The sequence below is a fragment of the Lampris incognitus genome, chromosome 6, assembly GCF_029633865.1.
Source record: "Lampris incognitus isolate fLamInc1 chromosome 6, fLamInc1.hap2, whole genome shotgun sequence".
Lineage (NCBI taxonomy): Eukaryota > Metazoa > Chordata > Actinopteri > Lampriformes > Lampridae > Lampris > Lampris incognitus.
Genome location: NC_079216.1, coordinates 16,883,312 through 16,993,383, shown reverse-complemented (window position 1 = coordinate 16,993,383; position 110,072 = coordinate 16,883,312). Strand labels below are relative to the sequence as shown.

Here is a 110,072-nt window from a genome sequence, read left to right as displayed (position 1 = left end):
AGGTACACACTCAGCAGATGGTGCTTGGATGTTGGATATGTTGCTAAGACTGTAATGCCACATGGTGAGTGCATCAACTGTATGATAACAATGGACCATTACAATTAGAGGAGGTTGGAACTTAGTGGATAGTTGACACCAGTGAGGCAAATAGATGCATTACAGTTATTGTTAGCAGTTTAGAAATAAAGGAACTTTATTTTCTTAAGACATTTGTAGTCATGGAAAGCCGCACACAAATCTTTGTAAATAGATGATGCTAGAGATTAGAACGCACTGTGGTTTAGCGCAATAAAACATGAAACCAAGTTTTGTCCTTTGGGGAGAACGGGGTGAGTTGAGCCAGTTTTTGCTTGAGGTGTCTTTAAAGTGAGGCCATGACAGTAGTGTCTCCAACTAAAATATATACATATATCTCAGGATGTGGTGCATCTCTGGGAATAATCACTTTTGATCTAAAATAAACAGTTTTCAAAACATGACTTTCCAAAGAAAAGTGGTCCCTTTGCTCAACTTGCCCTCGGTGAGGGGTAAGTTGAGCCAAGGGGGAAGATAAGTTGAGCCACATGGGGGTAAATTGTGCCATTGATTGTGTTGAAGTAAAAGTGAACATTTTCACCTCATATGATGCTATATCAAAACAAGACAAATTCAACTTCTTGAAGGTTTTATTTAAAGATAAAGTTCACAACTTCAAAGGCCAATTTTCTTAAAAAAGGTCTATTTAAAATTTTCAGAACAAAATCAAGGTCAAAATGAAGAACAAAATCGACTGCAATTCTCCTCACAGAACCGGGCTACTACTCAACATCCCACTTGTCAATGCTGCAGGGGAATATGAATTTCTGCCCCCCCCCCCCCCCCCTGTGGCTGTTCCACCGAGATTTTGTAGTTTGGGTAGTTTCTTGAGCACATCACCTCTAGGGGTGAGTCCTTCATCATTCTCTTTGAATGTGAAGTCGGGCTTTCCATCCACAGAACTCCCACGACTTTGCCTCAGAAATTTTGCACTGATGTCAGCGCCATCAACCTTCTCCACCAATCCAATATTATTATAGCATTTGTTTTTACCTGCAAAGTTCACAATGACAAAGTCACCAGCAGACAGATTCTTGTCACCATCATAATCACTCAGGTCATCTTCTGAACTATCATAGTCAGTGGTGCCGTCAAGCAAAATGTTGATGTCACTTTCTTCTGAGCTACTGTAGACAACAGTTTTCTTCTTGGTTTTGATTTGTTTTGATCCTTTCAGAGCCCTTGTCTTCTCTTTTTCAGTCTTTTTTTCCTCTTTTTTAGTCATTGTATTTTCTCTGTCATTGTGTGCCTTCTCCAGCTCCAGCTTTTCGGGTGTGTCGGTCAAGATTTTTATTTTTACTTTCTTCCTTTTCATTCTAGATTTAGTTGCTGTGGCTTTAGGGCAGGGAAGTATGTCTTCTGGGGACACATACCCCAAATGCAGCATCACTTACAGGCGAGTGTTCAAGACTCATGTTTCTGTTTAATAGTTCAGGCAGAGTAGCAGGTGGCTCCTCTGGGTCTGGAACTGCTGATGACTCATGGCAGGACTCATGGCATGAGTTGATGGGACAGGCAGGTCAGCACTGTTGGATGGCTCCTCTGGGTTTGGCCTTTCTGTGACCATGGATGGGGCATAATCTTCATCTGGAAAAATATCCCTGTTGAACGGGAATATGCGTGTCACTTTGAATCCTGAGATGATGTTCCTTGATGTCATTGCTGACATGAATGCTTCCTTCACAAGTCCTGGAATATCATCTATTGTTGCAGTTTTACCAGAGCTTGTACGCATCCAACCATCCATGGCTCTACCATAGTAGGTCTTCAGTGGTCCATAGACTGTTTTATCTTAGGGTTGTAAGCGATGGGGGGTGTGAGGTGGCAGAGTGAGCATGATAACACCATTTTCCTTTGCAGTTTTCACAGCCTTCAGTGAAATGTGAGATTCATGATTATCAAGAATCAGCAGAACGGGATGATCAACGGAGCAGTTTGTGTGACATATGAAGTGCCCCTGGAACATGACAAAGGCTTCTTCATCCATCCATCCAGATTTTGTTGCATGACCTATGGATCGTGCTGGTGATCCCCTGATGAAGTGGTCTTTGAAACGGGCAGAGGAAAGATGACATGGGTGTGGCTGCATTTCCTGTAGCATTTACTGCACAGGTCACAGTGACAAGCTCCCCTCTTTCAGCAGATGTTACCGAACCCACTTGCTTCTTCTCCATCTCTGTTACAATCTACTTGGGTGTCTGGACCGTTGTAACACCAGTTTCATCCATGTTATAGATCATGTGTGGAGGGAAGTTATACCTGAAATGAGATTCAAAATGAGTGCTGTTAATCAGAGACGCTTAAAGCAGTTTGAGGTTGCCGATTTAGTCAATTAATGTGATAGGCCTAGTCTATCAGTCATAATGTTACCTGTCCATCACTGAAGTGAGGTTATCAAAGAACTCCCCCACATTGTGCCTATTAAAGGCAGTGGCTCTTCCGAGAGAGGTTGCTTCAGGAGTGCAGCATGACAGATGGTGGCACACCTTAAAACTCATGAACCAATCACGTCCTAGAAAAGGTTAAAAGTTTATCCTTTATTCAACCATTGCAGTTAACATTGAGATTTACATAACAAGTTAAAGCTATAATCTCTAAATAAATGTCAAATTTGGGACTTTTTTCTTTTTACTGGCAGTTATTTTTAATGATAGTCATTAAACATAGTCATTTTGTGAGTGCTTCTCTACAGCTACATGCTAGCTGCAAAGTAATGGTGGGCATTTCCTGGGAAAAAAATTATTAATATTCCCCCATTTCTATAAATGCACACTCAGATTAACCTGCTTTTTCCTCTCTGATCCAGCTCGCAGGGACATCAATGTCATTTCATCATGCCAACTCAAATGCAAGTTCATGACATTTCATGGCACTTAGACCATGAAATATTGCAGCAAGCTCTGTTTCAATTTCTTCATTGAAGACTTGATTGGCATGTCCTGTTCTCTCATACTCTGTTCTTTTTACTTCTACTGGTTGTTTCAAGTCTATGTATTGCTTTAAAGTTATCTTGTCAATGTCCCTTGCCACCTGACGTATGGACTTCCCATTCTGTACCTCTCCCACTGCTCTCTCCAAATCCACAACAGGAATTGAAGCCCTGTCTGTCTTCCGTTTATAGAAGCACGGCATAATGGTTTTTGGTCTAAAATTCAAAATGTCACACCATTTCGGTGATAAAATGTAAGAATGCAATGAAGAAATACAGTAAAATAAAACTTTCATAATAATAATACTTTGCTAAACTAATCATCAATTGATTATATAGCGAATACAGGGGACAACGCAACCACAGGAACTACCGCGGCCGGGAAGCGAACCCGTATCGCCCGCACAGCAGGAGACATCGCTAACCACTCGACTAAAGGGTCAGACCCGCCAGTCAGCGGCCGACGTGTCTACTTATCCATGCACGTTACAATATAGAATTCTTTAGGTTTATTACTATTGTGATCATGGAAACCAAACGGTACATTTTCCCAATAAAGAGAAAAGTCAGAGTCAATGTGATCAACAATATACCATGATACGTCTTTCCAGAATTTGATACTATAGGGACATTGCCAGAACAGGTTTGTTTCTGTGTACATTTCACACAATGAACAGCAACACAAATGTCTTTCTTAAACTTAAGAAGATAATGACTTGCAGGATAATACCTATGTATGATTTTGAAAGAAACTTCCCTTACTTTATCGATAAGAAGATATTTGTATGGAAGACTCCAGACTACTTTTCCAATTTAAGTTATCAACAAATCTAGACCAATAGGGTACAACAGAAGGGGCACTCGTATTTTTTTAAATTTTTTTAAATAGTGACTATGTTACAATTATTTCTTAAAGTAGCAGTCAGGCACACACTACGCACTGAAGTTACATTACGGTCAAGTGTCAGTAAGCAAACTGGTCTTTCTGCCCCTTTTATGAGAATTAGAATTCCAGAAGGAATAGCACCCATGACTTTGGCAAACTTCTTTGGGGTAACAGGAATGCCAAAGGCATTAAGGAATTCAGAGTAGTTCTACAGCAGTCCATTAACACTAATTAATTGAGTTACTAGAATTATATTATTTTCAAACCAGTTTTGATAGAATATGGATCTATTTTTGAACATAATATGCCGATTATTCCAAACGAAACAATTATGGAGGGAGGAATTTGTCTGTGGAATTTAGATAATTTTAAGCGAAGTTTCTCCATCTTATAATCACACAATAATCACACAATACCTTATAATCACACAATATTTGCTTCTCCGAGCAAATATTGATATATGTGATCGTTTGCGATTAAATCAGCGTATATATTTCTGCCACACCTCAAAATCTCCACGCTACCCTCTTGCCACCCCATGAATATTTCTCTAGATCCGCCCCTAAGTGGTCGTGCATGTTCTCCACGACCGGATTGCGATATTATGAACCCTACATAGGCCTCGCCAAAATCCCGTTTCTGGCTTTGTCACGTGTGCGCCACCGTAGCAACGCGAAAATATGTTGTTATGGGGTTAGCGCTCATCAAGGAAACGCTGTACACCCACAATTTAACCTGTCTAAGTTATCCACAATCAACATTAACGTTTTTAACTCAATCTTTGCTTGCTCGTACACCCACAATTTAACCTGTCTAAGTTATCCACAATCAACATTAACGTTTTTAACTCAATCTTTGCTTGCTCCACGTTTGAGCATAGGATACTTCACCCCTTATCATGACTACAAACAAAACGAGCTCCTATATTGTAGTAATATGACTTTTACAAGTCTTACACATTAGCGCCACCTTCAGCTCTTGCACATTAGCGCCACCCTCAGGAAGATGACATATTTGACTCTGTCGTGATGTAATACTCAATGTAAGCTTTCTTAAATGTGAGAAAGTCTATTTATTAGATATATGTTCATTTTCAGACAACTAACGTTACTTACCTCCGTTCTGTTGTTGACAGCCAGCAGTCCAAAATTACAAAAGCAGCCAGCTGTCCAAAATTGCGAAAAATACAAAATTACAAATTGAAGGTAGCTAACGTTAGCTTTGCTTCGCACCGAGTTGATAGTTGATTGTTTCCTTAGCAACGCAGCGGAAATCCGGCGTCCGTTCGCGAGATTTGGGACAGGGTACGGGATTTTGGCGAGGGCTATGTAGGGTTCATAATATCGCGACCGGATTCCCCAGCGCTGACTCCATGCTGTGTTTTTGTATGTTTGTAAGCCTGTTTTATCGGAAAAGTATATTGCGACGTGCATGGATAAGTAGACACGTCAGATCGGACCCTTTAGTCTACTGGTTAACGTTGTCGCCCGCGGTGCAGAACATACGGGTTCGCGTCCCGGCTGTTGCGGTTCCTGGGCCGCTCTCCTCAATCCGCTGCCTTAAAAAGGGTCCGACCCGAACGTGTCTACTTACTCGTGTACGTTACACTATAAACCGAAATATATCAACAATGTGAGTTCACTAACACATCAATACAAAACACCGCTCTAAAACGTGTTGTGAAACATAAGGCGTAAGAGCTATGTTTCACTTACTTTGTAGAGTTTAAGGCGAACTGCTCCCGAAGACATGCGCACTCACGTCGCCATCTTGGCTCCGATCTCCGCGCCATTAGGAGGCAAGGTTGTTACGAAGCAGGTGCGCAGGCCATTACAGTAACTTCCGGCGAGCGATTTATCAACGTTGCCGCGTGAGAAGCGGTTTCCATTCCGGTGTGAGCGGACAACGTCTTACCGGACGATCTCCTGCGGCACAAACGTAGTAACGAGGAAGGACGGTGAGCCTAAAGGTTAAAGGGCACTAACTAAGCGTGTCGTTTCACTGACCACACCCTGACGTGGAAACTCAATTCTTGCCGGTATCAGGTACGCTAAGTTGGAGTTTGTCGTTGGAAAAGTGCTACGCTTGCAGAACAACTTAAAAATTAAATGATCGTTGAAAGATGCCGTCGCCCCGCTAGTTAACACGCGTTCTTTACTGTTTGGAAAACGAGCGGTGAAACCAAGATGCCGGGCGCTTAAACTGGATGCTCTCAAGCTGTAGTCAATTGTGTGAAATTGCACCAAAATGTTAATTTCGTGTTTTTTCCCCCTCTCTCCTCAGGCTGTAATCTACTTCAGCGTAACCCTAGCTGAATCCAGACGCAATGCTCAAAATATCAATACTGAAGGTATTGTTTTATTTACTCCACTAGCATGGCTGTTGCAGTGTAAGAAAGCTGAACTCCAGTTCTTAGGCCCAGTGTTGGTCTATAGCCACCCTCTGGTGGCTAGCAGCCTTATCAATGCCAAGGAAGGTGTTGTGATTGTTCAGTTTTAAATCTTGAGTGATTTAACGTTAACTGGGTCTTGTGATATCTAAATGCCTCTTTAGGTTGAGAATCCCTCCTGCATCTGGGGTTGGACTTCTGGGGGTCCTGGGGCAGATGACGCCAAAGAGTGCAAGGATTTACAAATGAGGTTAAATCTTTTCAACAGCAATGTCAGCTTGGATGTCACGAAGATGAAGCCCTCTTCCGTAGAGGAAGGACAGGTAGCGTAATATTTGCATCCAGCACTGTAAGAAAAAATCCGTAGAATAAAGCATTAGGTTCTGGCAGAAAATTACCAGTACCTTGTCCGTTACCTTCACCCCTATAACAGACAATTCCATAGAGTCACAGTATATCCTCGGTACCATTCATGGATACTTCTGTCAATCCTAAAATGGATAATTCAGTAGATTTACAGTACATCCTCTTTACCATTCATGGACACTTCCGTCAATCCTGAAGCATACATTTATGTAAAATTACAGTTCATCCGCAGTAGCATTTGCTGAAAATTTCTTCGTCACTGAAGTGGTGAGGTGTGCGGTTGGAATGACAGATGGGTTCAAGGTGGAGGTGGGATTACATCAAGGATCGGCTCTGAGCCCTTTCTTGTTTGCAATGGTGATGGACAGGTTGACGGACAAGATCAGGCAGGAGTCTCCATGGACGATGATGTTTGCAGATGACATTGTGATCTGTAGCAAGAGTAGGGTGCAGGTTGAGGAGAGCCTGGAGAGGTGGAGGTATGCACTGGAGAGAAGAGGAATGAAAGTCAGTAGGAACAAGACAGAATACCTATGCGTGAATGAGAGTGAGGACAGTGGAATGGTCAGGATGCAAGGAGTGGAGGTGACGAAGGCATATGAGTTTAAATACTTGGGGTCAACTGTCCAAACTAATGGGGAGTGGAGTAGAGAGGTGAAGAAGAGAGTGCAGGCAGGGTGGAGTGGGTGGAGAAGAGTGTCAGGAGTGATTTGCGACCAAAGAGTACCAGCAAGAGTTAAAGGGAAAGTTTACAAGATGGTTGTGAGACCAGCTATGTTATATGGTTTGGAGACAGTGGCACTGACGAAAAGACAGGACAGAGTTGAAGATGCTAAGATTTTCACTGGGACTGACGAAGAAGGACAGGATTAGGAATGGTTATATTAGAGGGACTGCTCAAGTTGGATTGTTTGGAGACAAAGCAAGAGAGGCAAGATTGAGATGGCTTGGACATATGTGGAGGAGAGATGCTGGGTATATTGAGAGAAGGATGCTGAATATGGAGCTACCAGGAAAGAGGAAAAGTAGAAGGCCAAAGAGGAGGTTTATGGATATGGTGAGGGAGGACATGCAGGTGGCTGGTGTGACAGAGGAAGACGCAGAAGACAGGAAGAAATGGAAACGGATGATCCGCTGCGGCAACCCCTAATGGGAGCAGCCGAAAGTAGTAGTAGTAGTAGTAGTTCTTCATCACTGAAAATTCTAATACTGAAACCTGTATTATTTCTATGGACAGTTTATTCAAAGCTGAAATTAAATTTCTCTATAGCCTACTGTACATTTTCTGGTAAATGTACATGTATTTTCTTCTACTTTAAAACTAGGTCACAGAAAGGCCTCTACAATAATGACTGGTATCCATCACCAGACCAAAGTAATGTAATGTGATAAAATAACCTTTTAAACAGCTAATACAGCAACATGATCAAATAAATCTACCACAATATATAAAAATTGAACATGTTTATTTTTTTCTTCAAGCCAAATTTTTCCTCTTGTAAACATGTATTCATTGACTTTTTCATCGTGTAAACGTATTGATAAATCAAGTGCATTCAAGGGCTTTTGTTTGCTTTAAACAGGTTAACAGACTAAAACATTGGAATGACAATTCATTTAACAATGTGTAAATCACCATTAAAGTGCTTGTTTTGTAGAAGACTTTTTTGTTGCTTTTAACGGCAACAAACGGAATAAGAAAGAAAAAAAAAAGAACATTAACATGAAGATAAATTCAATAATAAGCAATGTACCTGTACAATAATGGTATACTAAACAATAAAGTTTTAAACTTCGAAACGAGTGAAATTTTCAAGATTCAAAACCATTTTCAAATACATGACAAAAAATAAAATTACAAGCACCAACCCAAATCTGGGATACAAAGATGGGGCTGCAGCTTTTATCATCAATAACAATTGCTATGCTACGCCACAAGACTATTGTCACCACTGAAAGATTTCATTGTTGGGCCATTTTTCTTTAACAGAATATTAAATATTTTTTAAGTTGGTTTATTGTCCTGTTATTCATTCAAGTGCTAAATTATTGTAGTATTACAAATTTTAATTAGGATGGTTCTGCAACAATGCTTTCTTGTATCTATATTTCCTAATACTGCACATGCATTCATGCCTGACTCAAAGAAGGTTTAATCAGTTCATCTAGAAACGTTTGTTGACAGATATATTTCATCACTCATCTAAGGGCCCAGACACATCAAACTGACTAGTGGCGATGAAGGCCGACTGCTGCGTCACCTCACGTCGCCTCACTACATCAACAAATGCTCTTATTCTCTCTCCCCCCATTCGCTACCTGTCGAATCTATCCCTGCTCTCCTGGCTAAAGCTCTGGAGCTGCACTGTATGGAACTAGCCCTCTGCAGAGTCCTGAAGAAAGCCTTCAAGGTTCTCTCCAGCTGCTGAGTGTATAGTATGCTTGTGGGTGTGATTAGATTAGTGCAGTCTCAAAAGGCCTGTAAGGCCTTGCGAGTGTAACGTTGTCCTCCTAAAGCTTCAGATTTAGACGGCAAAGAATAACTATGTCACTAATATGTCTTGATGCATGCTTATCTGTGATTGCGTCCGGCTAGTGTAGCAGTCTATTCTGCTGCGTACCAACACAGGGATCTCCAGTTTAAATCCCCGTGTTACCTCCGGCTTCGTCAGGCGTCCCTACAGGCACAATTGACCGTGTCTGTGGGTGGGAAGCCGGCTGTGGGTATGTGTCCTGGTCACTGCACTAGCGCCTCCTCTCATCAGTCGGGGTGCATGTTCAAGGGGGAGGGGGAACTGGGGGGGAATAGTGTGATCCTCCCATGTGCTACGTCTCCCTGGCAAAACTCCTCATCGTCAGGTGAAAAGCAGTGGCTGGCGACTCCACATGTATCGGAGGAGACATGTGGTCATCTGAAGCCCTCCCCGGATCAGCAGAGGGAGTGGAGCAGAGACCGGGACGGCTCGGAAGAGTGGGGGAAGTGGATGGGTACAATTGGGGAAAATTCAATAAGAAAAAAAAATCTGTGATCGCAACATGCTCTGATCCTCTGAATAGTACACATGGCCATTGAAACTTTAGTTAATGGTCACACCCATATTTGCATATGAAATTGGTTGTTGGTTTCGGTCGTTATCTAACTGTATTGTTTATAAGGGGTGGGGATACCTACAGTCAGTTTAGACTGATGTTACTTAAGCCCCTTTTCCGCTACATGGTACCGGCTCACTTGACTCGACTTTTTCGTTTTCCATTACTGTAAAATAACGGCATTTTGGTAACTGTTCCCACTTTTCTGGTACGACCCTTGTCGAGTTTCCAAAAAAACTGGAGCGGGTACCAAAATCAATGCAGACCAGCTACACTGAGGGGGTACTCTTACGGTAATGGAAAACAACACTCCATGAGTGGAGATGAGCCGATAGTGGAAAAGGAGCATTAGTTGAGTGATGAAGCATATTTGTCAATAAACGTATCCAGATGAACTGATTCAACCCTCTTTGATATGCCACTGTGTTTATAAGGGATGGAGATACCTGCAGTCAGTCGAGACTGAAGAGGTCATTTAGATGAGTGATGAAACATTTCTGTCAATAAATGTTGTATCCAGAGGAACTAATTCAACCTTTGAATGTCACCAATACTAACACTACACTGTACTAATCACTCAAAACATTACAGAGGAAAAATAAACCTGAGCAGCGCAAAACTTTTAGGATAGCCTGTACCAGGACCATAAACAGGAGGTGGCTGTAGTTCTTCAAGATCTGGACACACTGCTTGGCTCTCCCTATCATGTCTGCACTGATAGATCTGGAAAAAGCACACACACACATCACAGTTATTCAATAATGAGAATACAACTCGGTAATCCAGCCATCCATTATCCAAACCGCTTACCCTAGTGTCAGGGTCGCGGGGCTGCTGGAGCCTATCCCAGAAGTCATTGGGCAGCAGGCAGGGAGACGCCCTAGGCAGGCTGCCAGGCTAGGGATACAACCCATTCATGAAAATGCAAATTGAAAAATAGGTGACTCTTTGCCACAACAGTGACTTGCCTGGTTTCAGTGGTGGTCTCCATATGTGCCAACACCACAGCATAGTCCTTCATGAGGGTCTGAAGAACTCTCCATATGTGGGAGCCACCTTGTTCCCCCCAGATTGGTCGGCTACCAGATCTTATGCTGGAGGACCCCACTTAGTGCTTTGAGCTCTCTCCAGGCTTTGAACAAATAGTGGTAGTGTTTGTAGAGACCTTTGAGGAGCTCAGTCACCTGTATTAAGAGAAGGATAAAATAGAATAGGCAATAAAACATTGGGTTAAACATACAGTCCCTCCGGAAAGTATTCACACCCCTTCACTTCCCCACATTTTGTTATGTTACAGCCTTATTCCAAAATGTATTAAATTCCTTTTTTTCTCATCAATCTACACACAATACCCCATAATGACAAAGTGAAAAAGGTTTTGTAGACATTTTTTGAAAATTTATTAAAAATAAAAAACTGAAATATTGCATGTACATAAGTATTCACACCCTTTGCTATGACACTCAAAATTTAGCTCAGGTTCATCCTGTTTCCACTGATCATTCTTGAGATGTTTCTACATCTTGATTGGAGTCCACCTGTAGTAAATTCAATTGATTGGACATGATTTGGAAAGGCACACACCTGGCTATATAAGGTCCCACTGTTGACCGTGCATTTCAGAGCAGAAACCAAGCCATGAAGTCAAAGGAATTGTCTGTGGACCTCCGGGACAGGATTGTATCAAGGCACAGATCTGGGGAAGGGTACAAAAAAATTTCTACAGCTTTGAAGGTCCCGAAGAGCACAGTGGTCTCCATCATTCGTAAATGGAAGAAGTTTGAATCCACCAGGACTCTTCCTAGAGCTGGCTGCCCAGCCAAACTGAGCAATCAGGGGAGAAAGGCCTTGGTCAGGGAGGTGACCAAGAACCCGATGGTCACTCTGACAGAGCTCCAGCATTCCTCTGTGGAGATGAGAGAACCTTCCAGAAGGACAACCATCTCTGCAGCATTCCACCAATCAGGCCTTTATGGTAGAGTGGCCAGACGGAAGCCTCTGCTCAGTAAAGGGCACATGACAGCCCGCTTGGAGTTTGCCAGAAACCACCTAAAGGACTCTCAGACCATGAGAAACAAGATGCTCTGGTCTGATGAAATCAAGATCGAACTCTATGGCCTGAATTCCAAACGTCATGTCTGGAGGAAACCAGGCACCTCTTGTCAGCTTGTTAATACCATCCCTACAGTGATGCATGGTGGTGGCAGCATCATGCTGTGGGGATGTTTTTCAGCGGCAGGAACTGGGAGACTAGTCAGGATCGAGGGAAAGATGAATGGAGCTAAGTACAGAGAGATCCTTGATGAAAACCTGCTCCACAGCGCTCAGGACCTCAGACTGGGGCGAAGGTTTACCTTTCAACACGACAACGACCCTAAGCACATAGCCAAGACAACGAAGGAGTGGCTTCGGGACAAGTCTGTGAATGTCCTTGATTGGCCCAGCCGGAGCCCAGACTTGAACCCCATTGAACATCTCTGGAAAGACCTGAAAATAGCTGTGCAGCGACGCTCCCCATCTAACCTTACAGAGCTTGAGAGGATCTGCAGAGAAGAATGGGAGAAATACCCCAAATATACACTCACTGGCCACTTTATTAGGTACACCTTACTAGTACCGGGTTGGACCCCCTTTTGCCTTCAGAACTGCCTTAATCCTTCGTGGCATAGATTCAACAAGGTACTGGAAACATTCCTCAGAGAGTTTGGTCCATACTGACATGATAGCATCACGCAGTTGCTGCAGATTTGTCGGCTGCACATCTATGATGCGAATCTCCTGGTCCACCACATCCCAAAGGTGCTCTATTGGATTGAGATCTGGTGACTGTGGAGGCCATTTGAGTACAGTGAACTCATTGTCATGTTCAAGAAACCAGTCTGAGATGATTCGAGCTTTATGACATGGCGCGTTATCCTGCTGGAAGTAGCCATCAGAAGATGGGAACACTGCGGTCATAAAGGGATGGACATGGTCAGCAACAATACTCAGGTAAGCTGTGGCGTTGACATGATGCTCAGTTGGTACTAGGGGCCCAAAGTGTGCCAAGTAAATATCCCCCACACCATTACACCACCACCACCAGCCTGAACCGTTGATACAAGGCAGGATGGATCCATGCTTTCATGTTGTTGACGCCAAATTCTGACCCTACCATCCGAATGTCGCAGCAGAAATCGAGACTCATCAGACTAGGCAACGTTTTTCCAATCTTCTATTGTCCAATTTTGGTGAGCCTGTGCGAATTGTAGCCTCAGTTTCCTGTTCTTAGCTGACAGGAGTGGCACCCGGTGTGGTCTTCTGCTGCTGTAGCCCATCTGCCTCAAGGTTCGACGTGTTGTGCGTTCAGAGATGCTCTTCTGCATACCTCGGTTGTAATGAGTGGTTATTTGAGTTACTGTTGCCTTTCTATCAGCTCGAACCAGTCTGGCCATTCTCCTCTGACCTCTGGCATCAACAAGGCATTTTCGCCCACAGAACTGCCGCTCACTGGATATTTTCTCTTTTTCGGACCATTCTCTGTAAACCCTAGAGATGGTTGTGCGTGAAAATCCCAGTAGATCAGCAGTTTCTGAAATACTCAGACCAGCCCGTCTGGCACCAACAACCATGCCACGTTCAAAGTCACTTAAATCACCTTTCTTCCCCATTCTGATGCTCAGTTTGAACTGCAGCAGATCGTCTTGACCATGTCTACATGCCTAAATGCATTGAGTTGCTGCCATGTGATTGGCTGATTAGAAATTTGCGTTAACGAGCAGTTGGACAGGTGTGCCTAATAAAGTGGCCGGTGAGTGTAGGTGTGCCAAGCTTGTAGCTTCATACCCAAAAAGACTTGAGGCTGTAATCGCTGCCAAGGGTGCCTCAACCAAGTACTGAGTAAAGGGTGTGAATGCTTATGTACGTGCAATATTTCAGTTTTTTATTTTTAATAAATTTGCAAAAATGTATACAAAACCTTTTTCGCGTCGTCATTATGGGGTATTGTATGTAGATTGATGAGAAAAAAAAGAAATTTAATCCATTTTGGAATAAGGCTGTAACATAACCTTCGCAAATCTTGAAACTAGCCTCTCTAATATCAAAACCTGGATGTCCAAAAATGTTCTCAAATTTAATAAGTCTGAGGTCATTCTGTTCAGTCCCGCAAATTCTGTCAGCCCTTTTGTTACTAATCTTGGTGGTCTATCAGGTAGCCGTAAGCAGGCTGCTAGGAATCTTGGGGTAATAATTGATGCTAACATCAGTTTGGAGCAAATCAAACAGCTCAAGCTAATCCCCAAAACGAGGTTATATTTAGTTGATATGTAAAAAGTTGTACATGCTTTTATCTATTTTTGGCTTGGCTGTTGTAATGCACTTTATTCTGGTATCAGCAGGGGCTCCTTCCACCGTCTGCAGTTGGTACAAAATGTCGCTGCTCGGCTCATTACTGGGTCAAAGAGGCATGACCATATTGCTTTGCTTGCTGGCTGTCCATCGTGTCCGATGATGACCATCTTCTCCTATTTGTGAGTCCTTGGGTGGCTGAATAGTCCAATCCTGGATGCACAGTTGCGGTTGCAGACCGGGCATGTAAAAGTGGTGCTGGAAGGGGCAGGGGCAGCTTTGCGAACATGCCTCTTCGCACGCTTTGCTACACGGTGTTGTGTGCGCTGGTTTTCCATATAGTTCACTCCCTCTGAGACGTGAGAGCGCCAGGTTGTGCGGCAAGAAGCAAGTTCCTCCAAAGAAGAGGGGTTGATCTGGCATCTTTTCAGCGTGGTCTTCATTTGGTCTTTGAACTGCTTCTTCTGCCCACCAGCAGTGCGTTGACCAAGGCGTAGTTGGTCGTAGAGGACTTAACATGGGAGTTGTTCGCTGGGCATGCAAATAACATGCCCAAACCACCTGAGTTGATAGTGGTTTAGGGTAGACTCCACGCTGCAGTTGCCTGCCCACTCCAACACCTCTGTGTGTGGCACTCTGTCCTCCCAAGTAATGCTGAGGATCCTCTGGAGACATTTCACATGGAAGGCCCCCAGGCTTCTGAGATGGTGGCTGTAGATGGTCCATGCCTCACATCCATAGAGTAGTGTGGAGATGCACACTGCTCTGTAAACAAGCACTTTGGTGTGGAGATTGAGGTTGCTGTTCTGGAAAACCTTTCTCCTTAGATGACCAAAAGATGTTGAGGCTTGTTTTATTACTCACTTTAAAGGCTTTAAATGGTCTTGCTCCCACATATATTTGTGATTTATTGACCTGGTCATATAGCCCCTCGACCATTAAGATCTGCAGATGGAGCCCTGCTGGTCCCAGGTCTCGGTTTGTTACAAAGGGTGATTGGGCTTAGAGCCCCCACACTATGGAACTCTCTTCCTGTTGAACTAAGACAAGCCAAGTTTCTAGCTTCTTTTAACACTACTAGAATGACCAAGGCCGTCATTTGGATGGTTTTGGATTTTCAAAGTTTAATAACTTTGTGGGAAAAAAAATAGACCTGCCACTCCCCAAATGCTCCTAAAATTGCATACATTTGCATTAAAATGAGTTTTAGATCAATTAAAACTTTTCTTTTTATGAAAGCTTTTACAAATGTATGATATTTGTTTTTATTTATTTATACTGTTTTTAATTTTACTCTTATTTATTTGGTCTTACTCTAATTTTTGCCTTGTGTGGTTTTATTCTTTGTAAAGCACTTTGTAACATTATTTGTATAGCACTTTTCTAAAACAAATTGTTTATTATTATTATTGCTGTGTATACTAACAAATTAAATCCTACATTTCTAAACTTCAACCCCTCTCCTAACCCGAACATGAAAATAAAGAGTTAAACATGTAATGAATCATGATTCCTAGGACATCACTCTAATGATCTGTGTAAAGAAATTACATTGAGATTATGTTGCAGAAGAGCTGGATCCCTGTTTAAATGTATTGTGGTTCCTGCTGTCCCTCAGGTGTATGTGGTGTACTGGTCCTCCCAGAAGTGCTGGTGCAGGGCAAAGGTGGAGGCTGTGTTCCCGGGCACAGTGGGAAGCGAGGTCAGATGTCTGCTGGTCGACTATGGGGAACATCTCATCGTCAGCTCCAATGAGTAGGACTCAATCATTCTTGATCACAGCTGATATCTTTATGTTGGGCTTCCTTTTACAGCACTTTGGTGACAATCATTAAAACAACCTGCCTATAGCTTGTTCTTTGTGTTATCTGTCTCTCTACTTACTGGTGTCTAATATTTGTAAGCACAGTAAATGTTTCTGCACAGTAAAGTAAGTGCACGAAGCTTTGATCGATGCCGTTGGATCGGTATCCTTGGTACATTCATCAGTTATTGAGTATTTTGCAAGCGTTGTCGTAACTTATGCATGAATTTGCTGTAGTGTGGGTAATAAGTTGCTGTTTAGAGCTCTTGGTACATATCATTTCTTTTCAGCATGTGAAAAAGCCAGGTTGCTGTACATAACCAAACCCTCTGCTTTCTATTTAACTCCAGCTGCTAAACAGACAGTGATAATAATAATAAATGTAATGGTGATGATAATGATAAGCTCAGTTTAAAAAGCACCTTTCAAAACACAGAAAGTGCTTTACAAATAAATAGCTCTACATCTCCATGTCTTGAAAGTATGTCTGTTTAGTTGATTAGCATTTGAGAACATACCCCACTTACGTATGCTAACTCTGTAGGACTCAAGTCTGTTCTCCTGTTCTAGTTTCCGCACCGCTCAACAGGAGTTCCTCAAGTTTCCTTTTTGGGCCAAGAGATTCCATCTGGCAGGAGTTAAACCGACAACCATGCATGTGTCCATCTGTGAGGCGAAAGCAGGGCTTGTGTGAGGCTGGTTTACATTTAAGTCAATTACATTTAAGTCAATTTTTGTCATATACTATCACGTTGTTTCCTTATTTTTACAGTTGAACCAGACAACAATAGCTGAAACTGTGACATCACAGTTAGAAAACAGATAGAAAGCATACAAAAATGTGACAGATTAGAGTGGTTATGACAGAATTATCTGAATAGAAAGATAAGATAATGGACTACGTCATTCTCTCCACCATGTGTTCTCTGCAGCCCATCTAACAAGTGGGACATCGCAGCAATACGCTACTTTCACAACCTGCTGCAAGGTGACCTCCCCCGTATATATGCACATAAACCATTGCAATGTGACTAAAATTATGGTGGCCAGTTTCTCTTAACTTTGCCTTAAAGGTTGTTAGGTCAGTGGTCCCTCAATTATGTGCCATGGAGAGCCATGTGTATGCAGGTCTTCTCTCCAGCCCAACACTCCACCAACTGTTTCCACTGGTTAACGTACCTTAGCCAGACATGGGAGGACTAATCAGTGAAATCATCTGATGAAGTATTGGATTTAAATAAAAACCTGTGTACACGTGGCTTGCCATGGAACATCGTTGATACTACCTTAAGTTAAAAGTTTCGTTACTTATCTCTAATCTTGAATGTACCCTGGCCACAGTGACTGCTAAACCCCAAAAAATTCTAGTCACTTTCAGTCTTTTAGATTGTAAAAATACAATTTAACACCCAAGTGATGGTTGATTTCCTGGCAGGATTAACTTTCATTTCTTTGCAAAAGTGACAGTTTGGTGATGACGGCCAGTATCGTCAATGAAAATTCTGTGTTATTTTCCTGAAGCTTCCACGCAGGCAGAGGCACTGATGTGTGAGACCCAGGCCGATTCCATCGCCATCGAGCTCTATTTGTCCATCAAGAACGTAAAGGTGAGGATAAACTCCACCCAAGGTGAATGCCGTACGTCACTGCTGTTGATTCCACGCTCGCGAAGCAGATTTGCCACAAAGTTTGCTTGACCAATCAAAAAATGATGTGAACACGGATGGAAAAAGTTTAGTTCTGAAAGGATGTCAATTAATAGGATTAGTTGTACAGGTTGACTTGATTGTAATTTTTGGAATTGATTAGTTGTTTTAGCTATGTGAAAATTAGTGTTGTCAAAATTAACTCATTAATTTTTGCGATTTTAAGTATTTAATGCCTTTAAAAAAATAACACAGCTATGTTTTGTTTACTTTCTGTGGCAGCTGTGCAAGGCTGTTTCACCAGCGTATCGCCAGTAAGTGCCCATTTGGTCACCGTGACATCCTTGTGATGTGGCAGCAACCTTTCTAAGCGAAGGTTGCAATTTCGTCCCATGGATGATGTTATCACGACGATTTGCCCAAGTTGGTTGCAGATGTTATCTTTGGTCTCGTGGATAACGTTGTCATGACGATTTGCCTAGGTCAGTTGCAGACGTTATTTTTGGTCCTGTGGATAACGTTGTCATGACAATTTGCTTAGTTTGGTTGTACATGTTATTTTTTGTACCGTGAATAACGTTGCCATCGTGCGTTCTCCCTCTTGCTTATCGGCGCATGGAGAGTTGTCTTTTTCCGTTACTGTGTTCCTCGCTGGACTTTTACGTTACATAATCTTTGCCACCGCTTTCTCACAGCAGTTGGCTTTATTTGTTCCCAGCCCTCATCCCCTTGTGGAGAATATGAGATGTTCTACTATGGTGTGCCACTGGGGCATGTATGGGGTTCTGTGATGAACACGTAATGAATGTCCATCATACAATAAAGCAAAGAACCTGTGATATTCTAAAATGGCCTGGACACATTTGTTTGGTACCTTTTAGAAAAATAATTGGATTATAGTGGTATTTCAAACTAATTACATTCTTTAATTAGTATCATACCTCTCCAACCTTGTAATCAGTCATTCAGCCTATTTAAATGCAGAAAAGTAGTCGCTGTGCTGTATGTCTTTATGCATGCTCAATAATCCAGGTAAGAAAATCACTCTGCTCTTTGGTGTCAATATGTGCACCACACCAAACATGGATGAGAGAAAGCAAAGGAGAGAGTTGTCTGAGGAGATCAGAAAGAAAATAATAGACAAGCATCAAAGAAGACTGAATCAGTTCATCTGGATATGTTTCTCGACAGATACGTTTCATCATTCAAATAAGTTACTACTACTACTACTACTACTACCACCACTACTACTACTACCACTACTACTACATTCGGCTGCTCCCGTTAGGGATCACCACAGCGGATCATCCGTTTCCATTCCTTCCTGTCTTCTGCATCTTCCTCTGACATACCAGCCACCTGCATGTCTTCCCTCACCACATCCATAAACCTCCTCTTTGGCCTTCCTCTTTTCCTCTTCCCTGGCAACTCCATATTCAGCATCCTTCTCTCAATATACCCAGCATCTCTCCTCCACACATGTCCAAGCCATCTCAATCTTGCCTCTCTTGCTTTGTCTCCAAACCGTCCAACTTGAGCAGTCCCTCTAATATAATTGTACCTAATCTTGTCCTTCTCCGTCACTCCTAATGAAAATCTTAGCATCTTCAACTCTGTCCCCTCCAGCTCCGCCCCTGTCTTTTCATCAGTGCCACTGTCTCCAAACCATATAACATAGCTGGTCTCACAACCATCTTGTAAACCTTCCCTTTAACTCTTGCTGGTACCCTTCTGTCGCAAATCACTCCTGACATTCTTCTCCACCCACTCCACCCTGCCTGCACTCTCTTCTTCACCTCTCTTCTGCGCTCCTCGTTACTTTGGACAGTTGACCCCAAGTATTTAAACTCATACGCCTTCGTCACCTCTACTCGTTGCATCCTGACCATTCCACTGTCCTCCCTCTGATTCACGCATAGGTATTCCGTCTTTCTCCTACTGACTTTCATTCCTCTTCTCTCCAGTGCATACCTCCACCTCTCCAGGCTCTCCTCCACCTGCACCCTACTCTCGCTCCAGATCACAATTCATCCGCAAACATCATAGTCCACGGAGATTCCTGCCTGATCTCGTCCGTCAACCTGTCCATCACCATTGCAAACATGAAAGGGCCCAGAGCCGATCCTTGATGTAACCCCACCTCCATCTTGAACCCATCTGTCATTCCAAACACACACCTCACCATTGTCACGCTTCCCTCATACATATCCTGCACCACTCCTATATACTTCTCTGTAACTCCCGACTTCCTCATATAATACCACACCTCCTCTCTTGGCACCCTGTTGTATGCTTTCTCTAAATCTACAAAGACACAATGTAATTCCTCATTGTCTTCTATATACTTCTCAATCAGCATTCTCAGCGCAACATTCTCAACACATCAAGCTGCTTGTAGATGGTCTTGTAGCCTCTGCTTTTAACATGCTTGTCTATTGTCTTGATGCATGCTCAGTAATCCAGGTAAGAAAATTAAAGAAGATTGAATCAGAGGGGTTTTCTGTCTGCTGGAGGGACTAAGCAAACAGTTTTTAGCCATCACTTTGGTTCCTAGGAACTTGTGATGGGCATGTGTAGTTAATTTTGACATTTTATAGACCAAATGATTAAACAGTTGAAAAAATTGATAAATTATTTCATAATGGCAGTCATTAGTTTCAGACCTAAAAATGTAAAAGGTTAATGAAATTTGAGTATTTGTGGGAAAAGTTCACTTTGCTTGATAATTCTGGTTGTTTTTTTCGAGACAGACCTTAATGGTTTTTTGACCAGTCTTCTCATCCATTTTCAGATCTGTGTGAACGACGATCTGGTTGTGAAGAGGTTTGCATATTACGTCGAGGAGGTGGCCTACTCAGATTCCCAGAAGCACCGTCTAAAGTGGACCCCCGTCATGTTTGCCTTTGATGTCTTTTCCGACACGCATTCGTTCCTGGCCTCCAATGCCTGTGCTGGACGTGCCCTCCCACCCATCCCACATGGTAAACAAATGCAACTGTCCGGAGTTAGGGTTCACTGAGAAAACAGAAATACTAGTACTCTGACTACTAACAGCTGCTGACAAGTTACATTTTGCAGCAAGTATTAAATTGATATCCTGAAACCTTCGCCTATTTTTCTATAGTCCCATCAAAGATGAAGTAACGTTTTCCTTCTCAATAGAACCACAGCTGGGGATATCTAAATTCATTTACATGTCGGTCATTTAGGTCTTAATCTGACCCAGAGATTTTTGATAATCTGATGCAGCAAGTTTGAAAAGAGGAAAGTGGTTAAATATTGAACAATGAATCACGCATTTGGTTTTAATTGGTTCTAGCCAACTAAATCTCTCTGTGCTCAGGACCGGGTCATCCAAAACGATCGAGAAAAATTCTTAAGTAAAAATTCTCTTTCCATTGTTCCCTATTGCATAATGTTAATTCGTTTGGCCTAATGGAAAAAAAACATGCATAGTGTTTTGATTGGTGCTGACTAAATCCTGTCGAACGTAATCTGCCTTTTTCTCTCTGAGCTTATTGTGTTGCAGATTTCAACATCATCTAGAAACTTTTCAGCATGGGTATTAACAAAAAAATTAATCACTCTCTTCAAGCCATGTTTGACTCGTTATATCTGAAATATCAAAGATTTGTAAATTTATATTAAAGAGTAACTAAATCCTTGACCATTTTAGTGAGTTTGCTGACCTCTACAGGTTAAAAACCATGTAAAGTTTTTTTTTTTAAACATAGCAGGATGGTCTTGGTACTCTGTGGTGTTAGCATAGCAGGATAAACAAAGTCGCAGCTAATAATTATAACGGGTCCTTTTGATTTGGGTTTGCCAAAGAACCAACATTGACAGTATTATTGATATCTGTTAGTGCTGATAGATGTGCTGGCACATCTATCAGTTTTTCTACCTTCCTTCTCGCCATCATATCAGCCAGCACTCTTTACTAGTCATAGTGCCAATGTTCAAAGTTCCGACTCTGAACTCCACATTCCTACCCTTCTTCCTCTCCTGCTGCCTTGGGACATGCCTTCCCCTTCTCCTTCTCCCTTGCCCAACATTAGCATAGTTTCCACCAGCACTCTGCTGGCCAAGAATAACAGTAGTGGTTGTTGGTAACCTGGGCCTCAACCGATCTTGTATGGAAATCTGATTTGTGATCCACATGTTTGATTTGGTAAAGGTTTTACACTGGAGGCCCTCCCTGACGCAACCCTCCCCATTTATCCGGGCTTCGGACCGGCACTAAGAATGCACCAGCCTTTCCATCCCCAGTGGCTGGGTTGTGGAATTGTGGAAATATGGGTGTGGGAAAAGTAAGATTTTTAGAGTAGTACGTTCACTTTTCTTGCCACCCAGAATAGCAATTGCTTTTTCAGAAAAGAAAACTCTTGTCTGTTTCTCTCATTATCTGGTTGGTAATGCGTTCAGCCAGACCCTGTTCCTTGAAATAGGCCCTAGTTAACAAGACTAAATCTTGATTAATCAGGAATCAGGAACAGTCGAGCAATTTATTTGTCATTTCATCTTATGTACTACATACACAGAAGAAGCAAAATTCCGTTTCCCACAGCAGTGCAACACAAGACAAAAACACATATCCAAAAACAACACCACCAAAAACATACAAAAACAAAGAGAACAAGCACCAAAAAAAAAGAGAAGAAGAAGCACAAACAGCCAGCAACAAATCAAGTGAATTTTATTTGTATAGCCCAATATCACAAATTACACAGTCCAAAAACTCCACTGTCCAGAGAACAAATGCCAGCCAGGATGACTGTCAGAACTGCCGGTCTGCATGGGATAGCAGTTAGCTTAGCCTGCCCCGCTTCCGCATCTTGTAAGACCACCCTGGTGTTTCCTCTTCAAGTGTAGCTCCAGGCAGGGCCGTGGTCCTTGGGCCCACGGAATGCAGCAGACCAGGCTCCCTCGACCGATCCAATGCTAGCTCCCCAGCCAGACACCTTTGACTCACTTCCCCCCGCACTCCACATGACGACACAAACGCATACGCAGACAAAAACACTGCACAGTTGATGCTAGGGGAGGCCCCCGCTAGACCATCTCGGTGTTTACTCTCAGGCAGGGCTGTGGGCTAGCAGTTAGCTTAGCTTGCCCCGCTTCCACATCCTGTCAGACCGCCCTTGGTGCCTCCTCCTTGGGCCCACAGGATGCAGCAGACCAAGGTCTCTCAGCCGATCCACCACCAGCTCTCCCAGCCAAGCGTAATTGATGATCAAAATAAAAACTTGACACAATGACACAAACTTGGCTGTAGATGTGGACAAAGACACTGCATAATCGATACTGGGTGAGGCCACTGCAAACGCGAGTCCATGCCATCTGTCCACATGTCATAACATGTCATCTTAAAACTTAAATCAACACGTCAAGTGAAAATCTTTTCTTGTATGATGTTTACATTCAACCTCTTATTTTTGCAACTTTAAACTAGAACGACCAAGAGGGTCGTTATTACTGTTTTGGATTTTCAAAGTTTAGTAACTTAGTTTAAAAAAAAGATACAGACCTGCCGCTCCCTGAAATCTCCTAAAATTGCATATATTCGCATTTAAAATGAGTTTTAGATCAGTTGCACAAAAAAGAAAAAAGTTATAAGATCTATCTAAAACTACCATGACCGGTCAAAATGGCCGCTCGTAACGTGTGCATGATCGTGCGTGTCATGTCACTATTTATGACGTGTGTTGGTTGCATCATTTCCTTGGCGAAGTTCATTGCTCTGTCCTAGAAAAACACTAGCGTTCTCCAGTGCAGCGAAATAGTCTAAATTTGATTTATGATTATTGCCAACATGTCTGGTTACAGACGCCGTTTCAGACACACCATGGCTATAACCGAGGCGTTGCAGTATTTACAGGCGTTGGACAGCGGCCATTTTCAATTGTTTGAAAAATAGTATTAAAAGTTGTTAAAATCTTAATTTTTGGTGTGAGTTAGTTTCTTAACAGACATACTAACATATGTAATGTGTTACTATTTCAATTGGGTATTTATCTTGACAGAATATAGAGTTTAAAAACTGCCACGGTTTTAAGTTCTGGTCGTTGTTTGGGACTGTTTCAATATCTGTTTTAAGTTCTTTTTTTACATTTCACGTTTTATAGGCCTTGTTACGTTTGTTAGATTCGCAATATGTGTTTTCTGTTTTGTTGTTCAGGTAATATTTTCACTTTTTCTATTTTGCTATTCAAGTTCGACCATGTCTCTCTGAAGTTTAAAATGTTTAAAAATAATATTGTAGTTGTTAAAATGTTAATTTAGGTGTCAGTCGTTTCCTAACAGACATAATAACACATGCAGTGCATTAATATCTCAATTGGGTATTTGTCTTGACAGAATGTAGAGTTTAAAAACCGCAGGTCATTTTGACCGCCCATGGTTGTTTTAGGTAGGAGTAAAATCCTGGTTGTTCTAGTGTTAGATTCATAAAAATTTGCTTGATTGAATTATAGCTCCCTTTTTTTTAAACCCCCCCCCCCTTTTTTTCTTTCTTCTCCCAAACTGTATCCGGCCAATTACCCCACTCTTCTGAGCCATCCCGGTTGCTGCTCCACCCCCTCTGCCAATCCAGGGAGGGCTGCAGACTACCACATGTCTACTCTGATACATGTGGAGTCACCAGCCTCTTCTTTTCACCTGACAGTGAGGAGTTTCACCAGGGGGACGTACGTAGTACGTGGGAGGATCACACTATTCCCCCCAGTTCCCCCTCCCCCCCGAACAGGCGCTCCAACCGACCAGAGGAGGCGCTAGCACAGCAACCAGGACACGCAACCACATCCGGCTTACCACCTGCAGACACAGCCAGTTGTGTCTATAGGGACGTCTGAACAAGCCGAAGTTAGCACGGGAACTCGAACTACCGATCCCCATGTTGGTAGGCAATGGAATAGACTGCCACACCACCCAAACGCCCATGAAATATAGCTCTTTAATAGAAATGTTCGTTCAGTCAGCATATTGCTTATTTAGAGTGGACATTTTGATATTCTGTTCTGAGAAAGTTGGCAGAATTTTGCACAAGGCCCTTTTTCTTTTTTTGATTTTTAATGACTGAAGCCCATTGTGAAGTTTTGTTTTCAAAACAGTGCTGTTGTAAACAGCTATTATTTCACATTTATTAATACAAACCCCAATTCCAATGAAGTTGGGACGTTGTGTAAAACGTAAATAAAAACAGAATACAGTGATTTGCAAATCCTTTTCGACCTATATTCAATACACTACAAAGACGAGATATTTAATGTTCAAACTGATAAACTTTGTTTTTTTGGAAATATTCAGTCATTTTGAATTTGATGCCTGCAACACATTCCAAAAAAGCTGGGTCAGGGGCATGTTCACACCACTGTGGTACATCACCTTTCCTTTTAACGACACTCAATAAGCATTTGGGAACTGAAGAAACTTAATTGTTGAAGCTTTGTAGGTGAAATTCTTTCCCATTCTTGCTTGATATACGACTTCAGTTGCTCAACAGTCTGGGGTCTCCGTTGTCGTATTTTGCACTTCATAATGCGCCACACATTTTCAATGGGAGACGGGTCTGGACTGCAGGCAGGCCAGTCTAGTACCTGCACTCTTTTACTATGAAGCCACGCTGTTGTAACACGTGCAGAATGTGGCTTGGCATTGTCTTGCTGAAATAAGCAGGGACGTCCCTGAAAAAGACGTCGCTTGGATGGCAGCATATGTTGCTCCAAAACCTGTATGTACCTTTCAGCATTAATGGTGCTTTCACAGATGTGCAAGTTACCCATGCCATGGGCACTAACACCGCCCCCCATACCATCACAGACGCTGGCTTTTGAATTTTGCACTGATAACAATCTGGATGGTCCTTTTCCTCTTTAGCCTGGAGGACACGACGTCCATGATTTCCAAAAACAATTTGAAATGTGGACTCGTCAGACCACAGCACAGTTTTCCACTTTGCGTCAGTCCATCTGAGATGAGCTTGGACCCAGAGAAGCCGGCGGCGTTTCTGGGTGTTGTTGATATATGGCTTTCGCTTTGCATGGTAGAGTTTTAACTTGCACTTGTAGATGTAGCGATGAACTGTGTTAACTGACAATGGTTTTCCGAAGTGTTCCTGAGCCCACGTGGTAATATCCTTTACAGAATGATGTCGGTTTTTAATACAGTGCCGCCTGAGGGATCGAAGGTCACGGTCATTCAATGTTGGTTTTTGGCCTTGCCGCTTACGTGCAGAGATTTCTCTGAATCTTTTGATGATATTATGGACTGTAGATGATGAAATCCCTAAATTCCTTGCAATTGTTGAGAAACGTTGTTCTTAAACTGTTGGACTATTTGCTCACGCAGTTGTTCACGAAATGGTGAACCTCGCCCCATCCTTGCTTGTGAATGACTGAGCCTTTCGGGGATGCTCCTTTTATACCCAATCATGACACTCACCTGTTTCCAATTAACCTGTTCACCTGTGGAATGTTCCAAACAGGTGTTTTTTGAGCATTTCTCAACTTACCCAGTCTTTTGTTGCCGCTGTCCCAGCTTCTTTGGAATGTGTTACAGGCATCAAATTCAAAATGAGTGAATATTTGCAAAAATCAATAAAGTTTTATCAGTTTGAATATTAACTAGCTTGTCTTTGTAGTGTATTCAATTGAATATAGGTTGAAAAGGATTTGCAAATCATTGTATTCTGTTTTTATTCCCGTTTTACACAATGTCCCAACTTCATTGGAATTGGGGTTTGTATTTAATTCACAGGGACTGAGAAGAGGAGACTATTTGAAGCAGGAAAGGAAGATATGCCGATCTTCCTGTCGGGTCCACAGGTAAGCAATACTAATGATTATATAAGTGACTGATAGATTGATTGGAATGATTCTGGTGCCATTTCCCACCTCTGACTATGCCTCAGATCAACCCAGAGAATGCCCAGGGGTCATCTGACAGAGTCAGGTCAGATGTCGAGGATAAACTGAAGCCTCTAGGCAACAAAATGGCAACTGATTCTGCAGACACCAAAAGGTGAGGATATTTATATTATCTACATTTTCCCCCTACCTGATTTCCTCTATTTTTGCATATTTATCACACTGAATGGTTTCGGCTCTTCATACAAAAGACAAAAGAACCCAAGTAAAACAGCAAAATAGGATTTATATAGAACCTTACCATAATTCTGAAGTAGGGTACAAGGTCTCAACAAACAGCGTACTATGGCGCGATCAAGAGAAATTCCGAAAGAGATTAAAAAAAAAACGGTTTTCGAGATATATCAGTCTGGAAATGGTTACAAAGCCATTTCTAAGGCTCTTGGACTCCAGTGAACCAGAGTGAGAGCCATTTTGTCCAAATGGAGAAAAGTTGGAAAAGGGTGAATCTTCCCAGGAGTTGGCTGGCCTACCAAGATTCCTGCATGAACGCAGCAAAGACTCATCCAGGAAATCACAAAAAACCCAGAACAACATCTAGAGAACGGCAGACCTCTCTAGCGTTAGCTAAGGTCATCATCGTTCATGATTCAACTGTTAGAAAAAGACTGGGTAAAAATGGAATTCATAGGAGCGTTACAAGGCACAAACCATGGCCGACTAAGACAAATATTTTGCAAAAAAGCACATTGATGACAGCCAAGTCTTTTGGTATAATGTTCTGTTTACAGATGAGTCCAAAGTGGAACTTTTTGGAGGACATATCAAACACACGATTTTCACAAGAACATCATACCAACAGTCAAGCATGGTGGTGGTAGTGTGATGGTGTGAGGATGCTTTGCTGCCTCACAGCATGGAAGACTTGCCATCATTGAAGGAACCATGAATTCTGTTCGCTACCAGAAAATTCTGAAGGAGAATGTCCGGTCATCAGTCTGATCTGAAGCTGAAGTGTAATTAGATTATGCAAAGCGAGTAAATCCATCTCAGAATGGTTCAAAAGAAACAAAATTGAGGTTTTAGAGTGGCCTACACAAAGTCCTGACTTGAAACCCATCAAGATGCTGTACAAGTCAAGTCAATTTTATTTGTATAGCCGAATGGACCTTAAACGAGCAGTTCATGTTCAAAAACCTTCCAAAGACACTGAGTTACAGCAATTCTGCAAAGAGTGGCCCAAATACTTTTCCACATGGGTGATATTGGTGTTGGATAACTTTTTTCCTTCTATAAAGGAAATTATCATTTAAGAACTATTGTGTTTACTTGGGGTACTCCTTGTCTCATATTACATTTTGTATGAAGATCTGAAACCATTCAGTGTGACAAATTTGCAAAAATAGAGGAAATCAGGAAAGGACAAACGCTTTTTCAGGGCACTGTATATAAATACACTGATGTGCCAAAACATTATGACCACCTTCCCAACATGTGGTTGGTCTTCCATGTGCCGTCAAAACAGCGCTGACCCTGGGTGTCTGGGTAGCGTAGCGATTTATTCCGTTGCCTACCAACACGGGGATCGCCAGTTCGATCCTTGTGTTACCTCCGGCTTGGTTGGGCGTTCCTACAGACACAATTGGCTGTATCTGTGGGTGGGAAGCCGGACGTGGGTATGTGTCCTGGTTGCTGCACTAGCACCTCCTCTGGTTGGTTGGGGCGCCTGTTCAGGGGGGAGGGGGAACTGGGGAGAATAGCGTGATCTTCCCACGTGCTACGTCCCCCTGGCAAAACTCCTCACTGTCAGGTGAAAAAAGCGACTCCATCTGTATCAAAGGAGACATGTGGCCTGTGGATCAGCAGAGGGGGTGGAGCAGTGACTGGGACAGCTTGGAAGAGAGGGAAATTAGCCGGATACAATTAGGGAGAAAACGGGGGGGGGGGGACAGTGCTGACCCACCGAGCCATGAACTCTACAACACCCCTTAAGGTGTCCTGTGGTATCTGGCACCAAAACATAAGCGGCATGTTCTTAAAATTCCTGTAAGTTGCAAGGTGGAGCTGCTGTGGATCGGACTTTTCAGTGCAGCACATCCCACAGGAGCTCAATTGGATTGAGATCTGGAGAATTTGGAGGCCAGGGCAACAAATTGAACAATTCATCGTGTTACTCAACCATTCCTGAGCAATGTGTGCAGTGTGACATGGTACATTATCCTGCTGAAATAGGCCACTGCGATCAGGGAATACCTTTACCATGAAGTCAAGTCAGTTTTATTCTTATAGCCCATTATCACAAATTACAAACTTGCCTCAGTGGGCTTTACAGCAATACAACGTCCTGTCCTTAGACCCTGGCATTGGTTAAGGAACAACTCCCTAAAAAAGCTGTTAACGGAGAAAAAATGGGAAGAAACCTCAGGGAGAGCAACAGAGGAGGGCTCTGTCTCCTAAGATGGACAGATGTGCAATGGATGTTTTGTGTGTATACAATTGACAGAATACAACATTGAAAGATTGAAAGAGGATAACAGAATTATGATGGAATTCTAAGATATATGAAGAATATGATGAGGAGGATGCCAAGTACTGTCCAGATGCCACCAGAACAGCTTAGGACCTGAGCCACACAACCACCATCACCATGTAGACCTGACAGGAGGACAGATGACAATGCACACAGGAGAGACTCGCATTACACCATTCACATATGCAGGAGGAGAGACAAGAAAAAACACATCAGAGTGAGTGAAGAATATAACATTGAAACAGGATATGGATTTATAAGATATTTAAAAAAATGTGATGTGGAGGATGCCAAAGTGTGTCCCGGCGGCAACCACCATCACCATGGAGACCTGGGAGGAGGACAGTCTACACGTAGACACAGGAGACTCACATCACACCATTCACATACACAGGAGAAGAGAAAGAAGAAGACATCATTCAGAAAGAGAAGAGAACAGATTGCAATAGTCAATAATCTATACTCTGTAATCTCGGCACAACAGTGCTTGGTAAATTCACTGAGACAGAAACCAAACCGCCATGCAGGACAGGGCGGGAAATACTTCATTTAAAGGCAACTAATTGTAGGTTCAGGCAAAAAGAAGAGTTTTAAGTTTGGATTTATAGGACTCAGCAGACTTTGATTGTCTGACGGCAGCAGAGGAGGCGCTAGTGCAGCGACCAGGACACATACCCACATCCGGCTTCCCACCCACAGACACGGCCAGTTGTATCTGTAGGGACGCCTGATCAAGCCGGAGGTAACACGGGAATTCGAACCACCAATCCCCATGTTGTTAGGCAACTGAATAGACCACCACACCACCCGGGCACCCTAGAAGTCTTTAATTTTTGCTGGTAAAGGGTCAAGTATGCAAATAGTTGGTTTGGAATACAATTTTGCCAAGCCATTCTTCTGAAAGAACTGTGTTAATTCATTAAAGATGAGTTCCCCCATTGTGCACCCAGGCAGAGGAAGCAAACAAAGTAGCTCTTCCCATCAAAAAATCTTGTGAACACAGATTGATATTCCCATGTAGGTTCGGTCACAAGACGAGTCTATGGCTAGTGATAATGCTTGTATTCTTCAAATCGGTAAGTAGATTGGAAAAACACTGCTAAAAGTTCTACTCTTCTTGTTGCTATGTTAGCCGACAGTGGCACCTGCTTTAATAGCTCCACAACTGTTTTCTTGTTTTTCTCATCATGACTTCGCCAACCATATCAGTTGCATACATTTTAATCAACTCAGCATCAGCGAATGGCTTCTTAGCTTTAGCAAGGTTCCTTGAAACATGCAATGATGCAGCTGTTGCACTCTTGTGCAGATATTGATTTACAGATAGTAGAAACAGAGTGCTTGTATTATGTTATCATATTTGCTATTTTTTGTTTGCAGTGATTTGATTTTGTTGGGTAGTTGGCATTAAAACTGGCAGCATGCATAGTGTTGAAGTGCTCCTTGAGATTATCTGCTTTGCAGAGAGCTACTGTCTGCAGCCATATCAAGCATATCGGTTTGGCATTGGCATGGTCCAGTAAAATAAAAAAACTGAACAGTCCAGTTAGATTTGAACTGACGGTTTTCTTGGTTGATTTTCTGCTTTTTCGCGCAGGCCATGTTCTTGATTTAGGACAGTTATTGATTATCTGTGACTTTGCTGGTGAGTGGCTCTCAAGTCAAGGACCGTATAGAGCACGGAGTATGTCTTAAATCTAGTACGTGCGCTCTACGGTATAGGTCAAGTGTATGGTGTTGAGTGAGGTCAAAATTGAGTAGAGCAGCACGCACTTTATTTCATGTTATGATAGGTGCGTTAGTGCCAATAGGTCGGCGTGGGCCAGACATTTGGCTTTCGTGGACTGGACCTGGCCCGCGGGCCGCTCATTGGGGTTCAGGGACTTAGAGGATCAGCAGCCTTATTCAGATGAATATTAAAATCACCAAGAATTAGAATCATCAGAATGACTAACAAGACTTGAGATAAGTTCTCCAAATTCTTCAAGAAATGTGAGTAAAGGCCAGGAGGTCAATAGAGTATCATAATCTGGACTGAGCAGTCTGTTCTTGGCTGAGGGAGGTGGACATAGAATAAGAGCCTCAAAAGACTGGAATTTAGATTCAAGTTTAGAAGTTACATTGAAAATAGACTTAGATATACTTGTTTATTTGCCCGAGCTACATGGGCATAAGTACAGTCAGGTTGGGAAGCTTCATTTAAGGGAAGGAAACATTTCGTTTCAGCCATGTTTCACATAACCCAAACATATCAAAACTATGTTCAAGAATCTGATCATGAAGGGATGTACCTGGTCTGCAGTGATGTTTAGGTAGGTGGCACATATCAAATTGACTTTCTCATAAATTACCAGACCCAGGGTTACCCAGCAGAACATTGCCCAGAGCGCCACTCTCCCTCCGCTGGCATGTTGTCTTTCCACAGTGTATTCTGGTGCCATTATTTCCTCAAGTAAACAGCCCCCACACACATGGCCATCCACATGATCTAAAAGAAAATGGGACTCGTCAGACCAGGCGACATTTTTCCACTGCTCCAAGATCCAGTTCCAATGCTCGCGTGCCCATTGTAGGTGCTTTCGACGGTGGACAGGGATCATCATGGAGACACTAACTGGTTTGCAGCTACGCAGGCCCATATACAGTGCATCCGGAAAGTATTCACACCCCTTCACTTTCCCCACATTTTGTTATGTTACAGCCTTATTCCAAAATGGATTAAATTCCTTTTTTTCTCATCAATCTACATACAATACCCCATAATGACGAAGCGAAAAAGGTTTTGTATAAATTTTTGCAAATTTATTAAAAATAAAAAACTGAAATATTGCATGTACATAAGTATTCACACCCTTTACTCCAGTGGTTCTCAATCTATTTGGGGTCCTGGACCCCCTGCGTATTTTTGATCTACCCTGAGGACCCCTCCATCTGATCTTGGGGGAGGGGGGTTGCAATTTGATAGAAACAGTAGAAACCGCATTTTAAATTGCATTATAGCATTTATTCACTCTTTGGGGCAAAAATAAGAGCTTTCAGTTGTAACTTAGATATAGTTAACAAAACAGAATTCTTATGCAGTAACTTTCAGATATATGTAACAAAACAGAATATGTATTCAGTAACTTTCAGATGTATGTAACAACAGAATTTTTATGCAGTAACTTTTAACAATGCAAACGGGAGCGATATCTCTTATTAAAATACAATAAATTACACTTGTGAAACAGATGTAATTAGAGAAAAAAGTCCTGTTACCCTTTATAGTTTAGGTAGATAAAGGTCTCAGTCACATCTGAGTAAAATAATCCTATTTCTATAAATGTCATAGGATCTTTTTTTTAAAGATATTTTATTTTCACGGACCCCTTGCAATTACACCACGGACCACTAGGGGTCCGTGGACCCCCGGTTGAGAAACTGCTTTACTCGGTACTTGGTTGAGGCACCCTTGGCAGCAATTACAGCCTCAAGTCTTCTTGGGTATGAAGCTACAAGCTTGGCACACCTATATTTGGGGTATTTCTCCCATTCTTCTCTGCAGATCCTCTCGAGCTCTGTAAGGTTAGACGGGGAGCGTCGCTGCACAGCTATTTTCAGGTCTTTCCAGAGATGTTCAATGGGGTTCAAGTCTGGGCTCTGGCTGGGCCACTCAAGGACATTCACAGACTTGTCCTGAAGCCACTCCTTCGTTGTCTTGGCTGTGTGCTTAGGGTCGTTGTCGTGTTGAAAGGTAAACCTTCGCCCCAGTCTGAGGTCCTGAGCGCTGTGGAGCAGGTTTACATCAAGGATCTCTCTGTACTTTGCTCCATTCATCTTTCCCTCGATCCTGACTAGTCTCCCAGTTCCTGCCGCTGAAAAACATCCCCACAGCATGATGCTGCCACCACCATGCTTCACTGTAGGGATGGTATTAACAAGGTGATGAGAGGTGCCTGGTTTCCTCCAGACATGACGTTTAGCATTCAGGCCAAAGAGTTCAATCTTGGTTTCATCAGACCAGAGAATCTTGTTTATCATGGTCTGAGAGTCCTTTAGGTGGTTTCTGGCAAACTCCAAGCGGGCTGTCATGTGCCTTTTACTGAGCAGAGGCTTCTGTCTGGCCACTCTACTATAAAGGCCTGATTGGTGGAGTGCTGCAGAGATGGTTGTCCTTCTGAAAGGTTCTCCCATCTTCACAGAGGAACGCTGGAGCTCTGTCAGAGTGACCATCGGGTTCTTGGTCACCTCCCTGACCAAGGCCCTTCTCCCCTGATTGCTCAGTTTGGCTAGGCGGCCAGCTCTAGGAAGAGTCCTGATGGATCCAAACTTCTTCCATTTATGAATGATGGAGACCACTGTGCTCTTCGGGACCTTCAAAGCTGTAGAAATTTTTTTGTACCCTTCCCCAGATCTGTGCCTCGATACAATCCTGTTTCGGAGGTTCACAGACAATTACTTTGACTTTATGGCTTGGTTTCTGCTCTGACATGCACTGTCAACAGTGGGACCTTATATAGACAGGTGTGTGCCTTTCCAAATCATGTCCAATCAATTGAATTTACTACAGGTGGACTCCAATCAAGATGTAGAAACATCTCAAGGATGATCAGTGGAAACAGGATGAACCTGAGCTCAATTTTGAGTGTCATAGCAAAGGGTGTGAATACTTATGTACATGCAATATTTCAGTTTTTTATTTTTAATAAATTTTCAAAAATGTCTACAAAACCTTTTTCACTTTGTCATTATGGGGTATTGTGGGTATATTGATGAGAAAAAAAAGGAATTTAATCCATTTTGGAATAAGGCTGTAACATAAAATTTGGGGAAGTGAAGGGGTGTGAATACTTTCCGGATGCACTTGTATGTCAGGTTGTGATGCACTGTTTGTTCTGGCACATTTCTCCTGTAACCACCATTAAAATTTTCCTTGACTTGTGCTTCAGTAGACTTCTATCAGTTTGGGCCAGATGAGCTAGCCTTCATTGCCCTTGTGCATGGATGAGCCTTGAGCGCCCAACACCCTGTTGCCGGTTTGTGGTTTTCCCTCTTCGGACCACTGTCAGCAGGGACTCACCACTGCTGACCGGGAACCCCCCACAAGCCTTGCCGTTTCAGAGATTCTTTGACCAAGTCGTCTGGTCATACAAATTTAGCCATCGTCAAAGTCGCTGAAATCTTTACTCTTGCCCATATTTCCTGCATCCAACATGTTGACTATGAGCACTGATGGTTCGCTGACAATATAACCTACCCAGACCTTGACATGTGCCCTTGTTTGGGGATGACCATTATTAGGTTCACCTGTGAGTGGTCATAATGTTTTTGTCCCCCCCCCCCCCCCTTTCCTGTTAGAGAGGTGACATGTCACCTCTCAAGTCATCCGGCGTCCCACCCGCAGACAAAGCCAATTGTGTCTGTAGGGACGCCCGGCCAAGCCGGAGGTAACACGGGGATTTGAACCGAGTCATAATGTTTTTGCTCATCAGTGTCCATTGCGCCCCCAAGGGGTGGCCACGGCCACCCTGATACTATCCCTGCCCCCCCCCCGCTGGCCCCCCCAGCCACGAGTCGCATATGCAGAATATGCTTCTGATTATGCATGATATGCTTCTATCTGATATTTTACATTAGGTGCTGTTCATTTAAATCAATAATGTATATTTTTCTTAACTCTGATATTGACAGTTTTCAACTAGCCTATACAGTATACTACAACAGCATCATAGAATTCCCGAAATTCAGTCATGGCTTTTGGTTTTGGTGTGCCACCCCAAGATTTTCAGTGGCCCCATTTGGCCACCCCTATGAAAAATTTCTGGGGGCCCCACTGATCAGTGTTTGTCGACATTTTCCCTTATGGCCCAAGAATTCAAATCAATTAGCCTCTGGTCCCAGAACAGCCTCTTCAGAACTGTAGTATGGTAACCAAAATGTCTAAACCAACTCACTTTTGTTTTTTCTCCGATTCCATGGTCAGTCAGGTCGTTCCAAAAACCTCAGCTTGTTCAGGTGAGATCTGACCGTGGTTATGCCCTCATCATCTGACTGGCTAAAACTGGCAGCTCATTTCCTCTCTTCTGCAGGTTGAAAGTCATGAATCCAGAGCTTATCTCGCAGGAGGAAGACCACTGTGTAAGTTTGTCCGGAATTGTTGGAGGACCAATCTCTCTTCCATAATTGTTACAAAAAATGTGGTAAGAAATTTTAAAGGGAACATGACATAGTTAATTTGGTAGAGAAAATCAGTGATGTATTACATCAGAAGAAAATGCACATTGCAATCAACCCCTTCCTATTTGCTTATGTAATGTGGGGCTGTCAAAGATGCCAAGACCCATGTGACGTGGTGTTCACACTTGGGATCCTTTGCGTTAGACCAGAAAAATACGAGGCGAGTAGAAAAGCGTCACACCGGTGTTAGCCAACTAAACTCTCTAGGTAGACTAATGAGAAGCTGGGCTTGGTGTTCTACTACAACACTGCCACCTTCAGCCCTCACACATCATCTTTCTGTCATTGCCACCCTCGTTGGCTTGTGAGGGGGTAAAGACGGACTAAAACTTGAGTGCTTAATGTTTAGTTTTCTCAGACAATCAACCATAAGAACTGTTTATCGAAGATTTGAAGCTACAGTAATGTCCTTTAGCATAAAATATGGATATGTTAAAAATGTATTTATGAGGATAAACCCCTTGAGATATACAATCTTGTTTTTGAGGGGGTCCCAACATATATCACAATCACTACATAACAGCAGATTGACAACAGAAATAAAGTTATCAATACAGTACCATACATACAGACAATAGACTAAAAAATAAAACAAATGAGGACAAACCAAATACATTAATAAAAGAAAATATTGAAAACATACAACCACAATTTGGCAAAAGTGGCCAATAATAGAAAAACAATAGAATGGATCACCGAATGCAGTCAGATCTAAACATCGGATCTAAACATCAGGAACAAACAGGGACAGCATCATTGATAACGAGCAGTCCATCGCCACGTAAGAAGACGGCATGCTTAAACATACAAAATGATGAAATGGATCTAATATCAACAGGTAAATGATTCCAATCTGCCAGAGCTTTAAACATAAAAACTTTTTTGCCAATTGTTGTCTTAGCACGAGGGACAGAGGAATGGAGTTGAGCAGAGTGCCTAACTTGATAATTTGAAGTAAAAGTTACAAGTTACTGTTGTAACCAAGGAGGATATTTGAAATGAATACATTAAAATATAAGCTTGAAGCCAGTAAATATCCATCCATTATCTAAATTTAGAGATGGCCATTTAAGTGCATCATCCATTTTACAATGATGAGTGAGTAAAGGAAATGCAAGGATAAAGCTGCAGAGTCTATTAAAAGCTGAAAAATATGAGGTGAGTAGAAAAGTGAAACTACGTTGTTAGTCAGCTAAACTCTCTGGGTAGTCATGAGAAGCTGGGGCTGGGTGTTTTGCTACAACACTACCACCTTCAGGCCTCACACATCAGTTTCCTCTCACTTGCCACCCTTTTTCCCCCCACCTTTCTCAAAATGTGAGTTGGATAATACAGGGTAAAACTGAGTGCTTACTTAATCTTTAGTTTTCTCAAGAACTGTTGATCAAAGGTTTGACACTACAGTAATGCCCTTTAGCATAAAATACGGCTTGATCTAATGCTTAATCTAATACAGGGTCCTGGGGGACTGGAACCTGTTTCACCAGACACTGGGCATGAGGCAGGAGGATGTTCTGGACAATCCACCAGTCCATTGCAGACAGACCAAACAAATGTAACCAAACTTTGATTTGACTGACAATATATTTAAAAGGGGTATTGTCATCTCATTCCAATGCTGGATCTGTAGGTGTGCCAGCACATCCATCAGCATTGACAGACAGACAAAGCCAATACTAGCAGTTGTCAGTAGTACTATCTACTGGCTGGTTCTTTGACACGCCTACATCCAACAGACCCATTATTATTACCTGCAGCTGTGTTTATCCTGCTATGCCAACACCCAAGTAGGAAGACCAGCCTGCCATGTTTAACCTTTATATGGTTTTTAACCTGTAGATATCCCGTAGATTTCAGCATTCACTAAAATGGTCTAGAATTGGTTAGTATTTAATAGTCAGTTATAACACTAGATGACACCAGGACTTTTACCTTGAAACCTACAAATTCCCTTTCTGTACTGTAATAGCACTGTTTACTTTTTATATATCTGAGGAAATGACAGAGGTGCTCTATAAGTTACTATAACCTTTTCTATATGTACTGTAATCCATCCATCCATTATCCAAACCGCTTATCCTGCTCAGGGTCGTGGGGATGCTGAAGCCTATCCCAGCAGTCATTGGGCGGCAGGCGGGGAGACACCCTGGCCAGGCCGCCAGGCCATCAAAGGGGTATAAGCTCTACTATAATAGGAATGTTAACATCTCTGTCTCTCTGCACTTGTTAATCTAAACTGATGTTAGATATAGCTCTTCTTAGGATATTTGGTTTCACGACTTTTGCAGTTTTCTCTGAGAACCGTCTTCCAGACAGGGGTGAATGGAGAGCAAAGTGACATAGCTGAGCAGGGCAGTGGGACAGACGGACATACAGACGTTGCTGCTCAACATACTCCTGGAGCCATGGATATATGGAGCCAACGCCACATGTAGGCCTTCATCCAATTCTCAAAGTGGGGCTTTATGTTCAGCTTCGCACCTACAAAATGAAGCGGGAGCAAATATCTAGGAATGTTGCTTTCAGAGGGTTTGACAAGTTTTATTAGTGGAGTACAAATGTTATATCTGAAGACATTTATCAAAAACATTTTAATTATTCTACATTAATTTTCTCAGATTCTTAACTTCATTTGATGACAGCTAGATTTGTCGGGGCTCATTGTTGATTCGTTTGTTCTGCTCATTTTGTTTTATGCAGCATAATGACTTGGAAATGGATGAAAAATGTTGTCATCATTTCTGTTATAACAGAAGCTAGAGGATTACATTAACTCACATTGTCTCAGCTCAGAATGGAAAAGAGGACCTAGGTTGAGGACTGATAACGCTGAACTGTGATTTTTAGCACATGTTAAACTCTGCGATGTGTTTTGTTCTTTGTTATAGTCTGTTTTAGTTTACCTTTTGAAACACACATGGTCACATTTTTGTATATGTAAATGTGATTTTAATGAATTTTACAAGATGCATTTCTATTTTCTGACCTGCCTTTTCAGTGAAGGAGATGGTGAAGTGAATGAAGAGCCTCTGCTAAGTGAGCAGTTTAAGCTTCAGTTAGTTGGATCGGATGCTGCTACAGCATGGTAAAGTGGAGATATATATATATATATATATATATATATATATATATATATATATATATGTGTGTGTGTGTGTGTGTGTGTGTTTGTATATGTATGTGTGTGTGTATGTATGTATGTATATGTATATATATGTGTGTGTGTGTATAATATATGCGTGTTTTTTTTATCCTTCCACTGTACTGTTAACCAGAAGGTGTTGGTTAACATTTTTTTCTTCTTTTGATTGTGTATTCACAAATACATTGACAATTTTTGACAATTTTGAAAAAGACATTGCCTAGTACTAATTATGCTCTTTGGTTGTTCATCAAAATTGGGGTGCATTCGTTTGTTTTAATGAGTATCATCTCCCAACACTATCAGCTTAGTTTTGCCCCTTCCTCATCTTTGAATAATGCAATCAATGCAATCAAACTGGTCAGTGGGGGCAGTAACATTCATAATACGTTTTCTTGTTTGATATATTTGTTGACAAAAACTGTCGGAACATGAAAACATTTTGGGCTGCCAACCTGTGGTTGAATTTAGTGAGCAATAGAGCAGTTTTGGCGCTTTTACTACAGAATATGTGGATGTTCTCATATTTGCTCATAAATTTTGAGATTTCACCCAGGACTAATGTCTTTACATGAAACAACTCTAAATATAGTTCGGTTTTTCCACTCAGACTGTATAAGTGTACCACAGAAAGTTGAAGCAGTTCATCTGGACACGACATTTATTGAGAGAAATGTTTCATCACTCATCTAAGTGACCTCTTCAGTCTCAACTGACTGCAGGTATCCCCCCCCTTATAAACAATACAGTGATATAACATAACATACAACATAACAAACAAATCAGTTTCATATGCAAATTACCCTGACCATTAATTACAGTTACAATGGCCATGTGTACTATTCACAGAGGATTGGGGAATAGTTGCAATCACATCATTGTAAGATGGTGGCAGATGTACTCTAAGCCCCTCCTCCTCTCGGTTCAGGATTGGTTGTTCCCTCTTCACATAGATGGCCTCTTTGACTCCCTGTTCAAAATAGTGTTCCTCCCTATCAAGGATGTGCACATCCTTGTCTTTGAAAGAGTGGCCACTGGCCTGTAGATGGGTGTAGACTGTGGAGTCCTGGCCTGACACGTTAGCTCTCCTGTGTTGTGCCATCCTCTTGGCCAGCATCTGTTTGGTTTCCCTAATGTACAAGTCACGGCAGTTGTCCTGGCACTTAACAGCGTACACTATATTGCTCTGTTTGTGCCGGGGGGCCTCATCCTTGGGGTGGACCAATTTCTGGCACAACATGTTTTGGGGTTTGAAAGCAACTGAGGCATGGTGTTTGGAAAATGCGTGTCTCAGCTGTTCCGACACTCCCGCCACATGGAATCACCACTGGTTTACACTTAGGCAGCTGTTGTCCTTCTCCTCTCTTCGATCGGCTGTTGCACTGTTTGGGCGTCTTCCTGGCTTTAACAAATGCCCAGTTAGAATAACCACACTTAATCAGGGCCTGTGTGGGATTTCTCCTTTTCCTCGGCCTCTGTCTTGGTGGGGACGTTGTCAGCTTGGTGGTACCTTGTCCTGATGACTCTTAATTTGTGTTCCAGTGGATGATGAGAGTCAGACCTTAAGTATTGATCAGTATGTGTTGGTTTACGTAAACATCAATAATCAAATGTCCCCCATCACCAATTGCAATTTCACAGTCTAAGAAAGCTAACCTGTCATTTTTCACATCCTCCCTGGTGAACTTGATGTGGTTGTCCACAGACTTAATGTGGTTGGTGAATTGTAGTACATCCTGAGATTTAATTTTAACCCAGGTGTCGTCCACAAATCTGAACCATAGATATAAGTGGTGTCCCTGGATAGGACATCAGAGCCCTCTTTTCCACTTCTTCTATAAGTTGGCCACTACAGATGAGACTGGGGAACCCATAGCACACCCATGCTTCTGTACTTCCCCCTGTATGTGAAGTATGTGGACGGAAGACTCAGCTTCAGGAGCAGACACACTTGGTCAGTGTTAAGGGTGGTCCTATTGCTAAGGGTGGGGTCGTTTTTTAATTTTTTTTGGGGGGGGGGCTAAGAATACATCTGTCGCCATCTTACAGTGCTGTGATTGCAACTATCCCCCTATCCTCTGTACACATTGCCATTTTAACTCTAGTTAATGGTCACGGCGATTTGCATGTGAAACTGATCGTTGTTTCCAGTTGTTATGTCACTGTATTGTTTATAAGGGTGGGGGTACCTGCAGTCAGTTGAGACTGAAGAGGTCATTTAGATGAGTGATGAAACCTTTCTCTCAGTAAACGTTGTGTCCAGATGAACTGATTCAACTTTCTGTGATTTCCTTACCTGGATTATTGAGGATGCACAAAGACGCTTAAGTGTACGGTTATTTCATAGGTACTGGCTTTATCTTCATTTTCTCCAGACATTAACACTTATCTTCATCTTTGTTGGTTTTCATCCTCTCCTTGTGTGTTTATACCCCAGTTCTCCCATTGCTCCCAGAGAGCCAGTAGGACAATCCAAAGAAATGGAGACACACACCGAGCAAGGCATTACGGAGTTGCAGGCCTGTACACGGTGATTTTCCTCAATTCATCAGCTTCCCAAGATAGAAGTATGCTGATTTTGATTAAAACTCGATTTTTAGGCCACTGACTATTGATTCTGATGCAGGCTGCTGGCGTGGTTGAATCCGGAGTCCCCAAACCCTGACTCAGATGCAACAGATGACGACGTGGTAGGTATTCTGGTTCCAGCACATAAACATCATGCACAAACTTATGAGCTTGAAACATGTCAAATTTACTGAGATATTTTAATAAACAGCTTTAAGAAAGTTACAGAAGGGGCACCCCGGTAGCTCACCTGGTAGAGCGCGTACCACATATCAAGGCTGAGTCCTTACCACAGTGGCCTGGGTTCAAATCCGGCCCAGGCCCTTTGCTGCATGTCATCCCCCTCTCCCCCCTGCTTTTCCTCTCTCTCTCTACTGTCACTGTCAAATAAAGCAGAATGCCAAAAAAAATTATCTAAAAAAAAAAAAAAAGTTACGGACTTCCGGTGATGCACAAACATGGAGTAGACGCATCTGTTCCATGCATCTGTTCCCCGCAACGAACTCTTAATAAGTAATATTTTTTGCCCAATATTTTGCTTACTTTTTGTCTTCTAACGAACAGCACACTTTTAATCCTGTATCTTACAAAACCATGGCCTCGAGATCCAGCAAACAACCAAAAAAAGACAATAACGTCACCAAAAAGGCAGACTTGCTAGCTAGTGGCACCGACATGTCCACTCTGACTGCTTTGCTTGAAAACCTCATAGTGACCATATCAGCCGAATTTAAGTCAGCGTTTTCAACCTTCGAAGCAAAGCTGGAGACAATTCAGACCACCGTCTTGGACCACGAGCAGCGAATCGGCTCTCTCGAGCTAAACGCAGAAATGATTAGCCAGAGCACTCAAGCCTTAGAGACGAGGTGTGCAGACCTAGCTAGCAACAACGTTAAATTGAAAGCCAAAGTTATGGATTTGGAGGGACGGAGCCGCGGAAACAACATCCGCATCATTGGACTGCCAGAGTCAATCAAGCAGCTGCATCATGGCACTGCCCAGAGTCAACCGAGGGGCCCCAGCCAAGAGTTTTCTTTTCTGAACTTCTGGTCAAGTTACTTGGCGACAAAGTTCTGGACCCATTACCTTCAGTAAAAATTCAGTAGTTACACAGTCAGTAAAAATCTGGGCCCAGTTCAGAAAACATTTTGGTTTGCATAGGCCCTCTACTCATGCTCCAGTTTTTAATAATTGTACATTTGGTCCTTCATTGACACTTTTCATTCCATATTTGGTTTAACAGTGGCGTTAAGCCCATTGATGATTTTTACAGTAACGGTATATTCATGTCTTTTGCTGAACTCTCCACTCAGTTTGGCCTACCCAATTCCTACATGTTTCTTTTTTTTTTTTTTTTTAAATCAGGCATTTTGTACAAAGACAGTTCCCTCACGTCCCCAATACCTTTTTAACTCTGGATCCACAGCAGAAACACCTCATCTCTACTATTTACAGCCTAATTGACTCACTAAACTCAGGCCTTTTTGCCCAAACAAAAAACTCTTGGGAGATAGACCTAGGTATTGAGCTACCAGAAGATAGGTGGAATCACATTCTTAAGCTCTTCCACTCATCCTCAATTTGGGCCAGGTGTGGCCTGCTACAACTTAAGATTCTGCATAGAATCCACTATACCAATGCTAGGTTAGCAAAGATGTACCCCAACGTCAGTGACGCTTGTAATAGGTGTAAATACTAACCCGCTAACCTTATACATATGTTTTGGTCCTGTCCCAGGCTACTAGACTACTAGACAAAAATATTTGAAATGCTGGGGGATGCTTATAACATGATCATTGATCCTAACCCACTTACAACAATATTTAGCATTCCACCCGAAGTAAAATTTCCCTTACCATTGCAAAAGGTCCTGGTTTTCACAACTTTATTGGCCCGTCGTCTCATTCTTTTAAAGTGGGAACATATTTCACCTCCCACTCATGATCGATGGATTAAAGAGGATCTACAATGTATCAAACTTGAAAAAATCAGATTCTGCCTTAAAGGCTCCCCGATCCTTTAATAAAACATGGAGACCCTTCTTGGACAATATAAATATGACAGTTCTGCCTGACCCTGAGGACAGCTGAGCTCCCTCCCTGTTTTCCTCTCCCCCTCCCCATCCTCTTCTTTCTTAATTTTCTTTTAATTCTATTTTCGATTTCATTTATTTATTTTACATGTATGTATATTTGTATATATGTATATGTATTGATATGTATATGTATACATACACTACCGTTCAAAAGTTTGGGATCACCCAAACAATTTTGTGTTTTCCATGAAAAGTCACACTTATTCACCACCATATGTTGTGAAATGAATAGAAAATAGAGTCAAGACATTGACAAGGTTAGAAATAATGATTTGTATTTGAAATAAGATTTTTTTTACATCAAACTTTGCTTTCGTCAAAGAATCCTCCATTTGCAGCAATTACAGCATTGCAGACCTTTGGCATTCTAGCTGTTAATTTGTTGCGGTAATCTGGAGAAATTGCACCCCACGCTTCCAGAAGCAGCTCCCACAAGTTGGATTGGTTGGATGGGCACTTCTTTGAGCAGATTGAGTTTCTGGAGCATCACATTTGTGGGGTCAATTAAACGCTCAAAATGGCCAGAAAAAGAGAACTTTCATCTGAAACTCGACAGTCTATTCTTGTTCTTAGAAATGAAGGCTATTCCATGCGAGAAATTGCTAAGAAATTGAAGATTTCCTACACCGGTGTGTACTACTCCCTTCAGAGGACAGCACAAACAGGCTCTAACCAGAGTAGAAAAAGAAGTGGGAGGCCGCGTTGCACAACTGAGCAAGAGGATAAGTACATTAGAGTCTCTAGTTTGAGAAACAGACGCCTCACAGGTCCCCAACTGGCATCTTCATTAAATAGTACCTGTTAGAGCCTGTTTGTGCTGTCCTCTGAAGGGAGTAGTACACACCGGTGTAGGAAATCTTCAATTTCTTAGCAATTTCTCGCATGGAATAGCCTTCATTTCTAAGAACAAGAATAGACTGTCGAGTTTCAGATGAAAGTTCTCTTTTTCTGGCCATTTTGAGCGTTTAATTGACCCCACAAATGTGATGCTCCAGAAACTCAATCTGCTCAAAGAAGTGCCCATCCAACCAATCCAATTTGTGGGAGCTGCTTCTGGAAGCGTGGGGTGCAATTTCTCCAGATTACCTCAACAAATTAACAGCTAGAATGCCAAAGGTCTGCAATGCTGTAATTGCTGCAAATGGAGGATTCTTTGACGAAAGCAAAGTTTGATGTAAAAAAAATCTTATTTCAAATACAAATCATTATTTCTAACCTTGTCAATGTCTTGACTCTATTTTCTATTCATTTCACAACATATGGTGGTGAATAAGTGTGACTTTTCATGGAAAACAAGAAATTGTTTGGGTGATCCCAAACTTTTGAACGGTAGTGTATATAACAATTATCTTTTGTGTGTGTATACATGTATATGCGTATATATATATATATATATATATATATATATATATATATACAGTGTTTTTCCGTCTGCTTCTTTTGCTTTTCCAATGGAGGGTGCAGTTGGGTGGGTTGAGGGTGGGTGGTTGGTGGGTTTGGTTTTCATAGGGTAAAACTCATAGGCATGTTTACTTTTTTTCTTTGTCTTATAAACCTGTGCAAAAATGCAATAAAAAGATAATTTAAAAAAAGTTACAGAAAACCAAATGACACCATGCAGATGATTTTATGACTGTTTACATCTCACAAATATTGAGGGGCAGGGCCTGTGTGTGTGCATGTACGGGAGGCTTTAAATCAGCACCATCAGTGTACACGTACTACTTCTCAGCTATCTGAAATGTCTGACATCTCCTGCTTCCTTGTCTCATTTCAGGACAGACATATTGAACCCAGCAAGGTCAGGATACTGGTGCATTCTGCCCTTCCCTTGGAGCCCTGCTCCAACTTGTGCGATGCCCCGATCACTAAGCCACTCCGAAAGGTAAAGAACCAAGTTCTCTTGAAAGAAAACTAATCTATTTATTCTGTCTTTCTTTCTCTCTTTGTTGTTCTCTCTTTTAGTTTATTCATCTGTGTAATTCAGGGACAATGCCCATAGATAAAGTTAAAAAATTTAAATATGATTGACTATTGCTTGACTCACTAATAAGAGGCAGTGGAAACTTGTCTGTGGTTATTTTTACTGTTAACAGGGTTCCCAAGGTCATGGACCGATACAGTGCATCCGGAAAGTATTCACACCCCTTCACTTTCCCCACATTTTGTTATGTTACAGCCTTTTCCCAGAATGGATTAAATTCCTTTTTTTTTCTCATCAATCTACCCACAATACCCCATAATGACAAAGTGGAAAAGGTTTTGTAGACATTTTTGAAAATTTATTAAAAATAAAAAACTGAAATATTGCATGTACATAATAAGTATTCACACCCTTTGCTATGACACTCAAAATTGAGCTCAGGTTCATCCTGTTTACACTGATCATCCTTGAGATGTTTCTACATCTTGATTGGAGTCCACCTGTAGTAAATTCAATTGATTGGACATGATTTGGAAAGGCACACACCTGTCTATATAAGGTCCCACTGTTGACAGTGCATGTCAGAGCAGAAACCAAGCCATGAAGTCAAAGGAATTGTCTGTGAACCTCCGAGACAGGATTGTATCGAGGCACAGATCTGGGGAAGGGTATTAAAAAATTTCTACAGCTTTGAAGGTCCCGAAGAGCACAGTGGTCTCCATCATTCGTAAATGGAAGAAGTTTGGATCCACCAGGACTCTTCCTAGAGCTGGCCGCCTAGCCAAACTGAGCAATCGGGGGAGAAGGGCCTTGGTCAGGGAGGTGACCAAGAACCCGATGGTCACTCTGACAGAGCTCCAGCGTTCCTCTGTGGAGATGGGAGAACCTTCCAGACGGACAACCATCTCTGCAGCACTCCACCAATAGGGCCTTTATGATAGAGTGGCCAGACGGAAGCCCTGCTCAGTAAAAGGCACATGACAGCCCACTTGGAGTTTGCCAGAAAACACCTAAAAGACTCTCAGACCATGAAAAACAAGATTCTCTGGTCTGATGAAACCAAGATTGAACTCTTTGGCCTGAATGCCAAACGTCACGTCTGGAGGAAAACAGGCACCTCCTGTCACCTTGCTCATACCATCCCTACAGTGAAGCGTGGTGGCAGCATCATGCTGTGGGGATGTTTTTCAGCAGCAGGAACTGGGAGACTAGTCAGGATCGAGGGGAGATGAATGGAGCAAAGTACAGAGAGATCCTTGATGAAAACCTGCTCCAGAGCGCTCAGGACCTCAGACTGGGGCGAAGGTTTACCTTTCAACACGACAACGACCCTAAGCACATAGCCAAGACAACGAAGGAGTGGCTTCGGAACAAGTCTGTGAATGTCCTTGAGTGGCCCAGCCAGAGCCCAGACTTGAACCCCATTGAACATCTCTGGAAAGACCTGAAAATAGCTGTGCAGTGACACTCCCCATCTAACCTTAGAGAGCTCGAGAGGATCTGCAGAGAAGAGTGGGAGAAATACCCTAAATATAGGTGTGCCAAGCTTGTAGCTTCATATCCAAGAAGACTTGAGGCTGTAATTGCTGCCAAGGGTGCCTCAACCAAGTACTGAGTAAAGGGTGTGAATACTTATGTACATGCAATATTTAAGTTTTTTATTTTTAATAAATTTGCAAAAGTTAATACAAAACCTTTTTTGCTTTGTCATTATGGGGTATTGTATGTAGATTGATGAGAAAAAAAAAGGAATTTAATCCATTTTGGAATAAGGCTGTAACATTAATAAAATGTGAGGAAAGTGAAGGGGGTGTGAATACTTTCCAGATGCACTGTATGCAGTTTGATACTAGTCTTTTCAAGACCTGTAAAGTTCTTGCAAAATGTTTACATATCCCTGGAGACTTGGGAAAATTTTGCAAAGTATTTTGTTCCCATACCTGAAAAGGTGCTTTCATAAATCCATTTTTATCTTTGAAACGATATGTTTTTTCTATAGGCGGCACGGTGGCGCAGTGGTTAGCGCTGTCGCCTCACAGCAAGAAGGTCCTAGGTTCGAACTCTGGGGTTGTCCAGCCTTGGGGGGGTCATCCCACGTCCTTTCTGTGTGGAGTTTGCATGTTCTCCCCGTGTCTGCAGTGGGTTTCCTCCGGGTGCTCCGGTTTCCCCCACCATCAAAAAGACATGCATGTTAGGGTTAATACTCCTGTCTGTGCCCCCTGACCGAGGTATGGCAAGAAGAACTGGAGTTGGTCCCCGGGCGCTGCACGGCGGCTGCCCACTGCTCCTAGCTACACAGCTAGGATGGGTTAAATGCAGAGGAAGAATTTCCCCATGGGGATCAATAAAGTAATAAAATAAATGTAAAAAAAATTGCTTGTGCGCGCGTGCGTGTGTGCATGTGCGCATGCACGTGTATTTGTTTGTTTGATACGGGTCTGTCTGTCTGCAGGTCTTAATAGAGGAGGGTTACTCTGGTCCCTCCATGGCGGAGCGTTACTGTTGGTCAGCTGTGGCTCGAGGCTGTGACACCATCCTCATCTCCCACAGTGCAGAGCACCCCTTGAGTTACCTCCCCGCTCTCCTCACCAACCTGCAGCTGTCCTGTAGCATTTCCACCCCCGCATCTCTCACTGGGGTGAGTTCCATAATTTGGAAGGCAGGAAGGTTGTTAGGATACCAGTGAGGTCGCAGGGCTGAGATCATGGCTATGATGGTGAAACAGAAATGTTCTAGGATGCTGGTCACTTCTAATGTATGGAGTGTAATATCACTAGAACATTACAGCATTGCAGCTCAATAATAATCATCTGTCCATTTCAATGGTAAATGAGCCACTGTTGTGAATTGCTGAAGAACCCATTCCACCTAAATACTGGGAATCTGTCAGGGTTTTTTTGTTTGATTTTAAATTTAATTTCTCCAGGGAAGATATGCTTTAGCACTTGTTTTTTCACCATCACACTTTTTCACAATTGTATACTTGTACATCTTCACATTTGGATGATGCTCAGTGTAACAACAGTTTATAACTCAACCATTGGGATCTGTCAAGAACAACTAGTTTTTGTACTGTCTGCTTTGCTGGAGCAATTTGTGTTGGTTTCCATGCTCAAGGGTTCTATGGTGGTAGTTTATGAGGGACAGTAGAGAGTCCTCTCTTTCCTTAACTTGCCTGGACTTTTCTGGTTGGACCTAAATTCTGATATTCTTCTGACAACTCTACATCTCTTAAGGTTCTTATTTTCCCTGTTTTAAAAGATGGTATTCACCACTAAAAGGCTTTTATTCTAAAATGCTGCGTAGCGGTTTAGAAAAAAATGAAAAATCCCAAACAAAATTTTATAAATTAAAGTCATCATGTATAAAACTTACCTGGGTTTAACTTAGCTGTTATTTATTAACACGGAAATCCGGGATTTGTTATCCATCTGGACCATGGAGTCAGGTTACATAATATGAACTAGCGTCTTTACCGTGGTTGAAGACACTGCATGCACCGACCAGCCAGAACATTAAAACCACCTGCCTAATACTGTATAGGTCCTCTTCGTGCCGCCCAAACAGCTCTGACCCATCAAGGCATGGACTTCACAAGACCTCTGAAGGTGTCCTCTGGTATCTGGCACCAAGACGTTTGCAGCAGATCCTTTAAGTCCTGTTAGTCGCGAGGTGGTGCCTCCATAGATTGGACTTGTTTTTCCAGCACATCCCACAGAAGTTCGATCGGATTGAGATCTAGGGAATTTGAAGACCATGGTGTGACACCTTACACTCTTTGTCATGTTCCTCAAACCATTCCTGAACAATTCTTGCAGTGGAGACAATACAATACAAAATTATTAATCCTGCTAGGGGCAATTTGTTTGGAGCAGCTTGTTGTACGCAAAACACAGTAACATGCAAACAAATAACACAAACGATAAATGATAAGACTCCAGGGAGCTAAATGTGGAATAAAAGCTAAAACATCTACAGTTAAGGTCAAAATTATTAGCCCCCAAGGAACTATGGAACATTTCCCTAAAATTCTGTCCAATGTTTGCATCATTCATAAAACTTTACATAGGAAAACATTCATCAATGTTAAGGCCCCTATTTAGTACATTTTGGAATGTAAAATAAATCTTCAGGTTCGCTTTATAGTAGTAGTTAAAATTGAGGTGGTCAAAATTATTAGCCCCCATGTGATTTTTTTTGCTTTCAAAACACACCTGAGCGATCAATCAGCTTTCAAGCTTTGGAGAGGAAAATAGTCAGAGATGTCAACAACAATCCCCGGATCTCTGTCAAGATGATTGTTGCTGAACTGGCCTCTTCTTGACTTGATGTTTCAAGGAAGACTGTTGTGAGGGCTCTTGATCGTGGTGGGCTTCGAGGTCATCGTCCAAGAAAAACTCCATTGCTCACACAGCGGCACACCAAAGCCAGACTGAAGTTTGCCCGTGAACATTTGAAACATGGGCATGAGTTTTGGAAGTCTGTCCTTTGGTCTGATGAGACTAAACTTGAGCTGTTTGGGCACATGGGTGGTGCTTTTGTTTGGCGAAGGAAGGGAGAGGCCTTCAACCCTAAAAATACAGGGGTCCGGTGGTGGAGGTGGAGGGTGGTGTAGCGGTCTAAGCATCGGCTTTGTGTCGATGCAGTTGACCACTGGGGACCGGGGTTCGCGCCCCGGTCTCGTCAGATCCGACTATGGCTGGACTCGATGAAGCAGCAATAATTGGCAATGCTGTCTTCGGGAGAGGGGTGGAGTCGGCTTGTGTTCGACACATGAGTGCGTCTCTGTGTGTGTCGGAAAAAGCAGTGGTTCAGCCTGGATTCGCCTTGTCAGGAAAGTGGGGAGGTGTCTCCTTCGAGACTGCCGGCCGGAGAGACGCAGTTGGCGAACGCATGCAGTATGAGGGTGGGCGTTTGAACTAAAATAGGGATTGATTGGCCACTTAATTGGGGGAAAAATCAGAAATACATTTTTTTTTTTAATACAGTTGCTAGAGTTAAACATGGTGGTGGGAGCATAATGCTGTGGGGCTGTTTTGCTGCTTCAGCAGGCACAGTGAATCTTGTTCGGGTGCATGGGATGATGAAGAAAGAAGATTATGTTGACATTTTGAAGGATAATGTAAAGAAATCTGCTGCCAGTTTAGCTTTAGGTCGCTACTGGGTCTTCCAGCAAGACAATGACCCGCAACATACATCCAAGTTGGTCCAAAACTTTTTGAAGGGCACCAAAATCAAGGTCCTGGAGTGGCCTTCTCAGAGCCCAGATCTCAATCCTATTGAGAATCTGGCAGGAGCTCAAGGTTAATGTCCATGCTGGGAAACCACGCAATTTGGGTGAGCTGGAGCAATTTGCGATGGAAGAATGGGTTAAGATCCCTCAAGAGACATGTGCCTACCTCATTAGGAACTACCATAAGAGGTTGTTGTCAGTTGGGGGTCAGAAAGGTTATACTATTGACTATTAACTGTCAGAGGGCTAATAATTTTGGCCTTGTCATTTTTGTTTTTTCTTGTTTCAATTCAGCGCATCAGTAAAATATCTTAAATCAAGCTTAGTGGAGATTTTGTCTTTGTGCTTTTGGAAGCAATTAAACTATAAACACTTTTGGTTATGGTCATTTCCGTGGAAAAGTTAAGAGTTTTGTTTAATTTCATAAAGGGGGCTAATAATTTGACCGTAACTATATAAGTAATTAATAATATTGATAGGCTAGATCAGCGGTGGCTAACCATGTGCCATGGAGAGCCATGTGTATGCAGGTTTTCATTCCAGCCGGACTCCACTCCAGGTGATTTCACTGATACATTCTTCCTCTGTGGTTGAATGGTTGCTAATCAGTGATATCACCTGGTGTGGAGTCCGGCTGGAATGAAAACCTGCATACAAATGGCTCTCCATGGCAAATGGTTACCCACCCCTGGGCTAGATGAACTTGGTAAACGCAATAAAACAATCGCATAATAAAATAAAAAACTAGGGAGCATGTAGTAGTCACAAAAGGAGTGAATGATTCAGAATAATGGGTACTTTTATAAGCAGGTAAAACATAATGACGCCCTGGTCGCAACAGAGAAAATTGATGTGTTCCAAAATCTCAGCGGTGAGATACTCCAACACAGCCGCCAGGTAGACCAGGGCACCGGCACCGACATGCTCTGCATAGTTCCTTTACGGAGGAGTCTGTGAACACGGCCCACAGGGAACTGAAGCCCGGCCTGCGATGAACGGGTCTTGGCCTTGGCCCTTGCCTTTCCACTGGTCTTTCGTCTTCTGCTCATGTTTGAATTGCTTCGTATAGTTAAACACTGAAAGATTTTTGTCCAGAAGAAGCCAAAATACTAACTGCTTTCTGGAGAATTTGTTACTTGCAAAAAGGATTCAGATCTCTGTTTCACCCCGGTGATCTTAGAACAGATTTTAACAATGCTGTTCAGGCATTTTCTGTCTTTTACTGTGAGGCTGTGAAACCAGCATATAAAGAAAAACTCGGAAGATTCTCAATAAAAGATTGATAAAAGCGACAGAGGATGACGGGACCGACAGAAAATAAATTTAGCTACGGAGAAGGTGAATTCTCTTTTGCCCCCGCTTCACAGAAGCGTCAGTGTTCACATCAAATTTAAGGTGATCATCAATAATAGTACCCAAATATTTGCATGATGTAACCATTTCCACACTTGCGTTATGTATGATGCAGTCTGACTGCACCAATAATCAGTGTGGCACCCTATTGTCCATTTATTTTTTCGTTTGGATTTTAACCAGTTTTTCTTCCCAATTGTACCCTTCCAATTACCCTGCTCTTCCGAGCCGTCCCGGTCGCTGCTCTGCCCCCTCTGCCGATCCGCGAAGGGCTGCAGACTACCACATGCGTCCTCCGATACATCTGGAGTCACCAGCCGCTTCTTTTCACCTGACAGTGAGGAGTTTCACCAGGGGGACGTAGCGCGTGGGAGGATCACACTATTCCCCCCAGTTCCCCCTCCCACCTGAACAGGCACCCCGACCGACCAGAGGAGGCGCTAGTGCAGCGACCAGGACACATACCCACATCCGGCTTCCCACCCACAGACTCGGCCAATTGTGTCTGTAGGGACGCCCAATCAAGCTGGAGGTAACATGGGGATTCGAACCAGCGATCCCTGTGTTGGTAGGCAATAGAATAGACCGCTATGCTACCCAGACGCCCACCCTACTGTCCATTTAGAGATGTTTCTAGTGGAGCGTCATGTCCACCCACTGAGCCCCATTAATCCACACGAATGACGAGTGAATTTTAAATCCTTAATTACATTCCTTAAATCCCTGTAAGTTGCAAGGTAGAGCTGCCGTGGATGGGACTTGTCAGTCTAGCACATCCCACAGATGCTCAATCAGACTGAGAGCTGTAGAATTTGGAGGCCAGGGCAACAGCTTGAACACTTCATCATGTTACTTAAACCATTCCTTAACAATGTGTACGGTGTGGCAGGGTGCATTATCCTGCTGAAAGAGGCCATTGCCATCAGGGAATACCATTACCATGAAGGGGTGTACTTGGTCTGCGACAATGTTTAGGTAGGTGGTACATGTCATATTAATATCCACATGAATGCCAGGACCCACAGTTTCCCAGGAGAACATTTCCCGGAGCATCACATTTCCTCCACCGGATTGCTATCTTCCTTTAGTACATCCTGGTGTCATCTCTTCCCCAGGTAAATGATGCACATGCACCTGGCTGTCCACATGATGTAAAAGTAAACGTGATTCATCAGACTAGGCCACCTTCTTGCATTGCTCCGTGGTCCAGTTCTGACACTCGCATACCCATTGTAGGCGCTTTGGCGGTGGGTAGGGGTCATCATTGGCACTGAACAGTTTGTGGCTATGCAGCACCATATGCTGCAAGCTGCAATATACTGTGTTCTGATATCTGTCTATCATAGCCAGTATTAACTTATTCAGCAATTTGAGCGACAGTTGCTCCTCTGTGGGATGTAATGAGATAATCAATGTTTGTTGTATACTGCTGTTGAAATATTTGACCAAGTAGAACAAACACTGGTACAGTGGCAAATGCGTCCCTACTTGAACAGAAAAAGATTGAAACATTATGATGTGGTGATGCTTCTGTTGGACAGCTAATCTACCAATTCTACAGTCAGTATTAGAGAAGAGCCATGTTCTCTTGCAGTTTGATGTTGTTTCAAATGTATTAGATTGCCTTTGTTGAAGGATGCATAATATTGAATATTTAGCTGGTAACGGGCAGCACGGTGGCGCAGTGGGTAGTGCAGTCACCTCACAGCAAGAAGGTCCTGGGTTCGAGCCACGGGATAGTCCAACCTTGGTGCATCATCCCGGGTCGTCCTCTGTGTGGAGTTTGCATGTTCTCCCCGTGTCTGTGTGGATTTTCTCCGGGGGCTCCGGTTTCCTCCCAGTCCAAAGACGTGTGAGTCAGGTGAATTGGCCATACTAAGTTGTCCCTAGGTATGAATGTGTATGTGTGTGTGTTTGGCGGGGGGGGGGCTGTGATGGCCTGGCAGCCTGTCCAGGGTGTCTCCCCGCCTGCTGCCCAATGACTGCTGGAATAGGCTCTAGCATCCCCGCGACCTTGAGAGCAGGATAAATGGTTCAGATAATAGATGGATGGATTCAGCTGGTAACCACTAATTTCCACCATCGTTTCAGTTGATACCAATATTGATATTTTTCATTTCATTACAATACTGCAATGTATTGTAATGAAAGTGTACACAGGTGGACTATATCGATGTAAAAGGGATTGGAGACTGCAAGGTGGTGACAGGGGAGAACGTAGCTAGGCAGCATCGGATGGTCGTCTGTAGGATGACTTTGGAGACCAAGAAGAAGGAGCAAGTGAAGGCAGAGCCGAAGATCAAATGGTGGAAGTTGAAGAAGGAAGACTGTTGTGTGGAGTTCAGGGAGGAGTTAAGACAGGCACTGGGTGGTAGTGAAGAGTTGCCGGATGGCTGGGCAACCACTGCAGAAATAGTGAGGGAGACAGCTAGGGAGGTACTTTGTGTTTCATCAGCACAGAGGAAGGAAGACAAGGAGCCTTGGTGGTGGATTGAGGAAGTACAGCAAATTATACAGAGGAAGAGGTTGGCAAAGAAGAAGTGGGATGGTCACAGAGATGAAGAAAGTAGACAGGAGTACAAGGAGATGCAGCGTAAAACAAAGAGAGAGGTAGTGAAGGCAAAGGAAATGCATATGGTGAGTAGTGAGAGGTTAGACACTAAGGAAGGAGAAAAGGACTTGTACCGACTGGCTAGACAGAGGGACCAAGCTGCGAAGGATGTGCAGCAAGTTAGGGCGATCAAAGATAGAGATGGAAATGTGCTGACAAGCGAGGAGAGTGTGCTGAGAAGGTGGAAGGAGTACCTTTAGGGGCTTATGAATGAAGAAAAAGAGAGCAAGAAGGTTGGATGATGTAGGGATAGTGAATCAGGAAGTTCAGTGGATTAACAAGGAGGAAGTGAGGGCAGCTATGAAGAGGATGAAGAGTGGAAAGGCAGTTGGTCCTGATGACATACATGTGGAAGCATGGAGATGTTTAGGAGTGATGGCAGTGGAGTTTTTAACTAGATTGTTTAACACAATGTTGGGAAGTGAGAGGATGCCTGAGGAGTGGAGAAGAAGTATACTGGTACCGATTTTCAAGAACAAGGGCGATGTGCAGAACTGTAGCAACTACAGAGGTATACAGTTGATCAGCCACAGCATGAAGATATGGGAAAGAGTAATAGAAGCTAGGTTAAGAGGAGAAGTGACAATTAGCGAGCAGCAGTATGGTTTCATGCCATGAAAGAGCACCACAGATGTGATGTTTGCTTTGAGAATGTTGATTGAGAAGTATAGAGAAGACCAGAAGGAGTTGCATTGTGTCTTTGTAGATTTAGAGAAAGCCTATGACAGAGTGCCAGGAGAGGAGGTGTGGCATTGTATGAGGAAGTCAGGAGTTGCAGAGAAGTATGTAGGAGTGGTGCAGGATATGTATGAAGGAAGTATGACAATGGTGAGGTGATCAGTTGGAATGACAGATGGGTTCAAGGTGGAGGTGGGATTACATCAAGGATCGGCTCTGAGCCCTTTCTTGTTTGCAATGGCAATGGACAGGTTGACGGACAAGATCAGGCAGGAGTCTCCATGAACGATGATGTTCGCGGATGACATTGTGATCTGTACTGAGAGTAGGGTGCAGGTTGAGGAGAGCCTGGAGAGGTGGAGGTATGCACTGGAGAGAAGAGGAATGAAAGTCAGTAGGAGCAAGACGGAATACCTATGCGTGAATCAGAGGGAGGACATGGGAAAGGTCAGGATGCAACGAGTAGAGGTGACGAAGGCGTATGAGTTTAAATACTTGGGGTCAACTGTCCAAAGTAACGAGGAGCGCAGAAGAGAGGTGAAGAAGAGAGTGCAGGCAGGGTGGAGTGGGTGGAGAAGAATGTCAGGAGTGATTTGCGACAGAAGGGTACCAGCAAGAGTTAAAGGGAAGGTTTACAAGATGGTTGTGAGACCAGCTATGTTATATGGTTTGGAGACAGTGGCACTGATGAAAAGACAGGGGCGGAGCTGGAGGTGACAGAGTTGAAGATGCTAAGATTTTCATTAGGAGTGACGGAGAAGGACAAGATTAGGTACAATTATATTAGAGGGACTGCTCAAGTTGGACGGTTTGGAGACAAAGCAAGAGAGGCAAGATTGAGATGGCTTGGACATGTGTGGAGGAGAGATGCTGGGTATATTGAGAGAAGGATGCTGAATATGGAGTTGCCAGGGAAGAAGAAAAGAGGAAGGCCAAAGAGGAGGTTTATGGATGTGGTGAGGGAAGACATGCAGGTGGCTGGTGTGTCAGAGGAAGATGCAGAAGACAGGAAGGAATGGAAACGGATGATCTGCTGTGGTGACCCCTAACAGGAGCAGCTGAAAGTAGTAGTAGTAGTACAATACTGCCATGTAGATTCGTTTTCTATTATTCCCTGTTTGTTTGTTTTTGCCCCCCTATTTCTCCCCAATTGTACTTGGCCAATTACCCCACTCTCCTTGTCACTGCTCTGCCTCTTCTGCCAATCTGGGGAGCGCTGCATACTACCACATGCCTCCTCCGATACATGTGGAGTCGCCAGCCGCTTCTTTTCACCTGACAGTGAGGATTTTCGCCAGGGGGACGTAGCGTGTGAGAGGATCACACTATTTCCCCCAGTTCCCCCTCACCCCCAAACAGGCGCCCCGACCGACCAGTGGAGGCGCTAGTGCAGTGACCAGGACACAGGCCCACATCCGGCTTACCACCCGCAGACACGGCCAATTGTGTCTGTAGGGACGCCTGACCAAGCCAGAGGTAACACGGGGATTCGAACCGGCAATCCCTGTGTTGGTGGGCAACAGAATAGACTGCCATTCCGCCTGGATGCGCGGATCCTGGGAACTGTTAACTCGACAGCACACAGATGACACTTGAGGCTACAACTTGTTTGTAGTTCTTGCTGCTTGAGGAAGGGACAGATTGGGGAAATTGTGTATTTCAGCTTTAAAAAGTACCATCATCTGGTTTAATGATTTTCTGAAAAAATGTGTCCCCTCTGGAACCAAGTTCTTAATCTATAACACGTCTGACACACAGTGATGCTTTGTCTGTGCTGTGTATGTGTTCAGCCCAAGGCAGTGATCCTGTGCCCTGGCTGGGAGAAGGCCCAGATGTTGACTGACCAGCTGGAGAAGTGTAAAGTCAAGAAGATCTTCCAACCCATGACTGTAGTGCTGGGTGTGGCCAAGGATGAGGCCAGGACCGTCAAGATCCCCCAAAACTGTAAACCTGTTGTTGCTAATGATTAGGACTACATCATCAATAGTAAAAAATATTGTTGATTCCTGTGGATACTGTTGTGGGTGAAAAACTACTGTTGAGCACATGGGCAGACAGTGCAACTGACATTTTGCAAACTGACTGCTGATGCAGCGATCAACCATCCAGCACTTGGCAACATATTTTTATCTCAGAATGGAGACTTACCCAGCAGCCTGTTTAGATGAATGGAGAACAGCGCACAATAGATAATGCAACATGACTAAAATGACATAGAAAGGAATATAGTGAAAAGGGGATATAGTGAAAAGAGGTTTCTGGGGAAAGCATAACGCATTCACATTATCCGGAGTGCGTTAGGGTTGCATACTATAAGATAATGGTAGGAAACAAATGAGCTAAGTGTTTAACAAACAAAGACATAAAATATCACGACAGTCAAGGAATTTTACACGGTATTTCTCATGTTATCTGTCAGCATACGCAACAATACCACATTTTAGAATCCACCGGAGTCTACTCAAATTGAACAGTTTCTTTTTTAATGTAAAATCTCTTGAGCTATAATTAATTTTCATTTAAGAGTCCCTTAGGTATTTGACTTCATTTTTGGGACATTTAAGTTAATTGATTCTCGTTGCCATTAATTTAGACTACAAACTTTGTATCAGGATATGACAATATCCACATTTCATCCTGATACAATGCAACTGAAAGACGAATGATGATATTGAATAACTGCCCAGCCCTTCTGTTACCCCAGTAACATGATTTTTTTTTTTTTTTTTTTTTTACTTTATAGCACCCAGTGAACAGACTACAGCTATATTCAAAAACTAAGATGGTGGATTTTATTTTGTTTGTCTAAGCAGGCTTGGTACTAGTGACCACACCCTTCAGCCTGGTCCGTCTGCTGGTCCACCACTGCTTCCTGTTCCTGCGTCTGTGTCACCTGGTGTTAGACCAGGTGGACCAACTCTTCTCTCTGGCACCAGACCAGGTGACGATTGACATTGTTTTCTGTGTTATCTGTTGATTTATTCTTTGTGTGATTATTCCCACTTCAGATTTCCACCTGTTTTGCGCTTGAAGGAAGGACGTGAAATCAATCTGTTTAACATCTGAAACAAGGTTTCGGCTACCTATACTATAATACACTATAAAACACTATAATAAAGCGCTTGATGACTCCACTGAGTGAAAACTAAACAACTAAGGCAAAAAAGAAAACTGGGTGCTGTGATAGCATTGCAAGTAATGGCACATCAAGTATGCACTCTAATCATCACCGAAGAGCAGGACCATCCTACGCAACATCAACATTTGAGTACCACAAAGCCCGGGAAAATAGAATAGAGTACTGATGCAAATACCAAGTAGACCCAGGCACGTCATTCTCGTAGAAAGAGTAAATGTGCGAAGTGCGAATGATGCGTAACTGGAGTTGTCACAAACGGTGAATTAGCAGCCATGAGCGAAATTCAAAATAAAAGCCCGAAAAGAGTTTCTAGAGAGACCAGAGCCTTGGTCACTGGGAATAGAGGATGCGGAGCAGACAGAAGCCTCATTCTCTCCATCACTGTGCTGCTCCTTACAGCGCAAGGCCATAGAAGACATTTTATTAGCAACTCCGATTCACAGCTGGACCTGGACTTTTCTTTTTCTTTTACATGTCGGATATAAATTAAATCTATAGTTTAGAACTTTTGCTTCAATTTTTGGCGTGTGATTTTGGCTCAAAGCTTTGCATCTCCTCCTGTCAGATGACAACCATCTTACAGCATTTCCAGAAGGTTACGTCCAGCCAGAAGTTGGTCTGCCCGAGGCAGGTCATTGCCGTTGGGAAACAGTGGGGCAGTTATATGGAGAACCTGCTGGCCGATTACATGTTCTCTCCCTGTGTTGTCATCTCTGCGGCGGAGGAGGCTGCACTCTACGGGGGCGTCCACCAGGTCAGTTAGGAGGGGAAGGTGCTTGATGGGCTATGGTAGGAGATGGCATGCAACAAAACAGTGAGTCAAGTCAAAACTTTATATAGCACATTTCATACACAGGCAACAAAATGTGCTTCACATAAAGTGTCAATACAGTCGAAACACAATCATAAAAGTGCAAATGTAGAAAATAAATATGCATATCAACAGGCATTAGTGCAGTTATACAGGAATTTGAGCAGAATATAAGAATATAAAAATATACAAAACACACTCACGCAAACCAAGAACTTAGCCATATGCTGTTGTGAAAGGAAAAGTTTTTAACCTGCTTGTAGAAGTGTTAAGTGTGGGGGGCCTCTCTCAAGTCATCAGGCAGGACATTCCATCTACTTGGGGCGTAAATACAAAAGGCAGTACAAGAGTACATCTATCGCCATTTTACAGTCCTTTCATTGCAATTATTCCCCAGTCCTCTGTGACTAGTACACATGGCCATTGTAACTTTGCATATGAAACCGGTCGTTGTTTTCGCTGGTTATGCCACTGCATTGTTTATAAGGGTGGGGACACCTGCAGTCAGCTTAGACTGAAGAGGTCACTTAGATGAGTGATGAAACGTTTCTCTCAATAAACGTTGTGTCCAGATGAACTGATAAAACTTTGTGATTTCCTTACCTGGACTATTGAACATGCATCAATACAATTAATCTGATTAGTTCCATATCCAAATTAAGGGAGTTAGACACAGTTGTAGAAAAGAGTGGAAGAAGTGGTTGATACACATCTGACATTTTGTTCTTTTGAGCCATAGATTGACTGTCAGTAGCTGTGTAATACTTTATCCTTTGTAATGTGAAAAGAAATGTTCAGCCATAGTAATATGGATTAGTTATGTCATGTTGCCCAACAACTATCAGAATACGCTTAAAAAAATGTAAAAACCAGCGTAGAAGTTAAGGTCTAGAATAGGGCTGCACAATTAATCGAATATTAATCGCAATCACGGTTTTGGCTTCCCACAGTTAAATGAACATGATCACCTGCAATATTGACGTATAAAATGCGTGCTCCGCTCATGGAACGCTCTGCTATATATCACATCAAGCGCTTCCTGAACTAACTGGCTGACCAATCACAGCTGTTCCCTTTAAGCGCCAACCCTGCAGCGGCAGCCTGTGCTAAAATGTTCTGGTTGGTGCGGCTGCAGTCTAGAGTAGACGAGTAAGGGCAAAATAAACATCAAATGTCCAGAGCAGAAGGCGAAGAGCTAGCCCCTCGAAACGGAGCATCATTCCTTGTTTGGAAATATTTTTGATTTAGGGCAAGTGACGTCAACCAAGAACAAGTCATATGCAAAGAGTGCCGTAGAATTGTGTGCGCCACAAAGCAACACAACTAATCTTTTCAACCACCTGAAAAAACAACACAAACTGCAGTACGATGAATGCGTGAAGGCCAAGAAGAACTACATTGCTAACGGTTAGTTCACTGAATCCCCGTCCCTGTCCGACGTCCACACAGACAGCCATAACAGCGACCCTGTACAGTGTGTCACCGTATCCATCCAGCTCCCACAGACTGAAATAACCCATCCAACCGCCTTCCATTTGGCCAAAGATATGTGTCCAATAAACACTGTGAGCAATGAAGGCTTCAGGAAAATGGCCAACACACTGGACAAAAGATATAGAGAGGGAAGTCACAGCTGTCGAGTACTTTGCGACTACCACTGACCTATGGTCAAGCAGACCACAATGGGAGCCGTACTTGAGCCTGACAGTTCATTACATTGTAATGAACTGTAATGAATCATTGATTGTAAAATGAATAGTCGATGCTTGCAAATGTAATTTTTCCCAAAAGACCACACCAGAGAATCTTAAAAGAAAATATATTTTGTCCCTAAAATCAATTAATAATTGTGATAAATAATTGTGATTATCATTTTGGCCATAATCATGCAGCCCTGGTCTAGAAATAGTCTGCAGTTTTAAAGGGAAGTTGTGAGGAAGCATGAGAAGTTCATATGGCATGAACTGGTCTGAAAGGTTTTGGTTTGTTTCTTGGCATTAGTGTTTAATTTGATACAGAAAACTAAGATTTCAAGTTTTAATGCAAATGGTCCCTTTTCGTGAGTTGTGTAGTTTTTCTGCTCTCAAACGAAAAGTTTCTCCCCTCTGACAGGTTATTCTCCACTCCCTGGAGAGAAACAAGATGTCGGCTCTGTTGAATGCGTTAGATTTCAAACCTGCTGTTAGACAGAAGACCCTCATAATTACCAACTCTATTGAGGATGTTGAACTAGTGTTTAAGGTGAAGTATCACACTGTTGTCAAACTTCATGAAGCGAAATGTGCATTTTTGTTTTGTTTTTGATGAATGGACAGAAAGGTCCTAACAGCCTAGATGCTTACCCACTTCAGCGTCTCTGGACACATCTTCCCCCTGTCCTGCAGGCTTTGAGTAGCGCATCAGCATTCTGTCTGAAGACTCACCAAGGGTTAACACACCAGTTGGACAGCATTGTTGAGATGTGGAGGAAGAATTCTGGCCCGGGCATTCAAGTCAACTTGGGTAACTGGAACATGTTCTACAAGTAGCTGACATTTATAACATTGCCATACTATGTTGTAGTCAGCAGTGGGCTCTGTGGAATAGTTAGTTTACTTTGCTCTACCCCTTGGTACCACAAACCGTGTCTGCACAAGTCCATTTCTCTTAATAGAGACACTCGTTTTAATCACTCCTGCCTTCCACACCTGGTTTGTGTCCTAACTGATCTGACTTGTTTCGTCTTATTTTTTATACGGATATGCGTGTAGATCAGGGGTGCACAACATACAACCAACCCATGGGCCAGACTCTGCCACACTATCAACTTGCCAATGAATCTGCCATGATAAAAACATTTAAAAGTAAATGGAGCGCCAACGACTAATTCATTAAGATAAACAAGTTAATTGTGATACTCCGCCTCCTAACAGTTTTCCAACATTTTAATTATTACTTCTTTGCATTTCATATTTTTGTTGTCTGAAATGGACATGAAATTAACAGTGATTTTTTTTTTTGCATCATGCATCACTGAAAACTCAAGCCCCCTATGATAATGAATTTACAGATTTCCATGTTATTTCACTGCTAACATGTCTTTGTTAAAGACAAATATGAGTTAAAAAGAAAAAAGGTTGATCTTGTGCATGGCAAGTTTAAATCCAGAAAGGATGCCCTTGTACCCCCCCCCCCCCAAATAATACTACTGTTAACATGCAAAGTGGGTTTTGATTGTGGTGAAAGAATGTAATTTCAGGGTGTCCGGGTAGCGTAGCGGTCTATTCCATTGCCTACCGACAGGGGGATTACCGGTTCGAATCCCCGTGGTACCTCTGGCTTGGTCAGGTCTCCCTACAGACACAATTGGCCGTGTCTGCGGGTGGGAAGCCGGATGTGGGTATGTGTCCTGGTCGCTGCACTAGCGCCTCCTCTAGTTGGTCGGGGCGCTTGTTCGGGGGGGAGGGGGAACTGGGGGGAATAGCGTGATCCCCCCATGCACTACGTCCCCCTGGTGAAACCCCTCACTGTCAGGTGAAAAGAAGCGGCTGGTGACTCCACATGTATCGGAGGAGGCGCCTATGTGGTAGTCTGCAGCCCGCCTCGGATCGGCAGAGGGGGTGGAGCAGTGACCGGGACAGCTCGGAAGAATGGTGTAATTGGCCGGATACAATTTGGGAGAAAAAGGGAGGGAACCCCGAGAGGGAACCCCCCCCCCCTCCAAAAAAAAGAAGAAGGCAATTTCTGAAGACATTCCAAAACCAGAACCCTAAAACTTCACAATCTACAAGAGGAGAAGAGAACACAAAACATAGAAATCTGGGGGGGGGGGGACAACCGGGGCGTTAATAAAGCTCGTTTGAAAAGAGATAAAAGGAGTCAGAGGCGGCTATCATTTGTGGTGAAATTTGCCTGTCCCTTCACCGACAAGTATGAAAGCTTGTTTGGTAGAGATAGAGATCTTGTATAGTAGAGGTCTCCCAAATATCAAACGTCTTTAAAAACAATCTTTCAAGAGCAAGCAGTCTGTACTGCAGCAAAGTAAATCACCTTTATTTTCTGCTTCTATGGACGAGCACAAACATGAGCAATAAAGCATAGCCCTCACTATTTATCCATGGTGTCGCTGAAATGTTTCAAGTCTATCAAGAACTTGCATCACTGGTGCCCTTTGTGGTGTGGAGCCACTGGGTCTGGCATTTTCTGTACCTTCAGAAATGCAGTCAAGGACCTGAATTTACCATGGAACAAGTTGGTACCTATCACAGCTTTGTGCTTCAAGACGTGCAGCAGGTGTCCACCAATAGATTTGAATAGTTCAGGAATGAAAAGGCTGTCCTTTTCATTTCTGGTGATGTGTAAAGTTGAAGTAACTGATCTCCGGTGCTCTTGGGATGAAGAGTAAGCACAGGGAGATAACATTCCTAGAATTGTACGGGTGTCTGGACTGGTATCAGTTTTCCGGTATCTTTCCAAATGCACAAAAGTGGATCTCCATGTTTGGAAACACTTGCGTATGTCAACTTAACGAATTACTTAATGAAGCTAATCAAGTCCTCTGCGAACAAGGGTGACAAATGATAACCTGCATGCAGTGCTCAGAGTTGCGACTACCTCACCTGGAATCAGACATAAACCAGTTGGTATTAGAGAAGTACCAATATGGAAAGATAGGGGAATAAGAAAAGAAGTGAAAGTCAGTCTACTTAAAGCACTCGTCTGGCCAGTGTTGTCATACGGAGCTGAAAGTTGGACACTGAAGAAAGCGATGGTGAACAGGATTTTGGGGACTACACCAGCAAAGCGCAAGAGAGGCTGACCAAGAAGGCAGTATCATGATGACATCAAAGAATGGCGTAGTCTGAAAATGTCAGTGGCAACAAGATCAGCTCAGGACAGAAAGAATTGGAGGAGACTTGTTTGGTGAGCATGTCCTCCTGATGGTGCTGGAGGCGTCCTCACTAACAAGGAGGCCGTGAAGAAGAAGAATTAGAGAAGTGCAGCAGTATACAGAAGTGACTAAGTGATTTCTTGAGTATAAATGACATCAATGTAAACGGAATCTTTTCTATATGACAGATTGTTCTGAATAAGTCTTTAAAAAATGAGATGGATGCCAGGCCTTAGTGGCCGTTTGCTGGATGTTTCTTCTTGAAATTGACCCTTGTCAACAGGTTGTTCACCCCTGCTGAAATTTCTGATTTTATTAGTTTTTCTGATTACCAAAATATCCATCTCTACTTTTTTTCGCGGTAATTACTCTCAAGAATACAGCAGATTAGCAGGTTGTTTAACCTAGAGTACAATTAATTCGTGACTTTACAGTGTTATCTGTTTTATTGGGGGAAAAATAAACAGAATTGATGAATCAGTGGATAACTGTTAATTTATTGTGCTGTGGCGGATACTAGGTTCTATGCCTCTCACCCAGCAGGACTGTGAGCTGGGGGCGTGGTTTACGTTCCCGGGCTTGCATGTGCAGGGTTGTTCCTGCTGTAGTTTGGTTTTGGAGCTGAGGACTCGCCTTCGTCTCCTGTGTTTTTCCTCATCCTGCCACATTGGTGATCCCGAATTGAACATGTTTGGAGCAGAAGAAGAGTGTGAATCCACTTCGGCCACGCCGCCCCAACTCTCACAGCCGGCCGTTCTCGCCGCAGCTGTGAAGCTCCCAGAGTTGTGGCAGAGCGACCCGGCTTCATGGTTCCAGCACGTCGAGGCGCTGTTCCACCTGCGTGGAATCTCCGCGGACGACTCCAGATACTATCTAGTCGTCGCTGCGCTGGACCAGCAGTCCACACGCCGGGCCATGCAGCTGTTGCGCGCCCCTCCGCAACACGATAAATACGTCGCCCTCAAACATCTTCTGCTCCGGAGGTACAGCCTATCTGCCGCAGAGAGGGCAGATAGAATCCTTTCCCTAGCCGGTTTGGGTGACGGGACGGCTGTGGATCTCATGGACAATATGCTGTTACTGCTGGGCTCGGACGAAGGTGGATTCCTTTTCCCGCACGTTTTCATGCGCCAGCTTCCGTCTCCTGTGCGTGCGGCTTTGGCTAACTCCCGTGTCTGGCCGCTGGTGACTGCCGAGGTTTGGCTGAGGAGGCCGATCGGGTCTTGCTGGCTACCAGATGGTTCTCTGTGAAGAGTGTGGCATCGGAGCCTCTGCAGCCGGCGTCGGAGGACGCGGACCCAGCAGTGGTGGCTGGAGTGACTGTCCGGAGATGGCGCGGGAGCGACCTCTGTTTCTTCCACCAGCGGTTCGGCGGCAAGGCGAGGCGCTGCGTCCCTCCGTGCACGTTTGAGGCGGCGGGAAACTCCAGGGCCAGCGCTCAGTAGCAGCTGTGGGCGCTGGCGGACGTAGTGAGCTGCTCTTCATTAAGGACACGATGTCAGGAAGACGGTTTCTGGTGGACTCAGGCTCGCAAAAGAGCCTACTCCCTCCTGCTAAGATAGACAGGTCGGCCGAAGGCGGCGGCCCACAGTTAAGTGCAGCTAACGGTTCGTCCATTGCGATGTTTGGCACAAGGTTGGTGACTGTTTGCTTCCACAGGCGCCATTTTGAGTGGGACTTTGTAGTGGCCGCCACTACTGTTCCTATTATCGGCGCGGATTTTCTGTGTGCTAATGGTCTGCTGGTTGATGTTGCAAACCGCCGTTTAATTGATGCTGTGTCTTTCGCCACTTTTCCGTGCGAGACGGGGAGCCGGGCCGTTAACACACGCTAACTTTTTAGCATTAGGTGATGTTTTTCAGTGTTTGCTGGCGGATTTTCCATCGGTGACTACGCCTGCCTTTTCCACCACGGTTACTAAGCACGGGGTAGAACATTTCATTCCCACTGTGGGACCGCCAGTTTTTGCATGCGCGTGGCGCCTCGACGCGGTAAAATTGGCTATAGCTAAGGAGGAGTTCGCCATCATGGAGCGTCTGGGTATAGTGAGGCGTTCCAACAGCCCGTGGGCCTCGCCGCTTCACATGGTGCCCAAGGCGGATGGGTCGTGGCGGCCTTGCGGCAACTTTCGCCACCTGAACAACGTCACCGCCAATGACCGCTGTCCCATCCCACACATACAGGACTTTTCCATACGCCTGGCAGGTACCACTATTTTCTCTAAGGTGGACCTGGTGTGCGGCTATCATCAGGTTCCTGTGCGCGCAGAGGACGTGCCCAAGACCGCAGTGATCACCCCATTTGGGCTTTTTGAGTTCATGCGCATGCCTTTTGGCTTGAAGGGGGCAGCGCAAACCTTTTAGAGTCTGATGGACTCGGTGTTGCGTGACCTTGCTTTCGTGTTCGTTTATCTCGACGACATATTAGTGGCCAGTTCGTCAGCTGAAGAGCACCTGGCGCACCTGAAACAGGTTGTCCGTCGTCTGGACGAACACGGCCTTTTAGTCCACCCGGCCAAGTGTCAGTTTGGACTGCCGGTGATTGACTTCTTGGGTCACCGCATTTCGCCAAAAGGGGCGGTCCCGTTGCCTTCTAAGGTGCAAGCGGTGGCGGAATTCCCCCGCCCAGTCTCTGTTAAGGCATTGCAGGAATTCTTGGGCATGGCGAATTTCTATAACCGTTTCCTCCCTCGCACTGCCCACCTCCTTCAGCGACTTTACGAAGCCCTGCAGCTTAAGAAGGCTAACGACCCTGTCGACTGGACTCCCGAACGGGTCCAAGTCTTTGACGGAGCTAAGTGTGCCCTGGCTAAAGCTGCCCTCCTCGCCCATCCCACACCCACGGCGTCCATGGCTTTAACAACCGATGCGTCTGATATAGCCGTGGGGGCTGTGGTTGAACAGCGTGTGGTGAATGCGTGGCAGCCACTCGCATTTTTTAGCCGCAAACTGCGAGATAGCGAGCGCAAGTACAGCGTTTTTGACCGGGAGTTGCTGGCACTGCACCTTGCGACCCGGCATTTCCGCTTCCTGCTGGAGGGTCGCCCATTCACGGCTTATGTGGATCATAAACCGCTGACTTTCGCCATGTCCAAGGTGACTGAGCCGTGGTCTGCTCGTCAGCAGCGCCACCTAGCGGTAATCTCCGAGTTCACAATGGACATTCAGCATGTGGCCGGGAAGTCCAACCCTGTTGCTGATTGTCTGTTGCGTGTGCTTGTGTGTCCTGTGCACCTCGGTGTGGATTTCTCCGCTATGGCTGCCGACCAGCCCAGCGACCTGGATGTCCTTGCCCTTAGGTCAACGCGTACCGGCCTCAAGCTAGAGGACGCTGTGATGCAGGAAGGCAGTCCTGCCCTCCTCTGCGATGTCTCCACCGGCCGTCCCCGCCCCGTTGTTCCAGTGGCCTGGCGCCGTCGAGTTTTCGATTCGATTCACTCCCTCTCGCACCCTGGAGTTCGGGCGTCGGTGAAGTTGGTTGGTTCCAAGTTCGTCTGGCCTGGCCTCCGCAAGGACGTCAAGGGGTGGGCAGCTGCATGTGTAGCGTGCCAGCGCGCTAAGGTCCACCAGCACACTAAGTCGCCCCTCGAACCGTTTCCGATCCCGGCCAGACGTTTCGACCACGTGCATGTGGACCTGGTGGGCCCTCTACCTTCTTCACAGGGTTTTACGCACCTGCTCACAATGGTGGATCGGACCACCAGGTGGTCAGAGGCTGTCCCTCTGTCCTCCACAACATCCTCGGATGTTGCACACGCTTTTCTTTCCTCCTGGGTCGCCCGTTTCGGCGCTCCATCGGATATCACCTCAGACAGGGGCCCCCAATTCGTGTCAGAGCTCTGGTCGGCACTTGCACGATCCTTGGGTGTGCAGGTACACCGCACTACCGCGTACCACCCTCAGGCTAACAGCTTGTGTGAATGTTTTCACTGGTCGCTCAAGGCAGCGCTGCGCTCTCGGATGGTAACTGGGTGGATCGTTTACCTTGGGTTATGCTTGGGTTGCGTTCGGCTCCTAAGGAGGACCTCAACGCGTCACCCGCTGAGCTGGTGCTCGGTCAGCTGCTCCGCATCCGTGAGGAATTTTTGCCTGGGAGTTCCGCTCCTCGACCCCGTCCGGCCGTTTATCCTTTTTTGTCCGACAGCACTCGGGTTCCAGGCCCCGTTCACCACTGTTTTCCGCCGTTCGTTCGTGCCTACGGAGCTCATGTCGGCTCGTTTTGTTTTTGTACGGCATGATGCTCACCGCTCGCCCCTCCAACCCCCATACGATGGTCCATTTCGGGTTCTCGAGACAAGTCCTAAGGGTTTTGTGCTGGATATGGGTGGGCGTAGGGAGCGTGTCACGCTTGATAGGCTTAAACCGGCGCACAGGGTGGCAGGCGAAGTTGTGTTTCCGGCCCAGGTTCCCTGTCGGGGTCATCCTCCTTCCAGGACACTAGGGGCTATGCCTCTCACCCAGCAGGACTGTGAGCTGGGGGCCTGGTTTATGTTCCCGGGCTTGCGTGTGCAGGGTTGTTCCTGCTGTAGTTTGGTGTTGGAGCTGAGGAATAAACATCAAACTCGCCTTCGTCTCCTGTGTTTTTTCCTCATCCTGCCACAGTGCGTGATTTTACACTGCTGATCCATTTGCTATGTCATCGGTCTACGTTTTAAACAAACAGTAATTTAACCATTTAACTGGGCAACATGTTGTGTATAGCACTTATTGAAACTTGGACTTGTCAAGAAAATAGAAAAAGAACTTCACTTCTGTGGGGTATGACTTTTTGGCCTCTGTTACCTTTCTAGTGACTACGCAGGGCTGTCTTGAAGCTCTTGGGATCAGAGATGCCACATGTGTGGTTCACTACAGCTTTCCCACATCCCCCAGACTGTTTGGCAGGCAGCTACTCTGTATGGAGCAGAACTTCAGAAACCTCACCAACAAAGTAAGATCAGCCACTTCATTTGAAGCCCTCATGGGTATGTATAGTTCATTGGCTAAAACATGGCACTGACAGGGTAGGGGTTCTGTTGCCTGTGTTGGTCATTGGGTCCATGGCAAAGATGCAACCAAGGGGCGTCCAGGTAGCATGGTGATCTATTTCATTACCTACCAGCATGGGGATTGCCGGATTGAATCCCCGTGTTACCTCTGGCTTGGTCGGGTGTCCCTACAGACACAGTTGGCCGTGTCTGTGGGTGAGAAGCCGAATGTGGGTGTGTCCTGGTCGCTGCACTAGCGCCTCCTCTGGTCGGTCAGGGCGCCTGTTCGGGGGTGAGGGGTAACGGGGGGGAATAGCGTGATGCTCCCACGCGCTACATCCCCCTGGTGAAACTCCTCACTGTCAGGTGGAAAAGCCCCTGGCGACTTCACATGTATCGGAGGAGACGGGGTAGTCTGCAGCCCTCCCCGGATGGGCAGAGAGGGTGGAGCAGCGACCGGGGCGGCTCAGAAGAGTAGAGTAATTGGCTGAATACAGTTGGGAGAAAAAGGGGGAAGAAAAAAAAAAAAGATGCAACCAAGGTATAAGTTGGAATGAATAGAACAGTAGGTCACCACACCTCTCTTTCTATGGTGAGGATTTCGTGCCACCCTGAAATGCAAACACGACTTGAGGATGAGGGGAAAAACAATCGCCACAACGTATTGTTCCAGCACGCAGAAACAGTGCCATGTGGAAATGCAATGCACAAGATGCATCGCTTTTCACTGTGTGGCGTGATTAGAAGGTGCCACAGTGAAAAGCAAAATTCATTGATTTGCATCTTGTTCACCTACCATCCAGAAAAAAACAATGAGAAGGCACTACATTCCGCACAATTTAATGATGAAATCTGCCATACCACACCAAAATGCAATGGGCATCCTTTCTTTCCTCCGAATGCTCTATCGGCTTGTTTTCATTTTTGAAAAGTACATGTTGAAATCATGCTACCAGGAAATGTAATCACTGTCCAATTAAAGCGTTCTAGCAAACAGGGCCTGTGGTTGAGAGAAACAGTGTGAGATAGTCGCTCAAGATTTATTTTTTTTTGCCTAAAACAACGAGTGAATGTAGTTAATAACATGGCAAAGCGGAAAACCAGCATAACTAGGGGGGGCTGAGGCCCATGTTTGAGAACCACCTCAGTAGAGTATGGCACGGATTTTTCCAGGGTGAGGGGTTCCATTCTCACTTTGGTTCTAAAGTGACTATGAAGGTTCTGTGGATAAAGGTCCCCAGCATAACATATGCTGCAGTAACACTGAGAAAAGATTTCTTGTGGCATTCTCTCCAAGAATCATGCCAAGAATGGCTTCTCCCAACCTGCCAAGTCACTGCTGCTCATCTCGGAGAGGAACGCACGTCATGTGATTGGAGTCCTGCGCTACCTTAGGAGAGCTGAGGCCCTGTTGCCCCCTGAGTTACTGTCCTTCTGCTCTGGGGTCTTTCAAGCCACGGAGAGGCAGAAGACCAACAGGCCATTCTGCAGCTACCTTAAAAGCTTTGGAGTCTGCGGGTAAGTGTGCTGATGGAGTTAAATCCACCCTGTTCTGGTTGAAAGTATCAAATAAAGACAAACCGGGATCATCTGTAGTCTGACGAGTAACTGTAATGTTTTGAACCTAGTTCAGTAACAGCTTATTTGAATGTCATTGCTTTGGCTTTATAGTTGACCGTTTAGCTTTTCGATTAACATGTTTAAGTTAAATTCTCCAAAAAGCTTAACTTTTACTTCCTTTTTAATACTCGAATACAGTTCTGTAATGAACAGACACGTCAGGTAGAAAGGGGTTTTCGCTGAGTTGTGTTCTCATGAGCCGAGATATCTTCAAACTGATGATGTGAAGCATGGAAACACACACACACACACACACAATGTTAAAAATGCATGTTTTTCTCTCCAGGGCCATTGGTATGTGTCCAGATCGTCACTGTTTTGATTCCCAACTGGATCAGTCTCATCTTCCGAGTTCAGGAATGGTGGCAGTGAGTGTTAGATCCACATATCCTCAGAGGCAACAAAACATTACAACTGCATTTCATACACTAATATGCTGAATTTCCATCGAAATATTTTTATGCAAAATTTGAAGTTTCAAAAAAGGAATACTGACTTGAAATGACAAAATATATTTTAAAAAAAAAACAACTACATATCAATATATGAAATAGTTTTTTGTCCCCACTGAGGTGGAAAATTTGAGATATCAATGAGAGTGCAAGAAGCAAGCCTTCTGCGGGCCCCTAAAATCTGAAGTGTTCTAACTTGCAAGGCTAGGACTCAACTTATTTGGTAAACTTAGTCGACTCAGCTGATATGATTTGTGTAGTAAAATGCCAATGTGCAATGGTGCTAGAAAGTTTGTGAACCCTTTAGAATTTTCTGTATTTCTGCATAAATTCCCCCCCTTTTTTTTCTTTTTTCCCCCCTCCCCTGTTGTACTTGGCCAATTACCCCACTCTTCTGCGTCGTCCCAGTTGCTGCTCCACCCCCTCTGCCAATCCGGGGAAGGCTGCAGACTACCACATGCCTCCTCCGATACATGTGGAGTCACCAGCTGCTTCTTTTCACCTGACAGTGAGGCGTTTCGCCAAGGGGATGTAGCGTGTGGGAGGATCACACTATTCCTCCCAGTTCCCCCTCCCCCCTGAACAGGCGCCCCGACCAAACAGAGGAGGCGTTAGTGCAGCAACCAGGACACATACCCCCATCCGGCTCCCCACCTGCAGACACGGCCAGTTGTGTCTTAGGGAGGCCCAACTAAGCCGGAGGTAACATGGGGATTCGAACTGGTGATCCCTGTGTTGGTAGGCAACGAAATAGACTGCTACGCTACCCGAACGCCCCCTATTAAACAACTTGTTCCAAAAAACAAGTCACAAAAATGTTACCAACATTAAAACCTAATAACTTTAATGTCCTCTAAAATAGGCTAGTTTTTGTGATTGTGTCACTAAGTCCAGGCAGGAAGCAACAGTCCAACCAGTAATATCATAAACTATTTTTCACAATTCAATCTGGATGAAATCACATCCCTCCCTATGTTTTGTCCCACCCCAATATCCTATTTTATTTAGAAATAAATCAAATTACAGAAGCAAAATTTGTTTTGAATAATGTTTCATGTCATCCTCAGATTGGTGGGTTTTTATTTAGAAGTAAAGGAATGTCCATGTTCAGTGGTTAGTTTGGAATCACTGTTGCACTTTTGTAGTCATGGGGCTGAGATGACTTATTTGGTAACAGTGGTGGTATAATTGAAGTCCTCAAGGTTGATCAACAGATAAAACAATGTGTTGATAATTCATGGGTCCATGGACTACATGCACAAAGAGGGTGTCACGGATATGAACATGTTTGGCTTCTAGTCTGATCTTCTCTCTTTTGTCCCAAGGTTCTGCCCCTCTCCATAAAGACGGCCTCTGTCTACTGCGGTCGAATCGTCAGGGAGGCTGATGACTGTTTTGAGAGGCTGGCATCAGAGATGGCCTCCTACTATGCCAAAGAGAGATTGGCAGCCCAGGAGCTGGTGGAGGGAGGTCTATATGGTGTAAAAGAGGCGGGGATGTATCACAGGTCGGTTGCAAAATACTGCTTACATTATGACTCAGTGTTTATTTGAATGTTTTACATTAACTGAATTACTTATCCATGCTCGTGACAGCATTCGATGCAGGTATCTCTTAATTTCAATTCCAAGATTAACCCTGAAAGACTGGGTATTCACATTTTATATATTTATATTTAGGAATGCACCGAATGTTCAAGCACCAAAAATGTTGGTCCAAAAATGGCAAAAAATGACATTAAGCTAAATGATTAGTAATTAAAAATATTTTGACTAAATATCTAATGCTGTTTTTGTTGCTCTCTTGCGTAGGTTATTGACGACATGTTAAAACAGCATCAGCAACCCATGCCGTTTATACCCTACTCCTGTATTTTGATTTTCAGCAGTGAACATGTCAAAAATAAGGAACCATTTCAGTTTCTGGTAACTGTACCAGATTAGCCATTTATAAACACTATTCAGCTGACTTGTCTAGAGCGGGTACAACGCCTGAAAACCAGAACAGCTGCTGGCACCAGACTTGCCCTCCAGTTGGTCCTCATTAAGGGATTTAAAATAAACTAATTTCAACTACAGGGAAGATTAATGTATTGTCATTTTTTTTGTCACTACCTTCCCTAGTCGGGTGTGGGTAATTTTATGTGCCTGCTGCCTGCCTTTTGATGTGGTAACCAGTTCTCAGGCTCTCTGTTTGGAACTGAACCCCGATTCCCTGTTATAACGGTCACCATGGTAGACACAGAAAGTATTGTCGAGGCAGTTATTTAATTCCAGTCTGACATGAACATGACCAAGGTCGTCATTTTGGCGGTTTTGAATTTTCAAAGTTTAATAACTGTGTGGGGGAAAATATGATACGGATGTGCCGCTCTGTGAATGCTCCTAAAATTGCATATATTTGCATTAAATTGAGTTTTACATCAATTGCACAAAAAAAGTTATGATAAGATCTATCTAAAACGACCATGAGCTGTCAAAATGACTGCTCGTAATTTACACATTATTGTGCGCATCATGTCACTATTTACGACATGTGTTGGTCGCATCATTTCCTTCGCAAAGTTCATTGCTCTGTCCTAGAATAAAAACTAGCATTCTCCAGTGCAGAGAAATAGTCTAAATTTGATTTTTGATTATTGCCAACATGTCTAGTTACAGACGCCGTTACAGACACACCATGACTACCACCGAGATGTTGCAGCATTTACAGAAGTTGGACAGCGGCCATTTTAAATTGTTTGAAAAATAGCATTAAAAGTTATTAAAATGTTAATTTTGGTGTCACTTAGTTTCTGAACAGACACACTAACTTATGTAATGCATTAATATCTCAAATGGGTATTTATCTTGACAGAATATAGAGTTTAAAAACCGCAGTGGTCAAAATGACTGCCCACGGTCGTTCTCATAGGTTTTAAGTTCCAGTCATTGTTTGGGACTGTTTTAATATTTATTTTCAGTTCCTTTTTTTTACATTTCACATTTTATAGGCCTTGTTACGTTTGTTAGATTAGCAATATGTGTTTTCCATTATGTTTTTCAGGTAATATTTTTACTTTTTCTATTTTGCTATTCAAGTTCGGTTATTATTTAATTATTATTTAAATAATTTGTTAATTTTTCTGTCAATCGTTTCCTGACAGGCATACTAACATATATAATGTATATCTCAATTGGGTATTTATCTTGACAGAATATAGAGTTTAAAAACCGCTGGTCATTTTGACTGCCCATGGTCGTTTTAGGTAGGAGTGAAATCCTGGTCGTTCTAGTGTTAAATGAGGAGCGAGACAAAAATCTCTTACAGTTTGTCACACTTTAATATGTTCAATAAGCATGACGCACAAGCATTAATTGCTCTTATGGAGCACAGAGGGAAGTTTTGGTGAGCAGGCATATGGAGAACGGAGATGCGGGGTGTCAGATCCATGGAAAAGAGACAGCAAACTGCTTTGTATTTAAAGATTTAAAATTCGTTCGTCACTCGTGCTGATTAATGGGGCTCAGCGGGCGGACATACAGCTCCATTAGAAACATCTCTAACAGGACAGTAGGGTGCCAATTCTAGAGATTATTTTTAGAACATCTTAGTTCTGATAGTAAGTTAGTTAAAAATCGCCTTAATATCGGTGTAGGAAAAACCAATCGTTGATCATCCCTTCAATTGTCAATATATGATCGACCGCCAAGCAGCAGAAGCCTAGCTGTATTTGAGATCGCTCTTCCGCGGCGATCAGAGGTGCGTCCTTTGTTGTCAAGCATTGAAGCGCAGCTCCACGAAACCAACGTCTTTCTCCCGGCAGCTCATCAGCTGAGAATCCTCAAAGCTCTGTCCGTCGTCTAATGATGCTGAAGGATTCAAAGCCGTGATTGTGTTGACGTTTAAGAAATGAAAGGGGGTCCGGTCGACTTCTCTTTCTGTGAAAACCGCATGGCTTGCTGCAAAGTTTTACTGGTAGTCGCAGCTGTTTAGCAGATGAGTAAGACTAGGTTGTCTTCCAATAAAAAACCGGGTCCAGTGGTAATGTGAAAAAAAAAGTGGTCCTTTGTTCTCGTTCTGCCGGAGAGGGTATCTAAATGCATGTAGTGTGTATGGTTCTACTTGAGAAGAGCGAATTTCAGTTCCACTGTGGTTTTAAGGGCGAAATTGCATCACCAGATACACAAGGCTCAGCGTTTTCGGTTTTTATTTTTCAAAGCCATCCAGCATGCGGAATTTCGCCACAAGAGGGCACTGTTACATAACTTCATACGAACAGGAACAACTTTTGGATCCACAGAAACATAAAATCCGGGTGAAAATCAATTTAAACCGATCTGCTGCTTTTAAAAAATCTGGGTATTTTTCGGTGAAAATTGGTAAAAACTGAAAATGCTTAGCCTTGTAGATACAGTACTGTTATAGCCAATCATGTCATAGTGAAAGATAATACAGTACTGTTACAGTGCATCCGGAAAGTATTCACACCCCTTCACTTTCCCCACATTTTATGTTACAGCCTTATTCCAAAATGGATTAAATTCCTTTTTTTTCTCATCAATCTACACACAATACCCCATAATGACATAGTGAAAAAGATTTTGTAGAAATTTTTGCAAATTTATTAAAAATAAAAAACTGAAATATTGCATGTCCGTAAGCATTCACACCCTTTGTTATGACACTCAAAATTGAGCTCATGTTCATCCTGTTTCCACTGATCATCCTTGAGATGTTTCTACATCTTGATTGGAGTCCACCTGTAGTAAATTCAATTTATTGGACATGATTTGGAAAGGCACACACCTGTCTATATAAGGTCCCACTGTTGACAGTGCATATCAGAGCAGAAACCAAGCCATGAAGTCAAAGGAATCGTCTGTGGACCTCCGAGACAGGATTGTATCGAGGCACAGATCTGGGGAAGGGTACAAAAAAACTTCTACAGTTTTGAAGGTCCCGAAGAGCACAGTGGTCTCCATCATTCGTAAATGGAAGAAGTTTTGATCCACCAGGACTCTTCCTAGAGCTGGCCGCCCAGCCAAACTGAGCAATCGGGGGAGAAGGGCCTTGGTCAGGGTGGTGACCAAGAACCCGATGGTCACTCTGACAGAGCTCCAGCGTTCCTCTGTGGAGATGGGAGAACCTTCCAGAAGGACAACCATCTCTGCAGCACTCCACCAATCAGGCCTATATGCTAGAGTGGCCAGACGGATCCTCTGCTCAGTAAAAGGCACATGACAGCCCGCTTGGAGTTTGCCAGAAAGAACCTAAAGGACTCTCAGACCATGAGAAACAAGATTATCTGGTCTGATGAAACCAAGATTGAACTCTTTGGCCTGAATGCCAAACGTCATGTCTGGAGGAAACCAGGCACCTCTCATCACCTTGCTAATACCATCCCTACAGTGAAGCATGGTGGTGGCAGCATCATGCTGTGGGGATGTTTTTCAGCGGCAGGAACTGGGAGACTAGTCAGGATCGAGGGAAAGATGAATGGAGCAAAGTACAGAGAGATCCTTGATGAAAACCTGCTCCAGAGCGCTCAGGACCTCAGACTGGGGCGAAGGTTTACCTTTCAACATGACAACAACCCTAAGCAAACAGCCAAGACAACAAAGGAGTGGCTTCGGGACAAGTCTGTGAATGTCCTTGAGTGGCCCAGCCAGAGCCCAGACTTGAACCCCATTGAACATCTCTGGAAAGACCTGAAAACAGCTGTGCAGCGACGCTCCCCATCTAACCTTAGAGAGCTCGAGAGGATCTGCAGAAAAGAATGGGAGAAATACCCCAAATATAGGTGTGCCAAGCTTGTAGCTTCATACCCAAGAAGACTTGAGGCTGTAATCGCTGCCAAGGGTGCCCTAACCAAGTACTGAGTAGAGGGTGTGAATACTTATGTACATGCAATATTTCAGTTTTTTATTTTTAATAAATTTGCAAAAATTTCTACAGAACCTTTTTCCCTTTGTCATTATGGGGTATTGTATGTAGATTGATGAGAAAAAAAAGGAATTTAATACATTTTGGAATAAGGCTGTAACATAACAAAATGTGGAGAAAGTGAAGGGGTGTGAATACTTTCCGGATGCACTGTATATCCAATAATGTTACAGTGAAAGGTGAAGCGGGTGAGCGGAGATCACCGGTGAGGTTGAGCAAGGAGTTATGGGTATTGTAGTCCATAGGCAGCACTAGTCCCAGCAGTTCTTAAGACTTGCATGGCTTCCATCATATTAATTGGAAGAACATGTTTTTAACACATGATTTACGTCATCATAAAAGTTTTATCTTTTTAAACTTGTTTTAATTAATTAATTCTTACGTTCATTTTTGGGGGAATAGTGTCCTCTTGAAACGACTGACTTTCAAATAATAAAAGGGTTTTTTCATCACTTTGTAGTTCTGAATGTCATTTAAAAGCAAAATTGATTTTAAAAGTCCCATATTTTACCACCAAGTGCACAGTCAGTAAACCATGCAAGCGATTTCCAAATCGAGCTCGTTGTGACATTACATTGGGAAATGACCGGGAAGGAAGGAAGGACTGATCAACTCCAGCCAACCAGTTCAGAGTCACTGCCCTAGAAAAGTAACTTACTGTGTTCCATGTTGTGTCAGAGGTGCGTGACTGACCATTGACCTCTGTGCCATTGATTGCTTGGTTATCTAGGATATTATGCTATTTCTGCTGTTGGTCCAAATTTTCTAATCGGACGTAAATTGCTTTGGATAAGAAAATGGGATTGGTGAATAGGATGTCAGTGTCTTGTCCTTGGCAGGGTAAAGGTGACCTCTGTGCCAGACCAAGGTGAGCAGCTGTTTTCTCACGTCTCCGTGCTTTTTGTGGATGAGGGCAGAAAGCAGAAGATAAAGTCGTACCAGCTCCTCCAGCTGCCAGCCAAGTTTCACACTCTGCCCCCCCAGGCTGTGGAGATTATCCTCTGCAGAGTCAAACCTGTAGACTGTGAGCCCAAATGGAACCCCAAGGTTTTCCCCTTTCATTGCCTTCTCTCTATTTCTTCCTTGCACACATCTCTACCCTCACCCAAATAGACACATACTCAAGCACTCCCAAGTTTCCCCCGCCAGCTGTTATGTAGTTGTTTGGCATCTCAATGTCTTGCTTTCAAGATTTTTTAATTATTTATTTATTTGTATTTATCAAACATTCACAAATTTTAATCATTTATTTCTGTTTTCACCATTGTGTAAATAAACTGCAAAAAGGCAGGGGAAATTCTCCCCAGAGCCATTCTGATCTGGACTAAACTACTTGAATCTGGCTACAGTCTGGACAAAAGGGTTGTTACTCTCAAAAGGAAACAGTCTTGTAGCATCTTTAGTCAATAGAGAGTGGAAATTTGACAGAAATAAATGTACCTCTGCACCTGTAGGTCACAAGGGCCATCAGACAGAAAATCGGGGGTTTGCTGCACAAAGCCAGAATTGCTCTGAGCCTGGGAGACACCATCTTTGTTGAAGCCATGGTAAGCTCTTATCTGTCAGCCATTTGCTCATTCAGTACATCAGGCATCACAAGACCGATTGTTCTTCTGTTTAGCGGGTGCCTGAATGAATAACATTAAAAGGGCTACACATTTAAATTGAGTGAACCATGTGAGTTCCTACATAGACTATTTCAATTAAAAAATGAATTGCTAACTTTTACAGTTAAAATAATTATTTTTGAATTATTTGGGACTTAAGTCCCATGGAGGTCAATCAAATCTTCAATAATGAAACCACACAGATTACAAGATCTTTTGTTTGGTTATGTAGGACATACGGGCGGCACGGTGGCGCAGTGGTTAGCACAGTCCCCTCACAGCAAGAAGATCCTGGGTTTGAGCCCCAGGGTAGTCCAACCTTGGTGGGTCATCCTGGGTTGTCCTCTGTGTGGAGTTTGCATGTTCTCCCTGTGTCTGCGTGGGTTTCCTCCGGGGGCTCCAGTTTCTTCCCACAGTCCAACGACATGTAAGTCAGGTGAATTGGCCATATTAAATTGTCCCTAGGAATGAATGGGTGTGTGTGTGTGCGTGTGCGTGTGCGTGTCGGCCCTGTGATGGCCTGGCGGCCTGTCCAGGGTGTCTCCCCGCCTGCCGCCCAATGACTGCTAGAATAGGCTCCAGCGAGCAGGATAAGTGGTTAAGACAATGGATGGATGTAGGACATACACTGATCAGCCAAAACATTAAAACCACTGACAGGTAAGTGAATAACATTAATTATCTAGTTAAAATTGTCATGGAAATTGCCTGCAAACACTCAAGACTCTTACTGAATTGCCCTTCTGGGATAAATAAAGTTGTCTGAATCTGAGACTCTTGAAATAACACAAGGCATCGACAGGTTGAAGATTAAAATGTATTGTACAGTTGATGTCGGCAGTTTACATACCTTAGCCAAATACATTTAAATTGTTTGTCACAGTTCCTGACATTTTAATCCTAATATAAATTCCCTGTTTTATGTCAGTTACAATCACTACTTTATTTTAAGAATGTGAAATGTCAGAGTAATAGTAGAGAGAATGATTTATTTCAGCTTTTCTTGCTTTCATCACATTCCCAGTGGGTCAGAAGTGTGCATACACTTATATAGTATTTGGTAACATTGCCTTTAAATTTTTTAATTTGGGTCAAACATTTCAGGTAGCCTTCCACAAGCTTCTCACAATAAGTTGCTGGAAGTTTGGCTCATTCCTCCTGACAGAACTGGTGTAACTGAGTCAGGTTTGTAGGCCTCCTGGCTTGTACACACTTTTTCAGTTCTGCCCACAAAGTTTCTATTGGATTGAAGTCAGGGTTTTGTGATGTCCACTCCAATAACTTGACTTTGTTGTCCTTAAGCCATTGAACTACAACTTTGGAAGTATGCTTGGGATCATTGTCCATTTGGAAGACCCATTTGTGACCAAGCTTTAACTTCTTGGCTGATGTCTTGGGATGTTGCTTCAATATATCCACATAATCTTCCTCCTTCATGATGCCATCTATTTTTTGAAGTGCACCAGTCCCCCCTGCAGCAAAGCAACCCCACAACATGATGCTGCCACCCCTGTTCTTCATGGTTGGGATGGTGGTGTTCAGCTTGCAAGCCTCCCCATTTTTCCTCCAAGCATAACAATGGTCATTATGGCCAAACGGTTCAGTTTTTGTCTCATCAGACCAGAGGACATTTCTCCAAAAAGTAAGATCTTTTATCCCCACGTGCAGCTGAAAACTGTAGTCTGGCTTTTTTGTGGTGGTTTTGGAGCAGTGGCTTCTTCCTTGCTGAGGGGTCTTTCAGGTTTTGTTGATGTAGAACTTGTTTTACCGTTGATATAGATTTTTTAAATTCTTTTTTTAATAGCACAGTGGCCTCTGCAAAGCTTCAAGATGTGCAGCTGCAAATGGGACAGGCTCAACTGTGACCAAAACAAGATGTGGCTACATAGTGGAATTCGACCCACTACGCGTTTAAGCACATCACTAAAGTCAGGGAGGCCCTGCGATTGCCTGGTGGCCTGTCCAGGATGACTGCTGGGATAGGCTCCAGCATCCCCGCGACCCTGAGAGCAGGATAAGCGGTTTGGATAATGGATGGATAGAGTGGATTTTCTGCCTTTTAATTTGAGAGAGACAGGAAAGGCAGGGGAGAGAGAGGGGCTGACATGCAGCAAAGGGGCCCGGGCTGGATTCGAACCCAGGCCACTGCAGTAATGACTCAGCCTTATGTGGTACGTGCTCTACCAGGTGAGCCACCGGGGCACCCCTGATATAGATACTTTGGTTTAAAGATAATTTTTCGGTTTCCTCCAGCATCTTCACAACGTCCTTTGCTGTTGTTCTGGGATTGATTTGCACTTTTTGCTCCAAAGTATGTTCATCTCTAGGAGACATAATGCGTCTCCTTTCTGAGCGTTATGACGGCTGCGTGGTCCCATGGTGTTTATACTTGCATACTATTGTTTGTACAGATGAACGCGGTACCTTCAGGCATTTGGAAATTGCTCCCAAGGATGAATCAGACTTGTGGAGGTCCACATTTTTTTTTTTTTTATCAGGTCTTGGCCGATTTTTTAAAAATTATTTCCCCATGATGCCAAGCCAAAGAGGCACTGAGTATGAAGGTAGGCCTCAAAATACAGCCACAGGTATGCCTCCAGTTGACTCAAATTGTGTCAATTAGCCTATCAGAAGTTTCTAAAGTCATGACATTTTCTGCAATTTTCCAAGTTTTTTAAAGGCACAGTAAACTTGGTGTATAGTAACTTCTGACCCACTGGAATTGTGATGTAGTGGATTATAAATGAAATAATCTGTTGGTAAACAATTGTTGGAAAAATTACTTGTGTCATGCACAAAGTAGATGTCCTAACCGGCTTGCCAAAACTATAGTTTGTTAACATGAAATCTGTGGTATGGTTAAAAAATTAGTTTTAATGACTTAAACCTAAGTGTATGTAAACTTCAACTATACACACTATATTGGAGAGAAACACCCTGACATAGAAGTAAAGGGAGCCGTCTCTCCCTGTAGAGAGAGGAGCTCAGTGTCTTATAGTTGAACAAAACAAAGAAGTCTTACATGTTCAACCCCTCGATGTTTAAAGACAGCCGACCTATAGAAACACTCCTGCATTCAATAGGGGAACTAATTGTAACAAGAATCAACATAAGTTCAACACAAGTATTGCTTTCTTCAGAAACACAGACAAGGAGAAACACAAGACCCAGGGCCTCTCGAAGATCTCCACATATGTGTTGAATGACAGAACATGTCTACCTGCTGACACATGATGTGTCTCATGACACAGCCTCCTTTAAGATGCATTTAAACCACAACAGCACAGACAAAGAAACAAATGCATTATGAATAAATGATAATTCTTATGTTTTATGTTAGTTTTCTTTCACACAATGGCACCTGTCAAGGGGTGGGATATATTAGGCAGCAAGTGAACAGTCAGTTCTTGAAGTTGATGTGTTGGAAGCAGGAAAAATGGTCTAGCAGAAGGATCTGAGTGACTTTGACAAGGACCAAATTGTGATGGCTTGATGACTGGGTCAGAGCATCTCCCAAACGGATGGTCTTGTGGGGTGTTCCTGGTATGCCGTTGATCAGTACCTACCAAAAGTGGTCCAAGGAAGGGACAACTGGTTAACCGACAATAGGGTCATGGGTGCCCAGTTCTCATCGATGCATTGACCCTGTTGTGGACAACTGTGTCTGACAACTCAGACACGACAGTCTCCAGCACCCTGTTGAAGGGGGGGGGGGCTGGCAAACATTAGAGTGTAACCCTTTTTCTTGATTTCATCCATTCGTTCATGGAAAACAGACTTTGCCACACTGAACAGTGCTTGAGTGTGGGCGAGCAAACATCTGTGGAGCCTCTGTAGGCATTTCTGACAGCTGGCGAAGAGCACTCTTCACCGCAGTGTGAGCCCATGGGAAGGTGGAGTCAAAAGGGCTGAGGTTGGAGGATGTATGTCACTGGAAACACCGAACACTCTGATACTGATTCATATAATGGGGGAAAACCTCCACCAACACACACTGGTGGGTGAGAAGTGGGGAGGTCGTAGAGAGGCAGACAGCATAGATGGACTGTTGTGTTCATATGAGAGCTTATTCCCACTTGTGACAATGTGTGATAGGGACAGAAGTGACTCTACAGCTCACACACCATATGTGCATGCAGTGGAGGCAACGTGTGAGGGAGATGTCTCACGTGTGTTTTCTTTTTGTCTTAACAGAAATAACTGCTGAATGCTCAGGCTGATTGTTAGAAAAAGCTCTTTATTGATAAGTGACGGCTGACGCACCGTGTGTGCAGTGTAAGCAACATGTATGGGGGAAACATGTCTCAACAGCTGCTGAATGCTCAGTGGAGAAAAGAAGCAGACTGAACGTTAGGAAACTGCTATTCATTGATAGGTGATTGGCTCTGAAAAGAGCTATTGTGAACAGCAGTTCCCGGTAATAAACACACGTCCTGCACATCCCATTATTGCCACCACTGCTTGTGGAGGGGCTCAATAGGTGCAGGCTGGCCATCAGCCCTTGACAGCAGTACGGAGCATGCTGAGCAGTGGCCACTGGAAGAGGCCAAGGAGGAGGAGGAGGTTGCTGGGCAGAAGCGGGCTGAGATGGATCGACAGCAGTGGTTGACGGGTGTTTCAACCTGTGGTGGGAGTCCTGGCAATCGCACTAGGGGGGGCACTATGGGTGTGACAAAGCTCTGCCCCAAGTGTTGTGTTGCTTCACTCTGTCTGCTTTTTTGGACTCATCCTGAAGGAGAGTGACAGCATCGTGGAAGAGCAGCCCAAAGAGCCCAGGGGGGCTAATGAGGCCATCCAGCAATCTCTTCCTGATTTTTCGGGAAACTGGGACATGTGGAGCCACGTGTTATGCCTGCAGCACAGTGATCCAAGCCATAATCTGAGTGTGAGCCACCGCTGTGGCCATGGAGAGGGTCAGGATGGCTGGCATTGCCTTCCCGATCTCACTTACCAGCTCCGGAGGGTGTGCATCAGGCTCAGCAGCGATGGAGGAGATGGAAGAGGTGTGCAACGCTATATAGTTGATGGCCGCTACTACCTGAGCGGCACACTCCTGAGCGCGAGGTAGGTGGTGACTTGGTGCTGAGCAGAAGGTGGTGAAGGTTTCCATCTGCTGAAGAACATTGCTTTTGGCAGCACGATGGAGGCCAGACAGGAGGGGAGCCACCAATGAAGGGAGCCAAGTCAGAGGACTCTTGCCCCGCATTTTGCTCACCCTCCAAGCCAGGCGAATTTCAAGATGTCCAGAGCTGCTTCTATGGAGAAGCTCTTATGAGAAGCCAAGCTGCCATCGTCATCTTGCTCCTGAAGCACCGCAATGGCATCTGCTCGCTGCCGTTTCTCCAATGCAGGCAGGCGTGCACATTAGGGCCACATGGCTCGGGTTGTGAGTGCCAGTCGAGCATGCTGGGGACCGAGGTACGTATGTCTAGCAGCAAGTGAGGAGGTCAAAGTTAGTAATGTAACCGGCTTGGCAGGAAGGACAGAGAGACCCCACTAGCAGAATGCTGAAAAGTCACTACTTCCTTCTTTACTGTAGCTGACTGTTTATTTGCTGAAGAAAACGAGGGAGCAGAGCACAGGTCATGCAGGAGTTGCAAACAGTCACTGCGGACCTGAGGGAGGCCCGTGCAAAGCACAAGTTTGCAAAAGAAAATGTTCACGATTGCTCGTGTGTGGGGATAAACCCAATAGCGACAGCTCTTAGAGGTCAAAGCCTTTACTAAAAAGAGCTATTGAATCCTCTTGTCAAAGGTAATGAATGCACTTATGATCTGTCTCAGGTTTATATACAACGTTTTTTGAGATTTTTTTTCTTCAAGTTGTCTGTTAGCATTAGGTTGGTTCTAATTGTGTGTTGTCCTTATTTTCCTGTTGTTTTATGATTTAGAAAAAAATTGATCACAAAAGCAAATTTTTCAGAGTGACTTCATGGTTCTATCCCAAGGTGCGAGTGAATCGTGTTCCAGGTGTGAAGACGTTTATCAACGAATATGACATCCACTCAGAGATCTTGAAGACAGGGATGGGAACCAGCAACCCTCAGCATCTGGACTTGCTCAGGGAGCTGTGTGAGGGCGGCAAGACCACAGATGGCAAGGAAGCCAATCATATCTCTCGGTGAGAAACAGACTGACAAACACACGTTTCCATTTGTATCAGACCTGCACAAGGAAACTGGCTCCAAAAGTTCACTAGCCATAGATTTCCACATTATTGTTGGTCATCCTCTACAGTACTTCAGCAGAAGGTATTTTCAAATGGGCAGAAAGACCTCCTACTACAATTATTGAATTATTATAAACTGTAACAGCCGATCTATGAGCATAGCTGGACTGATTACAGTATAGTACAGTATCATGATGGAACATCATTTGATGTTAGAGATTAATCCAAGCATGCTAATGTTGCTGAAAATACACACTGTGAATTAGGACAATTTCAATAAATTGTGTGAAAGCTGTGTACAGCACCTTGCTTATTTTAGTCTGCAGGATCCTGTGTTGGCGAACCGTTTACAGCTCATGAGCTTTTGGCCAACTGAGCTCTCTGGTCCAGGCATAGCTGCAGAGCCAACCCAGCCTCTGACCAACTCAAATGCTTCTGGCCCAGATGCTCCTCAGTTCCAGCCGCAGGAAATGATTCATCCAGTGACTAAACCAAAGCAAGGTACATAATCTCCCCTGTGAAACTTAACACCAGAACAATTTATCATCCCTGTAGAATAAGCTTGAAGGGTAAGCACTCTTATTTGTGAAACGTGTGAGGTGTAAAACTATTGAGGTGTAAAACGTGCGGAGGAAATGCTGTCAGAGAAAACACCTGTTCACACTTGGAACCAGTGATCCATTTGTTTATAAATGTTCATCTCCGCCTGGCATTATGTTAGTCAAGTAGATTTTTAAGTAATTGTCCATCTCCACCTTTAACAGCTTAGTAAATATTGAGAGTTAATACCCTTGTAATTCTAATTAGGGGGCCAAGCAACAAAAAGGTGTAAATCTCCTCTTCATCACCATCACTGAACTAAACCTTATCAGCAGCTACCCATACTTGAAAACTCATGAAATTTGCAGCCTTGTCAGGTTAATGGGCACTTAGAAATAAACCAAGGCCCAGGATGGTGGCAATGCATTTCCACGGGACTAGCACCCACACAGAGTTTATGCTAATCCAAAAGAGAGCTACGGTATAAGGAGACTGGAGAATGTTTCTAACCATTGTAGAGATGCCAGGTATTATTATTTAATGCAACTCAGTGGTCCAGATGGACCAAATGACAATTTATTTAGGAGGCCAAGTCATGGAGTTTAGCTAGAACACTGCCCACATAAGCATTGCAGCTAGCTGTAATGAAATGGATAAAATGACAATTTATCAAGGAGGACAAGTCATGGAGTTTAGCTAGAACACTGCCCACATAAGCATTGCAGCTAGCTGTAATGAAATGGATAAAATGACAATTTATTAAGGAGGACAAGTCATGGATTTCAGCTTGAACACTGCCCACATTAGCATTGCAGTTAGCGGTGGTGAAATCTGGCATGCTACTTTCAGCTGCTGTCTCCTCCTGCCTCAATGCATTTACCATTCTTGTTGGGATAGAAGTTTACATGAATAGAGCTGAATTAACATTTACACACAAAAGTGGGACTTAATTTGCATCAACAAAGAACATTTGTTCTCCACCATTTGAATTCTGTAAGCGTGTCTCCTGTAGCAGATGGAAATAGGAGTTTTTATAAGTACTTCACCTAGGCTTGGTTGTGCTTATGCTCTAATGGCCCAGCCACATCAGTTGCACCAATGTGTAGTAACTTGCCAACGGAGGTTCGTTCAGTTTCATTGAGAGATTGCAATATTGCTGCATCATTACATTGCCTTTGTGACATGTTGTATTATGCTTTTGCGTTGAAAATCCATGGGTTACCTTAACTGGGTGTGGTGAAACGGACAAATTATTTGGTAAAGTTTTTAGCTGCTCACAGAAATGAATAGTATGTTGTAATGAATAGCCTAAATAAAGATTTGAATATATTTAAACAAAATTACATATATATTTTTTTTCTTTGACGTTATTCACCTTTTATTTTGTGTTTTTCTCCTCAAAACTTGGGCAGTGAAGGTTACCCCATATAAATTGAAGCTATCCTATTTTTATCTATTTAACCATGAGATACATACTGAGAAAATACCATATTAGTGAGAGATTTTACAGCCCTGTGTGATGTCATGCATATGCTTTCAACGGTATGGGTACGACTGCGGCAAAACACTACCGTGAACTGTCATGAACTCCGCTACATACCACAAAATCTACATTTGTGCTTGGACCCCGTGATTGCCACTTGCAGTTGTATTTATGTAATGTGTAATGTGAAGAAGAACGTGTTAGTATAACAAGCCAGTTGAGGTGAACCCTGCTGTGATGTTCTTACCTGTCAAGAGAGACTGGTAGTGTAGCTAGCCAATTTTCTGTAATTTACCAGTACTGCTTCTATATGTGTGTTCTATATGGTTCTATGATGGTCGCGTGGCTCAGGTCCTGGGCTGTTCAACTGCTTGGCATCCTGCGCATTGTATTCTTTATAAATTGTATAATTCCATTATAATTCTGTTAACCGAATTTGACATCCGCAATCAGTGTTTCATTTGTGACGAGAAAGCCCACTATAAAAAAGGGCCATTGACCTCAATAAGTACTGGAACAGGTGAAAGCACAAGGTTAAAGGCCCTTAGTGATGCCTCAGAGAGGCTTGATGAAAAAATACATCTTCGCATGCTGACACATCAAGATCTATTTGCTTATGATGCGAAGTACCACAAAAGCTGCCTCGGACACTACATCCAGCAAATAATATTTCAGCAGCCAGAAACAAGCATCTGTCAGAAAAGAAGTTCACCGAACATCAAAGAGCTTTCATTGAGCTAACTGAAGATTTAGATGAGACAGTCTTTTCAGATAATTTGACTGTCACAACACTGAGTGCTGTAACTGAGAGCTATGAGAGAAAACTCAGTAAAGTGGAAAACTCAGTAAAGTCATGGAAACTAAAAGAAAATTTGGTCCAAAATTATGGAGACAGGCTAATTTTCATTGAACGTCCTCGAAAGTCAGATCTCATTTGTTCCAGCAGCATTACTGTTGGTCATGCTATGAAAGAAGCATCACTTCTCAAAGAAAAACTAGTGGAAGGCAGGGAAACAATGCCTCCTCAGAGAACAGAAGCACTAACTGATACTCAAATCCTACACCAAGCTGCAGGTATACTAAGGAAAACCATGGAAGAAGTTGAGCACGAGCCTCAATTCTACATAAGCAGTGATCAGCTTTCCCTCCCCAGTGCAGTAAATATGTTCCAAACATTCTATATGATTTTGTGAATTGGTGTGTTAACTCTAGGGCATTTAGAAAAGCGCAGACCTGTAATGAGGACCCATCTCTGAAGAATAATCTAAGTGTTCTAACATTTTGCCATGACCTGATCGGACAGTGCTGCAGCAGCCATACACCTATCACACTGGGACTTGGCATAGTGATACATCATGAGTTTGGCAGCAAGGCCCTTATCGACAAGCTTCACGCAATGGGTCACTGTGTGTCTTATGATGAAGTGCGTCAGTTCCTCACATCTGTAGCAGCAGATCAGTTACAATGAAGCAAAGGTATTTGCATACCTAATGGACTGACAAGGACATCGGAACATGGGATAATTGATGCAGCCATTGACAACTTCGACCAGAATGAAGAGACGCTGGATGGCAAGAATACAACACATGCTATGGCAATTGTTGTATACAGGAGAGTCAATGTTACTGCAGTACATAACCCCATCCAGAGAGTTCCCAAGAGATCTCTCACAGCTCTGAACAGCTTTGATTTGGATGATGAAGTTCAGAGGTAAATATTGTAATTGTGATTTCTGTTATGATGAAATATATTGATATACAATACTTGCTACATTTTCTGTTTACTGAGACATGAGTTAATATGAGTTAATATGCTTATGTCTTCCTTCCCCTCTAATTTCAGGTATGTCAAGCCACCTAGGCGACCTGAACCACCAGCAGTTCTACCACAAGTCCTCAAACCAGACAAGACAAAAACTGAAGCAGCAGAAACAAAGACTTTCTTTGGAAGGTGAGCCGTATCATGAAAGAAAAAGAACAGAGAATCCCAGGATGGTCTGCATTCAGTGCATACATATCCAGGTCAGACATCCCCGTAGCCACATGGCAATATATGCCCTTCATAAGAGCTTCACCATCAGACCTCTCCACCATCTACACATCCCTTTTGCAGCTCACACAGCTTGCTGAGGAACTAGGACAGAGGCATATTCTCATAACTGCCGATCTTGCAATCTATAGCAAAGCACAAGAGATTCTATGGAGTAAACTTGAGGCATTGGATGGGAAGGTTACAATGAGAATGGGAGGCATGCACATCACCATGGCCTTTGTGGCAAGCATAGGGAAGCTGTACGCTGACAGGGGCCTCTTAGACACTATAACTGAGTCTGGTCTGTATGCTGAGGCAACAGCTCGACAGATGCTTCAGGGAAAACAACTTGCAAGAGGTATCAGGAGCATTAAGCTTGAATCTGAGGCTCTCTTCAGGCTCCTCTGGATAGCAATGGTATCCTGGCTTGACAAACAAGATGAAACTCCACTGGCTGTTGCACAAGAGGACCTCCTGCAAAATGTACAGCATGCTTTTCATGGCAATGACCAGGGTTCTGCCAGACAGTCCTTAAAGGAAATGGAAACAGACCTTCCTGAGCTGAGGAGAAAAATACAGCAGTTTTCAGAGTGGAGTTCAACAGTCAGCAACCTTTAAGTACTGGCTACATTTTATCGAGTGGGCTGATCTCTTACTTAGAATGCTGCGTTCAGAGCGTGAGGCTAACTTTGAACTTCATCTCAACTGCATGTTGAAGCAATACCATGGTTCCCGGCTGCTGACAGGATGAACTATGCAAAGTACATGCCAGTGTACATAGCTGAGATGAAAGCTCTTGAAAAAAGCCAACCAGAATCCTACAGATTCCTGAGAGAGGGAGGGTTTGTTGTGCGGCGCTCAGACAACAGAAACTTCAACTGTGTGGCAACTGATCAAGCACTTGAACAAACTATCAACAGAGAAGGAAAGAGTCAAGGAGGCATTGTCGGCTTCACCCTACGAAAAGGAGCTCTGAAAAGATGGCTCATTACAAGACATGTCACCAGTGAGTACCGCAATGCAATGATAGAGCTTTGCGATGGAGACACACATACAGGTACACCAAAATCCCACAAAGAGCATGGAGCGGCCCGCATGGACAGGGATGAGAGGGAAATAGCACAGATAATGGAGTTTGTACAAGACAGGCAGAACCCTTTTGATTTGGAGAAAATTCCTGATGAGCTAATCAACATTGCAAGTGGACAAGTAGCATCACAAAAAGTGACAAAAGATCTCTCAAGCTTTCTGGAATATGGAGAAAAGGTAAATACAGCCTTTATAGAGGAACGACTAAAGAGCGAAAAACCATTAAGTTTCTGGAACCCAGAGAAAAGACACAAATTGGCAACATTCACTGATATGAAAACATGCATTGCAACCAGTAAATCTATGAAGCTTCAAATGGATTCAGATGTGCTCTTCAGGAGACTCCTGGCCGTATCAAAACAAAGAGACGTGTCATTGGATAATGTAATGTCTCACGAGTTGGCGGCCGTTCCACCCTCTCTCTTCTATGATGATGGAGAGATGAGGAAAACCACAAAAGCTGATCTAGCAAAGAAACTGGAGTCTGTAGTGGAGGTGATGCAAGAGCTGCCTGAGATCACAGCAAAATCAGCGTATATCATTGATGGCATGGCTCTGCTCCAAAGTCTTCCTGATTCAGCTTTCCTGACTTTTAGTGACCTTGCTGAATGCATCCTCAAGAAGATCTTGTCTCTTCTAAAGAAGCAAGAGATAAAATTTGTCGTCATAGTCTTTGACAGATATGACAACCCACAGTCAATAAAGATCCTGGAGAGACAAAGGAGAGGAGCAACTGATGGGCCCACACATGTGATCACAGGTAACGCAAATGTTCCGAACCACAGAAGGTACCTGAGGAGCAGTGGAAACAAGACGGCACTGTGTATCTTTGTGAGCAGTTACATCATGTCTACAGGCACACAGGATCCAATCAGATGGCTCCATCATCCTGGCAGGTAGATTTGAGAAAGGAGAGGAGGTGAGGAGCATAAGCAGAGCAGGAGTCAGCACTCTCACATCCCTTTACAGTAATCAGGAGGAGGCCGATACGAGAATGGTCTTACATGCCATACATCTTGCCGATTCATATTCTTCCGTCATTGTGAGTTGTGATGACACAGATGTAGAAGTACTGCTGGTGTATTATGCAAGCAAAGGCATGTTTGGATCATCTTAAGTCTGCATGCATGCAGGGCATGGAATGAGAGGGAGGTATGTCCCCATCAACACCATAGCAGACAAACTCGGAAAAGACATGGCCAGCTGTCTTCTAGCATGTCATGCGCTCACTGGCTGTGACACGACAAGCAGTTTGTATAGAATAGGCAAGACAACAGCATTCAACAAACTCAAGACACATCTCAGTGAGCTCAAAGACATGGCTCATTTTGGACTCTCTGGATGCTTGGAGGAGTCTTTGCCAGTAGCAAGAGAGTATGTGCTTCTCCTGTATGGGAAAAAGAAAATGGAAGAATGTGCACTAACCTGGATGAACTTCGCTACATCATTGCGTCGACAACAGATGCAGCCTCTGGAAATTTCCCACCAACAGAGGATGCATTCGATGTTCCAGACCACACAATCGGCAGAGGATGGACTGTCAGTGATGGAGCCCTTAAAGCTGTCCTCTTTAAGAAACCCCCTGCACCGACAGAGGTTAGAGACATTACACACCTATATTGCACTGTTGCAAATTGTGGACAGACTGGAAAGTGCCAGTGCCTCTCTGTTGGCCTCCCCTGTACAGAGTTCTGTACTTGCTGTGCAGAATGTCAAAATGTATCCCCAGATGTGTCTGAAAAACCTGATATTTGACAATTCAATATCTAAAGCACACTTCACCCAGTCATGAAACTCGGGTTTATAACAAGGAGTCACAAAGACACACACAGAGAGACAAGGGGAACAGCTGAACATAAGAAACTAACTCAACTGAACAATCATACACTAGATGGCGTGGGGAGAATACAAAGAACAAAACAATGAATCAAAAGGCTTCTAGTATCCAGGGAGGAGGAAATCGAACATACCGAACACCAATGAAGGAGCAAACTAACACAATGGGGAATACTGAACAAGGGGAGAGGACAAATGGACAACTAACAAACAAAGGGAAACAAACAAAGACTTGTCAATAAGACAAACCAGACTTACACACACAGGAAGACTGGAGCATTGCGGAACAAGGAACAGAAGCACAGAGGAACCAGAGGGACTAAAATACTGGAGAAAGCTGGGGATCACAAAATGCATGGAGCAAAAAGGACCGGGCAAAGACACACGGAAACATGGAAGCTTCAAAAGGAGAACAATCAAGGAGTGAGGGGAAGAAGGCCACCTGGGCACGAAGGGAGTGGATGTCAGCCTAGGACACGGAGAATATGAGCTAGGGGCCGCCGGACTGAGGCACTGGGGAGATACTTTAGGGGCCGCATCAGGCTGGAGAAGTAGCATTTGTTCCACACTCATTCACACTCACACACACACACACGCTGTCTTTATTTTATCTGTTCTATTTTTGTATGTATGTTCTTGTTCTTGGTTCTGATGTAAATTGATTATTTCAATAAAAGTTATTGTACCTACACTATAGATCTTTATGTTTGTAATTTAGTTAAGCTTTATTGGGTTGCTCACATTCTGACTGTTTGGTGTAGCCTACAGCACCTGGCCTTTCCCTCTCCAAATATGAGCATTTTGTAATCATCTAATTTGTTTGGTTCCAGAGAAGTAGTAGGTCTTAATGCACCTTGTTTGCAATAAAAAACAAAATGTATACCCACATAACCATTTGGTTTTAGTTCAATAGCACCCTAGGCCAACCAGTAACAGTATATCCCATGGGAATCTATGTTTTCCCAATGGATAAGAGAAAGGTTAAGGAGTGCTCTTGTCCTATCCACAAAAATGCAATTTCCGCCTAAGTTAAAACTATGTTTATATGAGCTTATATCAGTATTTATTTATGTATAAATAAAAAAATTACTCTGGTTATGTTGGGCAGATACCTACGTCATACCACAGCAAATCTGAGGAAATTCTGAGTGAGCATTATGAAATTATGGGCTTTTTTGTCACCTCACCCTTATCCAGACTGGCCTAATTTGGCTCTTTTTCAGATACTAGCGTAGGTCTAAAGAATAGGCCAAAAATCTTTTTTCCCACAAAAATAAAGTTCCACAACCATCCATTTCATTAATGGGACACATATGTATGGGATATGAAAAAACATGGTTGTGTTTTGTTCTAACTCGGGTAGGGGTATCTCAAAAATTAAAGCCCTTTTTGAGGACTTGCTGCTAGCCTATGAGGTTTCTTCCTTTTTTTTCTCCCTGTTAAAGGTTTTTTTAGGGATTTGTTCCTTATCCGATGTGAGGGTCTAAGGACAAGATGTTGTGTTGCTGTTAAGCCCAATGAGGCAAATTTGTAATTTGTGATATTGGGCTGTACAAATAAAATTAACTTGACATACTGCTGCTTTCTTTTCTGTTTCACATTAACAAGTGTGTGTGTGTGTGTGTGTGTGTGTGTTTTCAGGTGTGGTTGTCGATAACAACCAAAGCAACAGTCAGCAGGTCCTCACCATTGATGAGCCACACAGTCTTGGCCTGCCAAAAAGGTAGAGCAAAGTTTTTTTTCAATCTGGATAACCTACCATCCAAATGTCTCAGAACTACCGTAGTTTATTCTACATTATCATTAAAATCTATAGAAAGGATCCCAATGTTGTCATTATGTCAGCCAAGAATGTCGGTTACTGGGCGTCTCTGAAGCGTAGTGGTCTATTCCGTTGCCTACCAACACGGGGCTCGCATCCCCGTGTTACCTCTGACTTGGTTGGGCACCCCTATAGGCACAATTGGCTGTGTCTGCAGGTGGGAAGCCAGATGTGGGTATGTGTCCTAGTCAGTGCACTAGCACCTCCTCTGGTTGGTCGGGGTGCCTGTTTGGGGGGGAGGGAGAACTGGGGGGAAAGCTTGATCCTCCCATGCGCTACGTCCTACTGGCGAAACTCCTCACTGTCAGGTGGAAAGACGCGGCTGGCGACTTCACATGTATCGGAGGAGGCATTTGGTAGTCTGCAGCCCTCCCCAGATCAGCAGAGGGGGTGGATTAGTGACCGGGATGGCTCGGAAGAGTGGGGTAATTGACTGGATACAATTGGAGAGAAAAGGGGGGAGGGGAAACTGCAGTTTACTGAATTTTATAAAATAATTATACGTATATTTGTACTGTAAGTCATTTTTTAAAGTGTTACTTATTTTGAAACACTCAAAGCGGCAGTAGACAACTTTTTTGCTTTAACTTATAATTGTAAAGTAAATGTTGATTGCTCAGTGTAATGGCTATAGAATAATGACACCATCGACATTTAGATTGGTTCTCTGTAAGCCTCGCTTTCACTATGCAATTCTGTCTGCCACTGGGTACGATCTCGTGGGAAAATGAATGCTCAATTTATGGCACAAAGGAAATGCTTCAACCATTGCACAACCAAAATAGGAAGAGGATAGTGCTTTTGTTTTCCTGTTAGCTAGTTCCAGTAGCAGAAATAGCAGATGGTGGAACAACCAAAATGACAGTGGAAACTCTACCCAGCAAGAAAAAAAGAACCCCATTACATTACATTACAGTCATTTAGCCAACGCTTTTATCCAAAGCGACTTACAATAAGTGCATCATTTAACGTAGGAAATCAGGAGAACTACTAGTCATCAGAGGTCATAAGTGCATCTAAACAAGCATCTAAGAGCAAAACCATTGCTAAAGTAAAAGTGCAAGAATGAGATTTTTTTTTAAATGAGTGAATACAATAAGTGCTAAGAACAAGTAACAGGGTAGTAGTTCTTGAAGAGGTGAGTTTTCAATCTGCGCCGAAAGATGGGCAGCGACTCCGCTGTCCTGACATCAGTGGGGAGTTCATTCCACCACTGTGTGGCCAGGACAGAAAAGAGCCGTGACCGGGTTGATCGGCAGCAAGGGCCTCTGAGCGATGGGGCAACCAGGCGTCCCGAGGCAGCAGAACGAAGTGGTCGGGCGGGGGTGTAGGGCTTGACCATGGCCTGGAGATAGGAAGGAGCTGTTCCTTTCACTGCCCTGTAGGCTAGCACCAGTCTTAAACTGGAAGCGAGCAGCTACTGGGAGCTAGTGTAAGGACATGAGAATGGGAGTTGTGTGGGAGAACTTAGGGCAGTTGAACACCAGACGAGCTGCAACTTTCTGAACAAGCTCCAGAGGTCTGATGGCCGACGCCGGGGCGACAGCAAGGAGGGAGTTGCCATAGTCCAGCCGGGAGATGACCAGAGCCTGGATGAGCACCTGTGCCATTTCGTCGGACAGAGGACGCAAAGAAGACTAAGAGGGAGAGTGATAGAAACAGAGGTAAAACAAGAGTGAACCTCAGATCGGCATTCATGGAGCAAGCTCCGGTGTTGTATCGAACTCTGTTTCCCTGTTGAGATCTGTTTCTCCTTAGCCAGACTAAAGTGTTCGAATGGAAACAGGTTAGCTATCGGTTACAATTAGGTTAAGGTAAGCGTTAGGTTAAGGTGAGGTTGAAGTTAGGTTTAGGTTAATCAAGCGACCCGGTTTTGTATCGAACCCTAGCTTGGGGGAAACAGAATTCAGTACAACACCTGGGACTTAAGAGGGTTCCAAGCCGACATTCAGTTGAGTTGGCATTCTTTCTACTGGATCAGTAAGTAGCGCAACCTTTCTACTTATTAATACTATCGGATGTTGTACTCTGCCGTTATCATAGAACCGAGATTGGGGTTTCTAGTTCAAATTGGGATTCGTACAGTTGTGTCTGGCTTTGGACAGTAGCCAAGCTGCTAATAAATGGAAAGTGATCCAGTTGTCTTTACGGCAGCAGCGCAAACAATAAAAACACAAGGAAACGTTTGGGGGAAAAGTTGTCTACAGCCGCTTTAAGTTTCACTGTAAAACTGGACTATTGGTTTTCTTTATATCCAGTGTTATTTTTGTGCAGTTTCCATCCCCAAGTCAAGTGGTTCCAGAGGACAGACTTGGTGATTGTCACTGTGAAGCTTTCCAACCCAGAGTCACAGCACTGTGACTTCTACCCCAACCGAGTGGTCTACAGGTACGTAAAAATAGATCAAGACTCCGTCCAGCAAAAATTGAGTAACAAGTATTCTAAGTCAGTGTTGGCTACATTACGTACCATAAAACACAAACATACATGTACTGAAAATTCAGATTTTGTGCAAAATATATTATTTTTTAGAAAACATTAATTTTCACGATTCTGAATGAAACTTTAAAGGGCCATTCAGATGTTGGGTCTTTTGTGCGTGTAGATTTACCCCTCGCCCCCCCCCCCCCCCAAAATAAAGAAATAATGAAAAAACCCTTTATTTTTGGGGTTTCCAGACAAATAACATAACAACAGTACTCTGAGTGTCCAATGAGACTTAGAGTGGAGGGGAAAAAAAGGAAGAAAAGAAACATTTCTGAGAAAGTAAAGAAAACCAGACCAAAAAAAAACAACCAAACAAAAAAAGATTGGTCACTTATAAGAGCTAAGAAATTATGTTGTTACATGGCAAATGTAATAGTAACCATCTAAGTGTGTATACTAGGGCATTCACGACTGCTGCATTTTAAGTCGTCAACTACTCCTAAAAAGTAGGCAGTTAATCGCTGGAGATATATCATATTTTTTCCACCCAATAACAACGATCGACTCTCATCAAAAAGTTCTCCAATACAACCATACAACCAGTAAAGGGTTAACTAATATAGGCGGGAGCAGCCTGGGGGTAGATGAAACAGCAGAGTCCTTCACTGGCTTTGAGACACTGTTTACAAATGAGCCGCAATCTGATTGGACTAAACCACCAGCAAGCTTGTCTGAGCTGGACATACTGTTTGACTGCTTTAACAACACGACTGCTTTCTTGCAGGTGTTTTGGTTTAACTAGTGACCGTGCTCTGGTGACTTTCAGCCGAGTGCGTCCACGGTTGTCGTGGTGATGGCAGCTGTTAAAAAGCCTTAAATTATGTTAAATTGAATGTTCAATACAGTGTATATTCATCTGGTCCTTCTTGTTCTACATTATGTAAATTAAACGGTGTCATCAACAAGAAGGATTCAGATTTCTTGAAGTTACTTTTAATGTGGAGGATAAATGTTGTTTAGCAGAGCAGCTAGCGTCTAATGAGGAATTGACATTATAACGTTAGAGGTTCAGTGACTCAAAGGTCACTTTTCAATTGAGGATAACTGTATAAAATATAGCTGTACTGCCAGCTGCAGTTTGTTTCCCACATTATAAGAAATGTTATGAGAGGTGAACGAGTCTTGCTGAGCACAGTTTAACTCGCGTAAATGGTTAGCGTAGCTATTGAACACGGATGAGTGTTTATTTAAAATTGATTAAAGTAAAATTAAAGGAGGACAGTACGTGTTCTGTTTGTTTTCAACAGCTGCCGTCGCTTAAGTTACCAGTTAACATGGTCACTCGTTAAACCGAAACACAAAGATAGCTGGAGTTTTTCCTTCTCTAAATACCTTGAATACTGTTAAATTAACATGGCATAACGTATAAAATGATTGTTAATTTAATATGGCATAATGTAGAAAATGATTGGTCCAACAAATTTATGTTATAACCACAGCGCCACCAGCTGCATATCTACTGTAGATGCATTGCCACTGCTTCATTACTGCACGGTGTTAAAACCACAGATGAACAATTAGTCTACAACTATGCAAAGTGTTGAGTAGTGGTTTTGATAGTTGACTGGTCGACTATTTTTTTTTTTGTCATTAATATTTTTTTCTTTTTCTTTTCCAAAACACCAGCATTACAGTACAAACAAAACAAAAACAAAAAACAGAAGCAAGCTTCACAGCACAGCATAATAGGCCACAATACCCCCCCCACACACACACACACACACACACAACACACAACACCCCATATGATATACATCAAGGCTCTGTTTTACATATTGCCATCTAATGATCCATACCACTAATAAATCTGAGAAGACTACAATCTCCAAAGCCGAGGTGAGAGTCTGTAGACATTCTCCTGGAAACCACGTAATCAGACAAATAAACTATATGAGAAACCAAATCATTGTATGGCAGTTGCTACTGAGCAAAAATCTACTTTTTCTGCTGCAATGCACGACATTTTCAAGTTGTGTTATTTGTACTTTGCTTATTGAGAATGTGAATCAGTAGTCCTGTGGTTTCTGAGACACAAACATCAATGAGCACAAATGAAAAAAACAGCCATTTTTGCCTGACAAAGGGATGGGACAAGAGGGAAATTGGCCGTTGGGCAGGGTCTTTAACACACTAACGCAATACAATGGTTTAATCCTGCTTTCAATACTATGACTGCATATGTTAATAATTCCAATGGGAATCCCTAACAATAGTAGGTTTAGTTCCATAATGTAGTTTGCTGCGAAGGACATGAAACACCTGTCAGTGTTGTTTAAACATGCTGCTATTAATATTAAACAGCTGCTGTTCTCTTCCTGAACATTGGTCAAGGGTATATACCTGGTCAGAATGCTTTACCTGGCTTTGATGGTTGCCTGCTCAGGGTGATCATTGGTCTTTATCTGTTTTTTTGTTTGTTTTGTTTTTTTAATTATGCAGCTGCAGAGTGAGTGGCAAGTTTTATGAAGCTGACCTGGAGCTCCATGGCACTATTGCTGCTGAGTGCTGCTCCTGGGAAATGAAGTGCAATGAGCCTGTCCTGCGATTGGTCAAGGATCGACAGGGATGCTGGGAAAGGCTCCTTAAACACAAGGTGTTGGTTACCTTTCTATCAGTCATGATCAGTATTACTCAGTACCTGTGAAATATGTACAACCACTTAAACACTTGAATATGTTTCCATCCTTAGAATCTTTTTGTAAGCTATGACCTAGAGCACTGTGGGGAGGATAAAGACGAAACCCCAAACGGTAGGACCAACAATCATTGAAATCTGAAAAGTTTAAGGAATATAAATACAGTGGAAACTGCTTATAGTGGTCACATACGTCCAGTGCAATGTTATCACAAGAAACAGTTTGGTACTTGAAGTTTTTTTTGTAACCCCCACCAGATGACTATCAGATAAATGTCATTAAACAGACAACTTCTCTGTTTTACTGGTTTAATTTGACTGTAAGACAGTAGCCTACTGACTGCTATTGTACTATGATAATGTATCAGCTGCTTCAAACAGGAATTTAAAGATTGACTACAAGTTACAGTAACATGAGTTAACACTGCATAATCAGTACCATGGGAATAAGTGAAAAAATAATTCAAGTCAAGTTTATTTATATAGCACATTTAAAACAACCACAGTTGAACCAAAGTGATGCTTAAAATACATTATAAAATAAGTGACACATATGAATATAAAAATATATGTAAAGAAAACATAATAAAATAAAGAATATAAAATATAAACAATAAAACATAAGAGTAAAAGTGTATTTGCACAATAAAATCATGGTGTCAAGCTGAACTTGAATTTAATGCCAGCGAGAAGAGGTAGGTCTTTAACAAAGACTTGAAAGTCTCTAGGGTCTGAGCAGATCTTATGTGTACTGGTAGATTGTTCCAAAGATAAGGGGCAGCCGCTGCAAAGGCTCTGTCGCCCCTATGCTTAAGCCTGGGTCTCGGAACATGTAGGAGCATTTATTTTTTTGACCTGAGTGCTCTGACTGGTGTATTATGATGTATAAGCTCAGATAAATAAGGTGGTGCCAGCCCATTTAAAGACTTAAAAGTAAGTAATAAAAAATCTTATAAGCTGGATCCTAAAACAGACGGGAAGCCAATGGAGGGAGGCCAGTACAGGCATTATGTGCTCACGTCATTTCTTTCCTGTCAGAAGGCGAGCAGCAGCATTTTGTACAAGCTGCAGGCGATGAAGTTACAACTGAGCTACACCAACATACAATGAATTACAATAATCCAAAGGAGAGATAATAAATGCATGAATTACTCTTTCAAGATTATTTGGAGAGAGATGGGCCTTTACTTTTACAAGAAGTCATCATTGAAAAAAACTGCTTTTGACGACTGAGCTTATTTGTTTATCAAAGTTAAAAGAGCTGTCAAAAATCGCACCAAGATTCCTAACAGAAGAGTGACTGTAGGAAGCCAAAGGGCCAAGAGTGCTATCATAATCATCCAGAAGATCAGGTTGTCCATATACAATTATTTCAGGCTTATTTTGATTTAGTTTCAGGAAGTTTAACTCCATCCATGTTTTGACATCCTTTAAACAACTCAGCAAAGCCTGTATAGAATCTCTGTTTTTATAGGCAGATAGATTTGCAAATCATCAGTAAAACAATGAAAAGACATGATGTTTTTTTTAAATGGACCCCAAGGGCAGCATATACACTGAGAAGAAAATGGAGCCCAAAATGGAGCCTTGAGGGACCCCACAGTTAAGTGGGGCCATAGCTGAAGAGAACTGGTCTATATGGACAGAAAAGCTTCTATTTGACAGATACGACTTCAACCATTCTAGGGCAGTACCTTTAATGCCTACACACAGCTCAAGACCTGATTAAACAATATTATGGTCAACCGTGTCGAAGGCAGCAGTCAGGTCCAAAAGCACCAGAACAGCTGAGTTCCCAGAGTCCACAGTTAAAATCATTAAAAACTGTTAAAAGGGCTGTTTCAGTGCTGTGACGTGATTTGAAACCAGACGGGAACTTTTCAGAAATGCCATTAATTTCTAGGTTCATTTGTAATTGTACATAAACTACTTTCTCTAAGACTTTTGAAAGAAAAGGCAGCTTAGAAATTGGCCTAAAGTTAGAAAGAACAAAGGGATCAAGATTGCTCTTTTTGATGAGGGGCTGTACTACAGCATGTTTGAAAGCAGCTGGAACACAGCCTGAGAGAAGAGAGGTGTTCATCAGATTTACAATACAAGACCCAACAGTGGTAACAACATCCTTTAACAGTCTGGGTGAAATACTGTAGGGGGAAATGTGAAGGCCTCAAATGCTTAACTTTCTCAGATATAAACGAGAGGGACACAGGCTCCAACTGCTCTAAGACAGCTGGGCACATAGAATAAACAGCAGGATCTGAGGCCGAAGAAGATGGTGAGGCCCTATCTGTAAAAACTTTAAGAAGTTCTTCACAGAGTGTGGGAGTTGGCACAGTGCAAAGAGAATCACATGGATTTATAAGAGAGTTAATAGTATTAAAAAGAACCTGAGGCCTATGACAATTGTTAGACGCAAGGTTTGATAGAAACGGTGTTTTGCAGATTTAACAGCTCTCTGGTACTCTGATAAGCAGTCTCTTAGAATTCCTAAGGAGACATGGAGTTTGTCTTTCTTCCACTTTCTCTCAGCGCATCTACATGCGTGGGTGGTGTCATTGAGCCATGGCTCTCACTGATTTAGGGCGTTTGGTTGCAACAGGTGCAACCAAGTCCAGTATGTCAGTGCAGGTAGAGTTAAAAAGAGTGGTAATGTCATCAGCACTGAGATTACAAGAGTCATCCAGGGTGTGAAGCAGAGTCTTTAAAAGCAACAGAAAACTTAAGACGCCGTCAAAGGGTTAATCATGCGCAGGCAGTGTGCCGGGGCGCACGATTTAACCTGAGAACAAGGCAGCGTCACAGTAAATAACACAGGCTAATGGTCCGATATACGTGTATCACATATTTTGCTGATGCATACACTTAAACCAAAGACCAACACAAGGTCCAGTGTGTGACCCTTCATGCATTGGGCCAGTCACCAATTGAGTGAGATTAAAAGAGTCAGTAAGATTCCAAAGGTCTTTGACCAGAGGTCTGGATTCACAACAGACATGGATATTAAAATCATCAACAATTAAGAAGCTGTCATAGTTCACTATAGTCCCCGCCACAAAGTCTGTGAATTCCTGAAAAGTCCTTATTGAATTTTGGTGGACGGTAGACCACTGCGCACAACACTGGACAATTACACTTTATTTCAAAAAGTTGCAACTCGAAGCTGGAGAAGCTGTCAGACTGAGCCTGTTGGCAGTGGAAGCTGGATTTAAATACAGAAGCTAGACCTCTACCTTTGCCAGTGATCCGAGGCGAGCTGATGAATAAACAGTCAGGGGGAAGAAATTCAGAAAATCGGGTGAACTCACTAGCGTGAAGCCAGGTCTCCGCCAGAAACATAAAATCCAGTTCCCGAGAGGTAAAGAAGTCATTAAACAGGAACGTCTTATTAGCTAGCAATCTAGCATTAATGAGAGCCAGATGGACAGTAAGCTCCTCTTTGTCCGATGCTGATGCACGATCCAGCGGGCGAAGGTTCCTGTAATCCACGCCACTGTGGGCCATTTCCACAGGAGGACATTAGGTGAGCCTTGATTCTCACCCGAACACAACCTCGCTTTCCCCCCGCTTCTAGGGCGCTTCCTACGGGGAATGACTCAAGGTGGGCGGTGCAGGTATGCCGGTATAGCTGACAGCAATGGAGGAAGGTTTGAGAATGGATCTCCCCAATCGTGCTTTAACAGCGACTGATGAGACGCTCAGATATTAAGACGCGCTTGGCGATCATATACGATATACGAGTAGAGCAAAGACATCATGACATCATATGCGGTAAAACAGAACAATAGCAAACAATATGCCAAACAGACCTGACATAAAAGTAATTCAGCCGCACACATGGGCGCCATCTTGGTTCAGTCATCAATTATCAATCATCAATAATTAATATATTTCCTGAATAACTTTTGTTTTAGAGTCCCCCCCCCCATGTATGAAAGGCCCACAATGATCAATTTAAGCAGATTTTTTTTTTTAATGGTGATGCTGGTCATGTGGCTCAGGTCTTGGGCTGTTCCGGTAGCGTCTGGACACTGCTTGCCATCCTGCACATCATATTCTTCATACATTTTATAATTCCATTATAATTCTGTTATCCTCTTTCAATGTTGTATTCTGTAAATTGTGTAAACACAACATCCATTGCACGTTGTCCATCTTGGGAGAGAGATCCCTCCTCTATTGCTCTCCCTGAGGTTTCTTCCTATTTTTTCTCCCTCTTAAAAGGTTTTTTTTTTTAAAGGAGTTGTTCCTTATCCGATGAGAGGGTCTAAGGACAGAATGTTGTGTTGCTGTAAAGCCCCTTGAGGCAAATTTGTAATTTGTGATATTGGGCTATACAAATAAAATTGACTTGTTTGATCACAATAACTGGATTATTTAAACAGTGACTCTGCCCAGCAACTTTTGACCAGTGTAAGCGGTTGATCACTTTAACTGTCATCAGTGAAAGCAGTTTCCACTGTATGACATACTGGGTAACGGTGTGAAGGTATGTTTTTCTTGGTCTGGAAATGTAATGGTAAAAGATGTACATTTGTAATTGTCAAATTTGAGCAAATGTTCTCTAACCTGGCTGCAAAATTGACATAGGAACTGTTTGCTTGAATATATAGTTATCTGTAAGAGAAAAAACACACAAAATCCACTTTGCCAGAGTAAATTCCTGAGGTATTTCCAGTAATTGCTTCATTAAAGGTTTAATGTGTAATAATGTGGCTTTGGTCAACTGTTCAAAGTAATGGGGAGGGCGGAAGAGAGGTGAAGAAGAGAGTGCAGGCAGGGTGGAGTGGGTGGAGAAGAGTGTCAGGAATGATTTGAGACAGAAGGGTACCAGCAAGAGTTGAAGGGAAGGTTTACAAGATGGTTGTGAGACCAGCTTTGTTATATGGTTTGGAGACGGTGGCACTGATGAAAAGGCAGAAGCTGGAGGTGGCAATGTTGAAGAGGCTAATTGGGAGTGACGAAGAAGGACAGGATTAGGGACAAGTATATTAGAGGGACAGCTCAGGTTGGATGGTTTGGATAAAAGATTGAAACGAGATTAAGATGGTTTGGGCATGTGTGGAGGAGAGATGCTGGGTATATTGGGAGAAGGATGCTGAATATGGAGCTGCCAGGGAAGAGGAAAAGAGGAAGGCCAAAGAGGAGGTTTATGGATGTGGTGAGGGTGGACATGCAGGTGGCTGGTGTGACAGAGGAAAATGCAGAAGACAGGAAGAAATGAAAACAGATGATCCACTGTGGCGACCCCTAACGGAAGCAGCCGGAAGTAGTAGTAGTAGTGTAGTAATGTGGCTTTGCTGAAGCTTTATATGACAAGTAAATATCAGATGGAATTGCTAAATAGTTCTGACTGGAACAAACTAAGCATCTTATGCTCCCTCCCCCGATATCTGTATTCAGAAACTTGGGAACTGAACTGCAACAAATTTTTTGTTGTTCTTTGATACCCTTCTCCCCCCAAAAATGGGCTGGTTCTTGCAGTCATCAGGCAACCATACCGCAATCACAGTTAAGTGATGTCTACTGAGGGTGTTCAAAAATTGCAGTTGCCTGCAAGCATACTATGCATTTCTATTTGAATTTGTCTTTGGTTTGATACTAACATCACTAAACCATAGAGGTCAAGATTTAGGAATTACTCATAGCGCCATTAATTCAGGAGAATCACATTAAAGAGAATTTGCATTTATCTGGACATTGATTTTCATATAGCTCATTTCTCTTTTTGCCTCATATGGATAATAGACTAAACAAACTATTTCTGTAGTGATTTTAAGACACTTTGAAAATACACTTTAAAAAAATTGTCACATTTCAGTTTCATAGTGTAATCAATTTTTGATCTGGTCCACAGGTCTGTGTTTTGAAGAGCACACAGGAGAGGCGGATTGCTACGTGTATTCAGAGAGTGAAAGTGAGAGTGACTGAAGACTCCAAAAACTGCCATGCAACCACTGGAGGGGGGGTGTCACATTATCAGTTCCTCTCTATCTCTCTCTTCCTACCACTTTAAATAATGTTTGATCATTGTCGCGCTCATCCATGCCCATTCATTCTTCCTGTTTTATTCCTATACATATTCCAATACCTTCTTTTATGTTTTTATCTTATGTGTAATGCCTTCTTATTGTTGTTATCTCTTATCTTGTCTACTTTTCTGTTACAACAGAGATGAGCAACATGATCCAGAAAGGGCTGGTGTGGGTGCAGGTCTTTGGTCCAACCAAGCAGTTACACACTTGAGTCTACAAGTCAAGGTGCTTAACAAAAACTACTGGTTAACTACTAGAATCAGGTGTGTAACTTCTTGGTTGGAACAAGACTATTGGTTGACTAATAGAATCAGGTGTGTAATTGCTTAGTTGCAACAAAGACCTGCACCCACACCGACCCATTCTGGATCATGTTGCCCATCCCTGCGAGTCACAGTCATATTTGTTCCAGCTACCTTTTGGGTGCTGTTGCACTGACTGTTCTTTATTTGTTGCTAATGATGTTGGTGCTGTAGGAACTAAAACTTACTCTGTTATTATTAATAAACACGACGTGTATTGAGTTAACAGACTTTTATTTAGTTCCCTGCAACAACACCTTGTGACTGCTGTTTTATCCACCAAAACTTCCTGCCTGTCTCCCCAGGATCAAAGGGGACCCCATTTTACTGTAATGAACAGAGTAGAGGGGAAATACATGTTAACAATCTCCCTGTACTTTTTTTTTTAAGTTTAAAATAAAGTCAGCATTTTAGCATTTCAAAATGACTTTGGAAAACACTTAACATATTTATAATGCAAACAAAGTTCAGTGCTTTCAACATTCCATGCAAACAGTGTTTAGCAAAGATTCCACAGTCTTTCACCGAGTGCTTTCAAAAGCACCAGAGCCGATGCTCCCCTTTTTGTTAGATAGTCAGCGAGTTCGGCTTTTATATATGTTATATGGTTTGGAGACAGGGGCACTGACGAAAAGACAGGAGGCGGAGCTGGAGGTGGCAGAGTTGAAGATGCTAAGATTTTCACCGGGACTGACGAAGAAGGACAGGATTAGGAAGGATTATATCAAGAGGGACAGCTCAGGTTGAACAGTTTGGAAACAAAGCAAGAGAGGCAAGATTGAGATGGTTTGGACATGTGTGGAGGAGAGATGCTGGGTATATTGGGAGAAGGATGCTGAATATGGAGCTGCCAGGGAAGAGGAAAAGAGGAAGGCCAAAGAGGAGGTTTATGGATGTGAGAGGATATGCAGGTGGCTGGTGTGACAAAGGAAGATGCAGAGGACAGGAAGAAATGGAAATGGATGATCCGCTGTGGTGACCCCTAATGGGAGCAGCTGAAAGTAGTAGTAGTCAGCAAGTTAGGCTTTTGTGTCTGCACCTTCTTGATTTTCTTGCTTTGTATGAGCTCCTTAATGGTGCTTATTTCCAACCGGAGTCTTTTCTCTGACCTGTTCTGTTGACTTAAGGGCATTGATCAGAGAGTGGTTGTCAGTCACACAGACCAACGAAGGAGCATTCAGTCCAGCATTCCCAGTAGTGAGCTCAGAAAAGAGAGTGGTGAAATCACCTGGTGTGGAGTCCGGCAGGAATGAAAACCTGCATACACATGGCTCTCCATGGCACATGGTTAGCCGCCCCTGGTGGTCTAGTCCATCTGACATAGCAAGAGTTTCCCCTGTAAGAGTGCCTCACACCACACGTCTAATTCTCTTGGATTGCTAACAGAGGGGAGAAAACATCTCTTTCTCCTATAATAGCAATCAAAATTCCACCCTGTGGACCTCCATCAGGAAGGTTTCCAAGAGAAGCATCACTGAAAGCAATCAGATTCAGAGCGTCATTGTTTCCCAGATGTTGAAACCTGAGGGTCACCTTTTCAGACTTGAGCTTACGGATGACTTTATTAGGTTCATGAACAGACTGCACCATAGAATTTTTTTATATTGGATACCAAACAACAAGAATCAAACATAACATCAGGTCTGGTCTGCTTGGCAACCCATAGGATATGACCTGTTTTTGACCTTAGCTGCTGTTTTCACTTTCATTAAGGGGGCATTCCTCTGTATAGCACGTGCTGCTTGCAAGTGAAGAGGCTGTAGATTTTCAATGTAACCGTGCTGATGTATCTGAACTACACCATCAACAGTGACAAAATCCATCCCTACATAGCAGAAATTTCTATGCTCCTCTTGTCCAACATGGAATGCAGACTTCAGTTAAGCAATTATGTATGTTGAAAAGTCTTCTGAGCCTGCCGCAATAAAATCTACATGACATGCAAGTACTCCATTAACCTTAAACTGCTCATCTAACTAATAAAATACTGCTGGATCCACCTGCAACACTTAATCACCTGTGCTCAACATGATTTCTTTCACTTTGTTATACCAGTATAGTGATGCATCATCATCATCATCATCGGCGGTCACTCGGGGTCGAGTATGACTGTCCTTCTTGGTCCCTGTGGGTCTTCAGGTGGGCGAAGAGGCCAATCCTGGAGCCGCATATTTTGGTGCAGTGTGGGCAGGGGTGGGCGGTGGTAATTGTGGGATTGGTTTTGGCCTTTTTGGTGGAAACTCCCTCCTTTCTGAGTCTGCGCTTGTCTTCTGCAGCACATCGGAGATCATTATTATAAAGTGCAGCTCCTTCCCGGACAAGTTTTCTCCAGGTCACCCTGTTGGTTGCTGTGTCTTCCCAGGTCTTAGGGTCTATGTGGCATTTTTTGATGTTCGTTTTGATGTTATCCTTATACCTTTTCTTTTGACCACCCGGGCACGTTGTCCTGTGAGAAGCTGAGAGTATAGGACTTGTTTTGGAAGGCGAGAGTCAGGCATACGGATGACATGGCCAGTCCATCTGAGCTGGTGTTGGGCAATGGTGGCAGTGATAGCGGGAATGTTAGCCTCCTCCAGGACGCTGGTGTTGGTGCGTCTATCTTCCCAGGTGATCTTGAGGATCTTTCGGAGGCACCTCTGATGATGTGCCTCTAGTGCCTTCAGGTGCCTGCTGTATGTGGTCCAGGATTCTGATCCATACAGTAGGGTGGGCAACACTACCGCTTTGTAGACCATAATTTTCGTTCTGGTCTGGAGGTCGCAGTTTTCAAAGACCCTTTTCCTCAGTCTTGAGAAAACCCAACTGGCACAGCTGAGGCGGTGGTGTATTTCCTCATCAATATTAGCTTTGGATGATAGGAAGCTTCCGAGGTATGTAAAGTTGTCCACATTTTCGAGTCTGGTTTTGTCAACATAGATAGTTGGGGGTGGAGCAGGGTTATTTGTGTTGGGTGGTGGCTGGTAGAGGATCTAGGTCTTTTTTAAGTTAAGGGCCAGACCAAGCTGCTTGTATGCCTTGGCAAAAGCATCCAGAATGCACTGTAGGTCCTCTTCTGAATGGGCCACAAGGGCATTGTCATCGGCATACTGCAACTCCATGATGGATATGGTGGTGGTTCTGCTTTTAGCCCTGAATCTGTTGATGTTCAGGAGTTGTCCGTCGGTTCTGTACATGATTCTGACTCCTTGTGGCAGGTGTTTACCCATAAGATGGAGGATAGCAGAAATGAAAATGGAGAACAGGGTAGGAGCAATGACACATCCCTGCTTGACTCCAGTGTAAACCCTGAAGGGTTCCGTTTCATCTCCACTGCCACTGAGTACTGTGGCTGACATATTGTCATGCAATAGTCTCAGTATCTGGATGTATTTGTCCGGGCAGCCAATTTTTGCCAGAACCAGCCACAGAGCCTGACGGTTCACAGAGTCAAAGGCTTTGGTGAGGTCTATGAAGGCCATGTATAGTGGTTGATTTTGTTCCCGGCATTTTTCCTGTAGTTGGCGGGCAGTGAAAATCATGTCCATGGTACCTCTATTTGGGCGAAATCCACTCTGAGACTCAGGGAGAATGTTTTCTGACAGGGGGAGGAGTCTATTAGCCAAAACCCGGGCGAGAGTTTTACCAGTGGTAGATAGGAGGGAAATGCCGCGGTAATTTCTGCAGTCTGCCTTGTCTCCCTTCTTAAAGATGGAGACAATGAGGGCATCCCTAAGTTGTGCAGGGATTTCCTCCTTTTCCCATATTTTGAGGAGCAGGGCGTGGATGTGACTAAGGAGAACTGGCCCACCATCCTTCAGGATTTCTGCTGGGATGCTGTCAGGTCCAGTGGCCTTGTTGTTCTTCATCTTCCTTATGGCATCCTGCACCTCGTTCCGACTGGGTGGTGCTCCCATATTCTCATTGATGGGTTGTTGAGGGAGTTGGTCAAGGGCCTCCATCTCAGTAGTTGTGTCCCTGTTCAGTAGCTCCTCATAGTGCTCTTTGATGATGCATCAGCAAGACCATAGACACATTTCTCTAGTTTCCATAGAACACTTTCACTTCCTGCCTCAGGAGAGGGCGAATATAAATATCCTTGGACAGCTCCATGCCCTGCAAGAAAGCAGATTTGATGTCAGTAGAATGGGCTTGCCATTGGTTTTGACAGATTACTGTTAACAACAGTCTCTAAGAGATTAAGAAGCACAGGTTGGGGAATCTTTTTTGCAACTCTTGGATATGAAGCTCTTCAAAACCTCTGGCTATGAGCCATGCCTTGGGCACCTTACAAAGCTTAGAATAATGCACTCAAACAAGAATTACACCATGTCTTAACAAATACAATAACTCCATCCTGGCCAATAACTACTCCTGGTCCCTTCCGTTCTGTACAGTCTGCTCGTTTGTAATATACCTTGTCACCTGTCTCATATTTGTCATCTGTGGGTCTGAGCTTGCTTACACAGTGCCCTCATCTTTTCGGAATATGCAGCTTCTGTGAATGCTTCCCTAGAAGCATGTAAATCTGATATGTGTTCTCCTACCCTAGTGCTTACAGTAGTACCCTCTAGAGCAGGAAGCTTATGATTTAATACAGAGGGAAGGTTAGGATTCTGTCCAAATACTAGTTGATGTGGGCTGTAGCCGTCAACATTGAGCATACTGTTCTTAGCCATGAGGGCCCAGTCTAGAGCAGTGTGCCAGTCACATCCATTTCCCCATTTCACCTTCTGGATTATTTTGGTGAGTGTTTGACTGTGTCACTCCAGTAGTCCTTTGCTACAGGTACTGTCTCGATGTTAAAAATTTTCTGCCATGTCTCTGATTTATTATTTATTATTGAATTCGCCACAATTATCACTGTATAGTCTCGGGGGGGGGGGGGGCGCCATGTCCTCTCCACAGAGACTATACAGGGATAACGGTGCCTCCTGGACCCCCACCAGTCTGGGTCCAAGGTGGGTCACTCGACAGAGACAGCCCTCCTTGCAGTGACAGAATCGCTGCACGCTGCAAGAGCAAACTCTCTCCTCTGTCCTGATACTCCTGGACCTGTGAGCTGCATTCGACACAGTGAACCACCAGATCCTCCTCTCTACCCTCAAGGGGCTGGGTGTCACAGGCTCTGCTCTCTCAGTGTTTGCATCCTACCTGACGGGTCGCTCCTACCAGGTGACATGGAGGGGATCTGTGTCGGAGCCTCACCGACTGACTACAGGCGTTCCACAAAGTTCGATTCTGGGTCTTCTTCTTTTCTCCCTGTACACGACATCCCTGGGTTCTGTTATTCGCTTGCGTGACTTCTCTTACCATTGTTATGCCAATGACACCCAGCTGATCTTGTCCTTCCCTCCCTCTGACACACAAGTAGAGACACGCATTGCTGCACGCTTGACTGACATCTTGGAGTGGATGGTGACACACCAATCTGGACAAGACAGAGCTGATGTTCCTCCTGGGGAAAGGTTGCCCACACCGAGACCTGGCCATCACCATTGACAACACCATGGTGACGCCAGCTCAGACTACAAGGAATCTGGGTGTGAT

The 110,072-nt window shown here is 43.4% G+C and overlaps 1 protein-coding gene across 1 annotated transcript; it reads left to right on the top strand.

The window, feature by feature from the left end:
- Positions 1–6,219: 6,219 nt before the first annotated feature.
- tdrd12 (tudor domain containing 12) lies at positions 6,220–101,899 on the top strand. Its single transcript, XM_056282346.1, has 34 exons — positions 6,220–6,243; positions 6,447–6,605; positions 15,686–15,822; positions 16,442–16,561; positions 16,804–16,859; positions 17,393–17,478; positions 20,309–20,498; positions 26,272–26,339; positions 26,426–26,535; positions 40,896–40,959; positions 41,402–41,928; positions 42,428–42,503; positions 44,710–44,817; positions 47,309–47,494; positions 56,522–56,675; positions 57,545–57,672; positions 58,436–58,624; positions 60,794–60,922; positions 61,066–61,183; positions 68,341–68,480; positions 69,815–70,035; positions 70,424–70,505; positions 71,915–72,096; positions 77,354–77,561; positions 77,969–78,061; positions 84,069–84,241; positions 84,609–84,790; positions 88,155–88,262; positions 89,062–90,192; positions 92,910–92,991; positions 95,365–95,478; positions 98,017–98,170; positions 98,267–98,327; positions 101,784–101,899. Exons 1-34 carry the CDS (start codon positions 6,220–6,222, stop codon positions 101,897–101,899), a joined length of 5,676 nt encoding a protein of 1,891 aa, XP_056138321.1.
- Positions 101,900–110,072: the final 8,173 nt, after the last annotated feature.

Bases quoted from the DNA above. Each gene is read 5' to 3' on its own strand.
- tdrd12 (XM_056282346.1), top strand. From the start codon at position 6,220: ATGCTCAAAATATCAATACTGAAG. The intron at 17,479-20,308 runs GTGAGGATAAAC...ATCCATTTTCAG, and splicing joins TGTCCATCAAGAACGTAAAG to ATCTGTGTGAACGACGATCT. The intron at 98,171-98,266 runs GTGTTGGTTACC...TTCCATCCTTAG, and splicing joins AAAGGCTCCTTAAACACAAG to AATCTTTTTGTAAGCTATGA.